Source organism: Scomber japonicus, chromosome 18 (assembly GCF_027409825.1).
Source record: "Scomber japonicus isolate fScoJap1 chromosome 18, fScoJap1.pri, whole genome shotgun sequence".
Lineage (NCBI taxonomy): Eukaryota > Metazoa > Chordata > Actinopteri > Scombriformes > Scombridae > Scomber > Scomber japonicus.
Genome location: NC_070595.1, coordinates 16,003,553 through 16,141,197, shown reverse-complemented (window position 1 = coordinate 16,141,197; position 137,645 = coordinate 16,003,553). Strand labels below are relative to the sequence as shown.

General features: G+C 39.9%; 10 protein-coding genes across 10 annotated transcripts; 4 read left to right on the top strand and 6 right to left on the bottom strand.

Moving 5' to 3' along the window:
• Positions 1–18,020: 18,020 nt before the first annotated feature.
• Positions 18,021–40,356, bottom strand: mosmoa (modulator of smoothened a). Its single transcript, XM_053338046.1, has 3 exons — positions 39,621–40,356; positions 27,421–27,633; positions 18,021–19,677 (listed from the first exon to the last, which is right to left on the bottom strand). Exons 1-3 carry the CDS (start codon positions 39,724–39,726, stop codon positions 19,493–19,495), a joined length of 504 nt encoding a protein of 167 aa, XP_053194021.1. The 5' UTR covers positions 39,727–40,356; the 3' UTR covers positions 18,021–19,492.
• Positions 40,357–45,310: 4,954 nt separating this feature from the next.
• On the bottom strand, positions 45,311–50,873 carry LOC128378486 (cytochrome b-c1 complex subunit 2, mitochondrial). The gene is made up of 14 exons (XM_053338028.1): positions 50,790–50,873; positions 48,949–49,053; positions 48,668–48,817; positions 48,478–48,542; positions 48,287–48,343; positions 48,027–48,151; positions 47,610–47,707; positions 47,391–47,448; positions 46,898–46,993; positions 46,610–46,809; positions 46,397–46,477; positions 46,221–46,297; positions 45,951–46,104; positions 45,311–45,638 (listed from the first exon to the last, which is right to left on the bottom strand). The coding sequence occupies exons 1-14, from the start codon at positions 50,820–50,822 to the stop codon at positions 45,555–45,557; spliced, it is 1,383 nt and encodes a 460-aa protein (XP_053194003.1). The 5' UTR covers positions 50,823–50,873; the 3' UTR covers positions 45,311–45,554.
• A 1,041-nt stretch (positions 50,874–51,914) lies between these two features.
• On the bottom strand, positions 51,915–59,655 carry si:ch211-256e16.3 (kelch-like protein 20). The gene is made up of 11 exons (XM_053338022.1): positions 58,990–59,655; positions 58,771–58,905; positions 58,503–58,694; positions 57,764–57,907; positions 56,947–57,133; positions 56,135–56,281; positions 55,912–56,040; positions 53,728–53,904; positions 53,450–53,596; positions 53,165–53,330; positions 51,915–52,678 (listed from the first exon to the last, which is right to left on the bottom strand). The coding sequence occupies exons 1-11, from the start codon at positions 59,326–59,328 to the stop codon at positions 52,528–52,530; spliced, it is 1,914 nt and encodes a 637-aa protein (XP_053193997.1). The 5' UTR covers positions 59,329–59,655; the 3' UTR covers positions 51,915–52,527.
• Positions 59,656–61,154: 1,499 nt separating this feature from the next.
• Positions 61,155–63,594, bottom strand: anks4b (ankyrin repeat and sterile alpha motif domain containing 4B). The gene is made up of 2 exons (XM_053338033.1): positions 63,428–63,594; positions 61,155–62,283 (listed from the first exon to the last, which is right to left on the bottom strand). The coding sequence occupies exons 1-2, from the start codon at positions 63,586–63,588 to the stop codon at positions 61,155–61,157; spliced, it is 1,290 nt and encodes a 429-aa protein (XP_053194008.1). The 5' UTR covers positions 63,589–63,594.
• Positions 63,595–65,459: 1,865 nt separating this feature from the next.
• On the top strand, positions 65,460–69,488 carry LOC128378493 (peroxisomal membrane protein PMP34). Its single transcript, XM_053338038.1, has 9 exons — positions 65,460–65,748; positions 65,836–65,896; positions 66,356–66,422; positions 66,908–67,062; positions 67,183–67,299; positions 67,402–67,547; positions 67,962–68,057; positions 68,464–68,546; positions 69,021–69,488. The coding sequence occupies exons 1-9, from the start codon at positions 65,674–65,676 to the stop codon at positions 69,166–69,168; spliced, it is 948 nt and encodes a 315-aa protein (XP_053194013.1). The 5' UTR covers positions 65,460–65,673; the 3' UTR covers positions 69,169–69,488.
• Positions 69,489–71,419: 1,931 nt separating this feature from the next.
• On the bottom strand, positions 71,420–75,062 carry dxo (decapping exoribonuclease). The gene is made up of 7 exons (XM_053338032.1): positions 74,872–75,062; positions 73,859–74,322; positions 73,530–73,756; positions 72,339–72,558; positions 72,078–72,213; positions 71,848–71,942; positions 71,420–71,745 (listed from the first exon to the last, which is right to left on the bottom strand). The coding sequence occupies exons 2-7, from the start codon at positions 74,314–74,316 to the stop codon at positions 71,610–71,612; spliced, it is 1,272 nt and encodes a 423-aa protein (XP_053194007.1). The 5' UTR covers positions 74,317–74,322; positions 74,872–75,062; the 3' UTR covers positions 71,420–71,609.
• A 311-nt stretch (positions 75,063–75,373) lies between these two features.
• LOC128378495 (serine/threonine-protein kinase 19-like) lies at positions 75,374–77,986 on the top strand. The gene is made up of 7 exons (XM_053338041.1): positions 75,374–75,483; positions 76,006–76,101; positions 76,196–76,338; positions 76,435–76,670; positions 76,936–77,033; positions 77,147–77,294; positions 77,445–77,986. The coding sequence occupies exons 2-7, from the start codon at positions 76,008–76,010 to the stop codon at positions 77,488–77,490; spliced, it is 765 nt and encodes a 254-aa protein (XP_053194016.1). The 5' UTR covers positions 75,374–75,483; positions 76,006–76,007; the 3' UTR covers positions 77,491–77,986.
• A 558-nt stretch (positions 77,987–78,544) lies between these two features.
• On the bottom strand, positions 78,545–84,537 carry LOC128378498 (ras-related C3 botulinum toxin substrate 1-like). The gene is made up of 6 exons (XM_053338044.1): positions 84,206–84,537; positions 82,841–82,912; positions 82,216–82,333; positions 81,934–81,996; positions 80,390–80,549; positions 78,545–80,285 (listed from the first exon to the last, which is right to left on the bottom strand). Exons 1-6 carry the CDS (start codon positions 84,238–84,240, stop codon positions 80,155–80,157), a joined length of 579 nt encoding a protein of 192 aa, XP_053194019.1. The 5' UTR covers positions 84,241–84,537; the 3' UTR covers positions 78,545–80,154.
• A 4,116-nt stretch (positions 84,538–88,653) lies between these two features.
• On the top strand, positions 88,654–90,937 carry LOC128378501 (small integral membrane protein 10-like protein 2A). The gene is made up of 2 exons (XM_053338048.1): positions 88,654–88,999; positions 90,038–90,937. Exons 1-2 carry the CDS (start codon positions 88,820–88,822, stop codon positions 90,056–90,058), a joined length of 201 nt encoding a protein of 66 aa, XP_053194023.1. The 5' UTR covers positions 88,654–88,819; the 3' UTR covers positions 90,059–90,937.
• A 9,711-nt stretch (positions 90,938–100,648) lies between these two features.
• Positions 100,649–136,398, top strand: LOC128378491 (cytohesin-3). Its single transcript, XM_053338034.1, has 13 exons — positions 100,649–100,844; positions 122,984–123,066; positions 123,306–123,370; positions 124,261–124,327; positions 124,510–124,628; positions 125,100–125,180; positions 125,302–125,414; positions 126,446–126,594; positions 127,197–127,308; positions 131,286–131,362; positions 133,350–133,421; positions 133,587–133,741; positions 135,825–136,398. Exons 1-13 carry the CDS (start codon positions 100,826–100,828, stop codon positions 135,895–135,897), a joined length of 1,185 nt encoding a protein of 394 aa, XP_053194009.1. The 5' UTR covers positions 100,649–100,825; the 3' UTR covers positions 135,898–136,398.
• The last annotated feature ends 1,247 nt before the right edge of the window (positions 136,399–137,645 follow it).

Here is a 137,645-nt window from a genome sequence, read left to right as displayed (position 1 = left end):
TTTCACATATTTAAAATATGTGGAAATCCTTGGTATTAAATAGCTGAAACTGAATAAATGCAAAAAAAATGTGTAGTGGGTGTCTGAAACATGTCATATATATCTGTGTGAGATGTAACTTTGGCTGTAACTTTGACTCTACTAAGACTAGTCAGAGGTCAGACATCAAATGATATCATTGATGTATCTTTGACAGGCCAGGTAAGCAGCAGCAGCAGCAGCAGTCACTTCCTGTGCACAGTGCTTTTGGAGAGGACAAAAATAGACCCATCATGTTTTATTAAGCAGACAGCTGACAGACTGCCAAACCTGAGCTGACACTTAAATGCACTGCACGTAATTAAAGAGGGAAAGAAGTCTTAAGCAGCTGCCAAACGACTGTACTTCAAGTATAAAAGCAATTTGCAGATAAATCACAATAGATTGTAATTCACTTTTTTTTTTATGTACTTTTTTTCCTCCTTTATGTTGACTTAATTCAGACCTCAGATTGCATCTGCCCTCATTTGGGTTAAATGGCAGCTCTGGCAGTGCAGCTGTAGAGAGACTGTCTTTTTTTGGAAACACTTTTTATTTTTCAGAACAGACATATTCTCCCCTGTGGACATGCATCACATTTAAGAACAAATTTATCATCCCAAAAGGGACAGAAATCCATTTAGCAGCAGCTTCAGTGAGCGTACGCACTGTTCTGAAAACACATAAGACATTTTTAACCAGGATGACTGCAGCTACCAGTTACCATATCTTATGCAGTGTGTCTGTTTGGCAAAGTTCTGCATGCTGGAGAGTATGAAACCCTGAGGGGCTCCAGTGTTTGTACAGCAAAGTGAACATCAATTGATTCAAGTTATGAAATTATTAACAGCTCTACTTCTGACATGTTTACAGACTTCGCTTCAGTTTATTTTCCTTCTTTTCTTGTGAATTATTGGATAATCTTACTGTACGAGATTGGGAGAACATTGGTGAATATTTAAAAGAATAAGGTGAGCAGTATGGGACACACGCTCACAGTCAGATGGCCAGCGGAGGTGCAGAAAGACACAGAGGCTGAGGTTGAGGATGTACAGTAGGAGGGACCAGGTTTATTAAACACAATATGATTGGCTGTTACGCAGTGGCCATGGCAGTATGCTATAGAAAGGGATGAAAGGAAGAAGAAGATTAATGTGATGTACAAAGGGAATCATTTAAAACTAATAATTTCGGCACAAGTGTTGAGTTAAGCAGATGCAGTTGCCCAGTTTAATGAAACAACATATGTTCAAATTTCTATTCCTCTGAGCACTTCAAGAGCTTGTTAGAAGTGAGATTAAAAGTTCATCCTTCCCCTTGGAAACAGATCTCGCCAGAAAGTTTCTTTTTTCTGGATATTCAACATATTAGTTAATTTCATTGAAGTGTCATCATTGCCAGGCTAGAATGAAAAGCAGTATGAGAATGAAAACCAGTGTGAGGATCTCCAGTAATGCTAAATAATCAATCAGCAGGGGGCGCCAATCAACAGCATTTAAATCAACTAGGAGTCCCAAAAACACTGCAGATTATCCTAAAGGTCAAAGACTGTTTTTGTTGAGTCATTGAACCATGTCAAGTTAAAAATCTGGACAAATAATTATGTAATGTTAATAAAATCCGATAGAGAGAAGTCAAGTGTCATAAGAATATAATGTGAGAGAAATGAGACAGAAACAAAGTCTGACAAACACCAAAGCAACCTTCAGCAGGGCTTCATGGTAAATGAGTATAGCTGCAGTGACGTTTTCAGAGCAGGGAATGTGCAGCTGAGAGTAGCTGAAGGAGCTTTTGAGGAGATATGTATATGTATGTATATGAGGGGACAAACTGCGATTAAAGATGTCACAAAAACAACCCAGAAAAAAAACAAAAAAAAAACACTTTGCATGCAGCAAACCTACATGAACAAACACTAGATGACAAGGCCAGAGTCCCAGCTGGGGTGGAAGGTTTTCTGAGGTAGGGGAGCCATCTTTTTCACATACACCTGTCAGAAAGAGAGAAAAGAGTACACAGTAATGTACGCTGCAGCAGCTTGACACTGATGTCTAAAATACCAAAGTAAAACCAAAAGATGGAATGAATTGTATTCTTTAAAAGAGGGGAACTACTAAATACATGCCTAACACACAATGTCACGCTGTCACAGGCAATCATGCATGCCATATGATTGCATCATCAGAGGATATTATACTTGTTAAGTGTGTTTAAACTCATCAAGTCCCAAATAGAGCAATTACCCAACATCTCTGCTTTTAAAACGTCTCAATTAAAGTTAGGCTATTGCAAAAAAAAAAAAAAAAAAAAGATAAAGAAAAAATATGGTGTTGGCAGGTGTGATTTTTTTGTTGAAATGAGTAATTGAAGTGGATTAGTCATCTCATTTCATGCTCATTTTAGGAAGCGGGTGCTCTAAGGTCACACTCAGCCTGACGAGCTAATGCACTGAGAGGATTTTGCAAGCTGAATCAATTAGCTTGACTTTATGTATAACCTCTCCCAAATCACTTTATTTTGTGATAAAGTAGGACACCAACAGAAAGGAAGCTGTGCAGAGAGAAAAGAGGCAGTGGATGAACATATCAACACTCAATTTGAAATAGTTTTACTATCTAAATAGACACTTGAAATGTTGAAGTCATATAATGTTGGTGCTGTTTTCTGAGGAATACAGAAAAATGTGAAGAAAAAGCTGGAAGACAACAGGAAAAAGCAATGTCACTCTGCTTCAATTAGTATTCCAACATCAGAGGAAGATGTGGTAGAGACTGTGGGAGTCTGTGGGTTTTATCTACATTTACTCTGCTCATTAACTGTTCCCACTGCTCACAGACGCACATGTATTCCCACACACACAGTGGAGACACAAGAGATGCTGTAGAAAGCTGGGAAGCCAAGGAAAAGCCAAAAAAAACTTTAAAGGAATACAAATCTCACTTATGACTATCTGTGCCATGTGTTATTCCTGTGAAACTAAGGAGTGGGGTGTTTATTCACTGACAAAAGTTAATAGAACCCTGCTTCAAAAAAAAGCCCTGTTCTGTTGTCTTACCTGACCTACAAATTTAATTAATTAAGGGGGGGTGTGGGTGTGGGGGGGGGGGGGCAGCATAAGGACTCTCTGTGCTGACAAAAACGAGACAGCAAAGACAGAGAAAAGGAAGTGCTCCTCAGCGACCTTCAGTCAACTTTAAACATAGGGAAGGAAATTACAATCAGCCGCCAGCCAAACTGACCATGGTGACACTGGCAGCCAGCCACAAATCATAGCATATCTTATAAAAGTCCTTTGAAAGACCAACACTCAGTATACTCAGTATAAGTATGCTTTTCATGTTTTCTTAAATAGCAGAGTGGCAACTGAACTATTATCATGACAACTGAGCAAACATCTGTTAATGAAGATAATAAGATACGTTTTTATGTGCTGGAAAAAGGAAGTAAGTAGATCTTACGAAATAGGCCGACTCCTTTGAATTATTTTTACACTTCCCTAAAGATGTGGGGAACAGACAGTCAAATTGACTGGCAGAGGCCAATATATTGTCATTTTTAAGCCTTTTTGAGGATTTTGGGAGAGTATTTGGAGACTCATGCAGCATATCACATTGATGTGTGTATGACTTTATTCAGGCAATCTGCCAGAAGGAATAACAGCAAAAGAGAGATAACTACCTCCTAAAAATATTGACTGTAGCAGCATATAAAAAAAAGAAATCACTCATAAATGGTTACAGACTAACCTTCCTACAGTCAATCATTTTTTTGAAATTATCAAGGAGATGCATGAGATGGAAAAACTTGAGAAATGATGCAAGATGGACAAAATGGATAACATATTTACTGGAACAAGAAACACAGTTGGAACACGGTTGGTGACTTTCCCCCTCATCCTCACTGTTACTTTCCTTCTGTTGTATGCTATAATTAAGGAAACTTAAATACTAATCAAGTAGTGCTGTATAAAGCACCCATAATTCATAATATATAATGTGTGTTATCTGGATGTTGTGGATTTCATGATGCCTGGCAACGTTGCTCATGAAGCTTTTTTGGGGGGGGTAAAGCTAAAAAAAACACACACACACAAAATATACATGTATGTATCTAAGTATGTAAGTATATATGTAAGTATATATGTATACAAATGCAAAAATATATAAAATGTATAAAGAAATTCAAGTGTTCAGCTCTCAGCTTCCAGTTCATTGCTTTTGTTTCCCAGACTGTTTTTGCCAATTTGCCGTCAGTAGACAGCACAGTGAGAGAAACAGGAAACATATAGAGAGAGAGGGGAATGATATGCAGGGGAATCCCAGCTGAAGTTGAATCATCATTGCACCATGACCATGACCCCCACCATCTTACAGTATATTTCAGTCTGATATAGTTGTCTTGAATCATTTATTTCACATAAAATAATGGTACATGTATTATACTTGAACAGTTTTAAGCACACATATGTAAAAATTGGTTTCAGGGCATTGACAATTGTAATTTTTAAAACACCTAAATAATGGCAGTATAGCTCATTTTAGTTATGGGAAGTGTCAGCTGACTTGGCCGTCGAATGAAGCTCGCTTCCTGTCTTGCTCAGAGATAAAGGAGGAAGAAATTGAGAAAGTGACAGGCAGGCACATACTGTAATTCCTTAGAGGATGAAATTGGAAGCTTGGAACAAAGATGATAGCAGTACCGCTTCAAGGACAGATAACATAAGAGAGGAGGGGGAAAAACCTCCTGCTGGTATCCCATGGACTGATTATTTTGTCAGGAACAGGTTCAAACTAAACCAGAGAACTGGCACTTAGCTCTGTGACAGAAATATGACAGACATTTTGTGAGAAAGAGTGAACTATTTATTAGGTTTGCCAATGTTATTCATTGTCCAAAAGCAACAAGGGTCTTCTAATTTTATCTACAATCTATTATTTTAGCTTTTTTTCTAGGATTTGGCATGATGTTTTTGTCAGGATATTTTGTTCAGTTAATCACCTCGCAACAATATTTTGTAAAACCTCATATACAAAGCTGAACAGCAGAATTTGATAAACAGCTTTTACTCTAAGCCTGATTTTGTTAAGGTCAGAGACTCACAGGAAATCAATATCTGGCAGTTACCTTTCAATCCATCACTCCAGAGCACAATCAGCTGAGCCCAATCAGTCCTGATGCACCTGATGGCTCGACGCTGAGGAGAGGGAGAAAGGGGTTAAAAGTGAACATCTTCCTAAATCTGCATTCATGTGTGACTGACAAACAAGATATGGAATTATTAAATGTATGTGCAAATGCTTTGTAATTGTAGGGAGCGCAAAGAAGGACGAGGAGAAGACAAGAAGGATTACAGTCACCTTCTGAATTATCACAATGACTTGAACGTCCTCCAGTCGTCCCTGACAGAGACCGTCAGTCTGGCTCGGCTCTCATCTCCATCCGTAACACGCTGGCATTTGTACTCTGATCTACCACACACACACACACACACGCACACACACACACACACACACACACACACACACACACACACACACACAGAACAAAACATGAGAACGAACGAGATTTTTAGATTCTCTGTAGTGTGAAGTGAAGCTGACAGGAGCCATGCATCACATCAGTGAGTCTTTTTCACTGGTCTCAATTCATGCTAGGTCCACATTAATCATTCATATCCACTTGTAAAAAACAATATTTTCTTTGTGTATTCAGTGGTTATTGTTTGTGACACAGAGGTCCATTCATACTTCTGTAGTCCCAGTCCCAGCATGCACCGGTCTACAGTCAGTGCTGGTGTGTGTGGTGTACTACTCAGGGCAAAGGAAGAGAAGATAATTAGACTAAAAGGGCAAGGAGGGGAGGAAACCTGTGTGAGGAGGCGAGGAAAGTGAGGATGAGATTGTTTTGTGTGCAGCAAGTTTGACAAAAATCAATAACACCTCACCATACGTTTTCCATAAATCTCACATATCTGACATTATGCTGCTACTATGGATTCATGTCACAAAGATTTATTAGGAGGAGGATTGTGTTTTCTGCTGCTCGAGGGATTGTTTTTTTAGCCTGTTCTGCTCTTCCCTCCACACCTGCCCTGCATCCTCCAGTGTTTTCCTCAGCCTATCATCGGCCTTCTTTCCCGTTCTCCTTTTTCATCTCCTCATTCCCCTCATTTGAGTTTCTCCACCCATCTCCCCACCTGCACCTCATTGCTAGTTTGTATTTAAGTCCTGGTTTTCAGTTTGGTCTTGTTGGATCCTTTGTTCAGTCTAGTTTCGATTTGCTCTGCCTGCATGTCTGAATCTTTATTAAAGAGACATTCTTCAGTTCATTCTGGCTGCTGTGTCCTGCATTTGGGTCCATCTTCTGCCACTCTCGATGACAGTCAATGCTCTAAAAACTGTGAATATGTGCATATAATCCTGCTCAAAGTCTGTAATTTCTACTTTTATGTTGATACAGGTCTTGTGCTTATAACTGGTTGTTATTTTTATACTGTTCATCCTCACATATTAATTTAGTTTACAATTTTGTAACATTCATGCCCAGTTACATGCAACTTTTTTTTTTTTAAATAAATACATTGATACACAATAGTGACTTCTGGACTCGTTTTTTCTTATTTACCTCAAAACAAGATATTGATGTGAGAGAGCAGTTAAAGATAGGTTGACATTAATACAATAATATAAATATAACAGACTCCAAACTTTACTATATTAAACTTTAATTTTGAGTCTGGTATGTACATGCCCAATTATGTACCATTAACACATTAACAAAAAGTATGGGGGGGAAATGCAGGTTGCCAGATACATCCATCCAAAATCCTTATTTTTACATTTTGGTTTGTGAATGAATTAAGCAAGATACAACATGGTAATAATTACTGAACTGTAAAGATGCTGGTACGTATGTCTAACTTAACACACACAAAGCCTTTAAGCATAGACAAGAGAGAAGCTACCAGTCTTTTCATCTAACTCCTGGATTTCCTGAAATGATGTGCTTATCATTTCAAGACTATAATGTATCAATGTAGTTTAGTTGCCGTCCTCTATGTTAACATGTAAGTTGTTAATTTAATTCAATCTAATGACAGTCATTATATAGGCTATGTGTAATATATGAGCTGTTCATTAAATGTAGCCTGCCAGGTAGTTGGAAGACATAGACATTCTGTGAGTCATTTCCAACTCTTTGAGGATTTTCAGGATAATGAGCATGATGAAAGCTGGCCAGCTCAAGACCTCACTTCAGGGCCTGAAAGAGGTCATTCTTTTCCCCTGGGCCTCCCTCCCTCTGACCCCGCCTGAGACTGTGGGAGTCTGAGGGACACACAGAGGACAGTCAAGGCTACAGACAAATGGACTGTCCGTGTTATTTCTGCTTACTGAGCTGAAGTTTATTTTGTTGTTGCCATAAAATAGTTTGTTCTCATGTCGTCGTAGTAGCTGACCACCAGTAAAGAAATAAGCTTTGCTGCTCAACAGGATACAGAAGCCTACAAAATCAAGAGTGTGTGAGTGTGTGTTTTTTAAGCGAACAAATGCACACACACGCACGCCCAGTCCCCTTGCTGTGCATGCGTCTCGTCGTCCTCGCGCAGGCACAGACTGTTCTCACATGTACCCACACATTCCCCAATGACTCATCTAAAATAACACAAGAGGCATATCAAAATAGACATTAATACCCTCATGAAAATAAACGGTGGGGCCCAGCAGAAATAAACACTGGTCAGCGGGCTGGTCTGTGGGCCGTGAGACTGCAACGCCTGAAGCCTCTCCTCCAGCTCCCACTGTTACAACAACATACCAAACACATCAAGGTCCACAGGGAACTCAGACTGAAGTGACTGAGCAACTCTTCGGGATACCACAAGGTTGTCTGGTGAATAATGGGTGCTTTCACCAGGGCAAAACACTTCAAGGGATATGTGTCAGCAGTAATTTCCGGGGGCATGATGACTGACAGAGGTCTACTGGGCTGATTGAACCCATCTGGGGCAAAGGTAAAGCCCTGGATATAAAATAAAGAGTTGGAGAGTAAGTGAGTGTTTAGTCTGCTGGTGGCAGAATATTTAGAGAGCACAATGCCAGGTACATGTGTTTGGGAAGATTCTAGTTTTGAATAACAGGCAGTGGTGGCTGGTGACTCCAAAAATTGGGGATGACATGGAGACAGCCCACAACGTCATGTTATTTAATACTAGTTGGCTACTCATCTCCGTCTTATCATCTTACATTCACATTATGTTGTGTTCTCATGTTCAAATGAATGAACTGTACAGAGACCTTTAGAGGGGCAGGTGCTCAAAGCTAAAAAGGGGAACATGGAACTAGATTTTGAAACACCAACACAAATTATAGCATAATCTGCTGAATTATACCCATATTCAAACAGAATGTAAGATGTAATATTATAACTAACTGCATCATACATTGTCCCCCATCCAATGAAATCAGAGGGGGAAGCAATTTTATACGCCAATAAAACAATTTGCTTTAAAAACAAAAAACCTTGAGTGGTGAAAAGACTGCTTCTTTAAAAACATTTAACATATTTAACACAGCTTCTAAACACAGAAGCTGGAGTGGTGCAGATGTCATTTTACTAACAGGAAAATGTTCACTTCAAATTGTAGAAATGCTCAATTGTGACAATAAAGGTGTCCAATACATGACTTGCACAATTAAAAAAAAAAAAAAAAAGCCTAGAAAGCTGACATGTTAACATTGTTATTCTAGTGACTTTTAATATTTAAGAAGTTTTCATTCTAGTTCATTTAAGTTTATTACTCAATATACAACTAAACTTAAAAATGAATTAGAATTAATAAATACTTACAAGCAAGCAGCCGGACAAATCACACAACATCAACAGCTGACTGAACTTAAGTCAATTAAATGTCATGATTCTGTCCCAGTCGGGCTCCATACTCCATAGTTGCCATTATCCCTCAGACTTTTTACCCTTTTTGTTGGACTGAGTGAAAGATGGACAGATAAGATGTGTTGCAGATTATAATAAAGGACAATTTAAGTTGAACTTTTGTCTAGACATTTAACTACCTCCCTCGTATACATGTGCTTCATTTGAAGAGCTAATAAAACTAAGTATAATCTATAAAACTTTTTTCTTCACCTGGTTAAGAATGAGAACATTTCTTTAATGACCTGATTATTTGTGTGGTTGTATTTGGCCTTCTGTCATTGTAGGCTTTCTTGAGCCTACTTATTGTGTTTTCTGGGTTTTTAGTTGGTGTTTGCTCTTCCCTTCATATCTGCCCTGCATTCAGTCTCTTTAGCCCTGCTCCCTGTGTCTTTCTCAGCCAATCAGCTCCCAGCCTACCCTTGTGTCTCACCACCTGTTCTTTGTTGTTTCATTAGTTCAGTTTGTATTGAAGCCCTGGTTTTAGTTCAGTCTTGATTGGATCCTTTGTTTTGTTCTGTACTGACATATTTGTTCTGCTCTGCCTGCACAAATAAATCTTTATTAAAAATAGACACTCTTCAGTTCATACTGTTTGCTACATCCTGCACTTGGGTCCATCTCGTGCTGCTATTCATAATATGAAAAACAGGCGAAATTCAAATTGAATCATGCTCTTTCCATGTGAGTCCAGACAGCTCACTGTAACTCTTCATCGGCTTCAGTATCCAGGCAAACTACCTACAGCATATTATATAATCTCTTTGCTGCATTCTTGATAGGGAGATAAATTCACACACCAGTAGCAGAGAGAGATTTAACCATCAGAGAAGAAATTGGCAATCAAAGACAAAGAGAGAGAGAGAGAGAGAGAGAGAGAGGTGTATGTGACTCACATTATCTGATGTCTTCTTTTTTCTTCTTAATTGAAGTATCCATGTCATAACGTCCCACTGCATTGGTTAACAGAACTTTGTAGCTGCTGCTTAGCCAGTATGATATCATTAGCCACAATGACAAACATGGATAACGGCCCACATTTTCAGATTGTCTCTCCTGGAGGACAGTTGGTTGTGAACATAAGAGAAGAGAGAAGATAGAGAGAGGTTCACATGTCATTTACCACAGCCGCTACATACTGCAAATCAATAACATTGGCATATCAGTACCTTCTTGAGCTGATATTTCTTCACCCATCTTATTCTAAAAACCTGAATCATGATCAAACAGACCAAACCATAACCCACAAATCCACAAGACAGGCCCAAAAATATCATCATGTTACTTTACAGTGTCAACATACAATTAAACAGAGCTATAATTTAAAATCTGACTCATGTCTACAGTCATATTGTTCTTTTTCTGGGTTGGTTAAAACTATCATTACTTAATATATGATATAACATCATTAGCTGCTGTTTGTGATTCATTTTCTTGTTTTCATGAGTGTTTTTCTGGCACAGACACAAAAGCCAGAAAACAACATAACAGCTTGGCAGATTCAGTATGCAAATAAAGGATGGGAAAAAGAGAATCTAATCCATTATGCTGAAAAAACCTATTGATGAGCTGGTAGCATACAGTCAGTGATGTATTTAAGCAGGCTGATCTTTTGACCTTTTACTTTTTTGGGGGGGGCTACATGTCAAAAAGCTTCTGCTGTCTGACCTGAGGCACACACACCATTCGCAAAACAACATTACACCCACTAACTTATGTAACCACTGATTATTGAGTTAATGAGTTTTGCTTCTTCCCTAAAAAGACCATCTATGCCATTTCTACAGCTAACATGTAAGGTTTCATTCATTTCTGAACACAATATAATAAATCAGACACACCCAAACATGCTCTTTCTCTGTTTGTTGACTCATCTTCAGTTCAGTTTATTCATGCTGTGAACACTCAGGATGTGATTTAAGAAAACATGACACTGCCGCAAACACACCAGTCACAGGTGCTCTCTTTACCAACTGTGGCAGCTGTGTTAGCTGCATATGACAGCAGACATACAAGTGTGTGTCTGTTCATGTGTGTGTGTGTGTGTGTGTCTGTGTGTATGTGTGTGCATGTGATCTGTTCCTATACTTGGGTACACCTAAGTGACAGCAGATGTCCTTTGCATTCCAGTGTTGATCGTGTGCTGGTGACATGTGTTTGTGTTTATTCGTGCAGCCTTCTGTTATTGTCAGAAATACACTGTGACGGAGCTGAAAAGTCCAGCTGTCTGCGTGTGAGTGCCCTAAAACATGACAGCAACATGAAGAGTGAGAGACAGAGTGAGGCGATGAAGTGGAGCTGCTTCAGGTTTAACACTGGAGCAAGACCGTACATTTGATTTGAAGGCATTGAAATGAGCTAAACACTAAATAGACATCACCATCGGTATGATGAATTACTAACATACTAGCAGACCCAAAGCAATATTAGTATTCATTCTATGTTATATTTCTGGTTAATGTAAGTTCAATATCCACTCGCCTCTTAGCTGTTTTATTCTCCACTAATTTACAAGACAAATATGTGTTTCTCTGGCTGCTAAATGCACCACTGTGTTTATCCACTAGCTGTAGTAGTGTATAGTTGCTATGTCAGCTGTAAACAGCTATTATAGACACAGTGGATGGAAGCTATGACAATGAGCCAAAACAGACAAAGTTGGGCCTTCAAAGCCAAAACAATAAAACTGAAAGATGCTAAAATGCTTCACAAGGTTAAGGGAAACCACAGAGTCACACATAGCTATTGATCTATTGTTGCTAACTAAAATGAGAGCTTATATTGAACTACAAAGCAACTACTAAAGAAGCCAGTAAATTCAGCCTTCATTATAAAACAAACTCAAACTAAATTGAAAACAGAATCTAAATCTAAAAGTCAACTAAAATTAAATCAGACACAGAGCACAGAATTTATAAGACTTTGCCTCTTTTTATGCAAGTTGAAACAAGATGACTAATGACAGTATTAACCTTTATTGTAATATTGTAATCATTCTCTGTGATACAGCCTGCCCTCCTCAAACAGCTCTTAGCTTTCTCTTGGTTCTGTTTTTTCTTTCTTCAGCGGTAGACCTGCTGTGTGATGGATGCTGACGAGCAGCAGACAGACAGACATCCGTCTGGGAGGAAACATCATGCATCCTCTGCCGAGCCTCCCACATCCTGACCGATCAATATTGAAGGCAGCTAAAGTTAGCTCTAACAAAGCCAGCGTGCTTCCCTTCCCTTCACTTCAAATACACTACATATTTTGAATGCTTTTTGGTGCATTTTTTGAAAACCTGATGTTTAAGAGTTAATGGAGCAAACTGATATTGTGACACTAAAAATAAATAGAACAGAAACATTCATATAAATACACCCTGAAATGCAGATTATATCTTTAAAAATGCAAATTTAGTAGGTGATGAATACATTTAAAAATGAAGACAGCCTGCATATCATGTCAACATATAGGCTTATAAACTATTAAAAAATAAAATTGTTAAATAAGAGTGTTATGATGAAAGTTATTGCTGCAATCCAAAATATTTTGCAACATTTACAATAAATAATAAAGATACATCACTGTATGTATCTATAGTATGTATGTATGTATGTATGTATAGATAGATAGATAGATAGATAGATAGATAGATAGATAGATAGACAGACAGACAGCTGGCTTTATTATCATCATCATCATCAGGTCAATCTGCTCCTCAGGTGGAGCACAGAGAGCTGGAGCAGCCTCTCGTGAACAGATGGCAGCCATATTTCCATCTAAGCATGCCTGGCAGCGAGCTGACACAGTAATCTATCTTAGTGGGCAGAAGGACACCACACTGTAACCCATGAACACAATGCTCACACTGTACACACATTTGCAAATGGGGCGTGTAAAATACATGAATCTATGCTGCAACATATCTGCTGAGAATTGACATTTTTCACCCATACAACTTATGTCACGTTAAGTCACCTATCAGTATTTGCAGCACCAACCAGGAGGAAACCCTGGACACTGTATCTCTGTAATATAGATGTGTGTGAAGAGACAGATCTATCAGATATTAATAATTAATCAGTGGATTTCTTGTGCTATCAGCAGACAGAGGTGTTAAACAGATGATGAGAGCTGTGATAAAAAGCCTTTGTCTGAAGATTTATTGAAGTAAATCAGCTTAGTAATATCAATGGTTCTGTTGAAAGGAGATGATGTCAGAATCATTCACTAAAATTAAATTTAATACGTTCATTGACAAACCGCTTGCCACACACCACAAATCCAGACAACTGAAGTCAAGACCTTGACCGGAAATGCCAAATGATGTACAGAACCAGTACTGGTCGATTGAGTTGGTCCCATTATGTAGTTTCAGGGCAGTTTGAGTGAAACCAGTTGAATCTCTAATGTCTCTGTGAATGCAAAACATATTTGTGAAACAGATAATCTGCTCTCCAACGTCAGTAGCACCAACACTTCCACAAATGGTTGACTCTCGTTTTTTAAGACATTTGCACAAAATTAAATTGATGATAGTTTAATGATGTCCCATTAAAGATATTGTGCTCCGAGCAGGGGCTGTTAACAGTTTTCATGAGAGAAATCAGCTAATAGTGTCAGCCGTACTGCAGCGATCCGTCAGCACCGCAGTGCTTGGGGCTGCTTTTGATTAGTTGGACAATTGTCATGAAACTGATAACTTTGTTAATTAAACCTAATTGAGGTCTAAATAGTAATTGAAATCCACCCTAAAGCTTTATCCAGTTTAATACCACCCAACTTTTAATGCTAATTTGAATTCAAATGATAAATAAGGGCAATGTATTGTGTAGAGGTTTGTATTAAAAGGCAAAGCAGAGTGAAATTTGTTGTGGACTTGTTGGTTATTACTCAGCAGTTCGGGCCAGAGAAACATCTCACCTCCATCTGGATTTAGAAAACTGTTGGGGGATCTGTCAGTGTTCATCTGCCCTCCAATAACTCTCAATAACCATCACGCATCTGCTGACAATCAGGAGAGACTGACTAAAGCAAGTCTTGCATTCCCATCTGTGTGTCCTGCGGGTTATAACTTTATAACCCATCCCCTCAGTGTAGACATTCAAACACATATACACTGGTGTAAAATGGTGTATGTTTGCAGTAAAGCACACAAAGAACACTGCAGCAGTATCAAGTGGGATTAATACAACAGAAGAATTTGATGTACTGTGTTTATTGCACTCATTGCCTCTGCAGAGTATGTTCTCTTAAAAGAGCCACTGATGAATAGAGAAGAGAGAAATCCACTGTCCCTGCTGTTCAACATTCAACATTTAATTTATACTATAGTTAAAACAGTGGTTCCCAACCTTTTGTTTTTGGGCCCCTTAAGACAAAGTCATGTCTACTTATAAACCCCAAATTTTCCCTTCTCAAATAGTTTCATTCAAACACCTTTTAGACACAAAAAAAGGCACAGATCAGAAAAAAAAATCCCAAAAAAGAATAATAATTTTGTGTATTAATTTCTTGTTTTTGAGATGGCAATGCTAGTCTGTCCCACCACTTTGATCCAAACTAAAAAATCTTATGAACTGGTGGATGGATACAAAACTACCCCCACCCCCCCCCCCCCTCCCCCCCCTCATAATGAACTGTAATGATTTTGGGATCTCTCAACACACCTAGAATAAACCACAAGTCTGCTCCAACTTTTTTATTTGCCACTGCCTTTATTAAAGCAAATGTGACTTTTGATTAATATCTTACACTGCATTGTAACTTCTAATTCTATTGTAGCTCTTTAACTCTGTATTGTATTTAAATGTGTTTTTCTATTGCCTTACATTGCTTTAATATTTTGTCTTGATGCTTTTTTATGTAAAGCATTTTGAATTGCCTACCTTGTTGATACATGCTATACAAATAAACTTGCCTTGCCTTAACATCCTCTAGCCCCATCATCAGGTCAAAATTTAAGCTTGTCCAATAGTTGGTTTATGACCAAATACCTGCAAAAAAGAGAGGGTCCTAACACCCAGGTTGGGAACCACTGCAGTCCTAGATGTTAACAGTTGTGTTAGAGCATAACTGCTGTGCCACTGACGAAGTTGATTACTGATATTTTTAACATTCCCTTAAAACAATAAACAGCGATTTGCTCCATTGATCAAATGCATGACAGAACAGTATGCATCATTACCATGACTGTTACACAAGTCAAGCTGCAAAGGCTTTCACATGTCTAACCAGTCTTCGTATGACAGTTGAGTTCAAATCTTCACTTGAGGGTCAGTGCAATTTTCCTGTATCCTTGTTTATTGTAAAATGCGATTTGATTAATGCGAGGCAGTTCTGCAAAAGTCCCGCAGCTGTCTTCAGAGAGCAGGGCGCTGGTTGGACTGATGTGATCCGCCGAGCTGAATTACTGTGACCTTCTGAAATCCTAAATGGAAACACCACTCATGCTCAACTCGGCGCTGCAGGTCACTGAGAGGCTAATGGAGGTGCAGTCCTGAGAGGAGTGGCGCTGTCTTATCTGAGCTGCACACCAACAGTGAGAGAATGACAAATGAAACCAAGCCGTCCAACTGATTGCACGACAAACATGAATACAAAGAGCTGTTTATGTAGAACTTGTACTGAGGATTGAACACTATGTGCTTATTAGCCACTCAAAGCTTCGTCTGAAGGGAAGGACACCTTTTTTTAAAATGTTTTAATTAAAAAAAACAAAAAAACAAAAAATTGACCTTTTGAAGGTTAAGTTGCAATGAAAAGCAATGCCAGAAGCTGCCACAAGCAATGTTACGACATAGGATGTAATTTTTTTTTCAACAGCAAATTGAATCTTTTTGGCCATCTAGCAAGGTCAACATAAAGGTTGCAATTACTGCATGTCCTCTGAATACCTTTTCAGTTTGCAAAGTCACTCTTCTCTCTAATTTCTCTTATCAGCAGTGCCAGAATAAATCCTCTGGATGTGCTAAAAGATACAGGGGTGATTTTATTAATTAACCTGTATATTCTGAGGGAAAATGTATACTGTACAAATTCAAATCATCAAATTAATAGGTCAAATTCTGCTCAGACGACAACTCTGAGAACAGACTTCAAGGTCACTGATCGGTGAGTTGACAATATGAAAACATTTTGGCTTCGTCTCAGTTACTTATCAATACTGAAGCACGGGAGGCTTTGCTCTCGACGAGGCTATCTGAGGAGCTATCCAGCATACACTCTGAACACTGATAGCCCTTGCACTGATGCATGCTGGGTGGCTGTCCTTGAATCACAGTAGGTTTTGTGTTTGTGAATGCTTGCTCAGGAATAAGAGGAGTTATGGATCCTACAGAAGCACCGTACTGATTTTTTTTATAGTAACAGCTCACTGGAGAAAATGTTTACCTTAACTTGTCTTAAAAGCTGCAAAACACAATCACTGATAACTTCAGTCACCCCTTAAATAAGCACAATAACTCATACAGACTGTGTCAGTCACACACACCCATTTTTTCTCTTTTTATTCAGTGATAAATAATTTCCTATGATCATAGGCTTTATGTGTAGACATCCGATCAAGGCAAAGAGACAAATTAGAGGGCACACATTGCCACCATTAGAAAATAATAGCAGAAACAAAAACAATGAGGTAAGAAGTTCTCTTTTTTTTATACATTTGTGGTGCTTCTATTTCTGTTACCTATACTGTTGAATGCACAGTGCTTCCTAATACAGAAAATCCTGCCTTTTTGTGTCTGTACATTATTAAACAAAAACAGGTCATGGCACAATACTGAACCAACCGAGGACAGGGCACTGCAGGGTGTATAACTGTCGGTACACATCAGACCGAGAGTGAGAGAAGCTGAGCAGGAAACAGAAATACAGAAAAAAACTCTAAGACTTAACGGTTGAGCTCTGTGATTGTTGCAACACACACACACACACACACACACACACAAACTTTTCAGTAAAGATGAAGATTGGTCTGTTGTATGCTGCCTACATTGTGTGTAACCATGTAGAGTACAAACTAATGTGTGAGTTTGTGACTTAATTTGATAACTGATTAATCATTGTATTCATTTTTCAAGCACAAATGCCACTCGCTGATTCCAGATTTGCTGCAGACCTTTGGAAATGGGGTTCAGGGGTATATGTGTTAAAGTAACTATAGACTGACTTTGAATATGGCTCTGATTATCTATAAATATTAAGAGATAGAAGAGGTCTGGATATAGGGCTGTGACGAAAACCCCATTACTGCAATACTGTGGTCATGTGATGCCTACATCTGGCTTGAGCTTGTTACCGCCATCACCACATTTAAAAAGTAATATAGTTGTCAGATTTGCTTGTGCATATACAGTGTGAGATACGGTATTACCATGGTGACATAGAAAGCTACATAATACATTGGAGAATGTGCATTGCCAATAACCTAGGAGGATGCTAAAAGCGGTGCGTGAGGAAGCAGAAGAAGTGATTTGGCATCCAAGCTAGGTTTAACGCTAATCCCAGATGACCAATTCGCCCATCAATCTTTTTCATGTACGTTAACTCCATCGATAATAAACTAGACTATCCAAGATTGCTTCTGACCTCCTGGAGAGAAATGAAATGCTGTGACCTGATCTTCACTAAAACATGGCTGCACAACCGCTATCCAGCAAGCTTGGCTAACTGCTCTCCGGTTGGACGGAATTGGGTTGGTAAACCGGCCAAACCACGGTGATATGTTGGTTTTTCACTGCGGTCACTACCCATATGGATATACTGTGTTTTAGTGGGAACAATTAGGTTGAAAGAGAAGAATTTAGTGTTTTGATGCTTTCTGCAACAGACAAATGGATATTTAACATTTTTACTCATTGATGGTTGAAGAACATTAAAAGATTATATAATCTTGTTTTATATTTCCACATCAAAATACACAATTTTCACCATCTTCTGAGATTTAGGAGACAAACCAATTAATTGAGAAATTAATGGAACAATAACTGACTGAAAACATTTGCAGCACTAATATTTGAATGTGTGTGTGTGTGTGTGTGTGTGTGTGTGTGTGTGTGTGTGTGTGTGTGTGTGTGTGTGTGTGTTTTACATTCACAAACCTCCAGAGCAGCACACTGAGGCACAGCCCCATGCATGGACCTGACCTGCAGTCCCAGTGCCTTCATCGTCATTCAAACACAAGAAAAAAAATGCTCCTGGCTCGCTCATTTACTGTCCAACATTAAAGGAGAATACCACCAATTATCAGCATTCAAATATGTTATTTTAACACCTTAATGCGACTACAGCTTCCGTTTATAAAAGTCAATACTGTCTGCTATAGTTGGCAATATACAAGTCCATCTCACCCCCCCCCACACCACAGTGATGACCATCTTTGACAAATCCTTTGAAAACACCACAGTACTTGTGGCTGTACTTTACAGAATTAAGATTATCACTACAAATACAGGAGGTGTTTATGCTTAGATGGATATTATAAATTCACAGTCTTCTATTTATTGGCAGAGGATGTGCATCAGTGTCATGGGCTAAGCTTAGCAAAACAGCTGTCTACACTCAACTACTTATTCTGCTGTTCTAGTTTAGCATAGAAATAACATAATGCAAGGTCTTACACATTGAGTGGCATTCTCCTTTATGGTGCCTGACCTCCCATTCTGCTTGGGCTCAGAGAACAAGGTATGCGCTCGCAGCCCAGGGAGGTCACCCCTCCTTGCTACCTGCTCCTGGGCTGCGGCTGGTTGGAGACAAAGAGGCGGCACACCTGCACCTTCCTCTCGTCCACAGAAGTGTGTGTGTGCTGGCTCAGACAGCTGGGAACACAGCTGCTCTCCCCAACCACACACCTGGGGCCCTAGTGACGTGACAGGCGAGAATAAACCCTGCTCTACAGCCAAGCTGGCAGAAACCCCCCTTCCCCCTCAAGGGTTCAGTTCAGTGAACCTCATTTACACTCAAACTACTTCAGTGGAAAGGCAGGGGGGGGGTTGGAAAAAAAAAACAGAACAGAAAATGTACAGCAACAGAAAAACACACAACTGAAATAGCAAAGAGAAGCCAAAAATAGCAACAGGAGCGGTCGTGACGACGCGGATGTGTGCTGAGGGTGGGGGGGCGGGCGGCTGGGAGTCAAGTTGAGGACTGGCTGTAGTGGTCCTCAAGAACTGTGTGCCAGCGTTGTGCCTGCGGTTGCCATGACAGCAGCACATTAAGCACCCTTTCCAATAGAACAACAACAGAGAGACGGCCATATTTTAAATCAACAGTAGCGGGGTGCTGCAACAGCCTCAGCTGCCCTCTCTCACACTCCTCCACCACTTTGTGCCCACATCTCCCCCTTTAGTGTTTTGTTCGTTTATTCGTTTTCCTCTTTTAGTAGTAGTAGGTACTCCGTGGTGCTGCGGTCCACTTGACATGTAATCAAAGACTTCCCTGTTTCAGGCTTCCGGCCAGAGTTTGTTGTTTTTTGATTTTCAGTCTTTGTGTGTTTTGTAAATCCCATACATTTCTCAGAGCCTCCCGTGTCAGTCCAGAGGCAGGCGTGGTCAAGTCCTCAGCCTGGGAGGCAAACTTTGCCTGCAAATAGCAGTCCTACTATGGTGAAGAAGATGGAGAGGACAAACAGCACGTACGAGGAGCCGACCACCGTGTTGTTGGGCAGCTTGTACGGCTGGCCTCCCACCTCATTTATATAGAAGCCTATGGGGAAGATGAGCGCCGCCATGCAGAACAGGATCACTGGAAGGAAAGGAGCGAGAGAGAGAAAAAATTAGTTCACTGCACAACTATTCTTGTTATTCTGCACGGACACACAACTTCATTCACTGTCTCAATGTTATTAAAATTACAAACCAAACTAGATGAAATTTTGGGTTTAAGGAAGAAATAAAATATGGACACATGACTTCAGCTTAAGTTTTAGTCTTCAGTCTCCACACTACACACAGAAGATTTACCGTGAACTCCCTCAGCTTGAGCAGGAAGTGCAGACTGCTCTAATTGAATTCACTTTTAGCAAGTTCATTAGCGATGTACAATAGTGCCTTTCAAATGGCTTTGAAGGAGCAATTACACAAATCAGACTCATGGTATGCACCGTGATCAGCGTGACTCCACCTCACGTTTGTGTGAAATAAAGAGAAACTCTCAGCCCGATGCACTGTGATACAAACATGAATGTTTCAATATTTAATTTAAAAACAGGTAAAGTGTTGCATAAATGATACATTATTCACACAGATGTAAACTAACTGGAGGCAAAGCTGCTCAGACGAACCAAAATCATCTTCTTTTTTTGCCCCTGGCTGTAGAAATGATTCATTGCTCATTTCACAACAAAGTCTTTCTATAAGAAGCTTGAACATTAAGGACCTGATAGATTGAATTGTTGAAAATAATAATAATTATCACAAGTGTTTTCTGCCACGTCACTACAAGCAAGGTGATCGCAGCGCTACATGAGTGAGTGTGATGATGAGGAGCCACAGATAAAGAGATGAAAATCTCTGATGTTTATTTCTGACACACACACACACACACACACACACACACACACACACACACACACACACACACACACACACACACACACACACACACACACACACACACACACACACACACACACACACACACACACACACACACACACACACACACACACACACGACTACAGTTACATTTACCCTGTTCAGGGAAAACAGTCAAACATATATCTGTACTTGGCTGCTATAGCAACACTATCAGAATGCCTCCTGTTTTCCCCAGCAGACTCACTGCTTACCATTAAGGGAAGACTAAGATTTGGTGTGGCTTTGCGATGACCACCAAGCCTAGTTTGACCCAGTGCATATTAATGACAGAGTTTTTGTTTGACGTAATCGTTTTCATCCCAACATATAAAATCATGTTTTGTTATCGCGTTTCAACAATTCTAATCAATAAATCACTACTCTTCCGCTGTTCTCTACAGCCTATATATATGACAGAAAATTACCTCTTTGGCTGTTTGTATTCAGAAGGGTTGTTCCATTTTTAAATTACAGTATTTCTGATAGTACATGAAGGCAAATGTTTCTCCACTAACGAAGAAATAAGCTTTTTATGTCATCTCAGGCTGATTAACACAGATTACATTTTCCCTACAAACTGAAAGGAATCAGTAATCAGATTTCAAGCTTTCTAAAACAGGCTGATCCAGGTCGGTTTAGTGAGTTTGCAACATAAAAAAAGAGATAAACATTAGGACCTGAGGAGGAAGCCATGTGCATGCTGATGTTGTAGTTTCCTACGTCAGAAAAAAGACTTTAGTATTTAGTGATTTCATTTACGTCATATTGTTCAAAACCCTATGTCTGTGTTGTGTTTGTTTGCCTGATTTACGGTGGGGATTTTCATGAGAGACAGCTGATGAGACTGCAGTGCTGCAGGAAGCTGCACCAGTGATCAACAATCTACTAACATTGATTCAAATCTACAACACACATCTTTTGTATTTATCCGCTTTGGGAAGATTATTAAATAATATTTAGAGACTTTTGCCTGTATAGTTTTGAACTAACACTAGCACTACTGAAATCAGTTCATAAACTGCCTCTAAAATGTCTGATTCCTCATGTATGTGTGAAACACGGCTCCTGTAATTGCTGTAGGGGATTACAGAAACCTATCATTGCCATAGCTAGACTCATTCTCCGAGAAAGCAGACTTCTTGGCCATGTATACATGTTTAGAATCAGCTTATGTGACGTGCATGAAAAGGACTGAAGGATTGGGGAAAGTATCACCGTTGACAGCTGAGATGCAGGATGAAAGGAGAGATCATTAGAAGACGTGACGAACGTGCATCCTTGTGTTCAAAATAATTCCACCCAAAGGAAAGGCACCTTTATTTGTACAGCGCCTTCCAACAACAAGGCGATTCAGAGTGCTTTCCAGAGTCGGACTAAAACTGAAACTACCTCAAAGTAACCTCTAAAAGTCAAATAAGGCTGTTACCACCCTGCCGTCTCTCTCTCTCTATCTCTCTCTCTCTCTCTCTCTCACACACACACATACACACATACACACAAGTAAGAAGGAATCAGAAAGCACCATCTTATTTCACTAGTCTAATTAAGTAAGAAAATAATGTTGGACTAAGTGAGAAATCTGAATACAAACCACAGATTTACAGTAACCAGGTCACTACTGTAAAGTCTGGTTTCCTGTTTGCATGTAAACTGTGGGAACAAGAGAGCCCAGAAAACTGCATCAAACCTTCTGGGAACAATTAGCTCAGCGCACTGACCACATGCTGAGAATCATTAGATTCATTATAGACGTCTCCTTCTGAAAAACACAGAGCATGTTGTGAGGTTTGTTAAAGCTGAAGTTAGATGTGAAGTCATTAGAGTGTCTTATCGTACAGTACAGGAAGAAGGCATCTGTGATTGGACAACAAAGTCGTCACTAATTAGAACGGCTCCCTTTTTCCTCCGTTTCCATTTCAGATGTTACAATTGAAGGCTTTCGGTCTGGCTCCGAATCCACTTAGCTAACACTCAGTGACGTGAAATGGCAAAGAACACGTAGCGGCTTTTTAAGAAATGTAGATCAATGGATGTGTGGAGAATTTGAGAAAGAGGATTGATGTGTGTTACATGTTACTGCTGTGTACTGCATCAAATCTGAGTGCTGACTACCTTATCAAGCAAATACTGATACTCCAGCTCAGGGTACGACAGCTCTTTGAAGTTAACAGTGCTGAATTAATTAACGCTGTTTGATGGCGGCTTAACATTAGATTTGACATTAATACAGCAAATAAACTGATTTTAAAGCAGTAACCTTTTAGCCGGCCGTGTCAGACTGCTAAGAAAGGGTGAGAGGCAGAAAACAAAACCCCAGTCTTGTCTGAAATGAAAATGTGTGTGTTCAGAACCGGTCCTCAAAGAACCAGTAAGATGCAAGTTATGCGTCTCCAGTCTGCCAGCGAGCACAAGCCAGCTCCGTCTGCTGAACCTGCAACACAAGGTGCTCCCACAAAGCTGATATTTCTGTCTGTATGTTTGGCTGCTTGTTGCTTTGGACATCTTCATTTCACTGAAGTTATTGTGCTCGACCCTAAATACCTTAGAAATGCATTATCTAATGATATAGCTACTGTGGATGGTATTACTCTGGCCTCCAGCACCACCGTAAGAAATCTGGGAGTTATCTTCGATCTTATCTTCGGGATATGTCCTTCAACTCCCACATAAAACACATTTCAAGGACTGCCATTTCTCACCTACTAAACACAGCAAAAATCCGGCATGTTCTGTCTCAAAAAGATGCAGAAAAACTAGCCCACACTTTTGTTACTTCTAGGCTGGATTACAGTAATTCAGGCTTAGTCTCTAATATCTCTCCTGCTGGTCCAGAACACAGCTGCATGTGTACTCACTAAAACTAGGAACAGATATATAATATCTCTCCCATTTTTGCTTTGCTACCTTCGCTCTCTTTAAAGTTTAGAATAGAATTTAAAATCCTTCCCCTCACCTACAAAGCCTTTAATGGTCAGACACAGTCATATCTTAAAAAGCCCATAGCATTACCCCACTAGAACACTGCTCTGCCATTATGCAGGCTTACTTGCGGTGTCTAAAACTAGAATAGGAGGCAGAACCTTCAGTTATCAGGCTCCTCTCCTGTGGAAACATCTTTCAGATTTGGTCCAAGCAATAGCAACCCTCTGTACATTTAAGAGTAGGCGTAAAACATTTCCTTTCCATCACATTTTCCTTTTTGATAAAGCTTATAGTTAGGGCTGCCCCAGGCTTGCCTTGGACCTGCCTTTAGTTATGCTGCTATAGGCCAAGATTGTCGGGGGACTTCCCATGATACACTGAGCTCCTCTCTCCTCCTCCCCCTCTCCATCTGTACACATTCATGTTCCACTAATGCATGTTACAAACTTGGCTTCTTCCCCAGACCTTTTTTTCCCCCTCTCTCGTCTCACAGGTTGGATCATGGTCACGGACCGCCTGGTTATAGATAGTGGATTGTGGTTGCAGACCGCTTGCTTCCATGGTTCTGCTTGATGCCTACACCTGCTATTATCATCATCATTAGTAGTATTAGTCATATTTCTGTTTTTATTATTGCTGTTGTTGTGCTTCTTTGTGCTCAAGTCTGTCATGAGTGCTATTCATGGGGGAACATTGGTAAATTAAAGAGTACACTTCTGTTGTGATTTGGTGCTGTATAAATAAAATTGAACTGAATTTAATTGTTCATCTATGGAGAGGCTAATTTAGCAGTAGGATGTGGTGAAAGGTAAGTGCAGCAAGAAATACATGGCTCAGCATTATTCTTGCTGGCGTCAACAGTGAGTTAAGTGAAGTGCTCCTCATGGTCCACTGCTCCTTTAAAACAAAAGCTTCTTAACAGTTAATAAGTACAGTGCAGCTTACTTACATTCATACATCTTGTTTCTACTCTACTTTCTTTGCCTGTGAATGGCTCCTCTACTGTAATATCCTAATGTCTCAGCTGTAATGTTTGAGTCAATGTTCACCTTCACTGTTAAATATGTGCCTGTTCTGAGTTAATGTAACAAGGCCTGCTGATGAAATGAATGCATGATTACTACTAGTGACCCTAACCCTAAAAACGGCTGTTATCACAGATATGGGCTGGTTTGACATGGCTGACGTGAAGTAACAGAGGCCTGTTTCACTGCTGTATATAGTCATGTTACAGCCTTTCTGACAGGACTGTCACCTGAATGCTTTTAAATCTGAATGTGCGCCATTAAAAAGTGACACTCGTTAATGTGAAGCTAACAAGAGCGATACTCCTCGTTAACAAGTCATCATTATGGGAAAGTATTTTATCCGGGGCAAAATCACAGCTGGAGGCTCTAATTAACAACATCTGTCTATTAGCCTCCACATCACATTAGCTAAAAAACCTGACATTTTAGCAAATATTAGTTTATTGCAGATGTATCACTATCAGCAAGTATGTGGCTCAATGCATAACAAGATACTGCAGTTTTTCCATCATTGATCATTTTACTTTTCTAATTGTAAAATGTCCTGGCAGCACATATCTTATACAAAAACATCATCATATTGTCAGCAGTTCTCAAACTTAATGATATCAGTGTTTGGAAGTCAAAAACATTTCATGCCCCACACACAAATCAGATTTGACTCTGTGACAAATTAATGTGAAAATGAAAAATTCAAGTTAAACTGCCACAGATTTGACACACAAAAAACACTTTCGTTCTTAACTTCCTTCGCTATATATTTATAGTGAACTCGAGATCAAGACATAATCATATTTCAGATATGACTATACGACTACTTTCTGTTCCTGTTCCCCGTTTCTGTTTTTTATCTCGCAAATTAGATTTTTGTTTGTAATTTAACATTTACTCTTTCTCCAATCTCTACATTTGGCTTGTTTTGCTGTTTCCGGTTTTATTGATCAATATGATTTTAAATTGTTTTATGTTGTATTATTGACCCTAGACCCCAGGAAGGCTATCGACCACATAATGGCGATCTAAATAAAGAATAAATAATTAAGTAGAAGTATTATTAGAGGGTTACATTCATTATTACTCCCACTTCACCCCCACTGATGACCCTCACGCTGGGAAACACTGCTGATGTGTGCGCATGTACAGAGACAGAGGCGGGCCTGTGCTGGTCATACAAAGCTGTCCATTCATACACTACAGGCTGCCCACCTTCTCTCCACCTTCATCACCTGTTTGCCCCGAATGAACCACTCCCGTCTGCTCACCAGATTCACTTCTTCTATTCTTCCTCTCTCCTCCTCCATTTGGATCTTTACATTGGCATCCATCTCTCACTAACACTTTCAGCTCTTGACCTCTACAAACATGATTATTCACTGCTCTCAATCTTAGTCAACTCTTTTTAAGCCTCCGCCCATTTCCTCACTTAACCTCTCGTCCTCGCTCCCCCTCCCTCCTCTCCCCACCTCCGCATGACCGTCTGAGCGACTGTGCAGAGAGATGCAGTGTTCAACATCGCAGTTAAAGTTCAGCAACATCAGTGGAGAGAAACATACTCTGGCTTGGTCCCTTTCTGCCTTTTCGTCCTTCTCCTCCACTTGAAATAAACTACTTGAGTTATAAGAGGAGCCCAAGAAGGCAATCTGCCTCTGAAGTGTTTTCTAATAGTGGACTTAAAACAGAATAAAGTGATGTTTACAGCTCTTCTACCTCTGTTGCAACAACCAAGGCATAATATGACTGAATATTCCTGAAGATCTGATATCTCTAACCTCTTATCCATGAAATATTTAACATAATGAATGATTTCCTCAGTAAAGTGATAATCATTAGGATACTTTAAACTTATTTATAAAAATCCGTACTAATAATAACACTCTTCTTATCTAATATGGGCGACAGAAGCATAGCTGGGGTACAAGGGTGACAATTGCTCACAGTTGCCATGGCAACTTCATTACTTTCCTTTGACTGGGATGGTTAAACAATGACTCAACGCCTTCCAATTTAGCTTGTGACACAGATTTGTGCTTGCTGGACAGGCGGTTTGCAGAGGGTTTGGGAATTTGAAAAGCGGTGATTCATCGGGTATTTGCAAGTGATTAGGATGAATTACAAAACCTAATAATGAATCTGCATTTTTAACCAGACACGCAAAAGACTTGGGTGCTTGTTCAAGTCTGCGGGTTATTTTTTCTCTGCAGAACAAAGGCGTCTCAGTGTCCGTATTCACACGATAATAGTGTGCATTGTGGCTTCACAGGAGACGCCACTGCTCCATCTGTACAAGTGTGCTCGAGGCTGTCTATTCCCTTAACTAACTGGCCAATCAAACTCCACCCTCCCACACACTCGCCTTACGAAACGAGCACAGACACAGTGCACGAGATGAATGCTGAATTATTATTGCTGGAAATGCATCCATACTGAAATTGCGTTTTTGAAAAAAAAAAGAAAAAAAAAAAAAGACTGATGATGTTCCAGGCAAAAAGGGAGAGAAAACATTAGAGAAACACAGTGGCACTCAAACCACCCACTCGGGTACCAGAGGAGCTGCATTACTCGATAAATCAGCTTCAGGGAGCAAGAGGAGTCGACAAGTTTGAAAAAAAAAAAACACAAAAGGTGAAAACACGTCATTCTCAGAAACACAAACACACTGATGTCTTCTGCATAGCCTCACATATTTTATGACACACACAGAAAAGTATGCACACACTAATACACTCCCATCATCCACATTATCCCAATCCTCCTCCTCCTCCTCCTCTTATTTTTTCCTCACCTAGAGACTGTGTTCATGAATATACTATGCAAAGGTCTGTTTTTAAAGGTTATATCATGACAGATGCAGTAAGACAGAGAGGGAAGTGAGAAAGCTTCAGGGGAAAATGTGCTGATGGCGAGTGTAGTAATGCCAAATTATCTCATTCAATGTGAATGTCATTGTCTTGTTCACTTACTGCCAGTGAAGGCGATCCAGCGGGCATATTTGGTGGCTTCTCTGCGCCAGTGCGATGCCACAAGCAGTCCACAAGTGACTGTGAGGGAGATGATACCCATGATAATGAAGAAAAGTGTGGTGACCCACTCTGGAGGAAGCCGCGGCGGAATACAGGTCCGGTCTCGTCCGTGGATGGTCTGACATTGCCGGACTAGTCCGACTGTGAGGGCACCTGCAGAGAGAGAATGAATGTTGTTTAATGGTCATTTATATAGTGTATTGTGTATTGTATATGTAGTATGTGTAGACTAAAGACTGATTTAAAAAAATAAATAAAAATAGCTAGGGGAAAACTACAAGAGCAAAAAAAGATGAATGGTTCTCACAACCAGTTAAAAATTGGAGGGCTTTAGTTCCTCAGTTAGTGACAAGGGCCATACAGGGGACAAAGTGTTGTAGCTCAGCTGATGCCAAAGCAAACCAGAGGTAGTTGAAGTAGAAGGAATGGAAAAAGCCGGAGGGAGGCTTCTTTACTTTGTCACCGATTCAGTGCCTGCGAGGAGCTGCAGGGTTGCTTTCTCCACTCTGGTGGGTCCAATTATGCCACTAGCCAACATTTCTACTTGGGCTTCCACACTCATGAGGAGACTATGGGCTAAAGCCTATCCCCATCATATATATCCTGCCAATTACTGAATCCATCCCACGCAGGTATGACACTCAATACAGACAGCCTCTAAGAAGTTGCATTGATACTGTAATTAATGTCCAAGCCTTCCATACTTGACTATACAACCACCTTTGTGATATCTATTCTGCCTTGGATTTGCACATCCGCTCTCACAAAATATGGCATGACCTGCTGTTTGACTGCTTATCCGTCACTCATCAGCCAGGGAGACAAATGGATTCATGCCTCAGACTGAGTCATGAGCGGAGCTCTTCCAGATCCTGAGTGTGAGGTAAGTAGTCAGAGCAGGAACATGCTTCAGTGGTGCAGCCACTCTAAAGGGAGGGCATTCAATTAGAGCATGTCCTCAAGGGGGAATTTCTACCTGACTAAGCAGGTCTTGCTGATCACAGGTCTCAGGCAATGAGAGGGGGACTATAAGCAATAGAGTGCATAAGATACAAGGTCTTTATCTGTCTGAAAAATTAGTGGGGGGCGTCATTGAGAGGGTGTTCTGTAGTACACACACTGATAATGTATCTGGGTGGCAGGTAAGCCATCACACACCTCTATAATTCAACACTTCCCGGGCACAGACAAATAGTGAGTCGTTGCTCACAGACAATGGCATTACAAGAAAAAAAGACACGACACACTCATTCATTTCAATAAGGTCACCGTGTTGTTGAAGCAGAGGTGACAACACAGACGACTCCGACAAAGAAATAAAGGTTTGCCTGGCAATAAAAGTTGAGCATCATCCAGGAAATATGTGCAATTGCACATTCCTGGTAATTACTTAATGTGAACACTGTGATTTTACACAGTAGTTGGTGTTAAAAATTATGATAAAATTATGTCAATGATAAAAGTTCTGCAGTGATAATCACTTAGTTGGCAAGGAAACAGCAAAGGAGACAAACAATTGTGCAGCCTTCTAGCAAATAAGGCTTCAAACTTACTCAAATGTACTTTCCTGTATTGTACTTTGTTACAGCAGAACCTGAAGCAAACTGCCAGAGCCAAACAGTTCTGCTTTTGGTCTGAAGGTCCGGTTACTGAAAGAAACCAACCAACCATCGGTGCTGCAATGGCATACAATGTCATGCAGTCATAACACTTGTAAAACTACTTTTAAAAATAGTTTCTACGTGTCTGTATAAAACTGTAAAGGATTGTATGAGGCAAAGCTAATTCTAAATTGGGGCTATAAAGGTACAAAGTCTTCTTAGAATAGTATAAAGACATGATTTTCTCCTCGTGTCTGAAGCATAAACTGAAGAAAAATTAATGAGCGGTAAACACTCATTCCACTGACCACAACCACAATGACCCATTCATTGAAAAGGCGAGCCTGTGTGGGCAACATCATAAGAGTTCAACAGTGTCTCAGCAGGTGGGCGGACGTGTGCATGAAACAAGTATGCAAGCTGGAATTTCAAAAGGTCAAACCTGTTACTTGCTCTGTCTGGTATCTGAATCGAGATGTTTTATAACCCGTCAATTAAATCTTTGTGTGCTTACACAATGAAAAAATGACGTTGCTAAAAAAAATGTATTGAGTCTGAACTCCTTGAATTCAAACAGAAAAAGCAAAGCCTGTGTGTTCTTGTTGATCCGGAGGCGTGGTGGTTCTGTAGGCTGTCAAGAGGAAATCCTGTCCCCTTTATAACACCCAGTGAAAGCGCTGCCTTCACAGCAACAACCAAACACAAACTCGACCCTTCCCAGCCCACACAAACAATACCAGTGGTTCAAAAGAAACACTTTGGGAGGTTGCAGAAGGTAAGTTAAGCTATGTATGGAACTATAGAGCTAGCAGGTTCGTATCCAATGTGCTGTTTGAGACACCAAGATGAAAACATACTTTCCAGACCTCACACACACACACACACACAACAGTGCTTTCATTAAGGCATACGTTTATTACAGATGAGTGTTAACTGAAAACGATGCCCTCCATCTTCATTTTCACCTTATTGCCTGCCTTATTGCTATGGCGATTCACATCTCGCAGTAGGGATGTCCCGATCCGATATTGATATCGGAAATCAGTCCGATATCAGCCAAAAAAGTGAATATCGGATTTTATCGGACTGAATCTAAAAACTCCGATATAAACGCTCCGATATAAGCTGTCCATTTACCGCTCCAGCACTTCTATAATAATAGGTGACTCTGGTTTGATCACACTCCAACACAGTAGGTAGCGGTTATGCCCCTTAATTAACGTTGGTGCCGGCCGCGGAAGAAGAGCGTCTCTGATCCAGCATGCACAGCCCACGTGATCACAACAACGACAACGTGTGTGCCTGCAGCAAGGTGTAGTGATGTCGGCTGTGTGGAAGTATTTTACTGTAAACTCGGACAAAGACGTTGCAGCTAAATGCAACATTTGTCAGGCGCAAGTGTCCCGTGGAGGGACAGAACCGGAAAGGTTCAATACAACCAACCTCATCGCACATTTGAAAAAACACCACAAAAAAGAACATGAGGATTTTCGCGTGAAAAAAAAAATCTCCACATTATGCTCGGACTGCAGAAAGTGGAGGAGGAGGAGGAGTAGTAAGGGTAGTCAGCACTGACTGATTATTATTTGTTTTATGCTCTTGTTATTAGAGTGATATGTTTATTGTGTTTACACTCTATTCTTCAGTGAAGACTAAGAGTAATTACTACATTGTTTTGGGCACAGTCAGTCAGTGAAACTGGAGCTGTGTGAACTCTTAACTTAGAGCAGTTGGACAGTGGACAATATTGTGTTGTTGTTGTTGTTGTTTTTGTCCCTGCCCACAGTTGTTTCCAACATATGCTGACAGTAAAAAAAATAACTGGAGTGAACTTGAATTGTTTGCACTTTAAAATTTAATTTATTCTATTCAATTGTATAATGATGTTGGTAACCAGTGGTTATTTTGCACTTTAAATATAACATTTTGTTTTTATTGGATTTGTTGAGGTAATACTCTTATGTTGAAGGTTAAAATGTATGTAACCAATTGGTTAATAATAAATGGGTCAGTTTTTCCTATACCTACTGTTGCTGACTATTGTTTTCTGTTATATCACTACAACATCAGTAACAGTAACAGTAACATCACTTTATCAAGCCTTTTCTAACATTCCACACGACAAAATAAGGAATAAATATATGTATGATTCGTGCCTATATCGTATCGTATTGATATCGGTATCGGCCAATACTCAAGGCTACAATATCGGTATCGTATCGGAAGTGAAAAAGTCATATCGGGACATCCCTATCTCGCAGCGCAGAACACTTATGTAATAACACAGAGAAGAAAAAAAAAAGAAAAAGGAGGTCATGGCTCATGACAAAAATGGCACCTGAATGGCTCTCGGGCTTACTCAACAGTCTATTCCTGACGTCGGCCCAAAATTACAGAGTAACCTTGAACAAATTAAAGAATGTAGGTGAGGGAGGCATAGAAAGGAGAACAGGAGAGCATTAGGCAAAAGGCTGATCGCTGCAGTTAATGGCACCGTTTTATGGCCATTTCCCCTGGATCCTCTGGACTCCTGCTGTTTCACTAGCTCTTGGTGGAATTCCTGCCCTACAGCAGGCAGGCACGCTATGGTACACGGACACAGGTAAACAACCCAACAAGCAAGACTGAACACACAAACTGCACTGGTTGAAATGTGTCTAATAGTCAACAGTATGTTCATGATACATTTTTCAGTAGATTGAAATGTCAGTACAAAAACTCCAGAACTATGTGCATGAACAATATTTCTTAATGGCACCTTTGTTGTATAATCACAAAAAGGTAAAAGGCAGACACACTGGTAAGAGTTTTCTGCGGTATGGCTTCTTTAACCCTTAAATGGGCAGGAGTAAAAAATGAAAAATTAATTTATCTCATTTGCACCTAAATAGACATTTCCACAAATATTTTTTAAAAACATTTTGTAAATTTGAGTTGTATCTCCTCCAGGATATGTTGCCTCTATTAAGGTCATAATGGTAAAAAGCTGAATGTTTTATTTGATAAAAAGAAGTGCTTTCCCTGGTCATTAATATCACACATACTAGCTTCTAAATTGATTTTTATCATTTCAATCAAAGTATAGGCCTACCAACGCACTTCAATTATACCAAACCAGATCAGTTTTTCAATTAATTAGAAAAAGGATAAGACACACACAAATGAACAACCACTTTAACCAATCATGCTCCTAACAGGGTGTTAAAGAGTCTGTATGTCCTGGTGCATGTTGCCTGTTTAAGGGTTAAGGTATATGTTGTAAAATACGACACTGATTCACCATTATTTTGTTTGAACCTTGACTTGTTCAGTTTTGTGGTTCTTACCTCTTTGTTCTCAGGAAAGTTTTGCTCAAATTGAGCGTGTTGGGTGTCGTAGTGGTGTTTTGTGTTTCCAGTCTTTACTATTGCCACTGTCTCTATGCAAATCAAGAAGTTAGGTCTTGCATTTCCCTCTCAAAAACTCTATTTATATTTCCTAGTCCACTCAACCTTAAATGCACGGTTTGCACTGCCAACTTTTCTTTTTTGTACGGGATAGTTTTGAACCTTTTGAACCTTGCTAACTGTGACGGTTGACGGACTGTAATGGTTGAAAGATGACAGGCGAGAGCAATGTATCCCTGAAAAGTGGTCCGGGTCAGCTTGTGGTGAAATTTTGTTCCCACGCCAGATTGAACTGTTAATCAGTCCAGACCCTGACCAAAGAGTGACTACTGAGTATGTATGTGTTTGACCAAAGTGTAGTCATGTTGGTTCTGTATTAAATGAAACTGCCCATCACTCAGCACTGAAGACTAATGTGATATAATAATACATACAGAAGGCAGCAATCACAACCTGTAAGCTAGACTAATAAATGATCCATTTCCAAACACAGAGCATCAGTGCAAATAGCAATTTGCTGACTGTGCATATCAGCAGTTAAAGCTGAACAAAAGCACAGGAGACTGCACTGGAACAGTTAAGGTATACTTGAACTCATCACACCTACTGGCTTCAATTACAGCCAACAGTAGATATTTGCACAACAGAAGTGTTATGTGAACATATCTTTACCTGCAAGAAACAGGAACCACCTACATGCTTAGTTTACAAACTCTCGCATTATTTCTCTGTCTCTCATTTACAGAGGAAATGGACATTCTCCACTTTGAGTCTGCATGCATCCTCCATGCCCTTATCATGTACTGTTAGCCTGCAGTCAACTATGTGCTCACTATGATCAACATACTCCTCTCACCATGTCTCGGTCCAAATGAGAGAAAATGAGGTCCATGTCTGCTCGTATTCACCATGTTGACGCTGTCATTAGTGGAGCATTGGGGGTGCTGTTGTTTGTAAGCTTCGGAGGGATGAGTCAAACAGGCCTCTGAACTGCGGTGGGCGGCGAGTAGGCAAGCTAAAAAAGCCAACAGCTGCTTCTTCTTCTGCTGCTGTTGTTGCTGCTAGGAGGTTTTTACAGCGCCCACTTACATTGTAGGCGCACTGGAGCACAGCTGTGTACGGTCCACACTCTTGTACAAAACATGGCAGACAAAGGCATGCAGGATGGAAGTACAAAAACACCAACATACCAACAGAAAGTGCACACATGTCAAGTGGTAAGTACCAGCAAACCTGGCATCTCATCTTTAGCTGGACTACTGACATAGCATAGTAAACATGACTTTGAATTCACTGCTAAAGAAAACCTTATTTGACATTTTATAGTCAAATGCTACCCGCTGAAGTGCTGTTATTACCAGAAATTAATCCTGTTTACTGCCACAGTGTCCTCAGTTAGCTTCCCTTTTATAGAGAAGTGATGGATTATGTTTGAGAGTATCTCACTTGACTCATTTCTACATTAGTGCTGTTATGAACTAAGATGAAATGATCAGATTTTGATATCAAACATTTCTATTGGACCAAATTTACCAAACGGGCAAAAAGTGAAACATCATCTTCAAGAAATATTGAATGGAGCAATATTCTTTCCCATTTGTTGGCAATGTATTCCATTAAATAACAATGATATTGAATCTCCTCAATGCAACTCAAGTGCATCCATTACCACAGATGAATCTATTGTTAGAGTATTATGTTGATATAAGAGGCACATGAGCTGCTGAACAGATTCACTTTTAATTCAACATGAAGCACCTCGTGGAGCCGCCTTACAACTCGCTCATCTGCATTTGGCAGACAGTAGATTAAGGATAAGTGGGAGCTGCTCAGTCTTCAACACATCCTCATAATTAAAGACAGCACAGGTCTAAAATTCAGCCAATAAAAAAACACCATAGACCTTGCGGTTGTTGTAAGAACGACCAGACGACTCTAATATGCTACTTTCCACAACCATTACAAATCACTGTTAAAAAATAATCATGCTTTATGTTGTGACAATGCTGTGGCAAAGGTCTGGTTATGTTTAGGCACAAAAAAACACATGTTTAGGGTGAAGGAAAAGATCATGGTTTGGGGTAAAATGATTACTTGAAATGTGGTTTACACTTCCTTAAAGTTACGTAACCTTTGCCATCATGGCAACAGTAAACACCAAGATGGTTTTTGCAAAAAATGTATTGACCCGCAGTTGGAAACGGGAAGTGAGCCATGGTCTCCTGCAGCAAAGTCCACTTTTTGCCATCTAGCTATGGAGCCGTCTAGCCTTCTCCTGATAAGGTAAAATAATCTTATCAAGTCACCTTATATTGACATCACTGAACTGCATTACTTCCTCAGGTCATAATTACTACAGCTGCTAGATGGCAGAAACATAACTATAGGTTGTTTATACTGGCCTAAATTATAGCACTATATTGTTGTTTTTCATTTGAAAAAAAGGCTGTCGGTCCTAGTCAATAGTAGCAATTATAGAAATTGGACCACCTGCTGGCAATGAGTGTTACAGCTGCAGTATTTTTGTGCGTTATAGGTCCCATGGTCAACTCTTGTGAGCTAAAAATGTTACACCTGTATGTGAAATATGTCAAAACTAAACACGTTTCTTTGTAGACAGCTGCTGGTGTTTCTTTCTGAGCCAAAACGTCAGTCTAACAATAAAGTTGTTCTGTTTACGCGTTGCTGGGGCTTTGGCCTTTTTAGACTTTTTTCCTATTCTCTGGACATAGGTGAAGTTGTGCTGGACACCTCTACTCTACTGTTTCTTTCTTTACCTTCTAGTGGCACAGGCTAGACTGGACTGCAGGTCTGAACTGCTGGCACTGCAGCTCTGCAACTGAGTGGTAATGGCTCTGCCTGGTTATAGTTACTCTGTGTCAATGACACTGTGTGTTCTTGTGCCTTGAAAAGAGATCTCTCAATTTACAACAATTTTATATTCTGACTTCATCTTTTTCAGATAATGTCAGACTCAGATTATAACTTTTCACTCTTTTGTTCTTTTGTTTTGTAAATGCGTGTGGTTTCCTGTATATACTGCAATCCATTCTCTTTTTAAAAAGCCTGATTTTAACACCAACTAAAAGGTATAATCCATAACTCGTACGGAGAGTGTGTTTCAACTATAGTGCCTGGGTTTTTTTGGACACAGTCAGTTTTAACAGCACCTGTAACAGCATGCTGAGGCTGATACAGATCATTAGTGTTCCTGCCTTTCAGGGGGAAATTGATTCGTTCATGATAAAAAAAAGGGATAATGGCACTGACTCTGGGTTAATAAACATATTCTGTGTGGAACAATGTCTGCAGCTTGGAGGTTATTTACCTTCAATGATGATCTGATGAGAAAATTAGGATGATAATATTTTTGTGTGGAGGGAAATCGCAAGCACTGAAATAGCCACGTTTGTCACGACTATCACCTTGTATTCTTCGTTGGCAGCAGTCTTTTATGTTCGCTCCATTCAGTAGCTCACAGTATACAATAACACTTGGGAAAGTAATCTGAGGGTAACATTATGTGGGAACATATGTGTTAACACTTTATTTTTAAATGGACAATGATTGTGTAACGGTGTACAGCTGTAATGAAGCACACATGACACTGTTCACACTGGAACACTTAAATGAGCTAAGCCACAGGAAACCCACATGGAACGACGTTATGTGTGAAAACCATCAAAGTCATCATCACCAGCCCTGGATACAGCATCGTGATGAGAAGGCAGCCTGCACCTGGATGTGATTTTGCATTTTTTTCAAGTGTGTGTGTGCATACAGAGTGCTTTAGAGGTTATTCAAGCTCTGGAGAATGACATCTACTGTGGTGACAAGTATCTGCAGGAGGGCAGTCGATGGCAGAGCTGCCGGGAATCACAGTTTCTGTCCAGCACTGCAGCAACAATGGCTTTGCCTTGAAGCTCAGAACAGGAAATCAACTTTGGCTGTTATTGCCTGAGGATATAACACTGAAGTGAGGACAATGTCATGAGCCCACATTGTGTCTTTTGTGTTCAATGACAGTACTGCTTCATCTCCTGCCTCCAGTGTGCTGGATCTACAGGGGTTTGCCTTTTTGTGTGTGCGTTAAATCTTGACCTAAAGGTTTTATATCCATTGTCAGTGTGGCTGATTGCAAGAAACAGCATTCATTAGCGCTGAAGGATTTTCTGCAGCTTGTTTGTTCATTGTTGATCAATTCACAAAAAAACTCTACACCAAGTCACTTGACTGAAATGGGAGGAAAAAGCCACACACTTCATGAGATAAGTAAGCTTTTATCAATGCTAACTGCCCGGGGGGGCGTTTCTCCACCCTCTGTGTACGAAGATGACATGCTGAATTCCTACAAGACCAGGTTATTAAATGCACTGAGCCCCCTGATAACACGACAACAAAGCAGGGAGCTAGAGGTCAGCTGACTGGAGATAATACAATGTGGGGAGTCATTGGAGGCTCTTCCTCCATAATAACTTCAAACAATGCACTGGTCTGTGGAGTGGGCCAGACATTTAGCAACATGTCGGCTAAAAAGGAGAAGTCAGGTATTTGAAATTCAAGTGTTCAAACAGAAGAAGATTTAATATAGCAGCAGTCTAAAAACTCTAAATAGCATATGCATAACCAGACAAACTGCATTGACGAGTAGCAAAGGTCACACTATTATTGCAAACTGTAAGGGGTTGACAAATAAAAGCCATTTGACATGACACCAAATGTCACCTAACCTTTTGTGCTTGTGCAACAATGACGTATCATCTGAAACATTTAATAATTTAACCAGGAAGTTTATTTTACATATGCCCTGTATGAGAGATGTGCTGTGCTAGTGAATATGAAAGTGGAGATCATCACCAAAAGTTATTTGTGTTTTACAGGCAGTAATATGTCTGTGAAAGACACAAAAGCTGGAAAATGTAAAACTCTGCAAGTGAATGGCTTTTTAAAGCAAACACAGTACTGAATACAAATAAACTCTTCTTTTAAAACTGAGTTTACTATTATATATTGCAAGACAGAGGCTGGCTCACTCAAAATGGTCTGGACAAAGGTGTGGTGAATTGGACGTGAGTAGTCTGCCACCTTCACATCTCATAAAACCGTCTGAGACAAAACATGTCACTCATCAAAGAGAGAGGTGTAAGCTGTGAGAGGAAGTGAGAGCTGAGACAGTGAGGTGGAAGTTAGTAGCTGTATGACACCCACTCTTAAAACAACACCCGCACTCACTCCGCACAACACTGGAGTTTAAATATAGCAAAAGGTTATGAATCACGCAAAGGTCTGAATCAGTTGGGCTGAAAACTAATCAGACTTTACCTTGCCAGTTCCCTAGTTCCAAGTCTATGTAATGTCCAATTGAACACATGTATGAATACAGCAGGTCATTTACTGAAGAATTCGTTGATGTTTCTACCATGAGACTGGCACTGGATATGCCACCAGCATTCCCATAAAGACTTCTCCATACTCTGCTTCTGATTGGCTAGTACTTGTTGACTGGACCTGAAAGCTCTGCTGTGAAGCTAATGGGAGACTAAAATGAAAAGGTGTTTTATTTCTGGTAAATGGCTTTTTTAAAAATGAATTACAACTGAAGCATCCTTTTTGCGTCACACCCGGCATGCTCTAACTAAGTGCCACCTCTTGCCTTAACCGAACCAAAGTATCTCCAGTAGTGGAGAACACGTCTGACACAGACAATCTCCTGTTGTGTGCTACATGTGTGAAAGGGCAACTCCGGAAATGACCAGACATTGTCCACAGTTCATATGAAAAAACAATGTTAGTGTATTTTGGCTGTGGTGCACTAATTTAAGGTGTTGAACTGGGACACAAAGACCAACACCTCACAGATCCACTGAGCAAAAAGGCATTACTTGCTCTCCAGTACAGTCTCATGGCATGCATTGTAGACGATGCCCTTATTTAATTTGCATCCTATCATTACATTTGCACAGATTGCTTATTCTGTGGAGCTAATACAGTCTGTGTATTGGTGGATGATGAACCCTCCCTGACCCAGTTACTAAGCTGTCATCCTGCAGCGGGAACAAAGAGGAACAGCTGTCTATCAATAGACTGAACGTGTTTTTAGGACTGACACAAATAAAACCAAGGACCGACAGCACGTGTCTGTACAAAACCAGCAGAGACGCCAAAAATAAATACCCACTTTGGCTCCTCCAGTGATCACAGGTCTGATTGATTGCATGGTGATCACTTCAAACGCAGGACAACCATTAACTTAACTGCTGAAACAATCAGTAGTTCAACTGATTAATCGACTGACTGAAAACTAATCACAAACCAAGTCATCTATTGGTAAGTAATTCTGCGACTAATGCTTTTTAAAAAAAATTGTTGATAAATCTGTTTAGAGTGGCAAAGATGAATTGATTAGTCTAGCAACAGGAAATTATTAATTTTGCGTCATTTTTTAAAGGAAGAATGCCCAAATTATGTTATTCCAGCTTCTCAAATTTGAATATTTTCTAGTTTGTTTACTCTTCTGTGATAATATACTAAATATATTTAGGTTGTGGACTTTGGGTCGGGCAAAAGAAGACATTTGTGGACATCACCATGGCCTTTGGGAAACAGTGATTGACTTTTTTTCTTTTTTTTTTACTATTTTCTGACATTTTATAGACCAAACAACTAATCAATTAATCATGGAAAAAATGATGGATTTATCTGCAGCCCTGAATCATTGGATTTTGTACTGCTGATCATACAAGACAAGCACTTTAAAAAACACTTGCTTGATAGTTGAGAAATGAATATGCTATTTCTTTTTTACCATTTTCTGACATTTTTTTCAAATGAATCAAAAAAGCCCAAAGCAATCGTTAGTTGTAGACGCAGCAATGATCCACACTATTGATCAATCAGTCATGAAACTGCAGTTATAGGTCTTGGTATTTTGGTCTGGGGTCAATAACAGACTATATATAAAAATGCTCAGAAAACACTGCTGTGGAGGACAAAAGCTGCAGTCTGCCGATTAAACCCTCTACACAATGAGACACATCTTTGTTGTCGAGATTATCTGATGGCAAATACGATTTCGATGATGGGACAGTGGCAAGAAATCCTGCTAAAACAACAACAAAACAAAACCTAACAGTGTATTTGAAGGGCTTGTTACCTGCTGATTCACCGGTGTTGATCCAGTCTGGGTTTGCAATGCTGGCTATTGCAAAGATATCTGCTGCCAGAAACAGGCACCCTGAAATGATCGTCAGTTTATCCATATCGCCAGCTAAGGAAGCGGTGAATGACGATGGGGGGGATGTGGTGGTGGTCGGTGTCCAAATTGTGAGCCTCAGGGTGGGCTGTTATCAGTCTAACCTCGCCCCCTTCAACACGAGCTTGCTGTTGTGGTTCTGCTGTGCATTTTGCAGCAATGTTAGCTCCTTCGCGTCAAGCAAGCGAGAGCCTCCAGCCACAAAGAGCATCACATCTCAAATGCCACACACTGTAGTCCAGTAAGGTAAAACAATAGCTCACTCGGCGCCGGGGTCCTGAACCGCTTTTGTTGTCTTTCGGATCGGTTTAACAGCAGCAGCAGCAGCATCGGGCACGGCTGCAGCTAGCAGGCAGCTAGCTAGCTACTTCCCAGATTCGGGCTCGGTGTGCCGAGCTGCGGCCCAGAAGCTGCTCGACGGCCGAAAGCACGACTGCGCTAACATTTCAGACGCAATGTCACACAAACGGAGGTGCAGAAGAAGCAAAGCAAAGTCCCCCCTCACTTTTTTTTAAAGAGAAGGACTATCGTTATCCGTCAGGAAAACGAGAAGCCATCACCCTCTCTCGCTTACTCGAGCCCGTTCTTCTTCTCCGCTGGAAAAGCATCTGGTACTTTCAGCCCGTTAGCCAGCCAGCTTCACCCCCTCTTCTCCTTCTTCTTCTTCTTGTAAGGAGGAGGAGGCTGGACTCGGTCTTTAACGCTGTGTATTTCAATCCTTAAAAGCGACGTGATAGATGGTTAGACGGCACCGTTATTGTTGTGCTTCCCACCCGTATGCCCACCGTTAGCTCAGCCTCCCTTTCTGCCAAATGACATCAGGCGAACACCCCCACGCAGCGTCACACACACACACACACACACACACACACACACACACAGAGACACACACAGTCTCTTCTCGCGATACTGTGCAAAAAAAAAAAAAAAAAAAAATTAGGGGGTCCTATGGTCTTGTCCTGAATTTGAGGGAAATGTATTAATTTGAGGGTCACTGATGCAGCACGTGGCAGCATAAGCAAGAGTGCATCTTTATAAAGGCCTTTAAAGCATCAGTGAAATGAAAACACACAACATAACATTGACCTTGCACATCTACCATCATACCAGCTCAGGCCACACACTCACTGCAAGTTTTTAGATTTGATTACATAGATAGATAGATAGAAAATTTGCATAAATCAAAATGAAAAAACAATGACATAGGAAAAAGAAACAAATAGCTTACAATTAAAAGATAAAGTATATAAAATAAATAGACTAACTGAAATATAAAAAATAAAAAGAATATGATCTTACTATTTGCAGAGTATACACTGTTTAGTGATATTATGTGGATATGTTATGGTATGTTAAGTGTACACTGATACTTGAATTTATGTAAAGTATACAGAGAGTATAATCACCAGATGCATCTGAGGTGTAACAGATGTGATATGGTAAATGGTAAATGGACTGTATTTATATAGCACCTTTTTTGTGTAAAGCCTAACCTTTTCATGCATTGGGTGCACTATATTACAATTTAGTCTGTGTGTCATAGCCTATATAAACATTTTTCAGAAATCCCATTATCAATATTGACTTTGTTAACCAGTGGTGTGTCATCCTGCATTATCTCATTTAAACAAACTGTCTTGACTTTTCAGCAGTGTGCTGTGAGGACAATTGCCACAGAATGAGACAGCAGAGGTAATCAGAGCTGCCTGAGGCTACAGGTACTCATACCTTCTGATTAACCATTTCATGCCTATATATGCATATATTTCAATTAATGTACAAATAAACATAAACATATTGCTGCTTCACTTTCTTACCTACCTGCTAGCCTTACCATACTAATAAAATAGCTACCTATCGAACTAATTCATCCCACAGCAACAACATTAACCCTTATCATTTACATACACCAGCTCATTCACACATGGCCTAACATGTCCTTGGTTATATGGATCTAATTCAAAACAACTATCTCATGCAACTACACTCATGGATTATAATTTAATCTACAGCATAAAAAACGCATTTGAAATATTAACTTTTCAGCTGAGCGCCGTGAGAACCATCGCCACCAAAAGAGACTGAAGAAGACATTAGAGCCACCTCAGGTTACAGGTACTCATACTTTCTGATTACCCCAGCTGATTCATTCCACAGTAACATTAACCATGATAAATTTACACACACAATCTTATTCACACATGGCCTAACATGGCCTTGGTTATGTGGATCTTATTTCAAACAACTATCTCACTCAATTACACTCATAGATTATAATCTATTTAACTGCATAAAACACGCACTGTAATATTTACTTTTCAGTTGAGTGACCTGAGAATTATCGCCAATGAAAGAGACAAAAGAGGTAATTGGAGCCACCTCAGCTTACAGGTACTCATACTTTCTGCTTTACATACACAATCTTATTCACAAATGGACTAACTAACCTTGATTGTGTGGATCTCATTTCAAACTTCTAACTGACTCTACTACACTCATAATTATTATTTAGTCAACTGCATAAAAGCCACATTTGAAATATTTACTTTTCAGGTGAGTGCTGTGAGGACAGTCAACAGCAAATGAGACTGACACCTTCAGCTACAGATACTCGTACTTTCCAATTAACCCTTTAATACATTTGCCCGTAACCAACATGTGGCTCCTGGTTATGTATAACTCATTTCAGACAGCATTCTGAGCATGGACAGCTCCACACCAAGTCACACATGCAGTTCCATTTGATACACCTCACATGGATTTAGTCTGCATTTCCTGCATTGCTGTTATGTTCCCATGGGAGACATATAATTGCATGTATTATATTAATTCTATATAAAGATGTACCTTCTCTCAACAATCCCTATACCTTTATATGGCAAGTTCTCCTTTGAGTTTCTTTTTTGTATATACAAATATACATTCTTCTCACTGCTTTAATCTATGAGCGTTTGCCTCTTTTGGCAAGTAAACATGCTGCAGCACTCAACGGGCGCATTATTCTAGTCATATCAATTGAGGTGAGTAAGACATTGTGAGACAACATTACTAGCCCCCTTGTGAAGAGGCCCTTTTATGGCCTTTGGTTTAAACAATTTGACTACTAAACTAATAGTAATACTATATTGTGCTCACATGAATTATATTCTAATAAAAATGTTTAATCAAACTAGAGCTGAAATTATTTGTCTATTATTAAACGATTAGTCAAGTGATATATTTGCCAAATAATTATTTCAATCAGTTATCATGCCAAAAATCCCATCAAATGTGAGGACTTGCTGCTTATCTCTGTTTGATGTGCTGTATGTTGAGTATGACTGTAAGTTTAATATATTTGAGCTTTGAACTGTTTATTAGGCAAAAAAAAGAAGCTGAATATGTTACCTTGTTCTCTCACAATGTGATAAAACATTAGTTACAGCCCTAAATCACTGTTGTAAAAAGTGAAGCCCAGCCACATGGAGTCTACTGATTGTACTGGATTTAAAAGGAATAGTGACAGGGTAGTACACATTATTACAAAGAGAACAGTAGGTAGGTTTGAGGGGTCAATATGGGCTTCGAACAGATTAATGCACCCATTAGTGTATTTGAAAATGTTGGGGAAGCCCTAAAACTTTAAAAAATTAAATCACAATGGCATTTTATTTCTTATATTTTCTGAGGTACTTTTAAGTATTTAAACATTTTGCTATGTTGTACTTCTACTCCACATAATTTCAGAGCTAAATCCTGTCCACTGTATTCATGTGAGCTTATATTACATTCAAAACACGTAAAATATGATGCACTGCTATTGATTAAACAATAAAGTCAACTCCGCCTCAGCCATTTGCAACATTTAATACTGCTACCTCATCACTGCGTCACTTATAATAATCAATTATCTGACAAGAGGCCTATCTAGCCTGCATAATGAGCGCTACTTAAAGGCCAAAACACTTACGTGCACCTACTGTACTGACGACACACGTGAAGACAAGATTGCATAAACCTACATTTAGTGTTCAGATTTAAAGCAAGGCTGAATCATGTCTGTGCTTTTGGGTCCCCCTATTGGTTGATGAATAGAATAATATTTCTCAGCTGAAAGTGCCCACAGGTAAAAAAGCCTTTTAACCCTCGAGGCACCTTGGGGACCAAACGTGTACATTCTGCTTATTTTATGTTTTTTCAAAGTCAGTTTAAAGGCTAATTGTATGAAACTTGGCCAGGATTTTTATTTATTTTTTAATTTTTTTTAAATGCCACTATCCCCTCTATATTATAAGGTGTATAGAATAGGAGAATTGCATGTATGACAGACACTCTTTACCCTCGGGACCGATTTGGTCCCATTGACTCCCATTATAAACACATATTTTTGATATACTGTAATCCTGGCATATTATAATGCTTTTCCCATGAACGACTAATAAATCTAAGCCTCTAGCTTCAAAGTACAGCGAAAACAGGCTTTAGGTGTGATGACCCCCTAAACCACTAGGGGCAGCAGAGCTTCATCACATACAGTTTCAATGGATGCCTGTTTCTCTAACCTTGCAAAATGCATGGCAATAAAAAAGCTTAACAATATCTTGGTGTGTTGAGATTGATATAAAAGAGTGGTGTGAATGTGGTTGAGAACATATTTTGTGTGTGTGTGTGTGTGTGTGTGTGTGTGAAATTTGAATCATCAACGGCCAAATGGGCTATGTCTTTTCTTGATCAAGAGAGAGCCTCCTTGCATGTTTATGCAGGTGCATGTTTGAAGTCTGCGAGAAGTTTGCAGTCTTGTCTGGCTGGTCATTTCTCCAGCACACAGCCATGAAGAGAAGCCTGAAACTGGAGGAGGCTCTTGCTGCAGTCTTGCAGTCCTCTGACGGGAGTGAGCAGTATGTTACTAGAGGATGTTACCAGTAGTGAGGATTCATCTGAGAGCCAGGAGGGGTCAGGGAGGAATTCCTGCCAGGTACAGAGGAGCCCTGCAGTTTGGAGGAGGAGGAGGAGGAAGAAGAAGAGGAAGAGGCAATGGAAGATGACACCTCTACATGGAGATCAAGAAATGGGGAAATCCTGTGTGAGCCATTAGCCCAGAGGACCATCTGCCACTACCTGGGCTTCCAAGCCCGGGGCCAGGTCCATGGTCAAGAGGAGGAAGAGGAAGAGGAGCCACAGCCAGGGCCCTCCAGAAAGCGGAGGCAGTGTGTCTTGTGCCCAAAGCCCAGACGGGTGTGGAACCTGTGTGCCACATGCATGTAAAATGCACCTCGCAGTGATCTGTACTTTGTCTTAAATTGTGAACACAAGCACATGACAAAAAGGGCATAAAACCATAAAAAATATAAAATAACAAAAAACTTTATATCGAAGATTAGGTCTGAAGTTGTTGAAAAGATCTGATGCGGTGAAGGTTTAAAAAAACCCAATTATATATACATACATACACAACACTTTTATGAGAGGGACCATTTTGGGACCTGAGGGTAAAAAGTGTAACTTTTTTTAAAGGGGCCTCAAGGGTTAGACCATCAGACCAACATTCCTGCTAGAACCCCAAAGCTTAACTCTGAATTCATTTCCTGATACAAATTCAAGAGACAACAAGGTGTTATTACTGTCATTACTTTAATTTACATAGATATACAGTTAAGTTGACAAAACAGCCAAAAATGACAGTCTGCATTATGGTTCTCCAGCTCCTTGTTGGTGCTTACACTTACTGCAGGACAGACTACAAATGATTGGTGACATCAAATGAATTGCTGCTGTGGCTTTGAGATCGTCTTTCCTTTTCAAGCAGCCGGGCACAGCATTGCCCACGTTAAAATCAACGGCTCCTTTATTTTATTTTCATAATTCATCCACAAACGGTGTATTAACGAGGTTTCCACTAGCGGCCATGGTCTTCTTGCTGTCCACAAATTTCTTTGCAGCCTGTAAATTAAAGGCAGAGATTATTACATTGTTTTGTCTGAATTATTTAATCCACTATATTTACTTTATTCAATAATAAATTAATATATATATATAAATAATATATAAATATATATACTTTATTCTAATACTAACAACATTAATTGCACATACATACAAACTTTAGCACAAAATTCACACAAATACATTTTATTCTGTTTTAAAAACACAGAAATTATTTAAATTAAAAAAAAAAAAAGAGGTTCCACTAGTAAAAGCTGTGAGGGTGTGACAATAACATCATATCACCATCTCTTCAGTGAAGGCACTCACCATGACCACATTGTTCTTGGTGACGGAGTCTACAGCCTGGAGAACAGCCTCAGGGTCCTGGTACGCTGCAGTAGCCAGAGCCTGAGCACCAATCTCCTCCATTAGGCCATCAGAGCTCTCTATTGACATCAGGTACTCTGATTTCACCTGGTTCCTGCACAGACGTCAAACAGTCAGGAACTTTTTCTGAACAGTCTTTGAGTCAGAAATGCACCAGTAACATATCTGACAGATGCACAAATGCTTCACCACCATGTCCTCTGAACTCACTTTGCTCTGGTAAAGTCAGCCTCTGACACGTTTCCTTCAGCCACATCTCTCATTTGAGCAACAGCAGCTTTGACCACCTGCACAAGAGGACGGCAACAAGTACGGGTTTAGTAAAAATGCACATTCTGGCATTGTGTAGTTACATTTGTCTTGGCGGGAGTGAATTTGGCAGTCACCTCTCCTGCTGAGTGAGCTTGTGCAATGGTGTAGATGCCAAACAGGCCGGAGTCAGAGTATGAGGCATTGAAGGATGAGGCCTGAAAGACAGCCAGAGGTTATGTGACATAAGGATACAAAACTATCCATTTCTAATGGATATAATATTATCAAAGAGTAAACAAATGCCAAACACATTTTCTTTAAAAAAAATATTTCTTCTTTTAACTTACATCAAAGAGCTGTGTGGTAGCTTTGGCAATCCCCTGGCTTAGTTTGCTGGTGACGCTGGCACCCCTCTTTACATGTGGGCCAGCTCCCAGGATCCTTTGCAGCACGCTAAAGGCATTAGCTTCTGCGCTACCTGCCACACCACCCTCGCAGGCAATCAGTGCATGGGCCAAGTCATCACTGTTCTGCAATCGAATCTCACCTACACACACAGACACGTAATACCATTATGACAACAATGCAGTGACAGATCTCAAAGAGTGATGTGGCTATTAAACCTGAGCTTTTACCTCCACGGTACAAAGCCTTTGCCACAGGCGCTCCAGCCCCAGTGCGGACACTCAGGAGACCCTCGCCCATCTGCCTCAGGACAGAGTGCTTCACACCTGGATATATATCAGAGAATGCCAACATTATTATTGCAAAAAAAAATTGTTCAGTCTCAGGTTAGAAACAGGCATTAGAACAAGAGGTATCGTCATTAAGGCAACAACTGTTTGCTGGCCAATTCAGCCTTATCACACAGATGCAAACACATCTGCTCATAACAAAACCATCAGTAACACTATTGGCCTCTAATCAAATACCACTACTGTCACAGTACCTCTGTGTCTTTTGACACAAATGACATTTAAGTCAAGTGTAAAACAAACACAGAACACACACAAAAGCATTTGTATCAATGAGACTGTAAATTGGTGACATGATGAACTATAACTGACAAGAAAGAAGCAGCTGTGATACAGAGACTAGACAGACTAGACAGCACTAGTAGACACTCACCTAGTCCTACAAGAGCCATTCTGCCAGTGGTGAAATTGTCCTCAACATATGACTGCAGCTACAGGGTGAGGATAAGGAGGAGAGGTGTGTAAGAGCTAAGCACAATCTAACACATAATGGCCTTCAGACTGGCCTTGAAGTTGCTGTCATGACTCAGAATTTACTCATTTTCTTATGCAGACAAAAAAAAAAACACACAAACAAAGCACAGTTCCATACCTGTTGAGGGGAGACACGACCAACCATGTGATCAGGGCAGTACAGAGAGTTGCACAGGCCATTTTTGTATGCTGCTTCATGCAACTTCTCAATTATGCCTGCAGGAGAAAACAGAGGAATTAAAGCTGAGAAAAGCTGGGAATCCATTAAGTAGATCCAAGGGATTCAACTGAAAATCATTCTGTTTGACTGACATTGTTAAATCTCTATCAAGCATGTAACAAATAAGAACCCGTCCCAAAGGCAAAAACAGAAAGAAAAAAATCAAAACGCTTCAACCTTCTGTTGCCATTTGCTTTGACCCTCAAAGTCAAAAATCAATTCATGCAGCTATAAGCCTGACTTAATGCCATTTGACACAATTCCCAAAATGGAAATGCAGATGTTTAAGAGAGAAATGGTGCTTGTGGTACTCACCTATCTGAGGACTCTGCTGAGCCACAGCCTTGTCGATCTTCACCCTGGCTGTCAGGTCGCTGACTTCCCACGGCCGAAACTCTGGGGCTACGGTCGCGTTGACCACATACTCCATTAATGCCTCTCTGGTCACACACACACACACAGAGCAAGGTATCAACATGACTATATACATGACATGATTTTTAAGTAAATGCAACAGAACAGCAGCAGAGTTAGTGAAAACATTATAGGCTCAACGTGGAGATAGAAGCACTTACAGGTGATCTCTCAGGCATTCTGTGGAGTAGACCATGGTCTCTCTTGATGATGTCACACTGAAGGTAAACACATGACGACACAGTTAATTCAATGTGACGAGCTATAGTTATACTTGTATTCCTTTGTTTATTTATAGCCGGACAAGGAGAGACTGTGAATGTGAGCATGTGCATAGAATACCCTCACTGACCTCAGACTGCCTCCCAGAGCTTCCACACTGCGACACAGTGCCAAGGCAGACGAACCCTTATTAGTCTACAAAAGAAAAAAAAAAAAAATCAATTAGATATCTTTGCTACACTCTGTCACCACGCAGCCAGGTGAAGACACTTGTGTGCATAAATAATGTAGCTTAACTGCATAACAAGTTCACAAATTACCAGGTTAGCTGCCAGTCGTAGCACATGAGAGACGCCCAGGTTATCCACACTCTCATAGCGACTCCCACCTTTTACAAACACGCCGACACTGGACATGGGGGAGTAGTTCTCCAGTGACGCGATGACCATACCATTTGGGAGCTTGGACACCTGAAGTGGCAAAGGAAAATTATATTGGGAAAAACTTGGGATCAAGCTGTCTAGAAATAAATAAATTTTCTAGAGCAATGATGCATTCATTTTATTATTTCATTCATGTGTAGACAAAAGCAGCACCCCACCTGGACATTTTGAGGAGGGAGAGAAGCGGTAGAGGATGGCTTTTGGCGGACTGCGAGCGGTTCGGTCAGAGCTTCACTCCTCCTGGCAGCAGCGTAGCAACGTTTCTACGAGAGAAAAACCAAATGAAAAGATCATTCATTTATGTGGCAGCTGTTTAACTTTTCCTCTTAGGTGGTAAAGGGTCACAAGAACAAAAACTTGAACTACTTTCCACTACCACTGACTTGACACCAAGCATGGTTTCTGTGTGAATGTCACATAGCAGTACTGTAAACACTACAGGTCAGGATAAATGGCAAAATACAGAAGCATTACTTTCTTCCTCATGCTAAAGAGCAAGCACTCCACAAATCAAATTGGGCTGACGTCAGATTAAACAAATCTTAACCCCACAGAGACTAACATGACCTCTAATGTTTCTGCTGTTAATAACTCAACTCTGTTATAATAACAAAACAAAAAAAACCTGTTTTAGACACCTTGACCATATGATCTCGTGCTACAGTCTCCGCTCTAGATTAATGGTAGGTAACAAAATGATCTATACCAGAGATTTAATACATTTATGGCCATTTATATATCAAAGTAACAACTCCATTCATATCTCTAGTTGTGCTGGGCAAGTTGAATAATACTGCAAAAAACTGGATAAATAAGCAGGTCGGCTTTATTATCTAAGGGTATATTCATCAATGTCTCTAAAATGTATGGTGTCATCAAAGCGATGAAAAATGTAATGTTTTGTCCCGATCAACTGTACGCAGCCCAGAGATATACAATTTCTCAAGCTATCAGTCACAGGAGTTTAGAGTGACCTGAAAATATTTACATTTAAGAAGCTGAAACCAAACATGCCATTTTTTTCTTAAAAAATGATTCAAAACTATTGATCAATAATAGAAAATAGTGGGCGATTGTTTTTTTGTTGATCGACTAATTAAAACAAATGTAGCTCCAGTTGTGATACTGCAATACAAGATTATGTATACTATGGTAGAAGGTTAGCCATATATACCCTCTACTTATCTAAATAAAAAATGAATGTATATTTTTTATATTTGTCCAGTTACTATGAAATAATAAGACCTTAAATAAAATGTCAAAGATAAATGGAAGAACTTAAACTTTATCCAACAACCACCAACCCAAACTATTTGAACTATGACTTTAAAAAAACAAACAAAAGCAAACACATCTTGGTCGTATTAACTGATTATGAGGATTTTTCTATGTAAAATAATAGTCTTGATAAACTGTACAATTAATGATTTCTTGAGTCCCATTCATGACATGTCAAAGCGCAGACTATCCACCTGTCCTGAAGTAGAGTGACCTGACATGACCTGTGCAAATCTAACACATAGCGACCACAACCAGACACAGGTAGTATGTGCAAGTAAAGACTGACTATTGTGATAATGTACCAGAAAAGAAAGACACAATTTATGACCAAATTAGGGGTGGTGTTCGCTTCGAGGCACCTCCTCAAGAAAACTCTAATACACGCGTCCGTAGATGACCTTCAGCTTTCATCCAGCAGAGCGAACAAACCGGCTATTTTACAGCATGCCTGACCTCCATTTAGCCTCACTTTCACTAAATGTGAAAGACTGAAGAAAAAGCTATCACTTATTCTGTCAGTTTAAATCAATGTCAACAAGCCTTTCAGAAGATAAACCCGCATTAACTGCTTAGCCACCTAGCCAGCTAACTAGCCGACGCGGCTAACTGAGGCTAAATATTGGCATCAGTTTTCAAGCAGGCGGCGAACCACGACATGCGATGGTAAAGCCCAGCCGGTGTTAAACTTCACATCAAACCAAATAAGCACCGGACTCACGGGGAGAGCGTTAAGAGACCTGATTCCCCTCATGACTCCCGGATCTCTCCTTCAGCCGGTACAGAAAGACAAATATGGCTGCCCGTGACGTCACGTCGCACCCACAATCCACCGCGCTACTGATCAGAGGATTAAAGATGATGCAGGACTTCAAGATGAGACTCCACATGAACTTTCATCACTTGTTCGTTTGAGATTGATCACTAATATATGATCTTACTTTAAATAAGTGCTATGCACCACATTAATGCTGTGTCAGTTTTGAATTAACCCTAACCCTCTCAAGGGGGATCACTAAAGATACACCTCAACTTATTTTATCCATGTTGTGAAAGTCCAGTTTTACCAAGAAAAAACAAATTGTTCTTGTTTTCAAGTTGCACCTTCTTCTAACATACCTGCCGCATTTCAGGTGTGCAGGATTTTTTTAATATGTTGTTTTACTAAGTAAAGCTAAGAAGTCAATTAATAAAAAGGTCAAACTTTGGTTTGAGGTTGAACTCAATTTGAACTATTTGATACCATACATAAAGATATGAGTACATTTATTTAAAAAAAAAAAAAACTACACTTATATACATAATTATATATGTAATTATTACATGTAATTCTAATAAACAGAACAGACTCCAAAAGCTCAAGTATCATTATCATTTCTGTATTTTTTTGTTGCTGACAGAATTAGCCTCTGCAAACTCCCGCTGGTTGTTTGAATTATTTTCTAAAACATAGCATAATTTTGTTATTCTATTGGAAATAGCATTTACTCTCCGTCATTAGAAATCCAGAATCTATGAATATGCAAATATTTTAAAAGATTAATTGCTGCCATAGACTTAACTGTAAAGCCCATCCTCAGTCTATGTGCACTGGAGGCTTCAAATTTCCACATCACACTAGTACAAGTTGCATACTGGATCACAATTGGCTCCAAACTAGTTGCGATGTCACAAATCCTGCTCATAGGCCCACCTCTGAAAATCAGATTTTAAATGAGCACAGAGAAACCCTCCACTTTAAGCAGACATAAAGAGACTCTAAAACTCTGCGTATACATGATTCAGCACAGTGAACATCCAAATGTAGGAACAAGAACAAAAAGCATATTTTTGAGTGAGTGGGAATTTTAATATTTTTAGTGCCGTCTGCAGGGTTCTTGCACTGCATTTCATTTTCTGGTCAGAGCATTTGTTTTAGTAGATGTGCAAAATGTGAAATGAAAAAAAAAACTCCAAAAAACATTTACAGTAGAATTAAACTTCTTTATTATAAGATCTTTTTTTAAAAATGTCATTCTCACAACTGATCACACCCCAAATAAATACATCACATAATAAATGATACAAAAATACACTATGTTGGCTGGGAAAATGTTCAGAATTGAGGCGCTTGGACATTAAAACATTACCCTAAACATGTTCACATCATACAGAGAGTAAGCTTAGACTGCTGACTGAGTTGTCAATCAGTTACTTGAGATTCATGTGGATCAACAACGTTTCCTTGGTTGCCAAACCAAAAGGAGGCACCCAAGTGAGTGAGACTCATTCCACAAACTGTCACAGATGATTAAAAATCAGTTCCTCTTTGCCTCCAGTAACAGCCCAAACAGCGCTGTGCCAGATCCAGGCATCCATTCTCCTCAGTTAGCTGGTCTCCACAGTACTGAGCTTTGAAGTGCACTGTTCCCAAGGGAGGTGCAAATAACCACAAAAGACTTCCAGCTTGACGACCTTGCTCAGTTGTCATTTGGTGTACCAGGGCAGCTGCTCATGTCTTTCCTCAGCTGGAGAGACACACAGCTGAGCCAGCTGCGACTGGTGGGCATCTCCCCGACAATCTCCCATGTGTCAGTCTCATCGCAGTACCTCTCAATAGTGTCATGATACCTGCGTTCAAGGAGTGATCAGCATTAACCACTTGCAAATTTAAACAGTAATATCAAATAGCGCTGTCATTTTTATCCAGAAAATAAAGCTATAATTAGGGCCCAAGCACTCAACAGTGCGAAGGCCCTAATGTAATTGTGTTTGTTCTTCCGTTTTTAATCTAATTCCTCTTTTCAACCAAATAGTTCTGGGTACTAAGGAGTGACAGGAACAAATAAATCAGGAGTTCCTTTTTTTTGTTTGATTTTATTCAGGACTACTTTGCTGTGTGTGAATGTAGCTGTCCAAAAGTTTTAGCAATCGCAGGTTTGTGTTTGACCACTTAGCAAACTTCAGCAATGCAAACTGGGACCTTAGTGTAAGGGGCCATGAACTATTGTAGGATAGATAAATCCTGGTTACCCAGTTCCTACAAGGTTCCTGCAGGGGATTACATGCTTATTATGTGCACAAGCACCTTCTGTACATTTTACTTATTTAACTCACCTGTCCCAGCCCTCTTCTCCTCCCAGAACATAGATTTTTCCATCCACCACAGCAACACCAGGCCGGTAGCGTCGTTCTTTCATAGGGGCGCACATGGTCCATTGGTTGGTTTTTGGATTGTAACACTCCACCTTATCTGTGTTTTCTGTCGAGGCATGCCACCCACCTACAAGAAATAAATACAAAACAGTCAATGTGATTATGTTCCTCATTTTCATTTTTTTTAGTTGTTGGATCATTGATTAGTGTCTGAATCAGAAAACGTTTAAGTTGTGGACACAGTACCTATTACATAGAGCTTTCCTTTGAGTGTACATGCTGCTGAACCAGAGCGGGCGATCTGCATCGGGGAAACCTCTGTCCATGCAGAGGTTTTGGGGTTGTACACTTGTGCAAGGTCTGTGCCATCACCATCCTCTAGAACTGCACCACCTACCAGGACACGCAGAGAAAAATCAATCATCTGCCAACAAGACAGCAGCAAACTAAACATTTACAAAATAGTCACTATTGGTAAAACATAAAAAAAGCATAAGCTCAACATGATTTTGCAGTTTTCATACCAGTAACATAAAGCAGTCCGTCCAGGGCCACCACTGCAGGACTGGTGACAGCCATCTTGACAGACTCGGTGAACTGCCAGGAGTTGGTGTGGGGGTTGTAGCACTCCACGGAGTCCAGCCGAGAGCGTCCTTCCCAACCTCCCACAGCAAACACAAAACCGTCCAGCATCACCAGGCCTGTGAGGAGAGAGGTGAGTCACTGATGATCACTTTAAGTTATCATTTTGGATACAATGTTTAATAGCCCTTTCCCACTGCAGGAAACAAATCCTGCTTTTGTTTCTACTGGACTGTGCCAACTTTTCTTTGGTTTCCTACCACATACAAAAGAACCAAGAAACCCAAAATAAAAAACAGACTCTTCTCAGATGATATTTTGATATTTAGTCAAAGCAGGGGAAGCACAGGTGTAAATGACATAACGATGGCTCCATTACATTAATTGTCCCAGTGAGAAGGTCAAATCAGCATTTAAAACATTTTCAGTATTTGGCAGAAAGAAGAAAACCTGATGAAAGGATGAGAAAAAAATAAATAAATTAATGATTTAAATGGCTGCAGTGTTACCAAGTGGTTTGAGCCACTGTCTGCAAAACTACAATTGACGCCTGTTGCACTACTGCTTACTTAATCTGCCAGCATGCAACACAGTGTTTCCCACAGATCTGAAGGCAATGTGTGGTGGTAGTCCAGCGACCGACGGGGGGGGGGGGGGTTGGTTTCGGTAAACCGGCCGACGGGGGGGGGGGCTGTGTGTGTGAGCTATGTGAGAGAGACGCGTGAGTGACAGAGAGACGCAGGGAGAGCAGAGAAAGGAAAAAGGAAATGCAGCTTAACGAATACGATGCGTATTTTTTAATTAGCGTTAAAAAAAAAAATTAATAACGAAACGCAATATGTGGCGGCCGGTGTTGAATCTGTGGCGCACCGCCACGAATTAGTCTATGTGTGGGAAACACTGCAACAATTTTTTTCTTGACGCAGTTGGTCCTGCTTACTGCCCCTTTTTTTTGGTTTGCAGTGATTCACAATTGTTGAAAAACCCATTTTAAAATTAATGGAGGTCTGTTGCAGGCAAAATTGTGGTTTGTCATGGCTCAAAAACTGACATCCATAGAAAGATCTGGTCTTATCTTGAGCTGGAGCATCTGCAGATTAATTCCATATGTTACAATCCACTAAGGTGAAGCGTGATATGAGATGAATAAATCCCTGTTTTAATTAGCTTCACTGCCATCTTGTCTGTAAGGAAGCCAGGAGGGACAACTGAGCGAATCTTTGTTTGGGGAGAGGGAAGTACAGATTGGTTTTATTTTGTGTGATGTGTTCAAACAAAATGTTCTAAATAAATAATGCAAATAACTTGTCCTGTTTATTGTTTACCGTATAAAGTTTATGACCCCTACTGAGTCATCTTGTGTTGGTGTGTGGTTCACCCGAGTCTTTGTTCATCTTGCAGGTGGATTGTTAGTGTAACTAAGAACTACTGAGGGCCTCAGGGTGTTCCCAGGTTATTTGAGCTGGCTGCAGTGCATCCCTCTTCTTTCTCTGGCACTCACCTGCTGCAGCTGCTGCTCCGACTCTCCCCACAGAGGCATTTTGGATTTGTCATGTTGCACATTACACTACTAATTACACTGACGTCAACACCCCATATTTTTATATGAAGTTCATTTGTTAAATTTTATTTGATATATCATCTTTTGTTAACCAACATGGTGTGTCTCTTTATTGCTGCAACTTGTGCCAGGTCATAACAAATGGGGGGCTTGTCCATTAGGGTTAGTTTGTTAACAAGTTTATTTGGTGCCTCAGGTAACAGTTTGGCGTATGGTGCGATTGTGCAGCTGATGAGGTGATCCAGTCCAGCTGCGTACTGGATTTTTGGGCTGTGTGTTTTGTGGCCAGGGCTGTTTTGGTCTTTGGTTTAGCTCTGGATTTTGGGAGATACACCATATGTTCTCTGGAATCCTTGGTGCCTGACCTGATATCAAATTGTTGTGTGCTGTTAGCATTAAGACAGATTTAAAAAAAATAAAACAGCTATAACAGCTGTAAATGAGCTAAATGATGTACTTCATGGACATGTATCAAGACGCAGGTGGCTGTGCTATTATTGGAATGACTGATGAATGTATGTAGGACATTGTACACTTTATTATAACGTCCCTGAGACAGCCTTACCCAACTCAGAGCGAGCCACATTCATAGGAGCCATCTCCATCCACGAGTCCAAGCAGGGGTCATAGCGCCACATCTCCCTGCTGGCTGAGCCGTCAGGAAACTCCCCTCCTGCCAAATACAGAGTGGAGTCTACAGACAGAGGAGAAGAAACACGTTATTTTTCCATGTGCACAACATCTACGTTTGAATTTTAATCTAAATGAAGCTGACCGTGTACACTCACCTGATACTACCAGCCCGTGCTTGCTCACAGCAAAGGGCAGGCACGCCAAATTCTTCCACTTGTTGGTTACGGGATCGAAGCTCTCAACACTGCGCAGCACCACCTTGTCATCCTCCCCGCCAACTGTCACTATCACTTCAGCCGTCCCTGTTGCCATGGCAACAGGAGCAGAGAAATAGAGAGGACTGAGCTGAGGGATGCTGGTCTTTGAATAAATGGTAATTTAAAAAATAAATGTGTCTCTTTAGGATGCAGTGTACTCTGTAAGAGAATGAGGGCAGAGACCAGGTCTCAATGCTTTCTAACAAGCCCTAATAGTGGGTGGGTTTTCTTGAGTGTATCTGAGTAAAGGAAATAAGATGTGTTGAAGCATATTTCTCACATGCACCAAATATAAATGTTTAAGTGCTAACCTTAGTGAGGAAAGCCAAATCCAAGTATTTTCTACCTCTAATAAAATAACTTTTCCTCAGTTCCCACTCAGGTCAATGACTATTTATCATCTGACCACAAAGAGATCAGTTTAGTTTTTACTAAATATGTTGTAGCAGCTGGTCACCTTTTGAGGATAACGGATTAGATCCCTCTCCAACTGACAACTGTGTATTCTCAGTTTCTCGCAGCCTGTTTATCCTAGACTTATGACAGAGTCATAGAATATAAGATATTTGTTTTTGTAATTGACTCATCGTCATTGTAAATTAGGGTCACCCCTCAAAGATCTTGAGTATGAATAAAAGGTTAAATGACTGAATTGATAAAATGGCTCTTATTTGTAATGTCAGTGTAACTCCAGATGTGAGTGGGTTCACCTGTGGACCTCCGTGGCCGTGCCCTAGGGCAGTAGAGCTCTCCACGGCGGTCTTTTAGCAGCAGGTAGTCCTTGGCCTCAGAGATGAGCCTCTGGCAGCCCTGGTTTTCCTTCACCACATCCTGAGACTCAATCACATCGTGGAGGTAGTACGGGCTGATGAGAGGCAGGCGGATATGCTCGAGGACCTTCACGGTGCACATGAGGGGAGAAATCTGATTAACTGGACTGAACCATCACTCAACAGTGTTAGAGTTAGAAATAAGTGTTAAAAATAAGTGTGGGATATTTACAAGACCTTTGGCCCTAACCAATGGTATCCATATCACAAAAAAGCTTCAGTTTGATTTGAGCCATCATCTTTTCTCCTTCAAAGATATAGGGCTCGGTCAATATCTGATTTGGTTTATTTCTACTATAATTTTGTTCATTTCATCCTCTACAACAGCTGCACAACATGTACTTACTGCAGACTGAAATAATCCTACATTGAAATTAGAAAAGGTAATTGTAAAATATCTGGAGAGTAGAATAGCTTGAAGAAAACACAACTTGCATCACAGATTTCCTTATAATATCTAGTGCTAAAATATTTAGACTTCATCTCCAACATGAGCAAAATATTTTTCACCTACAACAGAACTTTAGATTTAGAATAAAAGTACAAAACACCACAGAAAAAAGAAAGGGGGAAAATTAAGGGGGGGGGGGGGTGCTGTGGAAGGTAAGAGGGGGTCCTTTGACATATCCCATAAGCCAATAGTGGTAATCCTTCACTTATTAATGTCTTGTGCATGCTGTATTCATTTTAATCTGACCTTTTCAAAGCTCTGTTTGCGAGAAAGGCATTTACTCAGCCACGATATGGCAGCTTCAAACACCAACTCCTCTTTGGGCACGTTGAGATGGTCGCTGGCAAGGATTTCTGTCAGTTTGTCCACACACAGGGACAGAAACTCCTCCTGGAGGAAAGGACATTGGAAGAGTGAGAACATGATTCATTTAAAAAAGGGGAATATAGAGCTAGAAAAGAGCATAATAGGTCCCCTTTAATAAGCTAAACCTACTCAACCTGCTTACTAAACACCTCCAGTCCATGGAAGACAATCACGTGCAGGCCTTGGTTCGACTGCTGACAGGCAGAGTAGATAATCTTTGCTAAGCCCCTTTCACACATGAAAACAACAACACTGCCAGGTTCAATTATCCTGGTGGGGAGGTGCAGGTGGCATGAGTGAAGGCGGTTTTGTATGAACTTGAAAAATCTGCCCTTATACTCTGAATGTTAATGCTTTATTTCATTTAATTGCTCAGTGCTTTGTTTTGTTTTTTCATTATCGTATCAGTATTTCCAGAAATGTTAGAGACAATTTCCTAATAATATTAATATTATTATTAATATTAATATTTAATTGCAATATAAAAATCCAAATTGCATAACAAATTTACTTATATCATGACAGAGGTTTTGGCTCATTTTGCCTGTTAGAGAGTTTATCAGATCTGTTCAGGACTCAGTATTGAAAGACTACAACAATGGCTCCATCAGCTTCGCACCTGCTGAGAAACACTGCTGAAGTGCTCAAGAATGTAGTCCATGCTGCGTTTCTCCAGCACTTTACAAGAATGGGCTTCGGCAAAGCAGTGAATCCCCACACAGTTCATTTCATCCATCTGACGCTCCATGAATCGACAACAGGCCTCTCGGACAGCCATGACATCGAGCAAGTTGGCTGCTGCCAGCAGCGCCTAGACAAGATTCAGATTGATTTTTAGAACCTGTCAGCTGATGGTGGAGAAAGAAAGGTGAGATCAGAGACTTTACCTGCACATTTGCTTTTGAGATGTAGACCTCTGATGTGTAGGCGTAGCTCACCAGCATGCCAACCATCTGAGGTTCAACTCCATTGATGGCAACCCTTTCCTGCTTGGACTCTATCAGGTCAATGGAAAACATTGCCTGTGGAGTTGAAAATCAGGGACATGACAAACTATTTTGAAGCATATACACTTTGACTACTACTGTGAGGAAACCTGCATTTACCTGAAAGTAAGAGCTAAAGGAGGCGAGCACAATACGATGGCAGGGGAACTCCTGTCCTCCACAGCACAGAGTCACATCACAGAAGGCGTTGTTGAGCCGCAGGCTATTGAGGCCCTGCAGGACAGTGTTGGGATGTCTGGGCTCCACAAACAGGTAGTCCTCGCTGCTCAGAGGAGCTGGAGCAGCTGGAGCAGCAACAACAGAAGCAACGGTGCCTGCGTCTTGAGGAACCGGGAAGGTGGCACTCAGGGTGGACGGCAACGGTAAACCAGCGTTGACTCCAATAATTTCAGCCATTTCTAACTTTTCTAGGCAAGCCTGCGAGGCTGGTGGAGGCATAACAGACAAGATAGTGAGGACCCTTTGACGTCAAATGTTCACATCAGATTTTAGCGACCAATGCTGCACTGGCAAGTCGAATAATCAGCTAGATATGTCACTACGGCACTCATGTAAGAGGTAAAGTTGTAACAGAGTCGCTGAAGAAGCAACAAGGCAGAGAGACGAGCTGAGATTGTGTCTATTGAGTGAGCTAACTAGCTTACTAATGAGGCTTAGCAGCGTCGGGAGTTGGAGGCGGAGATAACCAATATGGACTCGCTTCAGGAGAATACTTACAGTATACACACAGGCGATATTAAACGCTCAGCAGCTGCAACAATGAGACATATTACCTGATAGACATAATCGTGACTACTAACTGAGCAGGTTTACTCCCCCACACAGAGAGCAGTGGTATATACCGCCTCTCATCAGAAGCACCTCCCACCGCTGCAGTACAGACGAAGAGAGTTCACCTCCGGGTACTTCCGGCTTCGTTTCACCTCAGCTTCTACATTTGCTCCAGCATCATTGTTTCAATTTGTTATTATTAGTTATTATAGTAAGTTATTATTGACGTTTATTTTGGGTTAAAGGGGTTGGGGTTTTCCCACTCCGTCTTAAAACAACAGTAAGGTGCCCGTAAAATGATTGATGACAGAAATCCACAAGCCACCTTCTGTGCAAAAATGAATTTAAAATTCTATCTGAAGCTAATAGGAAAATTAAGCTGTCCAAATTAGACAAATTAAGTGGATATCTTTTTAGTGCCAAAGCTCCTCTTACTATAACTATACTACTATACAGAAAAACACTGTCCGAGGAAACACAATGAGGGGATTTGATGCTAAAAAATCTCTAAATGTGGCAGATATCCACTTGATGTGACTAACCCTTACGACTGATGCTTCATAAGGTTCCGATAAACTCAAAGAATAATGTAAGCATGTCACTGACATATAACTTTCTAAAGTTGATAATTGTTAGTAAACAGTTGCCAATTTACACATCATACTTATCATATTTATTGAATATATATCCCAGCAGTTCATATATATTAAAAATTATTGATCAGATAAAAATCATTGATCACATTATGTTTTTTTTTAAATCTGGTCAGCCAAAAAAAAAAAGCCAAAATGGTGAAAATCTTTCAGGAGAACTATTTTGACATCTCTTATTCACCATACACCTCTCTAAAATGCTATTGTTTATGTTGTGAAGACCAGCCTTGTCCTCTCTCCAAATTGGAATGACCCTGTGTACAGTACATGCACACATCTTAGCTTTTGAGAATATCACATAGGAAACTTTAATTTGCACATATACCTTATTTATTTAGCAATTGTGTTGTCATCAGTCAAATAATTATTTAAAAAAAACAAAAAACATACAACAGTAAAACCAAATCAGCCACAGGCCCTGTGATCTCCTCTATGGTTAGAAACAAACATAATTTATATTCAAAAACAGCATGTTTGCCTGTACAGTGATGTGGATTTAAAATCAAGTAGCTGGATGTATGTCTGCTCTTTTTATTTTCTCTAAATCATAGAATTCTTGTATTTTTTAGTTGTCACAGGCATTTTTGTTCATTCTTGAACCTGACATTCCTGTCATGCTGTTTGTTAGTGGTTATAATCTGGATAATGGTGTATAAACAGAACATTGCACACTGTTATATGTGTAAAGCTAAGCTGATCAATTTAAAGAGCCAGCTGATATAGTGCTGAATTATCTTTGTTTTATACAGAAAATCAAATTGTTGACTCTCTTTCCAATAGATACAGATTCATCTGAAGTATTAAACAGGATTATATATCGCTGCTAAACTTCTCATCAGATCACAGAAAGCTGTCCTTCATGATGCCAGGATCCTCCAGTGCATTCTTTCTGCGGGCAGCGGCCTCCAGGATCTTCTTCCTGGGTCCCAGCTGGATGCGAATGCCTTTCAGATCTTCATCAGAGCAAAGCATGAGTGCCTCCAGGTCCAGGTGCTCTCTGCTAAACATAAGAGCAAATTGTGGCAAGGAGATGGAAGACAAGAATGCATCCAAAGGTGAGGTCTCCTCATCTTCATCATCGTCAAGACCCAGATCTTCTTGCTCCCAGGGGACGTCATCGTCACCAGCTTCCTCAAAGCCAGCTGCATCTTCATCTCCCTCGAACAAATCATTCTTAACAATGTAGCCAAGACTTTCATTGGTACCACTGGGCATATCCTCTGACTCCAGCCCCATCTTGTGCATGAAAATCAGACCTCCAAGACCAGGCCGGTTGAAGATGGAGTGTTTGACTTGGTCTTGTTCTTCATCATCATCATAATCTTCGAAGCCTGCCGTTCCATCGTCGTTTTCCATGTTCTCATCCTGCTCATTGAAGACACCCAAAAACTCTGGTTTCTCAGATGTTCCATTCTCCTGCTTACCGAAAATAACATTTCCATCTCCTGTTGATCGCGTCAGTGTGCCTTTAGTCTTCCCAAGTTTCCTCTGGAGTGTGCCTTTAACCCTGGATGTAAGGGAGCCAGATTTGTCAGCCGCAATAAGTTTGGAGAACTGCTCATTGACGCCTGTCATGGTGCCACCACTCGAGGTCGCAGATCCCATGCTCGCTTCTGACACGGATCCAGTGTTGCTACGGTACATTTTATCCATCTTGCTCTGGTGTCTCTTCTTGACCTTCTCACAGTGTTTCACACGTTTTTCTGCCTCTTTGGTGGCAATCTTCTTCAGGTTGGCGACCTTTTTGGGGTTTTTGATGGTCTGCTGTGAGGCAGCAGAATCCAGAAAGCGCACACATTCCATGTGGTCACGTGACGCAGCAACGTCCATAGCGGTGTGGAACTCGTTGTCCAATGCGAAAAGGTTGGCGTCGAAGCTGACCAGAAAGCTGATGATGCGCATGTGGCCATTGGCTGCAGCATGGTGCAACGGTGTGTTCCCCCAGATGTCACTCTTGTTTGGATCTCCTCTGTGTAACACAAAAGAAAAATTGGATTGAAAGTATTTCAATGCATTTTTAAAAAAATATATTTTTGGTACTCTCTAACCAAAACCTAAATGAATAAAAACTTTATTAACAGAAAATCAATGTAAAGATTGAAGTACAGGAAAGCATTCAAAAGAGTAAAATCTTTAAAAAGTGAAAGACGCTTGAAGAAGTTGTAGTTTGTTTCCCTTAGACTGCTTTTTATTTGCACCTTTATAATTGCATTTGCTCAGTGCTGACTTCATGATAACTCAGCTTGCAGGCTAAATGCAGTAATTTTAAAAATAGCATAAATCCTTTTGGGCTATAAATGAGAATATCACATAATAATACCAAACATTGTGGAAGATAATTGGTAAACTATTAAGATTTAAAGTCCTCCAGTGCTGGGCATCATATCACAGCAATAAAACTCTGACTCAAACAGCTTGTCATAAACCCCAGGTCATGCCGGTAATGACCAAAGCAGAAAAAAACTCATTTCCAGCCACGTAGGTGCCTCACCTCCCGCCTCCAAACATCTACTCTGAACCTCAGAGGGGAAATATTTGTCAGTGAAGATGTCGTGCTAGATCACAGCCTGTCTTTTGTTGCGTTAAATGAGGGATGGAGAAGGGGGAGAGGGGTAGATGAAGGGCTCTTTTGTTTTTCTCAATAGATTTGGTTGATTAAACATTTGGCTCATGGGACATGGGAGACAGTATAAGCCTGAACAGTGGTTTTAGCACATGTGAACATCAACGTGTTGTTGAAGCCTAGACAAAGTCCTAAATTACTGATTCACAATATAAGACACAACATTAAAAACATTTCAAAGCTTTAGAAATTCATTGTACGGTTAACCTTTGCTATATGAATGCTATTTATATTTCTACTGTCATTTGTCTTTCTTTTTAGGTTATTATAGATACAATATAGTAGATATTGTATCAGTATAAATATTTCTGAGTGTCAGCCAAATTGATTTACGCAACCCAATCTTGGCATATTCTTTTTGGGTTATTAAAATATAAACAACAGATCATTAAGATAATTAAGAAACTGATTTTTCATTGTAACATGGTATTCTGTGTATTTTTTTAGGTTATATGAGATGAATCACAGGTGATAAGAGAAAAGTGCTCACCCTCTGCTGCATATGAGCTGAAGAGCATCGACATGTCCGTGAAAGGCAGCCAATAAGGTGGGAGTCATGCCATCCTCGTCCGGATTGTTCAGGTCCATCCTTGTGGCCTCCTTCAAGAGGTCCAAGTAACCATCAATCGCTGCTTTGTGGTACCTCGACATCTTCTATCTCTGCCGTTGTGAAAACAACAAAAAAAGAGGAAGCAAATCTCACTTTTTGGCTCTTTCCCTCCACTCTCTCCCGTCACATGCACAGTGGACACTGAGTGAACAAAATGAGCACTGGGCGTCAGCAGCTCAAAGCCATAAAACAAAAGCAAAGTCCAGTTCACTGTAGCCTGTTTGTAATAAATACCATTGCTGCACTTCTCCACCCACCAACCAGCAGTAATTATCACAGTGTTTAGGCCTAATGTATAATGTATAAAAAGTACTGAAATTCAGTACACATATACAGACGCCTATTTTACTTTATATGAGTGTCCATTTTCTGCCACTTTATGTTTCTACCACTTCATATCTGATGAAAATATATTTCTTTCTCCTCTACATTTAATTGACAGCCATACTTCAGAGACTACATATACACACAGAACATAAGTATCTTATAAAATGTGACCTGCAGTAATATCCACAGCAGTTCAACTCTGGTTCACCTACAGAGCTACAACATGAAAATGCTACTTACATGTTACATCAGTAATCGACTACTACACATAATAATATAAATTAAATTACATTTAATTCTTAAGGTGTATATTGTATATTTTCCTGATAATACTAAAGTCACATTTTGAATAAAGGATATTTACGTTGTGGTTTTACTATTTTTAACAAAGAATCTGAATACCATCACTGGAGAATCATATTCATTTGTTTTTCAATAACAGTTTCTCCATGCTCTTCAACACAAATAATACTGAACTAAAGTTTACATGGTAGAAAAGTTTCTGAAAGGATCATTTTGCTGAGTTCAAGTGAGAGAGTTGACATGGACTCAAAATGCAGCAATTATCCATTTATCTGTAAAAATGTGAATATCATCAGCAAATTTGTTAATTTCACATTTTTTGCTTGTATGTGTGATTTGTTTTTGGTGGGTAGGGTGGGATAATTTGAGTTCGATAAACTTGGATGTAAAAACAAAACAATTAAAGTAGAAAACAAGAAAGCATGTGGAAGTTCATATTTGTACAAAGGATTTCCCATCTATTTTAATACAATAAGTGTGTTGTGTGTGTGCGTGTCTTTTTTTAGTGTAATTTAGGTTACTATTATTAATAAAATCCCGCTCCACTAAAAAATAGGCTTTTCTTGTTATGTTAATTTAATTATTTTGCTTAACTGTGCAAAATTATGTAGCTATGTGCAGGGTTTGACACTTGAACACTGTTTTCACATTAATCTGCTGAAGAGTTTCCTCTGCTCAGTGAAAATCGGACCTACGAGCATTTGTCACATCACAATTAGTTTGGAGCATATATATGAATTGATGAATTGTGGAATTTTTAATAAGGGGGAGAGTTTGTAATTTTAAGGATTTAAACAAGATAATTGTTGTTTGTTTGTTTGTTTGTTTTGGCGGAAAAAACACCTCAGACACAAATTATAACTATAAGTTATTATAAATAGATTATCTTATATACATTTTAAAGGAGGGTATTTTTAACTAATGATTTCCTTGAGTCATGATCAGGATACACACTTAATACCAATCAGTGGCGGTAATGCATCATTTTGTTGTCTGTCAACCAACAAAAAACATCCCAAAGAAGAAGCTCTCACCCAATAGGAGTAATCTCTTTCTTTATCCTAGGATGGCGAAGATATGACCCGCCCTACTCTTTCTAGTCTCTGATTGGCTTACTGTAATATTCTTGCTCTAATTCTGACCAATCGCACTCCTTATGTCTAAACCTAACCAACCCAAACAACGAAGGCAATGACAATTAGCCAATCAGAGGCAGAGGAGGGATGGTCATGACCTCGCCATCCTAGGAAAATAAATTTAGCCGACTGGGAGGCGGAAACATTTAGCCGACAGTTTCCTCACGACACTACTCTCAGTTTCTGGTTGTCTTATGTGTTGAAATCCTTAATGGAGTCGTAGCCGCGAGTGTTTAACTCTCCAACCAGTTCCACAGCAAGAAAAACAAGACAGACTGCAGTTTTATCTCGGTTCGTTCCTCAGTCAGCTACTTTCTTTCCCCTCGGTGTCTGGTTCTGACAGGGAGCGAGGCTGAAGAGATGTCCGACAACGGTGGCTCGACTGTCGGCCTTCTGTCTTACGAGACGCTGGTTCATGCTGTGGCTGGTGCAATGGTGAGCAGATAGTGCTAGAAGGAGCCTGAGACATATATTGTTTTGTCAATTGAAGTTATTAATAACTTAATTACGCGTTGTTTTTAGGGGAGTGTGACTGCAATGACAGTCTTCTTTCCTTTGGACACAGCCAAAAGCAGACTGCAGGGTGAGTTAGAGAATCTGTCTTGGATTTTCAGTGAAGTTGAAGACAACTCCAGTTTGAAGTAACTCTAAATTCATCACAAAATGTGTACAGAAGTAGTCAAGGTTTGCAGTACCATGAAGTTGGGGGACTTGCAAAATACATCTTTGGAAAAGAGAAATACCATTGTTGGTTTAAAAAAATGCAAACCTTGGATCCTACTCTTCACATTTTCATTGCATCTTTCTTGTCTGATAAACACCCTTGTTATTTGAACTCCATGTCCCCACTTCAGAGTTTCTGATAAAACGTTAAAAGTCTTAAGGCCAAGAGATAACCCTGATGACATCACCAAGGTTGTTTGTTCACCCTTTAGAAAGCTCCCTCCAGAGCTGGGAACATTATGCAAGTGTTTTTACAGATTCCATCTTCCTTCTCCTCTACTCCATAAACTCATTCTGTGTTTGTTTGTTTTTCCCACAGTGGATGAAAATCGAAAGTCAAAATCCACCCCCATCATCCTGGCTGAGATAGCACAGGAAGAGGGTCTGTAAGTATAGTTTTGTGGTGTGCTAATCACAAAACCGCCTGGGTTAAATTATAGCCAGATGTGGCTTGTTTTTAGAGAAGAAATGATTAATCAACAAATATTTTGAAAATTTCATAGTCAAGTGGGACTATCTGATGCTTTTAGTCAAATAAAACAACACTTTTGAATTTGTTAACTTCAGTTTCAGGAAATTGTAAGGGCATTTCTCAAGAATAATTGATGAATTGAAATTGCTCAACAGATGAACTAATACTGAAAATAGCTGTTAATAACTGTTTGTTGCAGCACTGCATGTTTTGACGTTAAATCCTATCCCCTCAGTTTGATTTAACGACTTTGCTGTGGCGGCAAAACTGTTGTCACGCACCACTTCATCAAAATATAATTTATGAGATTTATGATCAATAAAAGCTATCTTGACAATTAGCATCTGACTCCTGTTAAGGCTGATGATGTGGACGAATAACTGAATACTGTTCCTCCAGGCAGTCTTTGTACAGAGGCTGGTTTCCAGTCATCTCCAGCCTCTGCTGCTCCAACTTTGTCTACTTCTACACCTTCAACACTCTGAAGAAGTTGACGGCATCTAGTCCAAACAAGTCCAGGCTTGGCAGAGACCTGCTCATGGGAATCATATCAGGTGACCACACATTCAATAAAACTAATCATGATTAATGACTTTATAGTGACCATCAAGGTTGAAAGGTTTTGACTGAAGGGCATAAGAATGACAGGTGCAATCTATGTGTTGTTCATGTAGGGGCAGTGAACGTGATCCTGACCACTCCCATGTGGGTGGTCAACACTCGACTGAAGATGCAGGGGGTAAAGTTCAGAAACGAAGACCTCCATCAGACCCAGTACAGTGGCATTTTTGGTATGTGTATATGCATATGTTGCCGTGTTGTAGTTTTGTTGTTGTTGATGTTGTTTCAGTACAATCGTTAAACCCTGCTGCATTTTGGGTTTCCCCTCTCAGATGCGTTCTCGCAGATCATAGCCAACGAGGGGGTGGGAAGTCTGTGGAGCAGCACCCTGCCCTCCCTCATCCTCGTCCTCAACCCGGCGGTCCAGTTCATGTTCTATGAGGCCATGAAGAGGAGGGCCGGTAAAGGAGGGAAGAGGGTAAGACAACACAAGAACCACGGTGGTGTTTCGAAGCCGTGCCTTCTTTTTGACCAGATTTACTCATCATTTTTAAAACAGTAGTCCACATATGTATTAGCTTCTGTGTACTTCCTGCTCAACATCCCAACAGAGAGGAAAAGTAATTGTGTTTATAGCATTTGTTTCACAGAAGATGATATAATAAACATTTCACGTAATGTTCAGAATAATTACGACTGCTTATCATGCTTCGTTTCCATGTTTTATGTCTTAATTGACAATAAATTGTTTGGCAATAAAGTTTTTATTATAAGCTTGTTGAAGGTTATAACTCACACATTATCCAGTTATAGTGTTTTGGTTGGTTTGTATAACATGCCGATCATTTTTACAAATAATGATTTTCAGCATGTGGCTTCAATCTTTTGTCAGATATCCTCAGCAGAGATCTTCCTCATTGGAGCCATTGCCAAGGCCATTGCTACCACAGCAACTTATCCACTGCAGACTGTTCAGGCAATCTTAAGGGTAAATACCTTGTTATATGTAAATTCACCCTTAAATTTACATTCAAAGAGGTCTGAAACATTATTTAAAATCATAAAATATTTAGTATTGATTATTATTATTATTATTATTATTATTATTATTATTATTATTATTATCAGAATTTAAACTTTTGTGAAAGAAAATCTCCTCTGCATAAATACTGCATAACAGTATTTTTCTGTTATTTGGTAAGAAGATGGTGTTTTCCTGGGAACCTCAGAAGCTGAACAGGAAACCCTAATGAAGCCTTCTGTAATTACAGTTTGTTGTTGAACATGTAGATGTTAGTGTGGGGCAATATATCTTTAAGATCTCATAATAATGTCAGTTCTTTAATGTCATTCACAATAAGTAAGTGATCATTAATTCTATGCTTTCCCATCAGTTTGGACAGCACAAAGGTGACGGCAAGGGCGGTGTGATGGGAAGCCTCTCAAACATTTTCTCCCTGCTCATGGACAGAATCAGGTGAGTGCTGTTTCCGAGATACATACAATCACATTCACTTGACTGTTGCCCACTCATTTTACATGACTAACAAAGCTAAAAAAAAGGGAAAAGACCATAAAATCCGAGGCAAGTCGACAACATCAACATTTAATTGCTTTGAAATGTTCAGTGTCCAGTGAAAACATAGGGAGTGGGGTTTTTTTTTTGCGTAACATTTTTTTTATCAGAAATGATGATATATTAACTAGCCAAACAGTTTGCGTGTGATTCACTCAGATGTTACACAACTTTGTTACAAAATGATAAAAATGAAGGAAGAAAATGCCACTGCTTATTTTGAATTCTAATCTTATACCAATATGTGGGTGCATGAGTGGGGGTGTATTTCCACGTGTGAATCAGAAGTCCAGGTGCAGATTTTTTTATTCCCAGTCCATCCCTGGATGTTAGGATTGGCTGGTCATTAACTCACATCTGTCGTCTTTATCACAGGAGGCATGGTGTTCTTGGTTTGTACAAAGGCCTGGAGGCTAAACTGCTACAGACGGTGCTGACAGCTGCCCTCATGTTCGTTGTGTATGAGAAGATCACTGCTGTCACCTTCAAAGTCATGGGCCTGAACAAGAAACTAAAGCAGTGAACACACACCTGCTTGGATACAGCGTGGCGCTAGCACACCAGCGAACCAGGCTGCACATTAACACGGTGTCAGTAGGTATTTTATCGATACCTCTCTAAATAATATGCTAATGACAGGAATCGTTTCAGTCAGTGTTGTAATCAGAGGTGGGATTGGTGCCCTTATGGCTACAGATTCCCACACTCACCCCAAAATACCATAACCAAAGGGGGGTGTAATACTTGGACTAGCCCCTTTTTCTTAAACTTTAAGCGGTTACATGATAAATCTCTTGATGTGGTTCTAAATGAGCTTAAAGGAACTGAATTATAAATGGTAAGGGAAAGCAAGTTATGCCATGTAACATATTAGTGATGAGAATGTAGTTATCCCTTCCCGTTGTTTGAACACTGAGCTGAAGTGGCACACGTTTTACAAAGTTCTGAATCAGTCTGAAGGCAAAATGAGTCTGAAAGTGCTTTAAGATGCACTTTGATAAGAGAGATTCACAAAAGAGATTCAAAAACAGCTGAGATTTTAAAGCTAGTTGGTAGAAACATCACCACGTCATTTTTTAAAAAACATCTACTACAAATGATGACGAGTAGGGTACCAACCCACCCTGACTTCTTTAAAACAATATATATAAATATTGCCTTGATCTATACTGTTCCTTACACACTATGTCTTATGTTTTAACCATGAAGTTAAGTTTATGCTCTACAAGATAAAATCTCATGAAATGAGAAATTAAATGGTTAGTTTTTTAATGTTATAGTCAGATTGACTGTAATATCATATGTTAAAATGGCTTTAATATAAATGTGTATGAGTACTTAATCTTACATTGAAAATATTGCAGTAAGTGCCTCCAAATGAAACAAAGACAATACTGTACTATGAACTGATCTGGGTGCTGTGATAACAGATTAGTTTGATTTATTCAAACTCATGATGCACTGAATTATCTGCCTGCAGTCCTCATGATTGTATTAGTCAGTATGAACATTTTGTCATGCAGGTTTGTTCCATAATTGATGTCCGTGTCCTGTCAGCAGTGTAAAGTAGTCAGGGCTTACACTTTCTGTTTGGCAGTGCTCTTTCTGTCTCTGATTTGTTGAATGGAAATTTCTGCTGCTTTCCTCTTTAAACTGTTTGAAAGTTGATGTACTTGTTTTGGTTGCTGTTAGACTAGTTATTCATCTGTTAATGTGTGACTTTAAGGTGTTTTTCTTAGCATTACTTTGAAACCTTATCTATGAGATCAAAGCCTTTGGACTGTTTGTTCCAGTAGCAAGTAGTGGGGAGACTGTCAATATACTGAAAACAACAAATTACATTTGCCAGGTTTGAGTTCCTTGACCATTAAATGGGACCTGTTATGCTTTTCCTTATTTTTAGTCATATGTATAATGTTACAATGTCGGATGTTCATATTAAATAAGGCTAAAGTGGCAAATAATGAGATACATGTATGTAGAAGTAATCCCTGTGAGAAAAAACCACTGGCTTCAGACTGCTCTGAATGCTCAGTTTCCACCTTTTTTTTCCCTTTCAGCCCGAGCTGACATCAGCTTGTGGTGGATATCTTTATATTGTCATCTGCTCCACATACAACATGCAAGTTCACTGCTCTGTTTCTCCAACATTATGGCATTTTTCCATTATTTTTTGGGGTAGTCACGACGAGCTGTGATTCTCCATCACATAGCACAGTGGTAACTTAACAACTGTGATACGTGCTGCCCCTCTGAGTCTTCTTGAAAGCTGGTCAATCAGAACAGAGTGGGCTCATCAGGAGGGGGGCCTTAACAAGACAGGAGTTAAAACTGCCTGTTTGAGTTAGAGGTTGAGCTGAGGGACTACATGAAAGGCCAGTATAACAAAACATTTTGAACTGTGAATCATGCAAAGCTACTCTAATGGAGTCCCAAAATGATACAGGGCTAAAAATAAGCATAATAGGTCCCAATAACCACTTGTCCTATTTCTTGAAATGGATGTGACATTGCTTCAATGTTCTGTCTGAACAGTATACATGAAAAGACTTTGTAACTGCTGATGCAATACTTACTTGAAGTCAAATATGTTTATTTACACCACGTTTGTTTGTTTTTTTTAAACATTCAGTCTTTTTAATTTTTTTGTTTAAATAAACTACTTGTCTTTTGGGGGGGATTTAAATTATTGTTATAATTAAAAAAAAGTTTTAGAAATGACATCTGCATCACTCTGTAATTACTGTTTTATTGAAAATCACCACATGCCAGGTGGAAAAAAACCAAACATTTAATTGTAAAAGATGAACAAGAAGATCATGTAGTAGTATGTGATCAGTGACATTAAATTAATTCACATAGCCTGTGTGAATTTAAGTATTTTGTAAGAGTAAGTAAGAACCCTCCATTGGAGGTTTACAACAATATATCAACGGTTCCAGTTGATCATATATGAGTTGTAGCTCAGGACTGATGTTGTGAGTCTTGACTACTGGTTATCTCCTCCACATACCAGTGTGGCAGGAAAGAATACTGGGAGTCTCTGTGAACTGAGTAGGTCACATCTCTGCGGGGCTCCCAGGAGAACAGATACACAACACTGGAAGGGAAACAATAATGATTCATTAACACACAGAGTTACAAATACACTGCATTTAACAATTTACTTAAAATGAATTGGGTGCGTATAATTGCAACTCACCCAGGATTGTCCTCAGTAACCACTTGTTTCACAAAAGACAAGAAATCACTGCAGAAGTTCATACAGACTGTTGGTTTCCAGCAGTTGTATTCATTCTGTCCAAAAAGGAAAATAGGAGACAGAAATATGTTAATAAAGCTCATAAGCTTAGATTTATTGATGTCAAATTACTTTTATCTGCAGAAATTGACAAAATAATTTTTGATGAACAATCATTCATCACATTGTACCTTGATGAGATGTGAAATCTTAGAGATGTGAAAAGTCTCTACATCAATGACCACTCCGTCATGATCCCGGAAACCTGCTACAACACGAGGGACACCAGGGAGGAACGACTGTGCCCACCACTTTAGCAGTTTGAACCTGAGGACCACCCAACAAAATTTACTTTGAAACAGCTGAGAGTAGGTAAACCCAAAAACACACATGCAAGCACGATATGAAAAGGTTAATTATGTGAAGAGTTGCTGTCTCATCAAACATGTTACCTGTGGAGGTTGCTGCGTTGTTTAGGGGTGCAGATCTCTGCAGAGGTCTTCAGCTCCACGTAGCAGGCAGGAGGAGCCGGAGCGTTAGGATCTTTATCCCTGCAATCCACCTCACCAGAGAACAGAAGCTTGTGATCCGCCAGCCGAGTTTGCACCACAGTGCAGAAGGCCTCATTAGTGTTAACCACTCCACCCGGGTCAGGTAAACTCTGGACGTTATCTACGGGATGGACAAAGTCTTTCAAACATCTGCTTATCACATTGTAGGATTTGTTTTTTATGTCAAATGTAATATCACAAGACAGACTGATACACTATGAATAGAGGCTGGACAACCACATGAAAAGTTTGGTATTTTAAAGTAATAAATATGCATGGTTAGATAAAACTAAGAAATACACACTGTAAATCACAGTGAAATGAAAGAACTGGATTTCTGGGGGTGGTATAATTATGAGGTGGATTAAAATCAAATTCTTCTGATTGGACGACTTAGAAGTGGAAGTGGTGGCACGAGACAAAGCTTTAAAGCACTGTTGGTCTCAGTCCAAACCTCCCTCAAATGTATTGTTAGATTAGGAAGTGGAAATGCTACTTGGAAATGCTATTTGGGCCCCTATCAGACCCAGAAGTTGTAATTCTGTGTTTTAACCACTATGTCAAATTGGCTTCAAAGAGAGAGATGTTCCTGGGAGCTTGCTCTGATAGTGAAGAGTCATTTTGTGAGGGTTGTGTGATGTGAATTTTAAAACTTGTCTCCAGTAATCATTTTAACCCAAACCATGATCTTTTCATAGTTCTAATCAAGTGAACACCTTAAAACATCATTACTTTCACTCCCTAAAGATACTCATGTGCAATAATATCACAAAATATCATGTGAGGGCAGTGTACAATACAAAACAAAAAAAACTGTGAAAATACATCATTGTTCATCAAGGGTGGAGATAATCGTTCATGAATCGTAATCAAGGTTAAAAGTTCAATTATTCGTGATTTTGGTTTTTGCCATAATCGCCCAGCTCTACTACAACTACTTCTAATTTTGTAATTTGTAACATTTCATTTATTTTCTTATATTTTTCTGCCTACAATGGGCTTCTGTAGCTATGATTAAATATTGGACTAAATGTATTTTTAATGTGACAGAAAATGCCTGTGAAATATAGCTGAGCAGTGGTTAATAACAACCTGTGCATGTGTACTGCTCAAACTTGTATCCCCAGTACATCATCTCTTCATGCCTCTCAGTGCGGTTGTCTCGTTCCCTGCGAGCGGTTTCTGTTTCCACTTCGCTGATGTAAAGCGTGCCCTTGAACCTTGTGACCGCCAGCAACCAGCCCTCCCGGGTCTCGTAAGGAGTGGTCAGTAGCTTGGTCAGATGACCACGCCATGTCACAAAGTTGAGATCTAAAGCACTGGTAAAAGTGTAGGTTGATCAAAGAACATACATCCAACAGGAAACACAACACTGCACAGGTAAAAAAGTATTGAAACAATAAACTAAGAATGACACTTACCATGATGAGGTCATCGTCTTTGTCATGAGCTTTGATTTGTTGGCCACGATCCACCGCAGGATGTGGTCCAGCTTCTCCTTCACACTGTCGTCTCTCTTTATAAAGCGGTCCTTGTATCCATCACGCAGGTCAAAATTAGGATTTCTGTCAGGTTCCACATAGTATCTCAACTGCCTGCTATCATTGAAGAATCTTCGCTTAGAGTCGAGGGAAAAGCATCCCACTTCCACAGGCTGTTTGTACAAAGGAAAGTCTTTTTCATACAGCTCCCTTCTTGTGCTCAAAGCCTGAGGGCTGACTGGGTTTTGCCTCAAGGGTGGTCCAGACTGATGGTGGTAGTTGTTTGGTCTGAAGTGTTTATTTCCATTGTGATTTCTTTCAGTGTCATCTCTCTGTCTCTTGTACGATGACTGGCTGTGGTAGCTGGAGGTGGGATTGTGGGATCTGTGGTGGTCCATTGCTTCCTATTGGTAAAAAGAGCAATAAATCAATATGAAATAGTTCATCACTCATCAGTTGTGGTCTTGTTCAACTGCAGCCCAAAATCTATCCCTCATCTATTGAGACAAGAGGCCTGACAAACCTTTTGTATTGCAGGCAGCTTCATGTGCAACAACCCTATTTCAAACTGCTAACAGTACTATCTGCAGACTTCAGACACACTCAGATCAATAAAGTTATCTTTCTGATTTAAGTGCAACACCTTTTGAGTACTGTCTGTGTAAATACGTTTTCTGTACATAACGTATATGTAAATAAAATGCATATGCATATTTAAATGTAATTATTTATACTGTATATGAGTATTTGCATGCATGCAGTTTCCATGAAGGTCAATTTAATTCTGCTAACATAGTATTTTGCTGTCAGTAGAAAGAAATACGTGGAACATAAAATAACTACACTGTACTGAAAAACCCTCTCAAACACTAAATAACATATTTTGGTTGAGTAAATATTTATATACAACATGCATGTTTGTGCAAGTACGAAACATTTTTAATTTAACATACCTCAGTGACAAAATCAGCTGAACTTGTGTCAATTCTCAGTCAGTCATGATAATAAACACGACTTCGAGTCAAAAAATGCTATCATAAGATGCAACATTTTTTCTTGATTGATATAAATACGACAAGTGAGCATAACAACTGCTAAAAAATAGGTTTGTTTTTCTTCTAGCTGCCAGCTAGCATCAAACGCTAACTCAAAACAACGCTCCTTCCGCTTCCTCCTCTTCTTCTTGACTTTTTCCGCGGTGGTTGGCAACAAGCGCTACCGCCACCTCCTGCTCCGGAGGGTGGAGCAGAGATTAAACTAAATTAATGTAATTCTGTCTATAATATTAAAAAAATATGACAGATATTAAACAAACACATCTATAATGTATCCATCCAACCCTCTTAGTCGTCGCCGTGTGTGAACTACGGGACATTGAGGAGGATTAGGAGTCAGAGGGAGGCGGTAGAGCGACACCATTACGCTCCGAAGAAGAAGAAGTAGAAGAAGAAGAGACTGCTTTTTAAAGTCTGCTGGAGCCGTTGAAGTTGTGGACAGTGTGTGGTGTGTTGAATGAGACCAAAGCAATGCGAATAGTAGTATTTCTGTCATTAGTAGCTATCCAGGTAAGGCTTTTAACTGATTTAACATGTCAGATATATATTGGTGTCTTCATTGTTCAGACCCAGTGACACGTAGCTAGTAGCATTAGCTCAATTTACTCTTAGTTTAAAAGGGGAACACATATCCACATAACACCGCTCAGGTCGAGTGTGTTTAAACCATAGACTGTATAAGGTTTAAACTGGAGACGTCTGGGCAAATTGTGTGTCCTGTCAAAATTATGGATCTATTAAGGATAAATTAAAGCCCAAATTTGAAGGCAGCCTGCGTTTTCCGTAAAGGTATAATTTGCGAGTGTTTAAGAGGAGTTGGGTTTCTGCTGGGGATACAAATAGAAAACAGCAAGTCAGCAACAGTCAGCTAAACTACTTTGTGCGTTTACATAGCAAGAGGGCGTGATCCATTATATAACAGTAACTTTTCTGATTGGCTACTGAATTAACCTCATATTAGTGTTTGTGGATATTTCAGTTGTTGTCAGGTCACAGGGTTCGTCATTTCTTTGCCATGCATTTCTCCACCAGGTATGAACAGGAAACGGGCTCTGATTTCAGACACTTTCAAAGTGAAGAAAAGAAGAAATGGCACTCACAAGTTTGGAGTTGTCAATGAGGATGAAGGTAGCTGTAGCTGCTCACTTCATAGCTTATTACAGTTTTGTTAAAAAATCTCAATGTAGGTTATAAAATTCACATTGCATCCTTTACTTTAAAGGACCAACTGACATCAGATCCACGTTGGCGTACATCATGACACTGTTCCCCCGAAAAGTCTTCAATGACACTTTGCCTCAACTTGTGCTCAAACACCAACTGTACAGCATACACAATGACAAAACTATGGTGGACAAGGAGGTGGTAAGAAGCATTTTTTGTGGCACAAGACATTTTAATTTAACCATTTCCTTTGATCTGAATGTGAAAACAATCTTTACTCTTCCTTATGGTTCACAGAATAAACTGCGTGAACAAGGAGAACTGCTCATGTTCCAGCTTGGGTTTGATGCAGAAGCTTTCGGGCTGGTTTTCGCCTCAGACTACAAGGCCAAAGTGTTGGCAGGAGAGGAGGGCAGACAGACACGAGGGACAGTAGAGAAGTTCTTGGAGAAAGTGTTGTCGCCTTGTACAGATCTGAGCTTCAGCAAAGACAAGATGATCAGAGAGTTCCTCTTCACAGACTCTGAGATAACGTATGGGAGAAAAAAAACCCTCATCATTTTTCTTTTTTGTCTTGCTCTGTGAAATAGTATCGCAATAACTGGAGTTTACTTCCAAAATCCATTGTTTGAAAGATTCAACTCCCACAGTGGACTTTAAGTTGAACCTTTTCAGGGTTTTTAGTTTCTTGTTTCAAGCTCTTCTATACATTTGCAGCATGTGTTAATACTTTTGTGTGAGACCTCAGACTTATCATTTTTGAAGGATCAGCACTTCCTTTTATTTTCTGACCACTAGGCAGCTGGTGAAGTCGGGGGTCTTGACTGTGAGGGACGCGGGTAGCTGGTGGCTCTCCATTCCAAACTCTGGCAAATTCACCAAGTACTTTATACAAGGTGGGGTTTAAGAGTCTCATCTAGATGTCTCTCGTTTCCCTGGGTCATTGACAGTGTCTTGCTAATGAAATGCATTGTTTGTTTCTGACCATCTCTCTGCGTTCTCCTCTTAGGTCGTAAAGCTGTGCTCGGCATGGTGAAGAAATCCAAATATAGTGAAGTCTTAAAGGCAGAGCTGGAGGAGCGACGAACAACCTCACAAGTGAAATTCCACATGAAATACCATATTCATGACATTATTGGTGCAGAGCTGGTAGAAAGGTAAAACAAAAATACATGGATGTCTTAAAAAAATACTTAATTTTTTTTTTTTTTTTTTTTTTTTTAATCTTTGGTCATTGGAAAACTGGTTATATACATGAATGTGTTGCAAAACTTAGTTTACTGAATTATGTGTTGTTTTCTTTCCAGTATACCTACAACTTCAGGGACAATGTTACGATTTGTGGATTCCTGAACTACTGCAGGATGACTGACGTCTGGTTGAGGACTGACTATAAAAAAATGCCTTAGATACACAAAAATAGTGTCAAAGTGTTCGTATGAAGACTGAGAAAATTTTAATTTAAGGTTTCAGGTTTTGTTTCTGGCCTTATGTATTATAAAAACCTTGTAGGTTGATAAATTGTCAATTATGTTGAAATGACTGTCTGATGATTTTTCTTGCAAAATGATTTGAAATGGTTTTGGGTTTGTTTTTTTGCCCTCATATGTGGGCAGTATGATTATAGTTGATACAATGATCCTAACTGTGTGATGTGTGAACTTTGGCTTTCTGTTGCTAACTGTATTGCCAGATTTGGCTGACAGATACTCAAATACCTCCGGAACTGTTATTTTTTTGTGTAGTTGGGTGAATCAAAATCCAATTACAATAATGAAAAATGAAGTGTTTTAGCTAATGTTACATTCAATGTAAGAAGTCCACACTTGTATTAAAATGTGTGACTTTACTGAGCTTACATTCTATAGCTGATGCAATAATTATTTAAAAAGCTTAGCTGTAATCAACCTCTGTAATATCAATGTTGCCATTACACACATTTTTTTACTGGCAAAAAGATAGTGCCTCATTTGTTTTTTTGATGATATTGGTGGAGTGCACCGTTTAACACATTAGTTTAAATTCTGTCAATCATTAATGTTGTAGACATCACTTAACTGGTCCTGTTGAAACACCATCCAGTTGAGACATCTGTGCCCCAACAATGAACCCTCCTAAATCTTTCCCTCTTCATACAAAATCAGCATACATGATTGGATGTTAATTACTTAACTGTACCATGCAGTGCATCTATGTGGAAGCATCTGCATTCCTTACCCATTTATTTAGCTTTTTCATTTCATTGTCCTGTGCATTTCATAGGATGGTCTGAGTCAAGTATTTACTGTCAGACAAAATAAGTTAGTCAGTCGTATTTTCTCATTTTTAGTGCTAATGTTAAAACTGTTGCATCCAGGTGGTAACTGAAGTTGTGTTGTGTTGACAGAGAGGCAGAACAGAGTTTCAGTTTTATTGGAATTTATTGGCTTTTTCAAAAAGTGACAATAGCTTTTTTCCATAAAACTAAAGAGTCACAACATTGGCTTGAATTAAAGCACAGCTTGATGTCTGAATACAATACAGATGAGCAACATGTACTTAACCCCTGATCTAGTAGTTCAAATACATTTTGTAAATAGGCAAAAAATATAACTGTAGCAATTCTAATCTTAGTTTTCAGTATATGTTGCACATACATGCTATCAGCATTAATTACAAAAAGCTAGGCTTGTAGGGAGATTAAGGTAGCGTTAACTGTAGAGGTAATAAACAAAGGATATTCATAGTGTTAGTTTAACAATACAGTGAGTGAAGTGTAACTTCTGTGAAGAAAGATACAAAATGGTCAATCACATGATTATAACAAAAAGATAAGTACACTGTATACTACACCATAACCGACAGTAGCTTTGTTACTGTTATTAGCAGGCATAAATGCTCTTTTTAGTGATAGTGACATTGCTTAGCCAGTAGTGATGCTATTTAAAAAAAATCAAATGTGCTGCACAAAAGGTTTCTGATAAATGCCCACAGAGCATTAAAGGTGCTCTTGTTCCCCGCCACCAAAACACCTACACAGTTCTAATCTGATATCTAATAAAGTTGTCAGCTTTGCACTCTTGGGCTATACAGTTGAGACACTTCTAGGGAAATGCGGTAAAAGAAAAAAAAAACAAAACAAAAAAAAACAACCATAAACCTGACAGGTCCAGTGGGAGCCAAACACATAAAATACTGGATCGTTTTGATTTTTCGGGGATTAATAGCACTGTTGGTGTCAGCAGACCTGTTCCCGGTCTGAATTTTCAGTATATCTCAGGCGTCACTCAATCCATGAGAATGAATTTACATAAATCACGTGCTAGGATTGAAAAAACTAACTACTGATAAGAGATTATGATACATGAACAGTTATTTGAGGCAAAAAAAAAAGAACTTCACAGATGGTTACTTCAAGTTCCTTGTTTGACAGTGCGATGACACGTGACTGCACTCGCAAAAATGGAATTTAATAAGATGCCATCGATCATGGAGCTGAACAAACAGCAGCACACAACAGCGAATGGTCAACTGTAGTTTTGAAGGTGTAGTGTGTTTGAGACAATAGAACAAAGGTTTTCTTATCGACTAAAATACAGTGGGTCTGCAGAATGTATTTGGCAATATTTCTTCCACTCGAGACAAACAACCGAGACTGTAAACAAAAAAGGAGGACAACCAGTGGAAGAACAAATTGAAAACATTCCACGGTCCATTTTTACATAAAAAAAAAAAAAAATCCAATCCATGTTTAGAAGGCCTCAAGAATTTCGTAATTTCATAGTCTTGTCTAGACAGTATACGATGTTAAGAAAAAAAAACTAGGGTCTATAATCTTCCAACTCCTTCTCCTAAATCTGACCCTATGTCAAATTCTTCATGGAAATGGTTGGTATAACTGCTGTAGCTACACGTATGGAAGGAAAGAATCTGAAGTACATTGTTATCGTGTGTATACTGGTGTGTTTCTCCTGTGTCTTTAGCCACCCTAACCACTAGCGGTCATGTTCCCCTGTAACCGTTCCAGTGGAGGAAGTCTTAGAGGAGACTACACTTCTTCCCCTTCTTCTTCACGGGTGGAGGGCAGAGGACGGCCCGGATGGCCTCGTCGAACACAGTTTTAAGGCCACGTTGAGTCAGGGCTGAGCACTCTAGGTACTTCACGGAGCCTGTGGGAGTAGTACAGAGAGAGATTTAGGATTATACGTTTTTTAAATGTTCCTGAAATAATTGTGACATCTTCTCTGTCAGAGAAAACTCAGGTAAGTGTTACCAATCTCTTTGGCCATCGCCAGGCCTTGGGGATAGGTGATCGGAGAGAGTTTCTTCTCCTTCAGCTTCTCCATAGTGTCCTTGTCATCTCTCAGATCCAACTTGGTGCCCACAAGGATGATGGGAGTGTTGGGACAATGGTGTCTCACCTCAGGGTACCACTGCACAGAGAATATGACAGTGAGGAGATGGGGATAACTTTCCAAACTTGTGTGTGTTATCTTGAACATTTTATAAAAAATTGTAATAATAATAAATAATAATAAAAAATCTATGATTAATTTAGCTACTAAAAAGCAGCTATGGGGACGGGTTAGGGTTAGGATGCTGTTGGGGCACATGGGGAAATATGCTTAAAGCAGATATGACATTCAACCAAGTAAAGGATGTACAGTATGATGACACAACTAGAATAATAAATAAAAAGTATAGATGTAATATGAAGACCAAAATCTCAAAATAAATGACTAAAAGTAAGTTTGGGAATTCATATATATTCCTTATCGGATATGGCCAGCATTTACAGCATTAGCGAGTCTAGACTGAGCATAGAAAAATGAGTCACTGCAATTTATCTTCCATTTGTCTCATGGTGAACAAACAATTAAGAAGAAGAAATGCACTTAAGAGTCTGGCTGTTTCTGTCGCCATAGTAACAGACAAAAACCAGATAATCTAACTGCGCACATAAGGCTTCAAGTAAGATAACTATGTTTCAGAAGCTTTATCTAAAGTGTTACATTTATTATTTATTGGGAGCTAATGTGCAGTGTGCAGACTCAGCTGGACTGGTAGGAGTTGCATTAACCGTCATCCTCTAATTGAGTGTATAAAGATTTTATATGCAAGTTGTCTGTTACCCTGTGCTTCTGTGATGGATAAGACGGTAAACGCTGGCCGAGGGCAAATTATTGCCAGGAAGGAAAACAAGTCTGTGCAATTAACAGTAAAATAGGAATGGAATTTATCAGGGTTAACTTTATTTCTGAACTCAGAGCAAAATCAGTTTTAAACCCTGTCTGGACTTCTTATATATTGGACATAAGTACCATGGGAAGCGAAATAAACTGAGCTCTAAACATGTCACTCTGTGCTAACTTTATTATCAACACACTGCTGTCATTATTTGTTTCTCTATTTACAATCTGAGCATTTTTGGAGCCAGTTAGCTTTGCAGTGAAACTGGATTAGCATTGTAGCACCAGATACCCTAATTTATGTCCAAAGATGTCCACTCATCTCGCTTCATGACACAGAATCTCTCAAGCCAATAATGTGACTAATTAAAACATTACATTATTTGACATGGACAAAAACAAGCTTCAAATTTAAGTAACAAGGGTTAAAGAATTACATAACTGATGACTTCACTTGGATTTTCAGCAGAAACCAATAATATGAGTGAAAATGAGTCTGGGTCACCCCTGACGAAAAACTAAAGACATCCAAGTTGTGCTCATCAAAATCAAATTGCATCTTATCACATCCTAAAGCACTCACTCTATCACTCTTTTTTAAAACCATGCAGTCACTGCATTCACTCACCTTGGCACGGACGTTTTCAAACGAGGCCGGACTCACAAGCGAAAAGCAGATGAGAAACACATCCTGGTAAGAAAAAGAAACAATGCAATCACACCACCTTTAACAATCACTTCCTTGAGTAGTGTAAAAAATATCTCGACTTCCTTATTTCATTCAGCACACCCTAACTCTCCAAATGGATTATGTAAGGACACCAATAAGATCAAAATTCACTACTGCATGTCACACAATCACAACAGGTGTCATTTAATACAGCATTGTGTGACTGTTCTTTTATTGTACCGTCTGTGGGTAGGAAAGTGGGCGGAGTCTGTCGTAGTCTTCCTGTCCTGCCGTATCCCAAAGGCCCAGATTCACTGGCTTCCCATCCACCATAACATTGGCGGAGTAGTTGTCGAACCTGATGGAAGTGGTAAAATCAAAATGAGCTAAAGGCCTCATTTAAAGTAAACCCTGACGTCAAACCTGGTAGGCAATTAACACAACAACACACAAGTCTAAAAGTGTAAAACTAGTTCTTAATTATCTGTTGGGCTGCTTTGCCTCAAAGGCTGAAAATTACTCATCACAATCTGGCTCTGCTGGACCAAAGCCTTGCAATACCACAGTGATAAAATCTACATAGTCACCACAGCTGGTCTAGGATCAGATATGGAGCAAGCTTTCCTCTAAACTGCCCGCATTATCTAGTTTCCTGGCTGTTTTGCAAGCTTAGTCACAGTCCACAGCAGTGATTCGTAATCTGTTCTGCAAGCAAACCAAATTTATATCTCGAAAAGCGAGGAATAAGATGTCACCTTCATCTATGCTTTGAGTGAAGGACTGAAATCAGCATGGAGACAGGTAATGAATGGCTTGAGTCATGCATTAAAAAAATTCAGGCAGGGTAACAGCCTTAGATACTCACACTGTGGGGATGTACTCTCCTGGAAAGGCATTGGTGGTGTAGCTGATGAGCAGGCAGGTCTTACCCACAGCTCTGGAGGGGTGAAGAAGAGGAAAAAATACTTTTAAGTATTAACAATCCGACCCCCAAAAGACATTTTTTCCTTTTTCACTACTGGGTCTCGATCTTAACCAGCATTCACCTTAGTAGGTAAACACCAAGTGTGCAACTAACCATCATTCTCATTATAATTTAATCTGTGGTTTTCTATATTAAATGTCAAGATAGTAAAACATGTCAATAAAGATGTACATATTCTGACTCAGTGTTTTTTGTGATCAAAGTCACAAAAACTCAAAGTTATTTAGTTTACTATTGTACAATAATTCCACACCAACAAACATTTATGAAGCTCTAACCAAAGGTTGGTTCCTCATAAAATGACAATAAATGATTACCAGGATTGCCTCCTAGTTTAAATCCCAACACTGTTTAAATGAACTACAGTCCTCCCTTACTTTGAACTGGCTTCACAAAATCTGAAAACAAAACTGCAAGATCACTATAAAGGAGGTGAATTAACCAAATCAGATGCTTTCAATGACTTCAACTACTACGTGACCTAATTTTGTGTATAAATCGTATTTCCTGTAATGATTTCCTTGATCGAAAACGAAAATAAAGTAGACATAGACATTGGCCCATCAATGACTCTGCTGCTGCGGCATCCACCACACCCAGAACAAGAAGTTATGAGTGTGTTTAACCTCCCACATATCATTACGCATCTGAACCACTGCCGGAGCTCATTGTTTAATCTTCTGTCAAAGGTTAGCCATTGCACACCGAGCATTTCTGATTTAATTTTTAACTTTTTCAGATGCTGAAAACATGCCGCATGAGTAACACAACACTTCATTACTCACTGCAGCTAAATACTACTGCACTAAATGACACAAACAAGCAGCTTAAACCCCACCAATTACTCAACTGGAGAGCAACTATTGCCAAATTTAAGTTTAAACTCAGGTTTTTCAGGGATAGGTGAGCTGCACGGTGATGTCTGACTCACCCAACACTGAGGAAAACAATCATTCATACGAGCTGTTTTGATAGCGTTATCACAGCGAAAGTCACTGTATATAAGCAAATAATTCGCGTTATATAAAAACTATTGTAGTTATTTAATTATACCCATGTGACATAAACAGGTAGTTAAAGTTGAAACTTGTTAGCTAACTTTACCCGTTTTGGGGAAAATCTGAAGTAAAATGCTGGTTATGTTCACACCGTATTTAGCAGATGTTATACTTGGTCATTTGGGCGTCAAGTTAAACACTAAATGTGAGTCACAAACTAGTAGTCAGCTGGATTAAGTTGACTCACCCGTCCCCGACAACGACACACTTTATGGCCTGCATTGCGCCGCAGCTAGAGGAATGCTAAGTTAGCCCGGGAGCCAGCTAACGTTAGCGGTAACTCTTTTCCTTTGTCCGGGGTCTGTCGGGGGAGAAATGTCCCAAAACAGCGTCTCTCAATCGGCCTTCGACGGTACAGCGGAGCTCCTAAGATGTGGAACAGCTAGTCGGGGAAACTTACAGAAACTTATCGAGCACTTTTTACACAAGTTTACACTGAAATTCCCCTCGCTACATTCCCATGCTTTCGTCGGGCTGATCGGGAAGCTATGAAGCAAAACAGCGGCCACCACCCCTGAGGAAGAGAAAAAATGAAGCTAGTCACCACCACCACCAGGTGGTGCATCCGGTGCACTAGGTGGGTTGATACGCCCACCGACACTTTGACGTCTTCAAGGCGTAGACAGAAATTACGCTGTTTTATTTAAATCATGGGATGTAATAAGACAAAATGCATCGGGTTAGCAGTTTTAAAAGTAGATTTTAACCCGGTTAGTTAAAAGCAATCCCGAGTAAGACGGACTATTTAGAGTGAGACACCGGTTGAGGACATGACGTGCATTGGAAAGGGTTTTACTGCCCTGAACACTGCCCTGCAGGCGGTGTATTGCCCCCAATACACAAATAAGGGGCTTTAAATATGCCTTCCAGACCCAGGTTGGGAAGGTTAGTTTAGAAATGTAATAGGTTACAGATTACTAGTTATCCTATTTAAAATGTAATAAGTAATGTAACTATTTCAATTACTTAATCAAATTAATGTAACTTATTACATGTCATTACGTTTTGATTACTTTTCTAATTTTCTAACAAATGTTTTCAATTGTTAAGGTAAGTCTACCCATTAAGCCCACCAAAATCTAAGTTCAGGTGTTTTTCATGGATACTGACATGATTTATAAAGGAGATAATTTCCTATAAAGCAAGATTTATCTCTCATTTGAAAATGTATTCATGTAGATTTTGGAATATAAAATAAAGATATATATATATCTTTATTTTATATTCCAAAATCTACATGATTTGTATATATATATATATATATATATATATATATATATATATATATATATATATATATATATATGTATTTTTATTTATTTATTATTATTATTATTATTATTATTATTATTATTATTATTATTATTATTATTTTATCTTAGTTGGTTGTTTATGTGTATATGTATATATGCCTATATAATATGTGCATATACCAGTTTGTGTTTTTTTGTTGTTTTTTTTTCTCTTCTCTTCTCTTCTCTTCTCTTCTCTTCTCTTCTCTTCTCTTCCACATTTTGTATGTTTATACTTTTCCTTAAAATAAAATAAAACATTTGATCATAAAAAAACAAATGGTGCCATGACCTGGATGGCAACAGACCTTCCACGGAGACTCCTTTTCCAGAGCACGCCAGTAACATGATAACCAAATATCAGAGGTAAAGGTCCTTTTGAAAACCTAATTATTGTTGCTGTGTATTGTTGGAGGTCTTTGAATTGGAGTGCCAAAGAAGGGGGACCATGATCCGAATTTTAAGTAAGTTTGCTGTGTGGTTGTGAAAGGTTAAGGATGGTTGCTAAGATGTATAGGAATGCTTGAACTTCATAACCTAGGACTTGGTCCTCGTTGTGAGATTGCCTGTTTCTTCCTAGCCTGAGAATCTGACTTGCTCTTCTACAGGACGCTCTTCTTGAGTAAATCAACTTATCATTAGTGAAGAAGTTGTTGCCAGTAAGGCATAATTCCTAGGATAGGGCCATAGGTTGGTCCCTAGTGTTGAGAACACTGTGAGATAGTCCATAGTCTGTGATAAAAACAACACTTAAAAATTGTAACAAAAAATAACATTGAAGGAACAACATTTATGATAAATAAGAGAAAAATGTAGTAAAGAAACTTGTGATAAAGAAATGTCACAAATATGAAAAAAGACAATGCAGTTAAACTAACAGAGTTAAACTAATGCAACAAAAACTAAAAGAACAAATACACAACGCAGAGTTGAACTAGCACAACAGAACTAAAGTAGTGTGACTAACAGAGTTAAATTACTGCGAAAATTAAAATGCACCAGAAAAAACAGCAACAAACAACAAAACTTTGCTGGATAAGCCTTCCGGAAGCACAAAAACAAACAGGAATAGTAAATCAAACGATTTAATCTTATATTATTGGGGTTTTGTTAATATTTGTCACTTAATGTGGGCGGAGCTTCCAGAAGAGGATGCAGTGGCAGAAGAGGACACAGTAACAGAGGAGTACTCAAAAGAGACCACAAGTCTGTTTCTATTGTGGTGAGCCAAATTACTGAAGGATAATCCAAAATGTACCCTGCCTACAGCACCTCCATTGAGTAGACAACTGGGAAGCACAACCAATGGAGCTGCCATGACCCTGACCAAATTGAATCACAAGTTAATTTAGCCCAGGCTCCACTAATTAAGTTGGCAAAAACAAATGAAGTACCTAATTTAGTGGTAAATGTAAATGGGAAATCATCATAGTTCTTGGCAGAAAGTGTAAGAGCTGTGGAGGTTGAAGGCATTCCCATATGTCTACCTGTATCTGAGCCTACTATCTATAGGACCTTTCACTGAAAGCGTGTCAAGTTTCAAAACCTCTCACTCCTTTCTTTTGTCAGACACCACACCTGTAAATTTACCAGGATAAGATTTATGTAGACTAAACTATACCATCTACTGCCCACCAGATGGCGTCCTTTTTAGAAACTAACCCACATAACACAACAGCTGTGCTAGCATCTTTATAGATCACAACCAAGCAAAGACTGAATAAAAAGGAAAGGTCCATGATAGAAAAGTGTCCAGTGTCCCCCATTAGTAGGGACTTCTTCCTCTAATGATGTTGGTTTGATTAAAAATTGAGAAGCCAGTGCAGACATTACTAAAACAGAATGCCTCCCTGCCAAGGAATTTAATAGTATCATCCTTTTCAGGAAAAGAGAGAAGGTATTCATCTTGTATGCCAAACATAAAATACTTTGACAAGATAACCTCAAGGGTACAGTGAAATCACCTACAATCTTTTTCTTGTGCCTTACACAATGATTTCAAAGATATTTAATTTCCAAGAGGTTCCACGTTGATACGATATGTAGATAATTTCCTTTTAGCTTATCCTTCTCCCTCTGCTTCTGCTTGTGAGGTTGACACTGTTGTCTTTCTCAAGGTTTTGTCTGTAAAGGGTCACTAAACAAACTCAGTTGTATCAGAATGTGGTCCAGTATCTGGAAGACACAGTATTTAGCTGTACACGGATCCTTTCTCCAAGATATATCTAAATCCTCAGTCTGTACTCAAGGCTGTACTTGGTCACATAAAGCTGATGAGCTATTTAACAAGATGAAGCAGACACTGTTGTCTCCTGTAACAAGGTTTCCTGACCATAATCAATCCTTTACACCCTTCCTACATGAGAAATATGGATTTTCACAATCTGTTCTCGCTCAGAATAATAACATTTCTTACAGATTTGTTGCTTATTTTTTTCTCCAGACTAGTTGCAGTAGAGAGAGGGCTTCCACCTTGCCTAAAAAAACAAAAAACTGTTGCTGCAGCTATATTTGCAATTAATAAATCTGTTGTTATTGTCCTAGATTCCCACTCACAGTCATGGTTCCACATGATGCACTCACCCTTATCACCAGAGAGGCACACAAACGTGTAAAAGGGACCAGAGACCAAATTGTACCACACATTACACTCAAAAGATTCTCTGTTCACAATCTTACTATAGCTACTATCTACAGAAGATGATGGTGAACCCCATAACTGCATGGATATCATCTCATGTCCATCTCAGCCTCATCCTAACTTTTCAGAAACTCCTGTCTACAACTCTGATCTTGTTTCCACCACTGATGGCTCTGCTTTTATAGAAAATGGAGTGCCGCACGCAGGGTATGCAATTTGTGATAACTGTTCAATTATTAAAAGCACTGCCCTGTCAACCTCAAGCGCTGTCCAAGTAGCTGAGTCATACACACTGATGAGACCTTGCCACCTAGCAAAAGGTAAAACTGTTACAGACTCCAGGTATGGACAACAAAACATTGTAAACTGAGTCACTGTCTCAGACCCACTCTGTCTCAATAAGGACATGAGTCATTTTTCTTCAACACTATTCATCAACATTTGCATAAGTAACTTTAATGTAATCAAACATTTTTCTCAGCATCTGTAACAGATTAAAGTTACATTTATTGTGTCATTAAATTAATAGTTCCTAGTTACTCCCCTAACACTGCTTATACACTATTTGATCTGTTCATTAAGACATCTGCCTGAGAGTCTGAACTCGGGGCGAATACTAACACGTCACATCCGTGTGTCACCGCGTTATTGGTCCCCCCGATGACCACAACACCATAACAGGGCTAAGTGGAAGAGCAGCCGTCGGGGTGGAGCAGTTTTGCCAACACAAGCAGCCAGACGCATCCAGCCGATGTAAAAAAAATGGAGATCGGTGTCAGCCAGCGATAGAAGCATGACCTGTCAAACATCACTCAGCACTATCTGACACCGTCTCCTTAGACACTGCTGAGGGCAGACTTCGCCTTTAATGGCGGGTTTGTCTTATTTAGTGCTCCGATTTTCGGGCTCCGCTGGTCGGACTTACGGAGTGTTTTCCAAAGGCTTGACGAGGACTTTGTTGATATTTTTTGATCTCGCATGGCGGTTGCGAATCAGATTCCCCTATATCTACCTTGTGGCGTCGATGATGTTTAATGTCAGATTACAGGTAACTATTCACATGATGATCTCTCTGTGAAGTCTCCTGGTTTATGTTACCTCGCCGTAAAGCCAGCAGCTGATGGGGAAGGCCCTGCTCTTAACTCGATTTACACTCAGTTATCAGATTATTTGTTACACCTTGTTCAAACGGACGCAGTCTTAACACTTAAACACTAGCCCTACAGTAAATACTGCTGTTGTGTAGCTACAGTGTGCAGTGTTTGTTTTAAAGAGGTGTTTATTCAACTTTATGGTCATTTTTATGGAGGTTGTAGTTTGTGGTGCTAGTGTATTGTGATGCTTGTATACAGAGATAGAAGAAATAGTTTGTATGTTTACTAGCAAAATAACGTAAAAGATCAATTAATTAGCAATTATACACCTGATTTAAGTTGATTAATGACAGTTCTGCTTATTTCAGAGCTTCCACTTTTTTGACATTTGACATTTCAGCTGTTGTCAGTTTTAGTTTAATCAGATTTAGCTATTTAAACTAGACACTTGGATTATTTCCTCTGCTTTACATACCCACTGATACTTAGTTCAAATGTATGCAGTGTAAATGATCTGCAGTGCTTTAATTTAAATTTTGATTGCTTATATTATTTACAATATAACAGACAGTTCAACTACTTTCAGCACTTAGTCATGTGATTATTTTTTCACTACTTTCATTTACTCCTTAGCGACCAGTTTTCATTTTTTGTCCACTCAAAAATAATGATCAAAGTTGTTGCCAGTTAATTTTTTAATGGTTTTACTTAAAATAAGCAACACAATTCAGCAGCTCCACACACACCACAGCCATAAAACTGACAGCTGAGTGTATGTGTGTACCAAAGCTCCAGATGTGACCTCAGATATCTTTTTTTGTACCGACCAACCTAAAGATATTCAGTTTAACTCTCATAGAAATCTAAAGAAACTATAAAATCTTCACATTTAACAAGATAGAACAGTAGATAGTGTTTTTTCCATCTTGAAGAATGAGTCAAAATGATTATTACTTTGGATGTTTCCTGACAGCCTCCTCATCTGTTCACAGGTCCACATTGAAATCCACTGACTCTCCGATGCCTGCGTTTGGACCTAAATTCTAACTGTGAGCACTGCCATGTTTACACACTCCAAGAAAACGGGCTGACAACCGTGCGGCGTTGTGGAGGACGAAGATACTCATTCTGCAAACTGGTGTGACAATGCGACAAAGTGACACATCCAGCTGTTGCAGTCAGCTTTTGTCACACGAGTCCAGTGCCTTTGCAGGAGAAGGACAGCGGCAATGCCAGCGAAAAATGAGCCGCAGCAACATGTGAGCAGGCGAAGGGAAAAGATGCCTTGGAGTCCCTTTTTCTAATTTGCTGCCTGAGATTCTGGAGCCGCTTGCCCTATCCACGAAGATTGTGTTGGAGGAGCGGTGGATATTTGATGATTGTTGCTGTGGAACTTTTTTTTTTTTTTCTTTTTTTTTTGTCTGATATGTATGTTTATTAGCCTCCCAGTGTAAACATCTCACAGGAAGAAAGTGGATTCAGTTTAATTTAAAAAAGTAAATATCTAACACCGCATGATACAACCAAGCATGTTTTTCATCCACTGTGGCTCAGACAACTTAATAGATTTTGGGGTACGTTGTGTAACAGGTACATGGTCTTTCAACAGTACAGCTACCTCTCTGCAACTGTTTTACTGGAAATGTGTAGTCTGTCGGTAATGCAGTGTCGAGGGGACTCACTGCATGTCCACTTTGTGTTCGTACACGCACACATGGCACACACACACACACACACACGTCGTCACACTCACTGTTGTGTTTCTCCATATCAGTGGCACTGGAAAGGTGATGTTAGTGGAAAAAATGTTACATGGAAAAATAACTTTTTGTAGCTATGTTCGTCTCAAGTTTTTATGTCTGTGGTCAATGTGTGTGTGTATGTGAGGGGGTTTTTGAAGGATGATTGAGTTTGGGGAGTAATAAATTGATGACATCAACCTTCTCACCATTTTCTGTCTACAAGGAACACTTATTTTTCCCTTTTGATTTTAATGGCATGGTTTTCAGCAGGGTTTTGAAGTACCATGACACTGAAATACTCTCCTCTGGTGAATTATTCAGCAATGAGAAGATTTTAATTATCTGGTTGTTTTTTTCATTATAGAAATTAAATTTAAAAAGACAAAAACACACTAGAAAAAACATTAAACCTGTTGCAAAGTACAACATTGTATTTGGATTAAAACATGATCCTGTTTTTAATGCATGACAACATTTAACCATTGCCTAAAATAATCTAAATTATTGCAATATCTTCAGTTTGCCTCTCTACATGTATGTCTATTCTTTTTAAAGGGTTGACAGTACACATGTAGCAGGCAATGAGAGAGAGAGAGAGAGAGATTGAAAGTCCCAGGCCTGACTTGATTGGGACTTTGCAGTTCGTGGTCAGTATCTCAACCTCTAGACCAGAGGTGTCAAACTCAATTTCATTCAAGGGCCACAAACAGACCAATTTGATTTCATGTGGGCCGGATCATTAAAAAGAGGGAGGGAAAGAAGGAAGGAAGGAAGGAAATCAGAAGGGAAGGTAGGAAAGACAGACATTGAAGGACGGAAAGAAGAAAGGACGGTATGGAGGAAGGAAGGAAAGTAGGAAGGACAGATGGAAAGAAGGAAGGAAAAAAGGAAGGTAGGGAGGACAGATGGAAGAAAGGAAAAGAACACAGGATGGCAAGTGGGCTGGATCACACCCCTCGGCGGGCCGTATCTGACCCGCGGGCCGCATGTTTGACACCCCTGCTCTAGACCATGCTTAAATGCTATATTCTCTTTTTCACTACTTCAGTGCAATAAGTTACTTTACTTGACCAATTACCACTTTATCAATTAATATACATATCACTAAACTGAATTTTTAGATTTTAAAGGTATGCATTTTTTGCTGATCATTATACCCATATTGAGAAAGTGAAAACATGTTGGATTTTGAATAAATAGTTTTGCAAATTTATTTGAAGTCCAAAATTGAAATAGTATTCGACAAAAAAATATACTGAAGCAATTATAATTTGATATGAATCTTTTGCTTCTGAGTTTAAACAAGTCTGTAAGTGTTCAGTAAAAATGTCCAACGCCAAGCTTTAGGTTTAGACTCTGACGTTTCAGCAAAGTTTCACTATAAGGTATAGGTTAACTCATGGGGGGTTCTTGGTATTTTTCATGACACATACAGATAATTGTGCACAAATACACTGAACCATTGTTTTGGTCAGTTCTGTACACAATAAAATATAAGATGCATCAGTCACATGCATCACTGAAGTTTAGACAGATAGATAGATATACTTGAGGCCTTGTTCTTTGACTGGAAAATGTGACTCTGCTGTAGTACCGGATCTGACCACACAGGAGCAGCAGCTGTCAATACTGGATTTCCTCTTCATTGAAATCACATATGATCAGCTGCCAGCCTCTTTGAAGCAGATACTGGCTGATACAGGATATAGTTGGAGGAAATCAAGATATAAAAAAGGGTATTCCTAAAACAGACAACTTTGTGGTCATTTACTAATTTTGTTGTTTCATTATAGGCTATTTATAATATAAGTTTTGGCCGGCGACAGATATTGTTTGATCCTTTTCATAAAATGTCTCATTCATATGTTCAGAAGGCTACTACTATAGGAAATATGCACTTTCCTACTGCTCCTCAAACAATTAGGAAACCTCTGTGCTTCATCTCTTTGTTTAGGGAGAGAGTGAACACGTGTAATGAATGAATCATAGCCAGCAGGCCCATTCATCACTTACCTTGAATGTGCACTTCTTTTAAGTAGATTTCCAAACTGCTGACACCCTCGCTCGCTGCAAAAATGTCCCCAGCAAACTTGTCCCAAGCAGTCACTCTGATGCCAGGCTGCAGTCTAAAAAAACCATCAGAGGTTGCCAAGGCAACTGTATTTCTCCATATGACAGACAAACCTTCCTGCCCGTCCCCCCCTTTCTGGAAAAAGAGGATTTATTTCTCAGGGATTTGCCAGAGGAAAATATTTTAATAGGGTTATCATAGAGGACTGGCAGAAAGAGAGAGAGAGAGAGATCTATAGATGAAGGATAAGTCGGGTTATCTTTATTCTGTTTTTGCCAACCACCATTTGTACCCTCAGAAAAAAAGAGGGGTTGTGGAATAAAGATTATAGAGTTTTAGCCTTTGGCATCTGCAGCATGTGTTTTATTTGACTGTGTGTGGAAGAGTGATAATACTGCAAGAAGATATGGCAGCTATTCAATCAAAGCTGCAATGCAGTACATTTAATGCACAAGCAGTTTCCATACACATTATTCATAAACTTTACACCATTTGTTTGTGTGGGAGCTTGAGATTTAGTGTCTTTTGATTTCAATCTTTAGTTGATGTATTACTGCTATTCAGGATTGATCATGAACCAGTTTTGTAAGATGTACAGCCTTTATTTGCTCATCTTCCTAAGTGCAGATGTACTTGACTTATTTGTTCAATATTTTTAATACTCCATAGCTTGGGGAAGTTGGCCTTATTTTATTATGGATGGCAAACAGAGCCTGGTAGTCTGGTTTTCCAAAGCCTCAACAACAGTGGTTTATATTTGTTTATTTGGACTAATGCATATTACAGAGCATCAGGTTTTTGATTTGTTTCTGAGACTGCTACTGTAGTTCAAACACTCACAATATACATTTATAAAAGATGACACACAGAGGAGACACTTTAGTATTTGATGTCAGCTCTTGCACTGCCCTTTATGGCAAAAAAAGCATTTATTTCCCCCCACATTTTCTTTTACTCAATAAATCTATTCTTTTATATATTTTGGCAAACTTAGGTTTTTTATTCACGGTCTTCATTTTAATATTTTCCATGCAAAAGTTGTATAAAACCCAATAAGATTATCCACACTGCATATTTTCACTTTTACATCATCGGCTCTGTTACACTTCATTTTGAAAATCCAAACTGTTTATGTGTCTGCCAACTTTGCGCTTCACAACCAAACAGGAAATGAGACCTAAATTCAAATTCAACTAAATGTCACGTCTCGTTTGGAATCATTTCCTGCACAGAACAAAGTTGCCTTTCCCTTACGACTGTTTAACAAAAGCTAAATCCAATGAAACAAATAAAGAACTGCATTCAAACTTCACATATTTGCAAAGGGATGTGTGTGTGCACATCTTTTATTTGCTTAACAAGCAGCATCAGGTTTCTACTGTGGGATGATGTCCATCACCATGACTGACAGTTATTCATGGGAATTTATTAATGAAATACAATATAATTAAATATACCACATCCACGCATGGAGAGTGAAATACTAATGTTAAATTTAATCAAAAGTTAATCCACCTGATTTCATTTCTGATGCAGTAATCTTTAAGCTGTGATTTATGCTGATCCCTCCCACCCTCAGTTGGAGGTTTTGGTGGAAGTGTGTTTGGCTAGGTATAACGTCCTCTTTGCGGTTATTTAAATAGACCTGAAGCACACCTTCCATTCAAATGCTGTTGACCCAGGTGGAGGAACGTATGCAAAGCAGTTAAAAAGGATTAGATCAGGTGCTGAGATGAGCTCCAAGCTGACCTCAAAACTGAATCAAATGAATGGGGGAGGAGAATAGGAGGAAGAGAGAGAGAGAGAGAGAGAGAGAGAGAGAGAGAGAGAGAGAGAGAGAGAGAGAGAGAGAGAGAGAGAGAGAGAGAGAGAGAGAGAGAGAGAGAGAGAGAGAGAGAGAGAGAGAGAGAGAGAGAGAGAGAGAAATGTGGAGGAGGATGGAGATTTATGATGTTGTATTTGCTGTAGTCATATTGTGGGAATGAAATAGCTCATACAAGCAAAAGAGCATTCAAATATGTGCCTATTTTAGGAGGCATAAGTGTGACATGTTTCCGTTTTCATAATGTGAACATTCCTTTTTTGTATTTCACACATTTCTGGATTAATTTGAGGGATCAGTGGAGTGGTAAACTGTGCACTACAGCAGAAATCAGCAAAAAAAAAATCCTCCATTTCACTTATTTTAATTATACCTTACACTGATTGACAAAATAACCCTTGATATTCAGTATTAATTCATCATTTCTTTTTGAGCAGTATTCAGTATAACACAGCTATTGTTGCAGTAATACAAATAAATAGGAGTTCCATGTATGCTTATTTTACAATATAAACTGTCAGCAGCGTTTGACTTAACAGCTCATTTTCATGCAGAGAGGTTTTAAAGCATCATAATTCAGCTATTGATGCTTGGTGGGACATTCATGCCTTTATCTCATGTTATTGTTTGATCCCCCATGTTGAAATCCTCTATTTTCTGTTATACAGTATCCTGATCACATAATCTCTCTTGTGAAAATCATCAGAATGACGTCTTGGGAAGAGCTGTTTTGTGTGTGTGTGTGTGTGTGTGTGTGTGTGTGTGTGTGTGTGTGTGTGTCACTTCATTTCATAACTGAGCATATGATTTGTAAAAACCTTTTGCAATGCTTCAGAATGAGCTCTATGACTATAATGAAATTCCAGAGTAATCTATATACCTTGTGATATAATAGTGCAGCAGGTCTAGGGGTGGATTGTATGTAACGCACAGCTCTACTTTCATGTTCTCAGGCTTACACTGCTGCCTTTGTGCCCAGCAAATGGAGTCCTACTCTCATGTGTCCTTACATCCAGAAAATCACCTCAACTTTGCCCTTTGATCAGATGGTGGCAGGAAAGAAGTGGTGAAAATGCAGAGGTGGGTATTAAACCAAAGCAAAGGAGGAAATCCTGCCACACTCTGCGTCCTGTGACCTCTGTCACATACATACACACACACACACACACACACGCCATCACCTAAAGATGAACCCTCTCACTCTCCATCACAGGAAGGGGGTGTGAATCCCAGACACATCCCCTCCTTTAGGACAGTACAGCTGGTTGGATTTATGATAGCGTAGAAGGTCAACTGGGAAGTCACCAAATGCCTCAACAAATTTCTTTAGTTTATAAAGTTGTAACCACAATTTCTTCCACAACTTTCAACACAGAAGTGCCCCTCAAATCTCTTTTTTATCACAGAGAAAAGCAAATACTCAAAGGGGGGTTTCTGCTGGAATGTGGTGATTTTTGGAGAGTTAGAGGTAGAGAAATTGGTTGCAAAGGTTTGCTTATTTAGCTGTGTGTATGTCTATGTGTGTGTGTGTGTGTGTGTGTGTGTGTGTATAATTATGTGTGTATGGGTCAGTGGTTTTGAGGGAGGAGGTGATTGCCCTCTGGGCTTAGCCGTGGTGATTGGAGCATATGAAGCGGTATGACTACTCAATCAGGTCACGTGAAGTCGGTCAGGAGTACCGCAGACGTTTCCCATGATGGTCCTAATCTGCCAGACGTGTGCCTTCCTGGGGGTATGCACCCTCAGCGGCACGAGACACGGGGAGTCAGACAGCCTAAAAACCCCTACACATGTTCACTTCAAGCCACAGACATTTTGGGGGAGGGGGAGGAGGGGGGCACTTACTTTGTGGTCTTTGTTCTGAGGCAAGGAGGTGAAAGAGTATATTTAGTCCAGTTTAGTCTAACACACTCTACCCTGACAGAACCAAACTGATATTTTGTTGATTATAATGGTTTAAATTCTGCATCTGCATGTTCATGTTCCCACTCAGCATTAAGGAAATCTGGGCCAGATATTCTCTTATGACTCACAAACACATTAGCATGACATTTACGTGTAATAGAGCGTACTGAGTGTGTACGTGGGCCAGAGAGACAGATTCAGGAACCTAATTGCTTTTAATGGAACTTACTCTGACTTTCAATGAGGGCGCTGTGCTTGACCAGGTACAACGCTGACATAAATGGACAGTAACACTATATTTGTCTAACTATATTCCCAAACCTATCACCGACATTATGCATATGACCCATTTTGCACTTGTAGCACAGAGAACACTCAAATCATTGCTTCCTCTGTATGCTTACTACTTTGCATCAATCTACGTAGTATGCAAAATCTCACAACTACAGTTGTGGGACTGGAGTGAGGGAAAGACACATTTAAGTGGCTTCATCCTTTACTAAACACTCTGTTTGACCCTTTCCCATTCACCACCAGAGTTTAATTTGCCAAGAAATCTAAGTAACACATCTCTTTTTCATAATATACATAACTTTTTCTTTAGTATTTTTTCACCACTCCACTAAGTGGCACACATCTCCAGGAATAAAACACATGGTTAAGTTGTCACAAGCTTCCCTTCATGCCAGAGTGCAGAGTAAAACAAACACTGTCTGGGTGTATGTTCCCAAATATCCAACCATTGCTAGATCACTGACGTATTCACACCTAACCCCCCACCTTAGAGATGCAGGCAGCAGGTTTATCCAGGTGTAACTTCTGGTGGTTCCAGCTGTGGGGCTCCTCTTTCTCTTGCTGTGATGTGAGAGCTCTTCATTCGCCTGTACCAGACTGGATCATGCCGGATCGGGGGGTTCAGTGGATTGTGTAATCCTTTTGGCCCTGCTGATGTGAACTTGTAGAAGTGTCTGCTCATGCCCTGTTACTATTACTATCTTGGTAGGTGGCAAAGAAACCCTAAGGTGAAGAGATGTAGTAACATTACAGTTACATGCTCTACCCTATATCTAATAACATGTCTGACTTTATGATGAAAAGGAGGAAAATGATGCTTTTTCTTCAGCTTTAACCAAACAAATGCTTTGTGAAGTTATAGCTTTAATCTTATAACTATATGAAATACTACCAGTTGAACAGTTTGTGTTGTCTGGAGAATCTCTCTTTGTTTAGAAAAGGGGATTAAGTGTAAAGGATTTGCCCAAAGGAGACACCTATGAATAAACAAATGAATACATTACAACATCTGTTCATGCTTGACCATTGGAGTAATGCACACAGGAAGTGAGACCCCCTCCTTCTCTGCGGAGGCAGGAATGCTATAATTGAAACCACGTGTGTTGTAGAAACAAGCTCTGCAAAGCCCTGCGTGTGTATTCTCCATTCTACTATTTCCTAACCTGATGGTTCTCTGTGCTTATGTAAGAGCCTCATCCAGAAGTCCTTCAATCTGAAATTAGTCCTCTCTGTTTCCGATTGTGTTGGAAAACTACAAATGCAATTTCACAGCTTTTTGTTTCAACTGTGAAGCTCACGGCAATTAATTGGACAAATTAATGTAAAAAAATAAGCAGTCTTGTTGCCTATGTAATATTTTGATCCACATTTGTTAGTTTTTCTGCATGAGGGAGACTTACTCTCATCATTGATTTAAAAACAGTGAACTGCAGCAGTGAAACAGTGCAGGATATGAGAAAGAAACCTGGAGAGGCAGCGACAGTATCCATAACTCACCTCATGTTGCAGAATGGCTCATTCAGCAACCTGGTAATTAAGTCAAGTTTAGTAATAATCTTTGGTATATGATACTGTATTCATAAGCAATTCTGAAAGTAGTTGAATTGCCATAAATTAAATCCACACCACAGTCAATAATATGATTGTACTTTCGCAACAGCTTTTCAGTTATTTAAGTTTTAATGGACTTTTTCAGGAAAAAGAACAATTTAACACACACAGATGCAAAAGAATACAACACAGACCAATCAAGATGGCATATCTCATTCCCTGATGCAACCAGTTACATATTTGATATAGAAATTAATAATAATGTAATATAAAAATCAACATTTTAACATTTCATTTGCTGACACACAATCTGTTTAGACACAAACAAAAAACACCCATATGTCAGAAGTACTTGTTTAACCTTTTACAAGTTACAAAATATTCTGTTTTCCTCTTATATTTTACTCATATTGCAGTTAATTCTTAAGAGATACAATCAAATATCACAGCAAAATATAACCATGTCAGATATTAAAGGTAAAGTAACATTAAAGGATGGGTTCACTATTTTACAAATCCATTAAAGCAATTGTAACATAACCAAGTTAGCCTAAATTATGGGGGCCAAAATCCACAAGCCTCCTTTTGTACAAAAAAGCTCATATAAAGCTTTAGTCATCCAAAGGAGTCAAATCAAGTCGATATCTTTCGGCTTTTTTAGAGCCAATGTCCCTCTTGTTGTTTCTATACTTTCATCTTAGCTCACAGTTTTATATCCATCACATGACGTCTTTCAGAGCTCACAAAAACTGTAAACACACCTGTAACCCAGCATGGTCCTGTTAAACCAACCACGGCTACACCTTATTTTTAAATAAGGTCAGAGGTTACAAATCAGTATTTCTGACTTCCACTCTAAATTCTGCTCTGGAAAACATGAACGCAAAAGTGATGTTTGTATGGCAAGTCTCTGAACATCTAAAGAGATGGGAGGAGTAAGCTAGTACTTAATGTGCGTGATAAGACCTCTATTGAGCACAAATCAACTGAAGAGAAATGGAAATGGCAAGTATGACATTGTTTCAGCACATTTCGCAACACAAACACTATATAAAGTAAAAAATTATGAAACCTAATTCTGCTTACTGCTCACCGTACAGGCTGCCATATTGCTGTGATGTTAGTTATGTTTCTGTAGATGGATCTTGCCTGAGTTTCTGACTCTATTGTTGGTTATTTTTTCTAAGTGAATTGGATGGTAGCGTCATACCCCCTGAAAGTGAGCTGTGCTTGGGGCTCCACTGTAAACACTGAGGATGTAATAGAAACGGTTTGCATCAATTAATTGTGACAGAGCAACAACCAATGCAGAAATTCCAAAACTGGGCTGGCCGACCAATGGTGTAACTTCATCACTCAGTGAGTCAATCAGTCAGTGACTCACAGACATTCGAGGTTAGGTTTTGACTGTAAGACTGCAACTGTAGCAGATATCCACTACATATGACTAATACTATATTCAAAACAAATCAGCAGGGTTGTGCACAACCCCCATTCATATAAATGGGTGGACTGGCATTATCACTGCAATGCCTGATTTGGTGTGAATTCAGCCTAACTCAGGCTGCTGGAGCCTCATAAGCTTCAGACAGACTTTTTAAAAACATTTTTGCAGAAAATGACTGTGAGGACACATTGTGGATTTTGGCTCCATCACTTACACTGAAACACATTTTAAGGGGATCTTTTAACATCTAGTATGAACCAGAGGAACGATTACATCAATGAAAACCTCTTTCACTGTTCATATGGACACCTGACTGTTGTAAAACAGAATTGAAAAACTGTGAACCTGTCCTTTAAAGGTGCATTTCGTTGAGCATAATCTCAGTATCGTTTGCGGTCACGTGAGGGTTGATCAGTGATGAACACTGACGCGCAGCACGGGCTGTGTAGCGGAGCTGGGATGGGATTATAACTACCAGTGTCAATATTCACTGATTATACCATAACTTCCTGTTCGCATATTCAAAATAAAGAAAACTGTTTGTGTCACACATTTGAGTAAGCGCGACTGTATTATTTGTAAAAGTAAAATCCCTTACTTCCGGTGTTGTTGTGGTTGCGTGACGCACGCTTGACGCAGCAGTGTCAACCACTCTCCCAATACCAGTGGAGTGAAGGCGTATTTAGAGGGATAACGACAACACTGTGGGGGGAAAAAAGACACCGCTGCTGCTACGGAGAAACACACCGCTCACTGACTGACGGGAACCAGAGGCGACTGAATAAGGCGTAAATGGCCCAAATATTTCCTAAAAGAAGACGCTGGCTCTGAGACAACCTGTGTGTCAAATGTGTCCTGGAAATTAGGACGCAAATTACACCTTTTTCGCACAACGGAAGTTTCTGTGACGGATTTTTTTGGGGGGATCTTGATTTACAGGCTGCAATTATGGACGAGGACAATCAAGGTATGATTTTTTATTCAATGCAATTCACAATGCTGATTTATTTCAGGACTAAGAGCCAATTCAGTATGGGGAAACATGTGCCTCTGTAGCATGCCATATTTATCAACAGCAAAATAATAAAACAATTAAAGCCTACTAATAATGGTATTGATAGAGACTTAGTTTATAAAGACATGGAGTTAGTTTCATGCCACGCACACATAGGAACATTTATCTCATCTTTCCACAGTCATTTTTCCCACATTAGCATTTTCCTAGTAGAGATTACTGACATGAAGTTACCTCCTAAATGAGCCGAGACCCACACACTCATTTGTTTGGATGTGTCAGGAGGCTGTCTTGTGTGCCACATGTGTTGAGGTTGATGATAAACACTCTACAAGGTAATCAGTCTTGAATAGATAAGTACTGACAAATGCAGGAGTGTCATATTAAAGTGTGAGTTGTGTTGATCTATGGCTTGTGTACCATTCCTGCCCAACAGGTCCTCTCAGGATCAGCCAAGTGTAGCCAAGACACACGGATTCATTTATTGACTCATGGCAAAAAGCTGAGCTTGTTTTTAGGATGTGTTGTCACAGATGCATCACTGCAACAGGATCACACAGACTAAATCCACCCATAGTTCAGCAAACTCTACTAAGCCTTCTAATCATAAACAGAGCTCCAACTTTAGTCAAGATTCATTCATGCAGGTGAGACACACCATCGCTCATGTTGTCTCACCTTTGTTAGTCAGTCACACTTGCTCACTGTGTACAGAGCTGCCGGATGTGACTATATATTGGATGCATGGCATGTGGGCATAAAGCTGTCATTGTACTGTGGAAGGCCGGCCCAGCCTCCAGCGGTGGCACACGTCAGCTGCACAGCCCCACAGCCCCACAGCCCCACAGACAGACATATGGTGCTGTGATTCCAACCAGGGATCACTGACAACAGCCAGGAGCGTGCAGACATACACTACACATGTATAATCACACACATTGACACTCACACACACGCATGCAGTTTACTAATTCTAGTTTCATTTTTTCCCATGCTGCACTGTCTACGATGAAGTTAGAAGGATCGATCATGACCTAGAATGATAAGTGTGAGTGTGCAAGTGAGCAAGTACAAGTATGCGATTTATGCACCAATCTGTCTTCTCATCTGGAATAGATATTGTCCTGTGTGCTGCAGGGAAAGGAAAGCTCAGATCTCCTGGTTTTTGTTTGGCTGTTTAGTTTTGTGTTGAACATTTGAAAACATTATCCACAAATTGCTACTTCTTATAAGAACAAGTTAGCACCTACACACACCCACACATGCGCCCACAGCAGAAATGGGTGCTCTGGGAGAAGCAGCACAAAGTAGAGAGAGCGAGCCATCGTGTGTAATGTGGCAGCGGGTAGGTTGACGAGGTTCAATATGTGACAGTCACTCCTCAGAAAAGGGATACACACACTTTGCAGGGCCACAACTCGAGTGAGAGATACGTAGGTGTCATAGAGAGAGTGTAAGGAAATAACGTGTGATCACAAAAAGGGAGAGTGAGACGCAGTTATAGTAGTAGCCGTGGAGAGATGTCTGAGAGGGAATGAGGGAGCGAGACAGGAGATATGTGTGTGCAAGGAGGGAGTAAGAGGGGTGGGATGAAGTGCCAGAGCAAAGTTGGAAAATTGCCAAAAAGGTATGGAGCGCCGCCAGCGAGCGACAGAGGGGAGAGTGGCGGTGGACTAGATATCCTTACTGAATCAATTCTCCAGTGTATTACAGGATTTTCTTTCAATAGAAGTCGCTCTCTTCTGTCATAATTAACTTGCTAAGCAGCGAGCGGACTCCGGCCATCCATAACCTTCCTTCAAATCAGGTCATATTGTTCATGAGGATTGAGTTCTCATTTCTTTTTCATTTCCCTCTTTATATCTTTTTTTTTTTTCATTTTCACCTGCTTGATATCGTCTTCGTGTTGGAAAAATAGACCTTTACAATACAAATAACCCCAAATGTACAATTTACGTATTGGATTCTTTATTTTCACATATCTACTGGGTTTGGTGTGCGTTCATCTCCTGCTATCAGTCCGTTTTCTGCAGCCTCGTGGAAGAATGTATGGACTGGTCTTTGCACAGTTGACCGTACTATACGAGGCTTAGAGAAAACGGGTCTATAGTAATCCATCTGACACGCATGACGACGGTCAACAATACAATGCCTTCTGCCGCAATTCTCGCTCAATGAACAATGGGCCAACAAGAGCCCACAGTAAGGCCGGTCTGTCTGTGCAACACATTCTTGTTTTGCATGACCGATTCTGACAGTATATCTCATGTCTACACCTATCTCTGTCTCTCCTGCATCTGTAATGTTTGTTGGTTTGTGGGCTGACAGGCTCTATGTACACAGTGTTAAATGGCGACTACATGAATGATACCCATATGGTATGAATCAAAGCATTTATGCTAGACACTGGTTTCACAGCACGCCTTGTGATGGTTCGCAGTTTTGGCTTTAGACCACTCTATTTACACACTGTGAAACCCAGCCATTTAAAGTTGGCAGTTCAGAGAGTGTGTGTGTGTGAGTGTGTGTGGTCTGTGGGGTTATGGCACACTGCAGCACAACTCAGGCGAGGAGAGACCCACACGACACGCTCGGTTTTCGAGATCTTGGAGCCATTCATCTGCCGGCCGCAGGACAGCGCCAACTACACTCAGGATTTGTCTTTTGGTCTTTGGAGTGGATTTGCAGCTACTGTCTTTATTCTCCACAGCCCCCACGCTGCAAAGTGGCTAAAAGAGGAGCGTCCTAAAGTCATGATAGCACTCACCTCTCACTCTTTAAAAAAAAATTTTCTTTGAAAAGGTTCACCTAGTTCACGTGTAATGCAGATACCTACAGAGAATTGTGGCTTTCAGGGAAAATAGGAGGCTGTGGATGTTTACTCCAAGCTGAAAGAGGTTTGGGTAAGCAGGCAATAAGGGTCCACACACAGCATGAGTGACACAGAAAAACCTGAGGGCCTTGCAGGATGTCAGGGAGCAGCAGTGGGATGGTGTGGAAGAAGCCCAGAACTCCACAAAGTAGACTTCCTACAGAAAGACCCTGTTAATTTTGGGACCAGTGAACCATGTCCAAAGTATATTTATATTTTTATGAAGTATATTTTGTCATAAAGTGAAACATTAGGCCTTTGTAGGCTTAGAGTTAGAGTTTCAAGGTAAGGCCTACCTCCCGCTCACAATGCCCACAAATTGCATATTTGACACGAGGATGTTGCTGATTGTCCCTTATGAATTGGTTTGCTTTCCTGATAGTTGCATCTCGCTGGCAGCGGAGCTCAGCACAGGTCTAAATCTGAGACTTGAACCTGACCTGTACACACGTTTTTAAATTCTGTCTTGACAACTGGCACTCCCAAGTCTGAAACCAGATCCTGAGACAAAAAGCTGTATATTTTTACATAAAAAAAGATTTATTTTGGTCATTTATTTTATAGTATTCATGTTTTAAAATGTTATATCCCCTTTTATCTATTTTATTTGTCTTATACTGTATTTTTAAATGTAGTTCTTATTTCATGTAATTCAATTATCATTTCATTTACATTTGGCATCTTTTTTAATGTCGAATGTATGGGAGAGATCAAAAACATTCCCATCTGACTGACTTTTTAGTTTTCACATCATCTGACAATTCAGGAGGGTTCTATGGTAACTGAGTTAGATGTATGAGGGTTTAAAATACTCTGGATTTACACTATTACAACATATCAACTAAATTTGGGTTCAATTGGAGCGTCCTGCAGCTGGTTACAGTGCAAGCCACATATCTGCAACATCCCTGTTTAAGTCTGGCAAGGAACCTTTGTTGCATGTCATACCCATCTCTATCTCTCTCACCTTGTTTCCTGTCGGCATCTCTGCCACTGACTGTCCACTAATAAAGAAAAAAAGATTACATTGAACAATGGACTTTGGCTGACAGCTGGCAACCATGTTTGCTTTGATTTTATTATTGAGTGCCAGTTGGATATATATATGAGCTTTTAGAAGAAACCCAGTTTCCCAGTCATAATTATGACTTGGATGTTGATATGAGTTGTAACTCCAATATGACATGAATGCACCATACAAATAGAGTTTCACATTGATATTGATTGATTGATATTAGCTTTATTTCCACTGTATTTTCAACACACGACACACATGGACACAGATGACAGATATTCCTAAATAAATTCTTTTTGAAAAATAACCAAACTAAAACCCAGGTGTGTTTATTTTCACATTTAATTTTAGGAGGGATGACAGAGTTACAAAAAAGTCACACAGTCCAAAACAATGAACCAAACAATTTTTGGGATCGTGTCAGTGAATCTTAACTTAACATCTGTATTGCCACTTCTCCAGAGGCTCAGGTGTGCCACATCAGTGGTTAATTACTAGTCAGACCAGCACTCTTATAAGTGACATCAGGCCTTTTTCACAACAGACACAGCTGTTACTAATAACATTAAGGATAGTTCCAATCTTTTCATGTGCCATGACAGTGTGATAGTGAGCCAGCAATGACAATATGAGGATCCCGAAACTGAACCAGCTAAATGAAATTCAGCCATTTCTACACCTGTGCTTTTCCCATTTTCAAACTGTCTCCCAGAAAAAGGCTTGTCTTTCTTTGGATAATGCAATATTCCCATGTCTCTCAGTCTCTCTCTCAGTCTCTCTCAGTCTCCACCCGTGTGTATCACCTCTGTCAAGGAGTGTTTCCTCTGTTTTGACTGCTCTACGCTCTCGCTGCTTTCACACACTGGAGGCCACGCACAAGTGGGCTAGCTCACCACGGCTCAGTAACTGTTTTGAGAAGATAGAGAGGACATGGGTCTTGCATGTGGCTTGAAGTTACTGCACAGGGTGAAGTCTGTGTGCGTGTTTCATCTTTGACATAAAAGGTCACTGAACACAGAGGGCCCTTGTTCAGTTTGGCCTCCCGGAATATCAGATGGCACATTACATTTACCCATGACATCCCCTCAATGAGTGAAGTTGGCTCAATAGACATTACGCCAGACTGCCCCATATGGAATTCAACTTTTCTGGATTTGGACTGCTTCCATACATGATCTGCTTGCATCAATAAGAGCTACATTTCGAGTGAACATGAGGCGTCCATGCAAATCCTCTTGGACCTCCTCTCTTTTTGTTTGAATATTTCTCTAAGTGGCTGATGGCAAATTGTTATTTTTTGTGTCTGGAGCAGAAAAGGGGTTTTCAAGAAAGTTTCCAGTTTCCTTTTAGTCTAACAGACAATCTTATAAGATCTTATAAGCTGTTTAAAGATCCACTGTGCAATAGAGTCGCAGATTGAGAGGAGAGATGTGAGGCAAATTAAACCCTTTCTGTCCTCTTTGGAAAAGAAAAATCAGAGTGTGTTAAAGGTCTCACGAGTCCAAAGCAATGTGGTCAAGTGAATTTGAGGCAGAGAACGTCCTGCTCCACTTGGGCTTTTGTAGGAGTCTGGGTTCATGGCTTCCCTAAACGTGTGTGTGGTTCAGGTCTGTCGGAAAGGGAAGAGAAGAGAAAGCCAAGCAGAGTGGACAGGAAAAGGGAGGGTTGGAACAATTATGTAAGCGCACACAGATTGTTTGACCTGCTGAAGGTGCAGGAAAAAGGTGTATCCCCCTCTGACTGCCAGTACATCCAGTGCTACACACTCTGAAAACGTAACACACTCCCTCTGGGTTTGTACTTCTCTCTATACCATGTGTTTCTTTCAACTTTGAGAATCCGGATCTGGTTATGTCTTAATCTATTGATCAGTTTGGGCTTTTGTCTCATTGTTCCAGTGAACTTTCCTCTCCATCATCTAGGCATCCACCAGCTCTGTCGTGGTCTTCTACTAGAGGTTGAACTCATTCAGTCTTTTATTTTTTATACTTACATTTTTACAAGTTGTTTGATTACTTGTTTGGTGTCATAATTCATGTAAATGGTCTCTTCCACACATAACCTCCTCAGTGTTTCTTGTATACATCACAACACAGTTGTTTAGAGTAACATGTCCAATAATGTCTCTTATGGGTGCTTTTACATCGCTCCAGAATATCCAGTCTTTGCTATTGGCCTCAATCTCCGTCCCAGTGTGCGACTGAATACAAGTAAAGTATCAAAACCCATACACCTTTGTATTTAGCTCTGTAGCCCACTACTCTGTCCTGTTCCTGTGTGTGTGTGTGTGTGTGTGTGTGTGTGTGTGTGTGTGTGTGTCTGTGTGTGTCTGTCTGCATAGAACATCTGGCCGGCCTCCAACCTCTTTCAGCCCTCTTGTTTCCCCCCTGGGGCTCGTGGCACTGCCACTCCACTGCCAACCCAGTTTTTAAGAAGGGATTTGTAACACTCTGTGACTTACTCAGGGGGGGTTAATATGTCAGTAAACTACTATGGCATATCCTCAGTCTTTGCTATAAATCTTTTTTTTTTTTTGTTCTTTTTGCAAAATGTGAATGTTTCCACCCCCTGCCCCCGCTCCATTTTTGCTGTAAGATGCTGCTGCATCATGCAAAATTCATTATCCTTTCATAGAGAGAGAGGATGAGCTGTGACTGCACCGCCAGTGCTGTGAAGAAGGCTGAGGTTGTTGCAATCATGTAGTCTTTCCCTCCACGTTCCACCATCATCAGCCCTGTGTTATTCAGAATGGCAGCAGTGCTCTGCTCGTCGTTGAGAAACGCTACAAAGAGCACAACAGGATGACCATGTGACACGCTCTTGAGCAACCTGTCAGTTTGTTTATATACATGTGCGCATGAGTGTGTGTGTGCGTGTGTGAGCCTGTTACATTGTGTTTGTACAGTAAGTCGGTTTGTATATGTTTTGGAGAGAGGGATGGAGATGGAGACATGCAGCAATGGCACAGATTCAAGAAGAGACTGATAGAGAGGCGGATGCTGCAGTCACATAGTGTGTAGAGTCACACGCTCAAAGTAGGTTAGTGGTGCAAGGCTCAGCCCAGCTGTGTATACCTTATGCTTCTCTACTTCCACTACTTCACTTGTGGAGGCATGTATGTGTATAAGAATGTGCATGCATGATTGTGTGTGTGCATGTGTGTGTATCTCTTTATATGGTGTGCATGCATGCTCATACAGAAGATTAGTGTGGGCCGCGAGCCCTCTCCAAGCGTAGACAAATGGAGGAGATCAAGTGGGTAGGGATATGGATGACAGTTAGTGGATTATAGGTCAGAGGCTTAGGCCGCTCACTGTCACTTCCCAACTGGAGTGCTAGAAAACACACACACACACATATATATATATATATATATATATACACACACACACTCTCATACAGTATATATAAACAGGATTCAAAGTTGACAAAAAGGTAGGCATGGAAGAAAAAAAGAAGAGCGGAAAGAGAGAGGTGCCTTTCCCTTGTGTTTTCTGTTCCTGACACCGGAACAGTCATGTGATTTATAGTGTCATGTGTCACCAGGTGTGTGTCTTTTCCTCTGCCCTGACCCTTGAGTCGTTATGTCTGAATTGTTTTTAGCAATAGGATGGCAATTGTTGTGGTAGTGTGGACTGTGAAATCTAAAATGAATGTCCTTGACAGAACAGGTCAGGGCAACAGGCTCCAGAATAGCCTACAAAGGTTTTGATAACCAGGTCTTTATACAGGGACAATGGCAGCCTGACTCATGGTCGTACTTGAGGAGATTTTAAACCCCCCCTACAGCTATAAACACACACACACACACACACACACACACACACACTTTCTCTTCCTGTCCACATCCTCACATCCACAAATCATGATGCATCAATGTCAGTGCTCCCAATGATGATGATCGGGTATGATTGATAATCTGGTGTGGCTTTGAGTGGGTCATGACCACTGCACACACATATAAAGTGGCCCATGGTGTGTCTCAGAGGGCGAGTGATTCCCAGGTTCCTTCACACATGTATTTAATCTCTTTATTGACCTCAACTCTTTATTGACCTCTGTCATGTTGAGTTTCTGTCATCCTCAGTGGGTACATTCACTGTATCTAACCTCACATGAATACTTTTTTGTATTTTTGCAGAGGTGGAAAGAGTACTGAAATATTCTACTCAAGTAAAAGTACCACTACTTTGATGAAATTTTGCTTGAGTACAAGTAAAAGTACTGGTCTAAAAATGTAGTTCAAAAGGGACAAAGTGATGGCCCATAAATTTCTAGCTAGTTTTAATTAAAGGTAAAGGTATACTTTTACAAATTCAACTTCAGTGACAAAATGGAATATGTCGACCATCCCATAAAACATCTTTAAACAGTACAACCAGTGAATTGAATGTGGTATAAATTAGGGCTGGGTAATTAATTGAAAAATAATCAAAACTGACATTTAGAAACTCTAATCGACTTAATCTTGCTCATGTCAATTAATTGTGGTGTTCACTGTTGCCATGACAGTAAAGGTTGCATATCTTTAAGGAATTTGTCTCCAGGGATCATTTTAACCCGAACCATGATCTTTTCATAGTTCTAATCAAGTAAAGTAGACATTAACCACAACGTCATGTGCAAAAATATCACTAAATAAAAAACAAAAGAAACTGTGAAAATACATAATTGTTCATCATGTGTGAAGATAATCGTTCATTAATTGTAATCCAGGTTAAAAGTTCAATTAATCGTGATTTTGATTTTTGCCATAATTGCCCAGCCCTAGTATAAATTGTGGATTCTGTAAACCATGGGTGATTTTAGACCCTTTGTAGGGATGCCCTAACACCCCTAAAAATAAATAATAAACCCACCATAGTTTCTAAAAATTGTGTGGGAAACAGTGAATTATTATTGTTTTTTTTAAACAATTGCATGGCATTGAATGTCAAATTCTCATTAGGAGCTGAGCCCCTCTAAAGGTCTAAACCTAGTCCTACAATCGCCCCTCCTGTAAACCTTCCTTTTTTTCACTAAAAGTCATACTGCAAATCTATAAATCAATACGGGTCAAGGTCACAAGAGCAATAACTTTTCTTTAAATGACCCAAAGAAGACCAAACTTTGAAGTACCCCTGTTAAGAAGGCTGTGCTCCTGTGCACCATTCGCTCAATTCTCTTATTTCCGACGCTGTCCTTTTCACATGAACGCATCATGCTCAATGCCTGTACCTGCAGAGTGAGACCAGGCGGGAAGTTCCGGTCTTCTGAAATGAGGCCAATGCAGAAGTAACTTAGAACTGCATTCTAGCAAAAGGCCACCAGGGGGTGACCGTTTTGCTGTCAAAAGGACTTCCGTCTCTATACAAGTCAATGGAGAATTCACCAACTTCTCACTTGATTTCTAACCTCAGTAAATGTTTTCAAAATGTGTTTATGGTCTCACTAGTTTAAAGCCTTCTTCAATGTTCATTTGTGAAATTTTGGCCTCCCTGATTTTATATTTGATGATAAAGTAGGGTTTGCATTAGGGCATGTCTACGTCGTGATTGACAGGTTGATTGACCAATGTCCTCGAGATCCAGCCCTCGCAACCTATTGCAACCTCCCCGCTCCGCCCACGACTCCGCCTCATGCCCATATAAGTAGAATCCGTGTTTTTATTTTTCCCAGCATGCACCTGAAATTTTCAAGATGGCCCCAGATTCGAAACTATTGGCTTCCGAGCAGCAGTCCACAAACCAATGGGTGACGTCACGGATGTTATGTCCATTTCTTTTATACAGTCTATGAGTGAGACAGATGACGGCACAACGTCTAATGGACATTTCCTTAGTTTGCGTCCATAAATGTGTGAGTTTGTTGTGTTGTGTTCGAGTTTATATGTCGCTATCATGCTGGTTAATGATTCTGTACGATCCCCTTTACTTTAAAAAAAAAAAAGGTCAACATTTTTTTACTCAGTAACGGATATGATTTAAAATGTAGTGAAGTACAATACTTCACACAAAACATACTTAAGTAAAAGTAAAATTACAGATTTTTTTTTTAAGTACACAACAAACTACTCAATTACAGTAACGCAATTAATGTAATTCATTACTTTCCACCTCTGTATTTTTGTCTCCTTAAAATGTAAAGTGGCCAGAGGAACATGATGCAAACGCTTCATCATTAATCTCCATATACTTAAACTGACGCAATAATGAGTAATTATTGTTTTTTGCCTTGGGGAAACATCAGTCAGTGATATTGAAAACATCAGCAGCCCTCCATTGCTGAAACTGCCAGGAGGTCTGTGGTTGTCATACATGCCTGTGAGCTGTCAGGAGGTCATAGAGTATGTGCTTTAGTTTCATGCTGATACATTGGATTGCCAGCAGTCATCGCTTCAGAAGTCTTAGAGGAAGAGGAACTGAAGTGGCAAGATTTCTGTTAGTTTGCAGATGAGAACTGCTGATATTCAAATATGTGACACGGAAAAAGTTATAACGTTTTATGAAGTTGTATGTAAAGAGGAAACTGCTGCTGTATTGTGTCCAGCCCCGTCATATCTGCTGATGCCTTTTTTGTCCTTTATTCAGCTTACTGTAGGTTAAAATAATGTTTTATTTGTTTTTTAATATAGTGATGAGTAGGTGTAATAAACATCAAAAACCACCTGGTAAGGAAGCAGGCAGTTAGAAGTTTTTAAATGTTTATTAATCTAACATGCATTGATTATGAAGTGATCCTTTTGCTAATAGCTTATTGATTAGGTAGTATTTCCATCTACTTTAAGCTATTCCATACATTTCCCCAAGGGCATGTTCTCTTTGTAGTTTGGTGGTGTCACATTAAGACACCCCTTATATTTCACCCATGCTATGCAAATTATACCAAATTCTAAAATAATTGAGTATTGAGAGAATATTGATGCAGTGTCTGTAGGGAAAGGTTTGTCAACTCTCAATTGATCTTATTCATTTAGCTACATATTTTAAAAATGAAAGGTTAACTAGCTATGGCACACCACACAACTCCACATTTATGCATCTGAGTTTCACCTGCTTCTGGAGCAAAAACAAGTCTGCTCCTCAGGGAGATGATGTGAGAATCAAAACTTATGTTTACTTTTTATCAGTGCTCAACTAGTGAGATTTAAGATAAGGGATTAAATAAAGGGTTCTTGTGTTCAGTGGCTCATAATGTGGAAAACCCCTTCACACACAAACTGGGAAAGAGTAATGGCTTGACCCGAACCGCCCACATTTTCTGTATAATAAAGAAATCCTGGCTCAGGTTTTAGCTCTGGTATGAACTCTCTTTCTCTATCTCCTCCTCCTCATCCGCCTCTTCTTCTTCCTGCTGTCTGGAAACAACAAAAGCAGAAGTAGAGTCCTACTTGGCAGCTGGAGCGTCTCTTCATCTCTGCCTCCTTCTCTCTCGGCCTGTCATGTATCTCTGCTCTACTCTTTTCCATAGTTAAGGCCCAATATAAACAGCAGTGTTGCCGCCTTCTCCGTCTCTTTGTCACGTACAAGTTCTGTCTGCTCAGGGTCTCCGTTTCAGACTGTGGGCCCGGTGAGACACTACAGTTATTTCCTGATTGAGTCACTCAGGACTGTTGGGGTCTTCACAGAGGCCCTGCTAAGAGTATCTTGAGGACTCGTAGCCTGGTTTACTCAAGATGCAACATACTATTGTGTTGACTATGTGACCAGTTTATCCAAAGAACAATTTTGCTTTCCTTTTACAGGGCCGTCCAGTATTTCATATGGAAAAAAAGTAAAGATTAAGCAATACTAAGCAGGGGCGCAGACCAAAATCAGCCCTGTGTTTCAACACAGTGTCCCTCTATTGCAGGGAGCTGTGTTGGTGGAGACATGTTGCTTTAGGTACTAGCAAGACATGAACTAATATCCAAGAAGCCCTGTTTGAGTGACGGATTTGAAGGCTTACGACACTAAACACTTCACAGTGTTTTCTAATACACAGTGTTTTCTAATACTTACAACCCTGGAATGTTAACAATGCGGAAAGTATTCTATCTTTCATTGTGGCAACTGAGAAGTAAAGGGTAGAAATAATTTGTTCACATTAGAGAGTTATCCACAAGGAATGTGCACTTACGTGTATGCATCCTTGGCCATTCTTGTTGAAGACGTCTTGTTGCGTTGTGACAAAAGTTGAGCCTGGTTCAACTTTGTCGCTGGCTGGTCCTTCCTTAGAAACCCTTACTGCACCTCCATTTATATGAATGGTGCTAATGTTGGTCTAAACAAGACCCTGAGAGTCTACAGCCATGCAATTTTATAGTGTCGTAAATTGTCTTATCCAATGAGTTTGTCCTGTGATCAGTAGTGCATAGTGGAGGGAAAGGTGACATTGTGTAGGGTAGCCTGATACTATAAAAGCATTTAGGAGCATTGCAGGCATTTCAATAGCAAACTAAAAACCCTCAAGGGGTTTAGTTTGACTCCAGACAAGCAAACTTCCTGACTTGGGAGTTGGTATTATTGTGTAACAGTGCAACCCATGGCCAATTAGGAAAGCTCTTGTCTAGACATAGTGTGAGATTATAAAGATAATTAAGTACAACAAGGTGGCAAAGAAAAAACAAAGCTGCAGTAAGTCAACCTTAGACATACCTTTACTATGATTGTCAACCTGTGGATTGCATATTGGTTAAATGGTGAGCTGTCAAGATCACTGTCATCCTTTCAAAATTCTTTGCTTAGTTTTTACTTCCTTTTGGGAAAGCAGAGTCAAAGTGAAAACCTAGGCACGATGGAGACTGTGATAAAATAAAATGTTTCAGTGTCTGCAACAACAGACGGCAGATTGACTGGCAGATTGACAGATGGCCTGATCATTTATCAGTTGCAAAACATGCAAAAGTGTGGTAAAATGATGCATTTAGTAGGTATAATGTAGTACTTTGCTGTAGACGTAATGATCCGTGAGTTAAGATCAACAATCATGCTGAAAGACCATCTCTGCTCGCAGTCACATTTGTAATAGAGAAAACATAAAGAGAAACATAAAGTAACCCTACTGCCAAAACCACTCATCAAATTTGTCTGATGATTGCTGACATATGACGGACCAAAAATAAACCAATCAGAGGCCGTTTTTTTTAAGTCCAAAGGGAAGAGGAAGCATTTATTTTAGGGTGAAATTTGGCAACAGCAATACTTGTTCATGAATAAGTGACTGTGACTAGTGGGTTCTGTGAAGAGACTGTCTTCAAGTGTTGCTTCAAGGGATTGTGTTAGAGGGTCTTTGAGGCTTTGAAGAATCAAACGACCATGTTGTGTTTGATGTAACCTCTGATTTTTCTTTGTAATCTAATTTTCATAAAGGGGGTGTTGTGAATGTCTCTTCTGAGATGAGAGCTAACAACAAGTGACTGCTGCAGACTTTCTTTTTGGCAAACAAACTGTTCGCATTTGACAGGCCTTTCTGGGACACTGAGTGACTAAAGTTAACATGGATCTCATATATCATATAGCTATTTTAAATATTTTTCCACATTCATCAACCAAAAGTTATTGCTGATTCATGTACTATGTATCAGATATTTTACACCAAGTATTGCCTCCAAAGACAACAGCATGGTTTTCACATCAGATGTGTTTACCAGACTGAAAGAAGCCTTCGTCCATCCTGAAGAGACATGTGGGAAGCTGTCTCCATTTCTACAGATGATGGTGAAACCTTTCAACTTCTTTTGTTTGACTTTGATTTCTGACAGAATATTGTATCAGATGTTGCCAACTCTAAATACAGAACACCGAACAGCAACTCTGTTACTTGTATCTTACGCGGCCGCATCCAGCTTTGAGCACAATCCAGGCCTGGTTCCTCATTGTCCAAAATAAGTAAATGAAAGTGCTTGTTTGTAGTTTTTCACCCCATAAGTTCTCAAATGTTTCTCAAAATAAGCTGAAATGAAGACAGCAGACTCAAAATTTTTTCGACTTTCCATCAGCAGATCTGGCAGTATTTATGTGCAACTCTCTGTAGGTTTGCATTGATCAGCATAACTTATTATATGATTCTTGCACACCGATACAATATATCCTGATGAGGGGAAATGATTTGTACATGAAAATAAGCCTGAGTAAAGAGATATAATACTTTGTCTCTGCTAACAGGCTGCTCTGCTGGTAAATGCACTCGCCCCCTGTATTCTGTGACACACTATCAATAGCTGATTGGAAGAGACGATACGAAATGCATTCTGGTTGTTGTAAGATTCCCCCTTAAGAGATATGAGAAATCTACATTCTTTTTCTCAGTTTTCTCTAGTCATAGGTACCAATTTTTTTTTTAAAAAGTACATTTCTATTATATAGGTGACCTAGCTTTAAGAAATCATCATATTCAAAGCAATTATTTTTTCTCTTTAAAACATCATTGTGCCTCTGGTGTTTTATTGATTTACCTCAGTGAAAATGGAAGCGCAAGGGGTTGACGGGGAAAAAGGTAATTATTGATTATTATTATTATTATATATTATTATAATTATCTTTGAACAAAGCATCCAAATTTTTTATTCGGGAGTGCTTTACTGATTAAATAAGACCTAAATCAAAAATGTTGGCACAATCAATACTATTATATCCAGTATTATGAAGCTAGTGGGAAACCAGTTCAATATTATCAGTATTTATTAATGTGGAGGGAGAACTGTGGAGATGGTGACCAATATGTAAGAATATTTTGGCCAGTCTATGATCCTTTTTAGGAAACAATTATCTCTAATGCGTGTACTCCACTGTATGCAATTAGATAAAGTGGACATTGTAGATTGTTGTTAGTCCTTCCCAATAAAAAACGTAAAATGACATAATCATAGATGCTAATCTGATGTTTAAGTATGAAACTTCAGAATTTAAAAAAGTGACTCAGTGAAGTGGACAGTAAGCACTATGGACTGGAGTGGCAGCTACTTCAGCCTCATAAAAGTTGTAACCGATGCTCATAAGGTGAGCGAACTGTATTCAAAACAAGTGCACTCTGCTGCTGTTGTGGTGTCCTCGTTGTTGCTGATCTGATGTGAAATGCTGAGCAAAAGCCCATCATCAAAGTAATAAATATCCACAAGGCTTTATGAAAATAATATGGGCCTTTTGGACGTTGCGACTGCTCACGTGAGAGCAGAGTGTCCTCCAGATGAAATGAGCAAAGCAGCTGTGTGTGTCTGAGTATGTGTGTCTGTGTGAGATAGAAAGAAATAGGCAGCAGAGGCAGAAGAGCAGAGTGGTAAGAGTTAAAAAAAAAGCAAAGGAGTGGATAGAAAGAAGGGTTGAGAGAAGATGTGTACAGAGAGCTGGTTAAACCAGACTGTGCGGTTGCAGTAGGAGGAATGTGGGCTATTTCCATACCACTACTGTCATCTGTCAAGAGGCAGGAGCTGTCAAAGAGGCTGTCAGTGTGTGTGTTCTTGTGTGTTTGAGTATGCTTTAGAGCTGTGAGTAGGAGTAACGCTGAAGGGGAAAAACAATACACACCTACCAGCCACAATAGCAGCTTCCATGAGCAGGAAGTAAGTGTAATTTTAAAGCTCTTTCAACAGTCTCCTACAGCACTGACACTCACTGACCATTACAAGAACACCTCTGCTGATGGCATGTCAGTCATCATAGGAACTGGAGTGAGGAAAAAGCAATGTGGTATGTATTTTATTCAGGAGATTTAATAAGATATGTCTTGCAAAAGGAATATTTTAAATTTACCTGTAGCACAGTGTTATGTGGACAGGTTTAATTCACTGGAATGAATGGGAATATTTACAGCAACCAGAATGAAGTGTTGGCTGTGTCATGAACTTGTGTAAGTGCTCTTTAATTATCTTGTGGTTGGAATGGCCTCATGTTTACGTGGTTGCTATTGTAACGGGAAGACCAGCCCAGCGGTCCTGATCACAGCAGACATTCCCTCTATTGTCCTGCTACCAGCCCGGTGAAAATCAGGAAGTGTTTCATTGACTGTGTTTAAAGGTTTGCTGTTGTTTTGCTGTCATCATTTTGCCTAAGATTGTTATGGAAAACACATAAAGTTGAATATAAAGAGTCCCGTTCATAAAATAAGGGGTAAGAACAGCAAGGGTTGGCTCCTTAACTTAAAGTTTAGTTTTGTTAGATGTGCTGCTGTTGGTTTCACATTCACTAGCTTCAAACTTACACTGATTGCAAGATCAGATGTCAGTGGACCCAAAGCTCCAGTGGACATTAAAGCGATGGTTCGGTGCACCATGACGTCTATCTAAACACCGCCTCACCCCTTTTTTTCCCCTTGGTCGGAATTAGAGCTATCAGCCGAAGGGCTCCTTCTTCACTACTACTACTAGTCTCTTCCGGCAATAGATGCGCTCTGTTCAGTGTTTCCAAAACTTCAACTTAGAACAGTTTGATGGAAATTTAACTTTTGCTTGTGCTGTTGTTTGTTTGCCAGGTGTGATTTGATGACATTGATAGCTCTTAAGCTTGGTAAACACTGAACAAGTGAATATCTGTTTTAATCCTAAATTGTTTTGTCCCCAACAAATTTGAGTGGGGGCTGAATATCTGCCCAATCAGTTATTGTTGAAGTACTGTCTTCAGTGACAAATACAATGCAAATATATTCCCCCTTTAAGTGTGGGAGTGTGTCCAAAGCTTTGACTGGTACTGTGTACACCTTGTGTCAATTTTTTATATTTCAGCATGCACTTAATTCTAACATCCATGAAAATTCATCCACCTTGACACCATATCTGCCTGACTTGTACTAATATACAGTGTACAGTGTACGCATCCCTCTAGGTACATTAAAGGGCTTTCAAAACAGTCCCTGCTCATAACTGAATTTCCATGTGACAATAAGCACTAAATGTAGGAACACTAAATGTTCACTCTGATTGAAAACATATCTCAAGCATGTTTCACAGCTCAACACTACTGAACAAATATCATGTGTTTAAATTCATCTTTTCTGTTGCCCTTGGTGCCAAGGATATTGGAAAGGTCTGACTGTTAAAGGCATTTAGTCTCTTGACTTTGTGATCTGCCAATAAAGCTTTGATGGTCACATTGATCAGATGCCAATCTCTACAGTATCATCAGAGGCATCAGCCAGTGTACTATCTCAGGACTTTGGTCTTCCCTCTAGATTCTCATGCTGACTAGAATGAGGTACAGGACAGTAATGAATTATTCAAGACCCTGAGTGGTTTTCAGCAATCAGTTGATTGGCTATGGGAGTCTAGCTGGGGCAGCAGCTCTAACATGTGGGTCAACACTGTTAAAAATAAATAATATTTGTGCTCATTTACTGTAACCTACACAGTGGTCACTGACTCCAACAAAGAATATCATTGAGATTACGTAAGCGTGCGTCATGAGCAGTCCTAAAACACAGCCTCTGTTATCAGTGGCATGAATGATTTGCATGTGATGTCTGTTCTCCTTTTTATGATCCCAATGATTGTTTGGAGTAGGGGAAGTCATAAGTTATACAATGGAGTCATGAGATTTAACCACTAATGATGGATATTTATATACCAACATTATCAATATTAAGAATGAAGAATGATATGAGGTTTTACTACATTTTAAAGTTACAAGAATCTGTTTACAGTGCAGCCAAACAAACTTTGGACTCATTGTGACGACTTGTTTCTTAAAATAAAAACGGAAGTCATTCTAGGGCTGCAGCCAATTATGATTTTCGTCATTATCGATCAACCTGCAACTCATTTTCACGATTAATGGATATAAAATGATGAAAAATTAAAATCACATCATTCTGGAGTCAAATGTGACGTCCTCAAATGTCTTATTCTGTCCAACCAACAGTCCAAAAGCCCCAAATATCAAATTTACAGTAATGTAAGTCTTAAATTTAAACGCTTCAAACCACTGGTTGTTGCAGTTGACAATGAATCTTCGGTCAATCTGTATTGCCATTTTCTGGAAAAGTACAGGGTGTAATGCTTAAACTTCACACTGCACTGAAGATGTGCGAAATTAACTCATCAGTAGCCAGTGGAATAGAAAGATTAGCCAAATCGTACATCTGAAAATGGCTGGGACTACCACTGAGCTTCTCTGACACAGGACTCACTCAAGTTGCCGATTCAATCCATCACCCTGAGTTACAAGTAGGAGAAGTCTAGATCAGTCCTTTAGCTATGAGAGTTCATGGACCTGCTTGTGAGGAATGCATGTGTCCCCATCCAAACAGGCAGAAAGTGGCATGCAGAAATACCTCATCCAGGTCATCAGGCCTGGAGAGAGGGCGGGAGGCACTGGCTCACAAGGCCTTCCAAGACTCTTTTCTCCAGGAAAGGATTAGAACACAAGGATCAACATCAGTACACAGCTGTATTTCACTTATTAGATCACCATTACACCTCTCTGGCCGGACATAGGGGTTTGGTCTGCTGCTGCTATGACTGCTCTAGTCATTGAGCTCATCATCCTTTGGGAGAAGGAAATGCCGACTGCCCACGAGCATAAGAGGACAAAATGCTCAGAACTGACTGCTGAAGGCAGGGAGGCTGGACTATTTTCATCTACCCCATAGAAAACTCTGAAGAGCAACAAAAGTCCCTGTTAGGAAGTAGAGACAGATTTTGGCAATGGCTGAAAAGGGTTAGCAGGGAGACGTCACTGCCACCAAGAGATGCTCTGGGGTTGAAGGAGCGAAATAACCATTGAGTGGTGGTCCCCGGCTCATGACTATACAGATGCTCCCATAGTGTCAGGGGGTGGCGCAACAGGCAGAAATATCTAGCATGTAAGAACACACAATCTAAAGTAGTGTGATTACAGATTGTAAATACAAGGTCTTGCGGTGAAAAAGAAACTGGCCGTAAGTAGCATCAAATGTTGGACTTGATTATAACTTTAAAAATGGCCCCCAATAACATGCATCAGTGTACCAATGAACTCAAACGCATTTCACTTTGTTGATAAAGCCTTTCTCTGCATACACTTTCTTAATGACACCATGTCCGTGTTTCCTTTAGCGGGACACATTGATCATTGCTCCATGATCTCACTCACCTTTTTCCTGACCCTTAAAGATGTTTTGGTTATGGCTGGCCAGGAAGAGATTGATGAAAGAAATGGTGAGATTAGAAAGAGGAGGATAGAAAACTCAGTGACCTTCTCTATGGAAAGCCCTGGACCACGTGTCCGTCTTAGAAACCTTCAGCACAGTGGCAGTTACTCATCCGCTTTGAGAGCAAAGGGGGGGTAAAAGGCTAAGTATGCAAGTTGGAATTATTATGATGATGTATTGATTGTTACTGGAATCGCAGCCCCCAAAGTCATAATATGAAAAGGTTGAGTGGTGTTGCATTGGTAATCTATGTGGCTCTGCCTGAGGTTAAGCAGGGGGTGTTTGTATATATAACCTAATATGGATTATTTTTCAAGAGGGCTGCTCTCTGTGGGAATGCACACACACACAAACACACACTGATTCCTACTTTCATGTATAATGCATCAGATGTCCAGTTTTGACTGTACAGTAGTAGTAGCCCTCATAACGATATCAGATTACCCTGCATTTTCCACCAGCTACAAACACACAGCGGGGGGAATTATTACCCAAAACATATTCCGTCTCCTCAGACAATTTGTCCCATTCTTTGGGCCAGGCAAGCTCTTTCCGCCAGAGTAGGAGGGATGAAGAAGTGTTTTGCGCATTACAGACGTAGGTTGCCTGCAGGGTCTCTTTGCTGCACAATTACTGCTTTATGAGGCTGCTTAACTGAAGCCAACGAAAGAGGAAAAAGAGGCAAAGAGTGTGAAGATGTCTGGTCTGATCTCTGTTCCTACATCACTCTAGGCTCTTCCTCTTTCTTTGTTATTTGGCAGTGAGAGCATCCTTTTGTGTCTTTGCTTAGACGTGGCTTCTTTGCAACTGTTTTCTCTTTTTAAGCTCTTCAACCTCATAGGCCCATCAAGGAGGGGAGGGGAAGGTTGTCCATTATTACAAACTCATGTTGGATGAGCAAAAACTGACAGGAGGACAGAAAAGATTCCTTTTTGTAACAATCTCTCCACAAGATCCATTTAGTGTCTGTTACGAGAGCTTTTGATCATATCACATAATCTTCCTCAGTAGATGGAGTCCCCGAGTTCTCATGGAGATATATATTCAAATTTCTATTTAAGGATGAGGAGTCCTTGATGTCAAGTTACTACAGTCAAAATTGAGAATTAGTTGCATTTCCTCATCTTTCATGATAGTAAACTGATTATCTTTCAATTTTGGACCTTGGACCTTGGGTTCTAGGGCATTGTGATGGACAACAGTTTTTGATTTTTAAAAATGATCATTCAAACAAATCGGAAGATTAATCAATAATGAAAATAATTGTTTTTGGGGTTTTTTGTCAACTGCTATAACCAAAGCCAGGAAAAAAACCTGTGCAGACATCTGATCAGTCTCCCACAGTTGCATTGACCCATCTCCAGTCCCTCTTTTCCACTCTACAAATCATTGAAAAAATGTAATTTGACAGGACTGCTGATATTCAATTTAAATATAATATTTAATTAAATCAACAGCAGCTGTCTTAATGACAGCTGTTTCCTTTTCATTAATAGCATTTACAGACATCCTCAACATTTCTAGAACTGAAAATTGGTGAAAAGAGTACTCCCATTGTTTCATATGTAGGCTATGTGGGGGTTTCCATCTTGAAATAGAAAAATGTCTAATTGCGATCAAGGCAGTATAAGAGCCTTCTTTTGATAGCTTGACAAATTCGGGTTGTGTCATGTAGTCTTATTATGTTCGGTAGACGGAATTGCATTAATATTTAACCCACTTTGCACCTTTGAATGAACATTTAAAAAATATATTTTTTCTTTCTAAGTTGCATATTTTAAATGGATGAATTGCCTCTGTTCACTTCCCCTCTCTTTCTTCTGTCTCTTCTTTAGTTCTGTCTTGGTCAACGCAGTGTGAGCATCAGTGTGTGTGTGTGTGTGAGAGAGAGAGATGATCATGCAGTTAAAAATGCCATCTATAGTACATCCATCTGTATCCCTGCTCTTTTGACTGGCTGCTCATCTGTGATAACATAAGCCCAAATGCCCTCAGAACATTGTAACCTAATGGTCCATGCTGCTTCTGTCACTTTGTCTCATGGAGCAAGACAGAGAAGAGGGAAGGATTTAAAGAGGGAAAGAAGGAGATACACTAGATAGATAAAGAAGAGAGAAAATAACTTTACTTCTCTCTCTTCATTATTTACAGTCGGTGGGGAAAAAAGCGTCTGAATTGCAAAGCTGCTTAGTGGTATGATTCAGTTGGGGGATTTGAATCTGCTCTCACCCCCACTTCAAGCACTGGGGTGGGGGCGGACAAAGAGGGAGATAGAGGGGGAGTGTGTGTGTGTGAGAGAGAGAGAAACAGTGTAGGAGAAGCACAATCTGGTATAGCTCCATGTGAAAATGACCTACTTCCTGTCAGCTTGCTCTCAAATGGATTGCTGTTTTTCTGATGTGCGGAGGAGAAAAGGGGGAGGTCCTCAGAGGGGTCTGGGGTAGAGGTTGACGTGGCATGGTTAAATGAAGTATAAGTAGGTGGCTCTGGAGACCTGCAGAATATGAATGAAATAAATGTGAGTGTGTGATGTGTACATTCTGTATGCATAGCTTGTATAGTATGTACCCACCTGTGTATACAGTGTTGGTGTGCTCTTCAGAGCAGCAGCGTGTTGCGTGATGCTCTGCTCTCTCTCTGTCTGACATGTTAATTACCCCAAAGAGTCAACTATCAGAAAGCCAATATTTGAGGGGGCAGGCCTCGCCAGATGCTCAGTGGTCGGGTGTGTGTGTGTGTGTGTGTGTGTGTGTCGAATCACTGGATGTTATTTATGGAGGCAATCTGCTTTTCAACAAGGATGTTTGTGTGGTTTTAATATGAAAAATCGTGAGAAACTTCCTTTTCATGTGCAGCTTTTGTGTACAAGGGTTAGAAATGGCACTCTTGTCTGTGAGTTTGTTAATGTAGGTCATGAGTTTTGTCTTTAGGATAGATTCAAACAGGTATGCAGAACTCAGTGGTGAGCTTAATCCCTGTGACTCTGACTGGCTAGGTGAATTAATTTAATCCATCCTCATAACCCTACCTCCTCCTGCTGCTTTCTCTTTCTCTCTCGTTCTCACACCCCCACCCACTCACACACACACACACACTTTTTCATTTTGTCTCCTTTCTGTTTTCCAGTACCTGAGGACCTGTCTTTGGAGGAAAGAGATGAGCTGTCAAACATACGACGCAGGAAAAAAGAGCTTCTGGATGATATTGAAGTGAGTTAACACTTGATAGTTACCATAACAACATTATGATCTATAGAGTTATTGTATGTAAGGCAACAATGTTAATGTGATGTTTGCAAACTATTGCTATGTTGTAAAATGTCCATATGCTGGAAACGTTTTTCTCTATGGTGATATTAAATACGTGATGTGTGACCTAAAATTTAGAAACTTATTTACTCTCTCTTTATTAAAATGGTGACACACTCTTTTGGTTTTCTGCCCTGCAGCGGCTGAAGTTTGAGATTGCAGAGGTGATGACTGAAATCGAGCAGCTAACCTGTGTTGGGGAGAGGTGAGCTCCTTTAGGTTTCCTTACTCTTTCTTTTCCTCCACTGTGTCTTTCCTCTCTGTGGATATCTGGGTGAAAACCAAAAAAAAATGTAATAACTGGAACCAACAAATATTTTTGCTTCATCAATGACAAATAACTATTGCTAATCAATTGTTGCCGATTGATTTTCTGTCACTCAACAAATTGGTTTATTGACTAACTGAACTCAGGACCAGTTCATTCCATACAGTTTCTTCTACCGTGAGCCTCACACTTGTCGTTTTGTGTGTGTGTGTGTGTGTGTGTGTGTGTGTGTGTGTTAATCCCCCATTGTTTGAGGAGCGAACAGAGCAGACAGTTCCCCGACTAAACATTAGCTAAACAGTCTGCATGCAGAGACTTTCATTTGATTGGTTGATGAGGTGGACTGAGGCCTTGTGTCAGGCTGTGTGTGCATGTGTGTGTCTGTGTGTGTGTCTCAGGTGCAGCTGGGAAAGGAGCTTGGGCTATTTTCGGCACATGAGAAGCATAGGGAGCATGCACAGACACACAAAGGTGGAGATTTCCCTGTGGGGCGTATGCAAAATTTGTTTTGAAAAAGAATAACACTGAAATAGGAACTATTCTTCCAAATGTCTTCAAGATGGTTAACCCACTGAGGGATACTTTCTGTCTGTGCAGTTTCACAGTGTTGTACCACTCATATTACTTTTCCATTTTTTCAGTTTAAACCCACAATAAACTCAGTCCTCAGTTGACAGAGCAGTAAATAAACAAAGTAATGGCGTGTCCTGGATGAACCCATCACAAACTGACAACTAACCCACTAAACAAACACAGCAGCCTGGGGACAACACCACAACTGTCATGGACATGATGATGGACATCTCTGTCTTTTCTTTTTAATGTAGCAAAACCACACAAAGAAACAAACAGATCGCTATGGGGAGGAAGAAGTTCAACATGGATCCTAAAAAGGTCAGACCCAAACAAATCTGCTGTCTGTCAGAATCAATAAAGCTGAAAAAGTTGAATCACAGTTTTAGAATTTGTTCAAAGCTCTTAAATGTGATTTTGAAATATCTCCAAGCCATCTGTCAATGTTATTAAAACAGTGTAAGATAGGTAAGAGGTCACTTTTTTTTTTTTTTTTTAAACAGGGGATCCAGTTTCTCTTGGAGAACGATCTTCTCCAGAACACCCCAGAGGACATTGCGCAGTTTCTCTACAAAGGCGAAGGGCTCAACAAAACGGTCATCGGGGACTACTTAGGGGAACGGTGAGCTCTCTGGTTTTCCCCTATTTTCCTTCCACCTTTATTTTTCCTCTCCCCATCTTCCTGTCAGATCTGCACTGCCTGCACTCAGATGTGGGCATAAAGCCCCAGGAAATTGGTAGTCTGGATTTATTGAGCAGAGCAGTGGCGGGAGATCGTGCCAATAAAAGAACTGTGCGGACATGTGGTTCTTATCGAATAGAAATCAATGGGGGTAGGACTGTCAAAACAAGAGGGATTTTATGTTGCTCGGCTGAGCTGACACACTGGTTCTCTGTCTGAAACTGGTGCTGTGAGTAGACTGTAGGATCATACTTTCCACCTAGACCCCTGAATGCACGAATCTGTCTACACGGCAGGGCATTTCCAAAATTACTCTGTTAACAGTTTAGTGTCTATTGTTTCAGTTTCTGTTTGAATGAGAAGCGTGTCAGTAGTTAAATATGTGTGACACATGTTTCTCTTGTCCTCCAGGGATGACTTTAACATCAAAGTCCTCCAGGCATTTGTGGAGCTTCATGAGTTTGCAGACCTCAACCTTGTACAAGCCTTAAGGTGAGTTTGCAGGTGTTCAGACCAAAAATAACCCAAAGTTAAAAACAGTGCAGTGCAAACATTTGCAGAAATATTTCATAATCTGTCATTATATTCTCTCTTTGTCTTCCTGCCGTTGCAGGCAGTTTCTGTGGAGCTTCAGACTTCCTGGCGAAGCCCAGAAGATTGATCGTATGATGGAGGCGTTTGCCTCCAGATACTGCCAATGCAATCCTGGCGTCTTCCAGTCCACAGGTACTACACACACACGCAAATACACACCACACACTCACTACTGCAGCAGATATATGAGTCAGACTCAGCCAGACAGTCCAGGACAGATAACATGGGCCAGCCAGACCACCTCAGCCTCAGATCACTGATTCTGTCTTCTCTTATTAGACAGCTGGACCTGTAAATCTTTAGCATGTGGGCCCAACACTGAAGAGTTTCATAAAACACTGGTGCACACAAACCCTCTCAGACTACATAAATGTCTGCTTTTAGAGAATTTCTATTATCATGTGTGTGAACTTGACTGAACTAACAGTCCACGTCTTCTACATTTTCCATCATGATTAGCAGGTTGCTCGCCTTTCACAGTGTAATCAGTATCAGTGTCTCCAGCAGTGATAATGAAATTGATCACTGGTCAATAGGGCAATCTTTGCTCATCGCTCATCATCTGAAGCCCCTGCATTAAACAGGCGAGTGTTAAGGAGGACACAGGTGACAGCTCAGGTCATGATTATTGATGTGGTGCAGTGGAGACACACTCAGACTTAGTTATTGGTCATCTCCTAGAACGGCCGTGCATGCGGGGTCATAAATCACAGTGCAGAAGATGTTGACTGGGGCAGTTAGTGTGTGATGAGGTAGAGGAGTTACGATGTGAATTCATGAGATCAATGTGTGTGTGTGTGTGTTCATGTCAGCACAAACTGTCAGGCACACTCTGACTTCAATGCACCACAGCCTTGGAGGGCCGCATTTGTGTGTATCCTAGAATATGTAGCTTTTTGTTGATTAAATTCTCTTTTTTATTAGACAGAGTCTAAGAGAGTAAATTTGAGAAAATCTATTGATGGATTGCTTTCTATTTAGTCACAAATCATTCATGCTTTCATCTCAATACCAACGAGTTAAATACCTTCTTCCTCTTTTGGTGTTTGATTTGGGCTCAATTATTTATTTTTATCATTTCCACGCTAATCCATAAAAATGTTCTGATACATACATGGACCTTCCCTTTGCTGTATTTTCACTGTGTGTAATCACTTCCACAGACACCTGCTATGTCCTATCATTTGCCATCATTATGCTGAACACCAGCCTGCACAATCCCAACGTCAGAGACAAGCCCCCCGTGGAGCGCTTCATCTCCATGAACAGAGGGATCAATGAGGGGGGAGACCTCCCAGAGGAATTACTCAGGGTGAGAGCTTTGACTTTATTAGTTCGTTAGGTTTGACAAATGTATCGAGTGCAGTGCAGGTTTGACATACTATATTGGATGACTACAACTTTCACAGTTATGATTAAGAATAAATACTGTGTTATGATTTAGCACAGAAATTAGGCATATAGGAGGTATGCAAAGCAGAGAGTCATTCACTAATTGAGATATTGCAGCTCAGCAGAATAAGATCTTCTCCCTGGATACCGATGCTAATGATCTTCTTTGGTTTTTCAAAGAAAAAGACATGAAAACAAGTTGATCTACTCACGTATTGCAGACTGACATTTGTGCCAATGTGCCTTTGGCTTCATTAAAGTAGAAGACGACACTTTGTTAAAGACTGTCTCATCACAGGGCTCCCAGAGTCAGTGAAGTATGAATCATTGTCTCACACTTTCAATCACTGAAATAGAATCTGTTAATGTCATGTTTAATGCTCCGTTAATCTGAAGTCTGAGCTGAATGTTTGGAGATGGAGGCAGAGGTGTGTGTGATCATCTGGAAGTGTGAAATGTGAGCTAATGCTTTTCTGTTCCTCACAGTGTCCCCACTTATCTCTTTTCTCTCTCTTTTTCCAGAATCTATACGATAGCATCAAGAGCGAACCCTTCAAGATCCCAGAGGATGATGGGAATGATTTGACGCACACGTTTTTCAACCCAGACAGAGAGGGCTGGCTGCTCAAATTAGGTTAGTGTGCGTTCCTCCACACATTCCCCCTGTTAAGGGGAATGTAAGACATCCTGGATGGCTTTATTTGGTTACTCTTGCACATTTGTCTCCACAACTGTGGCCTTATCCTCGTAGCTTAGCGAGAACTTAAACCACATGATAGAGGTTTAGGACATAGGTTATTGTCACCTGCACAGTCTCACTGAGCAGTGAGGTATTATGCTTTAGAAGCAGTGAAATTCCAGTGAATTGTTGCTGCTTAGAACACCAACAATATTGTGTTGTGTGTAACAGATGAAGGTGAGATACATAAATTCACCTGAGCAACATACCATGCTGAAAATGTTAGCTAGATATCAAGGGGCTGCCTGCATAAAAATCTGTCATGACGTACAAAGCAGTTGGACCCGAATACAAGACGCGCCAGGCAAAACGATCTGAAGAATATATTTATTAAACAACTCAGGAACAGGATACAGAAGTTCAGGCAGGCCAGACTAAACTGAATAGAACAAAATGGAGCAAACAATCCAACAGGACTGAAATACAGACTAGAGTGACAAGGGGATGAACAGCAGGGGGAACAGGAAAGGAGCTGATTGGCTGGGGTAGACACAGGGAGCAGGGAAGAGCTAATGAGCATGATGCAGAACAGGTGTGGAGCAGAGGAAACACAGAAGGCAGACACAGAGCAAACAGAAAAACAAAAAACACAGAAAACACAATATAACCATACACACAACCTAAATAAAAAGTCACAATGAGCACACAAAGCAAAATAAACTTCAGCATATATTGCTGTTGACAAAAACAAGAATGAATCAGTCTATCAAGTGGAGTGGCTTTATATTAAGGCTGCATGTAACAACATATATCTGACTAGAAGACATCTGTAGCTCTGAATACCAAAACTAGTGGTTCAATTCACTTTAGTTCCAGTGATAGTCAATGTTGCAAGAAACAGTATCTCAAGTGATCCTTAAATATAACCTGTCCTTATTGTGCTTCAGTCCAGTCTTAAATGGGGAGAAAGTCTGAGGGCATCTGGTAGATTAGTGGAGGGACATAGAGCCAGGCTGTGACAGAACCATGACAAAATCTTTGCCCACAAATATTTAGAAACATTTTTCTCTCAGTTATATAAAGCTGTGTAAATGCATGCTTAAAAAATAAAGTATCTCAATCACTGTGAAATTGGGCATACGTGCACAAGCCTGATTTGCACTCTACTCTACTCCATGTATATCAACATTATTAGTACTATTATTACCCTAACCCTATTGTTAGTTACTGTACACTCAACATATTGTCTAATTTTACTTCCTTAAGTTCATCCTTATTCATCTATGTTGTGTAATTGAACTGTACGATACATTGTTGTAAATTATATCACTTTGGTTTGAACAATTCTATTTCATTATTTTGAACTTTTGCAAAAGGACATTTTGGCGTTATTCCTCCAAAAAAAATTTGTTATTGCGCAATCAGTTTTTATGAATACCAGTTTACGTGTGGGAAATGGTAGATTTGCATGGCCCCAGACTTGTAAATGTAGTTTGGGAAGGAACACAAAACTTAACTGTTTGTACTGTATGAGTTTGTGTGTATGCCAGAGATTGGATGGAGTGTATGCTTTCCCAGTGAGGTAATAGATTTATAACATCTTGTTTTAACTTGTTTGTTGCCACATGTTTCCGTTTGTTTACATGTGGTTTTGATTTGGACATCACTCCACAGTTCATACCACTTAAAGGCGTATCCTGCTGCTCTTGACATACCTATGTAGCATCTCATCAGCTTTCATTTAAGCCATTTTTTTAGCACTTCTAATGGTTTTAATTTGCACCTCTTAAGTTGATTTATTGTTGATAATAAAACTGTTAAGTAGCCTGGATATTGTTTGTCAAAGGTTGAAGGCCAAACTCACTGCAGGTGATGAGGTTTATTACTATGTTCACACACATTCACTCACTCACACACATAGACACATACACACGCACACACACATAACCTCACACACTCATGCACAGACAAACAGACACCTGGCTCTGACCTGTACATTCCTCTAACTCTATGTAACGTCTCTGTAGCCTCATCAAACTTGCGAGTGTGAATGCAAATAGCCCCATTGTGGCTCACAGACCTAACATGATTACATTCTGGTACGGTTCCTCCCTGGAGCCATTTCCAGTACCAGTTCTCACTATAATATTTCTAATTTAACTCTCTAAAAATAAACCCTGGAGGATATGAAGGAATAAATTCCTTTTTTTTTTTTAGCAAATCTCTCAGAGCGTAAATTTGGCCACGATAATTCAATAGCCAGAATCTGTTGCAATGTAAGGAAACCTGGAGCATTTTGTAATTATGTGTGGCCTATGTAGGCTCATGTGAGATGCCAAGAAAACAGGAAGGAAATGCTGCAATGGGACCGTAAGGGATCGGTAGTATTGAGAGGAACTAATCGGGAATGTTAGGTCAAAGCGCACACACACACACAGGAAATCATCAGAATATGCTTGAGTATGCTCATGTGCACGTCTTCATGTCCTGCTTCATCTTTGGTGTAGGGACATAGATGTAAGTGTGTGCTTGTGTGTGACTATGAGTGTGCTCCTCTGCTTGCTTGCACGCACACATTAACATGTGTCTCCCACCAGGAGAGCTTCCTCACTATCCCTGCTTTACGTCTCTAAGGCAAGTGGTGTTTTCCTTCAACACGACACTCTGCAGTCACTGCCAGAGGCTGAATTCTGTTTGTGCTCGCTCTCTCTTTGCTTTTTTTTTGGTGAGGGTGATGTAGTTTGCGCAAGTTAACACGTGAGGTGGTGAACTTGCTTTGGGGTTTGGTGTGTGTGTATGTGTGTATGTGTGTATGTGTGTGTGTGTGTTTGTGTGTGTGTTCCTTCAGGGGTGCTTTAGGTGCCACATTAGGTTCATATCAAGTGCTGTTTGCTCCCCTCTCCTGAGAGCCAATAAGATTTTATCCTGTTGCCTTTAAAAATGAATAAGCCAAGTCAGTAATAATTTATCAGTTGCGTGAGTCATCATTTAGCTCAGCTTGGAGATAGTAGTGGTAGATTGTAATCACGTACGGGGTTTGCTTCAATTTTTTTTAAATAGGCTTGCCAGCATGTTTCAGATAGTCAAAGTAAGGTAAACTGTTTTCTTGTAATCAGATTTACATTAAACTCTTTATGCCACAATGCAGCAAAGCAGAGCATTAAACTTTACTCAACACTTAAGTGCAGACCAAAAGTAAACAGCTGGCTTGATTTAAAAAAAAAGAGGCTCAGCACCTCAAACGAGTATTCGAAAAATGGTTCACTTTTACTTTCTAATACATTATTATCTGACCTTGAAATGTTTTACCATGTTTAAATCAGATCCGCAGAGTGTCACAAATAGTTTTTTAGTGCAGTTGTACCAGAGGACAAAAAGAAAAAAAAACACATTATAAAAAAGCCTCACAAAAACTTAAGCTCAGTTTTGAAATGGTAATGAGACATTTCTCAGTAGCTACATTTGTATGAAAATACAATTTAAAACAAAATAAACATTTTTGCCAGCCTTGCTCAGACTATGTTTCATACAGTGTTTTGAAAGACAGAAACAGGACAGAAACTGTTGGTTATAAACTTAAGATCAGACAAACATATGAACGTATCTTTCTATGGAATGTATTGTATTATATTATGTATGTCTGATTGTCATGTGACATGATCATGTGGTTGATCACAAGGAACCTTTATCACTTGACCATCACAGGAAGAAACCAATTTTTCAGTAATTTTCACTAATTGTGATTTATTATATTATTTACTTGCCTTGGTCTGTGGGTAATTTTTAAAGTGCACAGCAGTCCGAAAACAGGGGACGTGGCTTGGCTTCATAAAGGAATGTCACATCCCTGCTTTTTTTTCCTGTGGGGAGACAGCCAGTCTGTCACTGCGGCCATTGTGTCACTTCCTGTCTCCTCTTCCTCTTCCTGTCAGGGGGCCGAGTGAAAACCTGGAAGAGAAGGTGGTTCATCCTGACGGACAACTGTCTCTACTACTTTGAATATACAACGGTGAGTCTCGCACTAACATCATGTTATCATGTATGTATGTTTGAACAGGCCTGAGATGAGCAAAGTGGCTGTGGAACACCCTCCAGCTACCAAATGAAATGAAATGAAATGTTCTTCTGTTCATTTGTCATCACAATGAATGTATTTATTTTAAAATTCTAGGACAAGTAATCATTTTTGTTTGCCCCTCAAATAAAAATGACACAGTGCCAAACAGGTTAAACACGTGACATCATTTCTTCACCCAAAACACAGTAGAGATTGGTTTGATTAGTTACACCATGACACTATATCGTCCAGGTTTATCATTGTGTGTCAATCTGATTATTCCAGCTGATGTAATCAATAGACTATAGTATATCATATATTGCATGGTAGTGTGAAATATGTTTTAATTCATTGTCTATAAATCAGAATCCAGACCAGCGTCACCAAAAGTCAGCTGGTTTAAGTGATCCTTAGTAAAGAATGCAAATAATGTTAATAACTTAACCTGTATCACTGTGCTGATAAGCTAAACATAAGAGCTCTTGACATAGTGTTAGTTAATGCTAAATGTAACTTTGTGCCAAAGATTGTCCTTGGTCCTATGGTTGTCAGTTCATATGACCTCAAAAATTCCAAATTTCCAAATTTAACAAATGAATAGCAGGCTGTGTGAACTTCTGACTTATATTTACTAGCCAGCTATAGCAACCGGAAATTAAAAAAAAAAAAAAGCAGCCAATTAAGTCAATACAATGTTGCTACAGCCTTATGTGGTGTGGTATGACTAGCAGCTAATGGTGGCTAAAGCTAGCTAATGTTAGCAATACTAGGGTAGATGGTGCTGATATTTCTCTATGACTTATTTTTAAAACATGTGCTACAGTCACACTGTGTTTTAGCATATTGCTGATAAATATTTCAATTGCTCCGACAGTGGTTAACAAATGTTCCTCAGTCTCGCTTTAACTGTCATGCATTGTCGCTAATTGTTGCTATGCTCAGCGGCACACTTGGGATGTTATCAAATCATGCCCGTTACCTCAAAAACGCTTGTGTGTCCATGACATGTATTTATTCATTTGTATTTATTTCCAAATGACTGTTGGTGCCCGCATGCGTTTGTCATTGTCCTTTTCTGTAGGATTAAGTTACAAGTGCGTCCTTGAAGGTTTTTTTATCAGTGCCTGTGTGTCCCTGCTAGTTGCTACATCAGCACTGTCCTTTCTCTACCCTGATATTATCCTTCAGGACACTATCATTATGTCCCGTCCTCCGGTCTGACTGTTCCAGGCACATATTATCTGCTCAGTTAAAGAGCAGCGAGGACGAGAGGAGAAAATTAAGTTTTCACTGCAGGGACATGCTGAGAAATTCAAATCCACTTGAGGTGTGATCATACGATACTTGGATAAATTGAAGACTCTGTCGATAGGTTCATGACTCTTTCCTGTTGCATCGGGCTCTTTTTTTTAACCTTGTTTACCTGTTTTTCCTTTAATACCATCCTGTTAATGTGCTACTTGCCAAATTATGCAGTGTGAGTTGTTCTTGCTGTTGGGGAGAATTTAGAGGTAACAACGAGGTGGGCCAATGATTGAAGGGGAGAATATAAAAAACTACATGTACAGCATACAGTTGTGTTGTGTTTTTGAGAATGAACATACCAGAAAGAGCAGCGAGAAGAACTGGGGATTTACCAGTTATATGCTTTGTTGATTTTATCCTCTCTTCCCCACCTCATTCGCCATTTTTCTTTATGTTCTGATCTCTCCACGTCTTCCCTTTTTATCTTCGTCCTTTATCAGCATCTCTCGTCTCTTTTCTTTCTCCTCCCTCCTCCCTCTTTTTTGCCTTTCTCTCCCTTCGCCGCTTCTCTGATCTACATTCTTTTTTGTGTGCTTGCTTTTTGACTGTCTTATCAATTCCCTTCTCTTTGTATTAACTTGGTTGTTTTTCTCCCTCCTCTTACGTTTCTCTTTCTTTTCCCTCTCTCCTTAAGGACAAGGAGCCTCGTGGGATCATCCCGCTGGAGAATCTCAGTATCAGGGAGGTGGAGGAGCCCAGGAAACCTGTGAGTGTTGCCTCATTAGAGACCTCACCCGTAGATCATACGTCAAGTACCTTTTTTTCTTCTGTTGCAGTGTTAATTGAGTGTTCACGCTGTAAATAATTTCTTGGTCAATGCGCAACGTAATTATTTAACATTATTTATACCCTACTCTTTGTCCCCCTCCAGAACTGCTTTGAGCTGTACAATCCAAACCACAAGGGCCAGGTGATCAAAGCCTGCAAGACAGAGGCGGATGGGCGCGTTGTTGAGGGAAATCACGTGGTGTACAGGATATCAGCACCCACGCCAGAGGAGAAGGAGGAGTGGATTAAATCAATCAAGTAAGACTCCGAACAAATACACTTGAGGGAAAAGTTCAATATTTTGGGTTTAGTCAATTTCTTGCTGAGAGTTAGATAAGAACGAAAATAAGCGTGAATAAGAAATAAGCCTGTATATTACCAAACATAAAACAGGTAATTTGATGATGGTTTGATGGTTTTTGTAGGGATTAAACAAAAGAGCTCTGGCATTGATTTCATCTAACTCTTACACAACTAAGCAAAATTCCAAAATGTCGAACTATTCCTTCATTATTCATTATCAGCTTTCAAAATTCCATATTACATGAATCCCTGAGTTTTAGTGAGTAGTGTGTAATGTTTCCAGTTGTCACGATTTTAAAACAAACTGGGAGAAATGGGAGAAAAATGTTTCACTGACACTTTAAAGACATCAACTGAGTTCTCTTATATGTTGGGCAGATGTACTACTGGCTTCCAATGACAACAAAAGAATGTGACCTTTAACATAATATAGTAAAACATGAATGAAGGTCCTTAATCCAAAGCGAAACAAGCATACACATATAGTGGGTGGTTAACTTCATGAGCTGCCACTTAACAATAATTACACAAATAAACCTTTTCAAAAATGGTACTTACATCTAAGCCGACATAGAAGAGACCAAGAAAATATACTGATGTGGGTTTTAAACAGATCTAAATCTATACAGAGTACATCACTACCATATTAAATAGACAATAAAATCGACAATGGGAGTGTTTTCTTTCTCAATCACATACCATTCATAACACTCATAGTAATAACCTTGCTTCCCGTGACCTAAATGTTGGATGCTCTGTAATCGCCTGCATAGAAGATGGTGCAATGTCAAAGAGAGTTTGCTCAGCAGAACAGAACCCTTGTATACTGTAATATAGTGCAATCTCCCCTCCTCCTCCTCCCCTCTCTCTCCATACTCTCAAAGAGTATTCACCGGGGAAGTGATGGGGGATTAGTCACTGCTTATAATACCCCAGGGGTGAGCCAGCAAACCCAGCAAAACCTATCCAGAAGAGGTAGCTCCAAACTGGGTTGATGCATTCGCAGCCACAGAGGCTAACATGCTTCACCAGAGGGGTCCAAGAGGACTCGGGGGTCTGGGGAGATAAAAGACTTTTTATGGAAATCATGATTTTCCCCTCTTCTAAAGTAGAAATGATCCCAGAAGCAACGCTCTATCTGCTTATCTTGAGTCACAAACATACAGACCTAGATGATGCTGGACCAACTGGGTCAATGGAGAAAGTAGGCTGTTGAATTCATGCATTGCTTTGGTAAAGGAGAACAGTATTTGCTTTTATATGTGTTTAATTTCCATTAAATATTTCAGGCTTTAACATAGGCCTATTTTGTAAGGACAGAAATGGAGGAAGTGTTACTTTGTATTAGTTGCGGCAGCCTCGCTTGGATTTGATCTCTCTACAGTGGAGTTTTTGTTTTATGAAATTGGGTTGTGCAAAATGACAATGAGCAGTATGAATGAGAGGGATAGTCATCGTATGCGGACTCATTCTTCAGCGCGTGGCGGCGTAAAGGGAATGGGAGATATCCGCAGTGGGGGGTTGAGCCTCTTCTTGCTTTGTGATGGTGCTAACAGGATTTAGCAGCCGTGAAACTGGGCTCCTAAGCAGAGCCCAAATGGCTTCCTGACTCACTCACTCTCGTTGTGCGATGCCTTTGCATCGCTCTAAAAAAGGCAGCGGGAGTATGAAGAAGAGTCTCCAGCGCCATTGTTCACCCTCCTTCAGACCTATAAACCTGCAGAATGGCAGGAGGGAGAGTGTGTGATTGTGTGTTCTACTACGTACTTAGCTTGAGTTCTGGAGGAGGGAATCAGTGAGAGGTTCCAGCAAACCGGAGTACCAAGAAAAATCAGGGGGTGGGGGGTGGGGGGGTCCTCTACAGAAACCATGGAAACCAAACTAGGTCACTGCACAAACTTTTTTCTTTTTTTTTGATCTAGTTAAGGCAGGGTTTTGTATAAATGTGCCTGCATTTCCATATCAAAGATGTTCAAGACCCTCCTCTCATGTGGCCTTGTTATTTATTTCATTGCTGTCCTTTGATTGGCTTCTCCAGGGCCAGCATTAGCAGAGACCCCTTCTACGACATGTTGGCCACCAGGAAGAGACGCATCGCCAACAAGAAGTGAAGAGGGACAATCTTCTCCATGCACAGCCTCCAAACCCCTTCCATCTTTATCTCACATACAGTAAATCACACAGTGCAGAAGCCCATTCCCCACAGAAATGACTGTCAACCCCAAAACAGACTCAGATCCTGAAGACAAACCTCCACTGAACTGTCTGCAAGTCGTGCGCTTTTTGGGGAGACATCACACTCTACTGAGAGGGCAACAGAGCTCCAGAAATCTCAGATATGCAGACATGCATGGAGCAGCAACCAGTTTGTTTCTCCTCCATCTCATACACATCCCCTACCTCCCCCCTCTCATGCTCATAACATGTTTCTAGGTCTCGCGAAAGCACAACTGCCACGTTTCAGGTGCATGCATGTGGGTTATTATAGACCCGATGTGTGTGTGTGTGTGTATGTGTGTGCAAGTGTGTGTGTGTGTGTGTGCAAGTGTGTGTGTGTGTATGCTATAGTGCACACACCTTCTACAGTATGGGCGCATTAGCGTTCCCTTCACTGTGCTTTATTAAGAAAATAATCAGATGTTTGGTCAGCTAGACAGAGCATGGATTTAAGGGTGTATAGACACATCTAGAAGAGACAGACAGACAGACAGACAGTAAGACAGACAGAGAGCAGAGGTGATTGTGAGGCAGCAGGTGGATCAGTGCTGTATTACCTCTACTGGTCCATGTTGTCGTCTCACTCTGGTGCTGAGTTCTTTTCTCCAGGTGCCACAGCTAACGCACTGCTCAGAGTAACCTCAGAAAGCAGCGCTGGCATACATTTAGGTTCCTAGCAAAGCATTACAGTCTTGAGTCAGCTGGGCTGATTTCATTTATTAGTGTGGAGCAGAGAATTTTGAAATGTGCATACTTTTTATTTTAGTTGAGTAATAAAGGCGCCTTTTCCCGAGGCTAGAAGTGAAACATGCCTTACAGACTAAAAAGCACTTTCAGCTGAGAAAGTATTTTCAGTCTTTTGGGTAGGTTTTATTAATGGGTACCAGTCCGATTAAGCTTCTTTTTTTTTTCCTCTTTTTTTCTTGTCTATGGCCTATGTCAGTGAAGGTCGATGTATTGTCGTGATCCTGTTTGCATTTGGTTTGTAATCCTGAAGATCTTTGCTTGCTTTTGTGTTCCTCTTTGAAAGTATATGAATATAACCTATTATATACTATCATTTTGTATTTATTTTCATTTGTGAAATGGTTTAATACTACCTGTAAATGTTAAACAATGTATGCCTAAGTTATGTATGTATATATAATGTATAGGTTTTCTGGTCTCTTTGTTGTAGTATGCACACTCTGTGTAACATGTTTGAGCCTACTGGCAGAAGTTTGCATCAGCTGAAGTTTGGGGTCTTCTTTACAAAAGCCTTAAACATAAATCATGAAAAAAATATGATGACAAGGGTGATGATGATGATAATGATAATGATGACAATGATGATGAAGGAGAGAATATTTGTGCTTTAAGGTCAATAACTGTGATGATGCCATTGAAAAGCCATGACTGATGAGTGAGAAAGATGCCCATATTTATGATAATAATGAAGATTATAGTGAAAATGTTGCTTGATGTTTTGTTAATGATGATGATTAGAGTACGGTGATATCAGTGATAATGATGATGATGATGATGTCAAAAATTATAAATTCTACACCAGTAGTTTTCTATGTGATTGTAAAATACAATGGACGCCTTGTGGTCTGGGCAGAATATAATCTTCTACTGCCCTGTGTGGGCTTATAGTTACATT

Coding starts and splice junctions, on each gene's coding strand:
- LOC128378486 (XM_053338028.1), bottom strand. CDS start 50,822: ATGAGGGGAATCAGGTCTCTTAACGCTCTCCCC. Junction 46,810..46,897: donor AAAGGCTTTGTACCGTGGAG/GTAAAAGCTCAG, acceptor CTGTGTGTGTAG/GTGAGATTCGATTGCAGAAC. Junction 46,478..46,609: donor CTACCACACAGCTCTTTGAT/GTAAGTTAAAAG, acceptor GCTGTCTTTCAG/GCCTCATCCTTCAATGCCTC.
- LOC128378501 (XM_053338048.1), top strand. CDS start 88,820: ATGGCGGGTTTGTCTTATTTAGTGCTCCGATTTTCGGGCTCCGCTGGT. Junction 89,000..90,037: donor TGTTTAATGTCAGATTACAG/GTAACTATTCAC, acceptor ATCTGTTCACAG/GTCCACATTGAAATCCACTG.
- mosmoa (XM_053338046.1), bottom strand. CDS start 39,726: ATGGATAAACTGACGATCATTTCAGGGTGCCTGTTTCTGGCAGCAGAT. Junction 27,634..39,620: donor CAACACCGGTGAATCAGCAG/GTAACAAGCCCT, acceptor CTCTCTCTGCAG/GTGCCCTCACAGTCGGACTA. Junction 19,678..27,420: donor CTGGATCGCCTTCACTGGCA/GTAAGTGAACAA, acceptor CTTTCCTTCCAG/TGATCCTGTTCTGCATGGCG.
- LOC128378498 (XM_053338044.1), bottom strand. CDS start 84,240: ATGCAGGCCATAAAGTGTGTCGTTGTCGGGGACGG. Junction 82,913..84,205: donor TGTGTCGTTGTCGGGGACGG/GTGAGTCAACTT, acceptor TCACCCCTCCAG/AGCTGTGGGTAAGACCTGCC. Junction 80,286..80,389: donor GGCGATGGCCAAAGAGATTG/GTAACACTTACC, acceptor CTACTCCCACAG/GCTCCGTGAAGTACCTAGAG.
- si:ch211-256e16.3 (XM_053338022.1), bottom strand. CDS start 59,328: ATGCCTCCACCAGCCTCGCAGGCTTGCCTAGAAAAGTTAGAAATGGCT. Junction 56,041..56,134: donor GCACGGGCTGGTAGTATCAG/GTGAGTGTACAC, acceptor CTCTGTCTGTAG/ACTCCACTCTGTATTTGGCA. Junction 53,905..55,911: donor TGTGGCTCGCTCTGAGTTGG/GTAAGGCTGTCT, acceptor CTCTCCTCACAG/GCCTGGTGATGCTGGACGGT.
- LOC128378491 (XM_053338034.1), top strand. Junction 125,181..125,301: donor AACCTTGTACAAGCCTTAAG/GTGAGTTTGCAG, acceptor CTGCCGTTGCAG/GCAGTTTCTGTGGAGCTTCA. Junction 131,363..133,349: donor ACTACTTTGAATATACAACG/GTGAGTCTCGCA, acceptor TCTCTCCTTAAG/GACAAGGAGCCTCGTGGGAT.
- LOC128378495 (XM_053338041.1), top strand. CDS start 76,008: ATGAACAGGAAACGGGCTCTGATTTCAGACACTTTCAAAGTGAAGAAA. Junction 77,034..77,146: donor CACCAAGTACTTTATACAAG/GTGGGGTTTAAG, acceptor TTCTCCTCTTAG/GTCGTAAAGCTGTGCTCGGC. Junction 77,295..77,444: donor GGTGCAGAGCTGGTAGAAAG/GTAAAACAAAAA, acceptor TTTTCTTTCCAG/TATACCTACAACTTCAGGGA.
- LOC128378493 (XM_053338038.1), top strand. CDS start 65,674: ATGTCCGACAACGGTGGCTCGACTGTCGGCCTTCTGTCTTACGAGACG. Junction 65,897..66,355: donor AGCCAAAAGCAGACTGCAGG/GTGAGTTAGAGA, acceptor TTTTTCCCACAG/TGGATGAAAATCGAAAGTCA. Junction 67,300..67,401: donor CCAGTACAGTGGCATTTTTG/GTATGTGTATAT, acceptor TTCCCCTCTCAG/ATGCGTTCTCGCAGATCATA.
- dxo (XM_053338032.1), bottom strand. CDS start 74,316: ATGGACCACCACAGATCCCACAATCCCACCTCCAGCTACCACAGCCAG. Junction 73,757..73,858: donor AAGACGATGACCTCATCATG/GTAAGTGTCATT, acceptor CACTTTTACCAG/TGCTTTAGATCTCAACTTTG. Junction 72,559..73,529: donor TGAGCAGTACACATGCACAG/GTTGTTATTAAC, acceptor TCCATCCCGTAG/ATAACGTCCAGAGTTTACCT.
- anks4b (XM_053338033.1), bottom strand. CDS start 63,588: ATGTCGAGGTACCACAAAGCAGCGATTGATGGTTACTTGGACCTCTTG. Junction 62,284..63,427: donor CAGCTCATATGCAGCAGAGG/GTGAGCACTTTT, acceptor TGTGTTACACAG/AGGAGATCCAAACAAGAGTG.